Genomic DNA, 144,179 nt, shown 5'->3' with positions numbered 1-144,179 from the left:
AGGTGGGTGTGCCAGGGAAAGCTGTTCTTTTGGAAAGTCGGGGCAGGTGCAATGGGCAGAATGGCCTCCTCCTGTCTGTGGGGAGGCTCATATTCTCACTGTGTCTGCGTGGGTTTCCTCTGGGTGACCCAGTTTCTCCCAAAGTCTGAAAGATGTGCTGGTTAGGGTGCATTGGCCATGCTAAATTCTCCCCGAACAGGCACCAGGGTGTGGCAACTAGGGGATTTTCACTGTAACTTCCTTGCAGTGTTATCGTAAGCCTACTTGTGACTAGTAAATAAATTTAACTTCTCCAAATCCATTTACCACTTTTCTGCCCACCAGACTAGCCAATTGATATTTTCCTGCAGTCAATAGCTTTCTTACTCATTAATCATTATGCCTCTTACATTTCAACCTCAATCGCTGACGTACATCACAAAATGGGCCAGTGCCCTACAGAATCCCACTCAAAACAGTCTTCCTGTCAAAAGAAAAGAAACACTCTGATATTTGTCATTGAGCCAATTTTGCATCTAATTGTCCTTTGGATCTCAAGTGCTTTTATACTTCTGATAAACCGGTCAAGTGGGACCTTGTCAGAAGTCTTGCTAAAATCCACGTAGACTATATCAAACACGTAATCCTCATGGATTTTATTTCCTCAAAAAGATTCAATCATGTTAGTCAGACAATGCAAATTCCCTTAAAAAAAAAACAAAATTATGCCGACTTCCCTTGATTAGTCAGTGCCCTTCCCAACGACTACACTGGTCTTCACTCTGTACGAGCAACCTGCCTGGTTTATTACAGATCCCATCTCTCCCAAGAACCAGTTCCAGTGGCCCAGGAATCTAAACCCTCCCTCCTGCACTCGTTCACCTGCTACACACTCATAGAAGTATAAAATCTCTACAGTGCAGGAGGCGGTGCATCAAGCGTACACTGATTCTCCAAACAAGCATCTTATCCAGGCTGGCCGACTCCAACTCCCCCCCACCCACCCACCTCTGTGCATCTACCTTGGCCATCTTGGGATACTAAGGGGCAATTTAGCATGGCCAATGCCCCTATCCTACACATCTTTGGACTGTGGGAGTGAACCCACACAGACACAGGGAGCACGGATAAACTCCCCACAGTCACTCAACGCTGGAATCGAACCTGGGTCCCTTGTGCTGTGAGGCGGCAGTGCTAACCACTGTGCTGCATCTACACTACCTTCTCATTTTCCCACTGCATAACACCAGGACTAATCTGAGATGACTCCCCTTGAGGCTCTGCTTGTTCAATCCTTCCCTAGTCCCTTGACAGGCTTTGATCAACAGAAAGAGGAGAAAGTTCATGTCATTGGCACCAAGATGGACCCCATCCTCTGGCTAGTCACCCTTCCTCCTCAGAGAACTCTGTGGCCGCTCAGTGAGATGAATAGGCACAGGCTGGGTCTCTTGTCTCTAAGAGACAAGGCTGAGGGCTGACCAAATTGAGGTCCTTAAACTGATGAAAGGTTTAGATGGAGAGAACGCCCACTGAGAAATCCAATAAGGAATTCAGAATAAACTTCTTTACTCAGAGAATAGTGAGAATGTGGAACTCGCTCACATGGGGAGTGGTAAATAATAGAAGGAAAACTAGATACCCACACAAGGGAGAAGTGAACAGAGGGCGATGTTGCTAACAGAAGAAAGGTAGGTGAAGATTTGAGTGGAGTATAAAAATGACAGCATGGGCTAGTTGGACCGAATGGCCTGTTTCAGTGCCATTTATTTCATGCGAATCCTAGAAAACTTCAAGAATCAATCCTGTAGTTAGCACAGCTGCCTCACAGCACCAGGGACCTGTGTTTGACTCCCGGCTTGGGTCACTGTCTGCACGTTCTCCCCATGTCTGTATGGGTTTCCTCTGAGTTCTCCCATAGTTCAAAAGATGTGGTTAGGTGCACTGATCATGGTAAATTCTCCCTCAGTGTACCCAAACCAGTACCAGAGTGTGGCAACTGGGGGAATTTTTGCTATAACTTCCTTGCAGTGTAAATAAGCCTACTTGCCACACTGATAAAGAAAACTTTAACCACTTTCCAAACATAAGGATACAGTAATGAGCAGTATGATATGAGATGAATGCGTATGAGGATATCAAAGTTGGGTAGCAAAAGAATTGAGAGCATCAAGAACATCCTGTCAACACCCAGACATTCTCATGCACAAAGTATATGCTCGATGGTTTGAGAGTTAAGTTTTTCCTGGAGAACCCACTAATTATTAGTTTCATATTACCGAAAAGGTGGTACTGGAGGTTTGAAAACACAAAAGATAGATAAATCCTCAGGACCTGAGCAAGCGTATCCCAGGAAATTGTGGGAAGCTAAGGAAGAAATTGGGGGAGGCCCCTGATGGAGATTTTGTATCATTGACAGCTACGGGTGAAGACTGCAGGGAGGCAACTGTTGTTCAAAATAAAGGCAGCAGGGAAAAGCCAGGGAACGACAGAGCAGTGAGCCTAATGTCAGTGATGGGCAAGTTACTGGAAGGGATTCTGAGAGACAGGATCTATATGTATTTACAAAAGGTAAGGACTGATTAGGGATAATACTGCTATGTGTGTGGGAAAATAGTGTTTTACAAATTTAATGAGTTTTTGTTTGGAAGGAGTGACCGAATTAGTTGAGGGCAGCATGGTAGATGTTGTCTACATGGACTTTAGCAAAGCCTTTGACAAGGTACTGCATAGTCCGGTCAGTAAGATTAGATCACATGGGATACAGGGAGAACGAGTCAATTGGATGCAAAATTGGCTTGCTGGTAGGAGACAGAGGTTGGTGGTAGAGGGTTGTTTTTCAGACTGGAGACCTGTGACCAGCGATGTGCTGCAGGAATCGGTGCTGGGTCCACTTATTATCATCAAGAGGAATGGTTAGTAAGTCTGTGGATGACACCAAAACTGGTGGTGCAGTGGACAGTGAAGGTGGTTATCTAAGACAACAGCGGGATCTTGATCAACTGGGTCAGTGGGCCAAGGAGTGGCAAATGGAGTTTAATTCAGGTAAGTGCAAGGTGTAGCCTTTTGATAAGACAGAAACCAGGGTAAGACTTACACAGTCAGTGGCAGGGTCCGAGGGAGTGCTGTTGAACCGAGAGACCTAGGGGTGCAGGTACATAGTTCCTTGAAAGTGGCGTCACAGGTAGAAAGGGTGGTAAAAGAGTTTGGCACTCTTACGTTCAAATCAGTCAGAACACTGAGTACAGGAACTGGGACATTACAACTGTACAAGACACTGGTGAGGCTACATTTTGAGGACTGTGTACAATTCTGGTCACCCTGCTATAGGAAAGATGTTATTAACCTGAAAAGAGTGCAAAAAAGATTTACAAGGCTATTACTGGAATTGGAAGGTTTGAATGGCGAGAGGCTGAGACTTTTTCCTTAGAGTGGAGGAGGAGAGGGTACCTTAGAGATTTAAAAAATCATGATGGTTATAACTAAGGTCTCTTCCCCAGGGCAGGGGAGTCCAAAATTAGAGGGCATAGGTTTAAGGTGAGAGGGGAAGATTTAAAAGGGACCTGAGGGGCAACCTTTCACACAGAGCATGGTGTGCATATGGAACGAGCTGCCAGAGATGGTGTAGAGGCAGGTATAATTACAACATTAGGACAGGTACATAGACAGGAAAGATCTAGAGGGATATGGGCCAAATGGGGCTATTTCAGTTTAAGGAACCTGGTTGGGGTGGACGAATTGGGCTGTAGGGCCCATTTCCATGCTGTACATCTGACTCACCAACTTGGTTCATTATTTTAGCCCTAGAATCTAACTGGCAATTTAATTTAACTTGAGTATGAATGTCTTTAAGATTTTAAACAGTCACAGGGCCTGGAAGAGTTAAATTGTGAGGATCCATAGGCAAGAGTTGCATACCCTCAGATTCAGAAGATCAAGGGTGTTTTATTGAAGTGTTAACATTAAATAGGGTTGAGAGAGATGGATTTGTTTCTTCTGCCAGGCCAGCTTACAACACTCCAGACTGACCACCTCTCCCAGTTGCTATAGTATTTGCTGCTCTGCTTCTCCTATGGTCACCGCTGCTGATGGTGGTGTAGTCTGTGTTCTGGTTTTGACAGGCCCTGCTGCCCCCGGAGATTCCATCTCAGTGCGTAACCATTCCATGCCCCCAACATTCCTGTAAGCGGCCGCCTGCACTCATTCCATTGTTTGCAGAATTATTTCAAGAGTTGATACATGAGTCAGTGACATGTCAGAGAGATCGAGGGAGAGAGACAGAACACAAGAGCTAACTATATAGCATTTTGTTTAAATGGTTTCTAGTTCTATCAGCTGACTGTGGCTCTGACCAGTTGGGACTTACTGGAAATAGTTAATTTGTAAACGGGGCATTAGCTGGCCGAAGTTAACCCTGCCGCAACCTCGAAGAATCCCTTCAGTTGTGGCACTGACTGAACATCAATTACTTTTACCAGAACAAGGTACCTTCAGTAAGGGGCAGGCAAGGAGACAAGGTGATTAATGAACTAGGTTCACATGCAAGTCTTTTCCAGGTTTAACTATAGATCAAGTATCAAAATCTGATACAGTAACCCACCAGCTTGTTGCATAGAAAATTGGTTTTGTCAATCACTTGTAGGCAGTTGGTTCAGGGGTGTTTACTATTGGAGCATGAAGCTAAAGAGAGAGGGGCAAGAGACAGGCTTCTCAAACTACATGATCAGGAAGAGGCAGGTGAGAAGGCAGGTTACAGACAAGTGTAACAGATGGAAGAACAGTAAGTTAGGGTCATGTGGGGATTTGGTGCATGGCAGAAAGGAGTGTGGTATACATAGGAACAAAGTGAGTTAACCAACAAATGGTGGGACAGGCGTTATGCTGCAGCTGAAAATATGGGAGCTTTTGGACACCAACTTGATCCATAAACATTCAGAGCAGCAATACTCATAAGAACATAAGAAATAGGAGCAGGAGTAGGCCATCTAGCCCCTCGAGCCTGCCCCGCCATTCAATAAGATCATGGCTGATCTGTCGTGGCTCAGTTCCACATTCCTGCCCTCTCCCCATAACCCTTAATCCCCTTGCCTATCAAAAACCTATCAACCCGAAAAGGTTTGATACTCCAATTACAATCCTGCAGTAAGACATCCTTGTCCCTGTACACCAAGTTCTGCAGCAAAGGCCAACATACCACTTGCCTTCCTGATTATTGTAGCTGCATGTTGGCTTTCAGTGATTGGTATACAAGGACTCAAAACCATGCTGAAACATCTTTACTTTCTCCTCACCACTCAATCCCACCTAGTTGCGTGTCATAGACAAACTTGGAAATATGAATTTTGATTTCTTCATCCAAATCATGGATATATATTGGGTATAGCTGAGATTTGCCATCATTGTTTTCCACTCCAAAATTACCCATTTATTTCTGCTGTTTCCTGTCTGCAATCAATTCTCAATCCATGCCCATATATTCTCCCCCGTCTCATGAAGTTTCAATTTTGGGTATTAACCTTGTGGGACTTAAAGCTTTATGAAAATCCAAATACACCAGATCTACTGGCTCCCCAAGCTATTCTACTAATTAGATCTTCCTGAAAAGCTGGAAAAACAAGGAAAGGTTGAAGAGGAGACAATGAGTGAACAAGGCTAGGTGGTAATTGGGACAAACGTGATGGAGTAGTTGAACCAGAATTGTTGGAAATGGAAGACCAAAGCCAAGATGATCGGGATTTCCAAATTGCAGTTTGTAAGTGAATTTAGGGAGGATTTCCCACCCCAGGAACAGGCACTGAAAGAAGTAGGGTTGGGAGATGGATCCAAAGTGACCAGAGATGGCCTCATCTGAAGTGGAGACAATGGGTAGTGAGGCCATGTGAGATGGTCAAGGGACTGGAAATAAACATGGCTTTGGTCTTCATTACCACTCCCTCCGTCCAGGAAATCTGCCATTTTATCTGAGTTCCAATGTATCCCTGACCTTCTGCCCCCACCCCTTTAAATTTCTACCTCTTCAGAGTCATATGGTCTCAACCATCAACTCTGCTGACAGACCAGCAGAGTTTTCCCAGCATTTTGTTTCGAGTGGCATGGTGGTTAGGGCTGCTGCCTCACAGCACTAGGGATCTGAGTTCAACTCTGGCCTTGGGTCTGTCTCTGTGGAGTTTGCACGTTCTCCCTGTGTCTGTGTGGGTTCTCTCAAAAATGTACAAGTTTTGTGGGATTGTTGTCAGTACAGGCTCGATGGGCTGAATGATATCCTTCTGCACTATAGTGATTCTATTCTATTTGAAGGCCATAAGTAGGGGTTGGAGATGGGGGGAGTTAAATGGATTTGATTTATTGTCTCATGTATTAGTATACAGTGGAAAGTATTGTTCCTTGCATACTATATAAAGCATACTGTACATAAAGGAAAGGAGGGTGCAGAATGTAGCGTTACAGTCGTAGCTAGGGTGTAGAGAAAGATCAACTTAATGAGGGATAGGTCCATCCAAAAGTCTGATGGCAGCAGGGAAGCTGTTGTTCTTAGAGGGAGCAGATCAAGGTCAGAGGAGCATATGATGAATCAAAAAGGAGAAGGCAGTAGTGATACGTTAGTGAGAAAACAGCTTGGATTGGAAGTAAAGAACAAGTGCCTGCTTTATGAACCTCTAATACACACCCTTCTTCCAACTTGTGGCATCATAGTTAATAATCCATTTGAAAAGTGCAACTGGTTACATTACAGGGTGTTGTACAGAGAAGCCACTTGCTCCTTGGGAGGCAGTGGTAGCCCTTGGATTCCAAACACTTTTGTACTATAAAAAAAGTTATTCAGGATATAAAATTATTCAAAATGGTGAAAACAAGGCAGAAAAAACACAAGACTGATCCCTAGTGTTAAAAGGGTTGAACCACAATAAAAAGGAGGGAGATTGAGAAGTTAAGTTTCCCCTATGTAGCACAGGCAGTTAAAATTGAGAGAAATATCAGACCAGGGGAGGCAGGCAATGGCCTAGTGGTATTGTCATTAGACTATTAATCTAGAAACTCAGGTAATACTCCAGAAATCTGGTTTGAATCCCACCACATCTGGAATTAGGAATCTACTGATGACCATTAAACCATTGTTGATTGATGAAAAACCCATCTGGTTCACTAATGTCCTTCAGGGAAGGAAATCTGCCATCTTTACCTGGCCTGGCCTACAAGTGACTCCAGACCATAGCAATGTGGTTGACTCTCAACTAGGGATGGGCAATAAATGCTGGCCAGCCAGTGACACCCATGTCCCACGAATAAAAAAAATTTAACATTTCAAGCACATCAGGGACCCAGAGTTAATATGAGCCCATTCAGCCCATCATACCCATGCTGATTGAGGGCAATTTTATCTAGTGCTATTTCCCTGCAGCCCTACAAATTTCAGATGCTTATCCAATTCTCTTGAAAAAGTCTTAATTGAATCTACCTCTAACACATCTCAGGCAGTTCATTCCCAATCCTAACCAAGTTCTCTTGTCACCATTGCTTCTTTCACTAATCGCCTCAAATCTGCGCTCTGGTACTCCATCATTCCAATGGGAATGGCTTGACCCATTCCACACTGAAGACTGGTCATGATTTTAGAGTATCTCTATTCTCATCCAAGGTGAATCATAGAAACCCTGCACTGCAGGAGACCATTCGGCCCATTGAGTCTGCACTGACAGCAATCCCACCTAAGCCCCATCCCCAAATTTACCCTGCCAATCCCTCTAACATACACATCCCAGGAGACTAAGGGGCAATTTAGCATGGCCAATCAATCTAACCTGCATATCTTTCAGACTGTGGGGAGGAACACTACAAACAAGAACATAATGAGGAACACAAGTAGGCCATTTGGCCCCTCGAGCCTGTTCCACCATTCAATAAGATCATGGCTGATCTTTTCATGGACTCAGCTCCACTTACCCACCCTATCATAACCCTTAATTCCTTTACTGTTCAAAAACGTATCTATCCTTGCTTTAAAAACAAAGAGGTAGCCTCAACTGCTTCACTGGGCAGGGAATTCACAACCCTCTTCAACTCAGTCTGAAATCTGCTCCCCCTTATTTTGAAGCCATGCCACCTTGTTCTAGTTTCACCCACCATTGGAAACAACTTCCCTACTTCTATCTTATCTATTCCCTTCAATTTTACGTTTCTATAAGATTTCCCCTCATTCTTTTGAATTCTAATGAATATAGTCCCAGTCTACTCAGTCTCTCCTCAATCCAACCCCCTCAACTCCAGAATCAACCTAGTGAATCTCTACTACACCCCCTCCAGTGCCAGTATATCCTCAAGGAGACCAAAACTGTACACAGTGCTCCAGGTGTGGCCTCACCAGCACCATAACCTCACCTGTTTTTAAACTCCATCCCTCTAGCAAAGAACAAAATTCCATTTACCTTAATTATCTGCTGCACCTGTAAACCACCACCTTGGTGATTCTTGCACAAGGACACTCAGATCCCTCTGCACAGCAACATGCTGCAATTTTTTAGCATTTAATAGTCCATTCTTAGTTATTCTTACCAAAATAGATGACCTCACTTTACCAACATTGTACTCCATGTGCCAGACCCTCACCTACTCACTTAGACTATCTATCCCTTTGCAGACTTTCAGTATCCTCTGCACACCTTACTCTGCCACCCATATTATGTCATCTGCAAATTGACACACTACACTTGTTCCAACTCCAAATCAGCTATGTAAATCATAAACAACTGCAGTCCCAACACTGATCCCTGACTCTCACCACTAGTCACTGATCGCCAACCTGAAAAACACCCATTTATCCTCACTCTGCTTTGTTAACCAATCCTCTATCCATGCTGATACATTACCCATAACACTCCGCACCTTATCTTACACAGCAACCTTTGGTGTGGCACCTTGTCAAATGCCTCTGGAAATCCAGATGTTTCTCATCGAGAGCATTACGTGCACAGTGGACAAAGAATTCCAAATTAGTCAACCATGAGCTGCCCTTCATGAACCCATGCTGCGCCTTCCTAATAGACAATTTATATCCATGTCTTGCTATTTCTTCCTTGATAGGTTCAAGCATTTTCTCTACTACAGAAGCCAACTGGCCTATAGTTACCCACCTTTTGTCTACCTCCTTTTAAAAAAATTTGCTGTTTTCCAACCTGCAGGAATCACTGCAGAGTCCAGTGAATTTTGGTAAATTACCACTAGTGCATTTGCTATTTCCCCCACCATCTTACTACCCTGGGATGCATTCCATCAGGGCCAGGAGACTTGTCTACCTTTAGCCCCCATTAACTTGCCCAACACACACTCTTTCGTGATGATAGTTTTTAGGTGCTCACCTGCCATAGCCTTCTCCCAGACATGGGGAGAAGGTACAAACTCGAGTGACCCATGCCAGGAATCAAACCCAGGTCCCTAGAGTTGAGGTGTCAGTGCTGCCACCCAGAAGTCTGAGCTTTATTTAAAGCTGCATTTGGACAACACTTCAGCATAAAAAAGACCCGAAACAGCTACAGCCAGGTGTGAAGACAGCTAAATATTTCCAGACCTATTTGGAGGGAGCCAGGAAAAGAATCTTCTCACCATCTACCAAGATCTCCATCCCACCCCAGACCAGTTGGTCTCTTTGGACTGCTCATCCACACCTTATTTTCCTTACTGATAGTCAACCCATCTCAATCTGATATTGTCTCCTTTATATCAGAAACCCTTTCAGTAAAGTCTAGGGGCCTGATTTTACCAATTGGAGGCCAAGGGCCAGATCCAGACGTAAAACAGATCCAAGCTCAGAATCTCTGTGCAGCGCACCCATATGCTTTTTGCCAGCTGTGGTCCTATCCACGCCGTGGGCAAGGCTTAGCGCTGCCAGAACGATCAGAGCTGTGAACTGCGCATGTGCAATTCGAAAAATTCTGAAACAGCACGCCTGGGCGCGAAAGACAAAAGAGCCCAGGGGAGGAGGGGATTCTACGTTTCATTAGCAGCAAATAACATGCATACCACAAATGGCAGTGTGTAGTATCTACTGCACACACTCCCAAAAGCCACAATCACCAGGGAGAGAAGTCTGCCTCTCCACCACCAAAACTGTGGGGATAAAAGAAAATTGGAACAGCAAAACTACTTATCAAATTGTAAATAAACCTGTTCCAATTGTATACCTACAGTCTGGATACAGATAATGCCTTCAGTTAGAGGAACAGTTGACCAGTATAGATTCTAATATTACCAAATGATGATTAATTCCAAATATGCCACTAGAAGCTTTAAAAAGGGACAGCCAAAAATTAAGTGTAGAATTAAGGGTCTGTTTTACATTTACTGAATTATACCCAACGGGGTGACAGTGGTCAGCACTGCTGCCTTGCAGCACCAGGGACCTGAGTTCAATTCCCACCTTGGGTCACTGTGGAGTTTGCATGTTCTCCTGTGTCTGCACAGGTTTCCTCCAGGTGCTCTGGTTTCCTCCCACGCTCAAGATGCGCAGGCTAGGTGGATTGGCTATGCTAAATTGACCATTCTTGTTGGGGGATTTATAGGTTAAATACATCAGGTAAGAACAGGGCCTGGATAGGATTGTTATTGGGCCAAATGGCCTCCTTCTGCACTATAATAATTTTATGAAGTCACAAACCATCCTTGCCTGGGTAAATGATCACCACCCTTCACTGCCCAGAGAATATTCAGCATCAACAGTTCAAAAGTAGCCCAAGAGGGAAACTCAAAATTGGTAACAAACATTAGAATCTCCACAGTGCAGAGAACATAAGAAGGAGCAGGAGTAGGCCATCTAGCCCTTTGAGCCTGCCCTGCCATTCAATAAGACCATGGCTGATCTGAAGTGGCTCAGTTCCACTTTTCCGCTTTCTCCCCATAACCCTCAATTCCCCTGTATCAGAAACCTATCTACCCGTGTTTTAAATATATTCAGCGAAGTAGCCTCCACTACTTCAATGGGCAGAGAATTTGAGATTTACCACCCTTTCAGTGAAGAAGTTCCTCCTCGACTCCATTCTAAACTGCCCCCACCCCGCCTTATCTTGAGGCTGTGCCGTCTAGTCCTGCTGTCCTTTCTGAGCGGGAAGAATCTCTCTACTTCTACCCTATCCATCCCCTTCATTATCTTATACATCTCTACAAGATCCCCCCTCATCCTTCTAAACTCCAACGAGTACAGACCTAGTCTGTCTAGTCTCTCTTTATAGTCCAACCCCCTCATCTCTGGTATCAGCCTAGTGAACCTCCTCTACATTCCCTCCAAGGCCAATATATCCTTGCGCAAGTGCGGTGACCAAAACTGCACACAGTACTCCAGCTGCGGCCTCACCAGTGCCCTGTACAGTTGCAGCAAGACCTCCCTGCTTTTATATTCTAAAAGAAAAGGCCATTGGCCCATCAAGCTTGCACTGACAATCCCACCCAGGCTGTAATCCCATTATAATATATCTCTGCTAATCTGCTGTCTTTAAAGGAGACATTTAGCATGGCCAATCAGCCTAACCTATCAGCCTAACCTATGGAAGGAAACCAGAGTGCCTGGAGGAATCCCACACAGACACGAGGGAGAATGTGCAAACTTCACGGTGACCCAAGGTGGGAATTGAACTCAAGTCCCTGGTGCTGTGAAGCAGCAGCACTAACCACTTTTCTACCCAAATTATATGTGGCTGTAACACGGACAGTTACTGAATGAAAGAAAAATTAGTCAAGATCCTTTGTGTCCTGGTACATGTGGATGGTGCACAGGCAAAGTCATCCGCCAGAAGCTAAGCCAGCCTGAGGAAGTCCTACAACAATACAGAAACAGCTTCTAAAGTCTTACCAAATACTCAAGGCTCCAGTATCTTTTGTCAATTCTATTCATTCCTCACCCCATTGTCAAACTAAACTCCCAGCAGGTTAAAGGGCAATGAGCTCCTCCCAAAACATCCTGCTATCTCCACAAACCCAAGTACTTCCTTTGAAAGAGAAAAAAAAAAATCGGCACAAGGAATAATCTATAAAAAGTGCAGAGTTTTCCGGCTGAAAAATTCACTGTCTCCAATTCCTGAATTAGTTAATTGTACCAGAGGGGATATGCAACAGGCTCCCTTCCGTTACCAAAAATAAGTTTTAATTGGAAGCTTGCTTGGCAATCTATGTTTCTCAAACAAGAAACAGAGCAGGGTCACAGTTCCAGCCCTCTCAGGCCCAAATCCACCAGTGTACAACAGTACAGTGGTTCCCAGCAGTTAATATTCCTTTTCTGCTGTTAAGTCTAGTGAGACCATTTATCATCTCCTCTATGCTAAATTAGGGCACCATTTAGCCTTCAAGAGGATTTCATCTTATGGTTGACTTTGGTCAAAAGGAACAAGCTATAGGTCAGTTTTCAAATGCTTTTTATTTTCCCCTCGCCCCACAGATAAATAAATTTCAAGTGTTTTGTACCTAGGTTTATACAATGCCAGTACAATCTTTGAGGTAGCTAGTGGTGTCAACTGGTTCACAAATGATTACAGAAATCCCAAATGCAGTCATCATCAAGTCCTCTCACTTAAAGATTTTTCCCTGATTGAAGGGTTTGCCCACATATCGGAATGCTCCCTCCATCATGAAGTACTCATTAACCAAGGCCTTGCATTCATCCGTGTCCACATCCAACTTCTTCCAGGAATACGGCTCGCAGGCCACTTGCCATTCTTCACTCAACTGGAGGGGGGAAAACTATACAATTAAAATGGTGGATTGGCAGCCTCAGACCAGTGGGCATTAGCCATGAGAGGTGGGTTTGTTCTCACTGGAACAATGGAGGTTAAAGGGCAACCTGATAGAAGTGTACAAGATTGAGGGGCAGGGACAGAGTGGATAGTCAGAAGCTTTATCCCAGGGTGGGAAGAGTCCATTACCAGGGGGCACAGGTTTAAAGGTATGAGGGGCAAGGTTTAAAGGAGATGTACGAGACAAAAAAGAGAGAGGGTGGCGGGTGCCTGGAACCCACTGCCAGGGGACATAGTGGAAACTGATATAACAGGTGACTTAGGAGGTGTCTTGACAAATACATGACTAGGATGGGAATAGAGATCCCTAGAAAGGTAGGGGGTTTCAGCAGCATGGTCTGCACAGACTTAGAGGGCCTGTTCCTGTGTTGTAATTTTCTTTATTCTTTGAACGCTACAATTAAAATAGGGCAGTTGGCACTAGAATCATACCCTTTTTCAGAAGTTAGCACAGTATAAAATTAGCCAAAAATACCCTTTTTCAGAAGTTAGCATGGTATAAAATTAGCCAAAAATATTTCCTATTGACCACTTTCCCCTTCTCAGTGACATCCTGGATACCAATCAGATAAAAACTCAACCAGTCTTACTTCAGAAATGAGCTGCTGCCCTCGCAGAATCCAAACTCCTGATATCGAGCGTTCACCATCAGTGCCAAAGAGGATTACACTCGCAAAGCTGTGCTTCCGCAGCCCATCCAAACACTGGAACAGCCCTGCATCAGATTGCACAAAAACCGTAAAAGGACTGTTCACAATACTGAAAGCTACCCTGCAAACAGCAAGTATTTATCATCCATTCAACCACACAGGTTTGGGTGATTAGCCTCAACGTGACAGTTACCCAAGGTTTGTGAAAAATCAACCAGTTTCTAAAAGAAATGCTCGAGAGCCATCAACAGTTTCCAACTCTCAACTTGGGCTTTGAATTTCCAAGTTTTCATGGAAGTTCTAAAGGCTTAGGCTTCAACCACAGATTTAATCCTGAGCCCCCACCAAGTCTTGTCCAGGGGACAAGAACAAGCTACCAGCTTGGTTATTCAATAGAATGGAGGCGGACAATCTTCTGCTTCCCATTAAGATAAATCACAATTTATTTTCTATAGTTGAACAGGTAGTTAACACCACTGGGCAGCCAGCTCCAGTTGGTCACACTGAAGTTACATCACCCACTGCCCCATCTCTACTCTTGCTATTGTAATGATGCCTTGCCTTCCCAACCAGACTGGACGATTCATTACTTGTCCATTGTTGGGCAGGGGATCTTGCCATGATTCATTAGATGCCACTGTAATCAATAATAGTTTGTTAATGGTTTGATTGTGGGGAGAGCTAGGCACCTGGACCTTGCCTCAGTTACTGAGCTCTTGACAACAAAGGAAGGCAGGAAGGGGGTGTTCTGGGGCAGTGTGGAATGAGGATGATACAAGATATGAAAAGGAACAGGCAAGAGAGAATTAAATGAGTGTTTTTACAATAAAAAAGGTAGTAATTTCATGCAAATGTTTTGTAGGACTCTGGTACTATGAGAACAATTCTTAATTAACATTTGCACAGACATTCCTGGAAAGTTCGACTATCCTAGCAGAATTGGCAACCTCCAAGCATGTGTCACAAAATGACAGTAACATTCTCCAAACATTAGATTACTCCTCCTCCGTATTTACTAACCAGTTATTAGATTCGAGCTCACAAAATCCAGGCCAAGTTCTTGAGGGTATTTGTACTCCATGTACCAAACTGACCAGCCCTTCTCATCAAAATGTTCCCACAGATAGGGAAGTGCCACAGAACGGATATCCTCGTTTGAATATTTCCACTTGAATTCATCCAGAACAAAGGTACTTAAAAAGAAAAGATTTTCATGCCGTTAAATATGTTCAATATTAAACAACCCCTGTAAACAGAACAGACATTAGACAGTCCACAATGTCATCCAGACAGAACAAGATTCACACTGGGAATTTGGTGGTACAGTGGTTAGCATGGCTGCCTCAGCACCAGGGACCTGGGTTCGATTCCCAGCTCACTGTCTGTGCTGAGTGCACATTTCTCCTGTGTCTGTGGGTTTCCTCCAGGTTAGCTGGATTGGCCATGCTAAAATTACCCCTTGGGGGATTAGCAGGGTAAATGTGGGGTTACAGATAGGGCCTAGGTGGGATTGTTGTTGGTGCAGAGTTGGTAGAATCCCTGCAGGGCAGGAGGAGACCATTTGATCTATGCCTTTGCAGTAATCAGGCCAGTGACCTTTCATGTCAGGAGATCTGGTTATCATTGAGTATTGTGATCAAAACCTTCACTTATCATTTTACTAAAGAATTGTGAATATAGGTAAATATATTGCAGTCTGTTAGTTAAGGATAAAACTCAACTAATGGGAGGCATGGTAGCACAGTGGTTAGCACTGCTGCTTCACAGCTCCAGGGACCTGGGGTTGATTCCTGGTTTGGGTCACTGTCTATGGAGTTTGCACATTCTCCTTGTGTCTGTGTGGGTTTTCTCCCACAGTCCAAAGATGTGGGGGTTAGGTTGATTGGCTATGCTAAGAAATTGCCCCTTAGTGTCCAGGGATGCATAGGTTAAAGGGATTAGCAGGTAAATAGGTAGGGATATGGGGAAAGAGCTTGGGTGGAATTGTGGTCAGTGCAGACTCGATGAGCCGAAGGGCCTGTAGGGTATCTACGGTTCTACGGTCTAATACCTGGAATAGGTGGCTGTCTTATGAGGAAAGGTTGGACAGGCTAGGCTTGTATCCATTGGGGATTAGAAGACTGGGTCTTTATGTTACAGTCCAGAGGGGTTTGGATAGAAATGGATTCCTCCATCTCATGGACTTGGGTTGGAGGCACTGTTTAAATGGGGTTACCCATTTGAGATGGAGGATCGAGTGTCTGTGGAACAAACCTTCAAAGAGTGGTGGAAGCAGATTTGAATATTTAAAAGGTAGAGCTAGATAGATTGATAAATGGAGTGAAAAAAGGTTACAATCAGTTCAATCCTGATCTTACTGAAGGGCAGAGCAGGCATAAGTGGCTTACTCTCTTTGCAGGTTTGTAACACTTAGTAAGAATGGGAGATGCATGGAGAATCATTAAATTATTATTGAAGATGTGACTGAGGGACATCAACAGAAACAGTGAGCCAAATCTGCTCACTGGGACTGCAGTCAGGTAGATCATGTATCTCAATTATTCACTTAGTTCTGTAACCCTTACTCAACACATGTCTAACATCAAACTGAGCCCAGCTCTCAAACTGTCTTCCACCTTTATCCTGGAAAGGGTTGAATTTAAAAAGTAGATTTCATTGAGCTCCCCCAATTACCTACCCCCTACAATTAATCCTCTGCCAAGAATAAAAGCTTCAGTAGCCTCTCCTCTGTTTAACCCTTTTGACCCCCAGAATCACAGGTGAACTGACACCTCAAGCCAATATATCACTCATGAGGCAGTGTCCAGACATGAATGACATCATTTCCACCCCTTTAAGATAAAGCAATCATTGGTATTACTATTTTGAAACCTGGAGCAATTTTCATACATAAATCCAAAATCTTTATTTCCTATTGGAGCAGCCTGGCAACACAGTCATCAGCACTGCTGCCAGTGCCAGATAAGGCAAAAAGGAGAATCCAAAGAGCTTCTACAAAATACATAAAGGACAAAAAAAAGAGTATCAAGGGAGAGATTAGGGCCTCATTAGGATCAACAAGGTCATCTGTGTGCAGATCCACAAGAGATGGGCGAGATCCTAAATGAACATCTCATCAGAAATTGGAGTGACAAATGTTCTGCCTTTGTTTAAAAAGGGCTGCAGGGAAAATCCTGGGAACTACAGGCAGTGTGCCTCACATCTGTGCTGGCGCAATTGTTGGAAAGTATTTTGAGAGACAGGATCTTACAGGCATTTTGAGATGCAAAGACTTTGAGAGTGAAAAAATCATGTCTCACAAATTTGAGTTTTTTTGAGGGCAGTGCAGTTGATGTTGTCTACATGGACTTTAGCAGGGCCTTTGACAAGGTACATGATTGCACAAGGTTAAATCTTACAGGATCCAGGGTGAGGTATCTAAATAGATACAAAATTGGCTTCTTGACAGAAGCCAGAAGGTGGCTGTACAGAGATGCTTTTCAAACTGGAGGCCTGTGACCAGCAGTATGCTGCAGGGATCAGTGCTCGGCCCAGCGTTATTTGTCATTTATATTAATGATTTGGATGGGAATATAGAGGGCATGGTTAGTAAGTTTGCAGATGACATCAAGATTGGTGGCATAGTGGACTGTGAAGAAAGTTCTCTCCAACTGCAATGGGACCTTAATCAATTGGGCCAGTGGGCTGACGAATGGTAGATGGAGTTTAATTTAGACAAATGCGAGGTAATATATTTTGGCAGATTAACTAAGTCCTGCCCTGGTTCAATGGTAGGGTGTTGGGGAGAGTTACAGAACAAGGATCTTGGGGTACACATTCATTGCTCCTTGAAAGTGGAGTCACATGTGGACAGAGTGGTGAAGGTGGCATTCGGCATGTTTGGTTTCATTGGTCAGAACATTGAATACAGGAGTTGGACTGTCTTGAAGTTGTATAAGACATTTGGTATGGCCACACTTGGAAAACTCTGCAATTCAGGTCACCCTATTATAGAAAGAATATTGTTAAACTAGAATGCAGAGAAGATTTACTAGGATGGATTGAATCATGAGAGGCTGAATAGACTGGAACTTTTGCCTGAGTGTAGGAGGCTGAGGGGTGACAGAGGTTATAAAATAATAAAGGGCATAGACAAGGTAGATAGTCAATATCTTTTCCCAAAAGGTAGGGGAATCTAAAACTAGAGGGCATAGGTTTAAGGTGAAGGGAGAGGTACAAAAGTGTCCAGAGGGACAATTTTTTCATACAGACGGAGCGCGTCTGGAACAAGCTGCCAGAGGTAGAGTCAGGTACAATTTTGTCTTTGTGTAGCGGGATATGGGCCAAATGCAGGCAATTGGGATTAGCTTTGGGATTTTTAAAAAAGGGCAGCATGGACAAGTTGGGCCAAAGGGCCCATTTCCATCTGTAAATCTCTATGACTATGACCCAGGTTCAATTCTGGCCTCAAGTCACTGTCTGTGAAATTTGCACGTTCTCCATGCCTACCTGGCCATGGTAAAGTGTCTTAGTTTCCCAAGTTTAAAACTTTGTGCAGCACAGTCATTAGTGCTACAGCCTCTGTGCCAGGAACCCAGGTTCAAATCCCAGTTTGGATCATTGTCTGTATGGAGTTTGCAAGTTCTCCCAGTATCTGGGTGGGTTTCCTCCCACAGCCCAAAAGACATGCTGGGCAGGTGCATTGGCTGTGCTAATGCGTGTATCCAAACAGGCATTACAGTGTGGCTACTAGGGGATTTTCACAGTAACTTCATTGCAGTGTTAATGTAAGCCTGTGACTAATAAACAAACTTTAACTTTACAGTTTAGAAATATCCTACTCTGGGGTCCAAACTGGATGACCTCGCACAGGAATCCAACTGCCATTTTGCCAATTCATTTCAACAGTGTCTAATAATATCTTGTTGCAACAAACCAATACATTGAATTTTGCAGCAAATATATTTTGGCTCATTTTACATTAAATGCTATTGTCTTGTTCTCATTTGAACCAGCATGGACCTCAGATTTTAATTCTCTGAAGAGTAATGCATGTAAACTGGGACATTGAGGGGAATACTTGTTAAATTTCCCTTTCTACATTGGCAAATCTGAATTTCAATCAATTTAAAGCTCCTTTCCAATTGTATTTCGTGCTGCTAAAGTACAATTGGAACTTCTACCAGCTGCTGTGGTTGAGATTTTAATCTGTGCCCCTGGAATGTCAACCCGAGCCTTTGGGTGGCAGTGGTTAACACTGCTGCCTCAGTACCAAACCCAGTTCAATTCCATGTGTGTGTGTGTGTGTGTGTGTGTGTGTGTGTGTGTGTGTGTGTGTGTGTGTGTGTGTGTGTGGTGTCCCACGGTCTGAAAGACATGGTTAGGTCCCTCAGGTGCACCCGAACAAGCGCTGGAGTGCAGTGACTAAGGGTTTTTCCACATTAACTTCAATGTTAATCTCAGCCTACATGACAAAAATTTTTTGGATTGCTGGTCCAGTGATTTCACCATGGCCTCCAGTGTACATCCTCCCTCAATATACCATTTGGAAGCAACTTTGCAAAAAAGTCCAGGGCATGAGGAAACACAGTAGGGATGAAAAAAGCTGATGGGCATAAAGAGTTAGACATGGTTTGGATTGAGTGAGCACCCAAATGGTCAGGATGACCACAGGAAGGCACAATGTGTTACCAATGCTTTTCCGAAGTATTTACTGCTTATAAAGTAGCCACCAGGCTCAGAATAGTGGATCAATCCCTCAAGTTACATAGATTTCAATGATAGCTTCCCATTTGCATGGCACATCCGTGCAAGGGATCTAAAAGTAGGCACAAGCCATCAAGGCAGACAGGACCATGAAGCACAATTGGAAAGGAACTTTAAATACATTTATACAACGAAATGGCTGGAGCAGCATGTTAGACTGGAGAGAGCGATATATGTAGTGAATAGAATGTGGTGTTCCCCCACCCACTGGTGGCCAATGGGGAACAGGATGTTAGATGGCAAGGTTAGATTGGTGGAGGACAGTTCAGGAGAGAAGTCTGACATTGCTTGAAGAGCTGAATGGTTTACTCCATGCTAATGGTGCAAGGGACTGGAGCAGTTACACTGTGGCAAGGGTAATGTGCAGTTTGAAAAGCTGTCACCAGACAGTGATGACCTCAGTAACAGGTCATTGCAACTTCCTATGCAAGTTACAGGAGATGTTTGTTCCACCATGATCAATATCAATACTGGGTTTGAAAACTGGCCAAACCACCCAGACCAGGAGAGACTCCCACACAACACATCAGCTTACCTTTCTGGCATGTGTTCAAAAGGATCTTTGGTTTTTAACTGATCAGCTGGTTTGGAGGCCCATCCGTCACCATATTCGCTGGAGACCTTCATGGGTTCCTCGGTTTCCAGTCTGCCTTCTTGTGATTTATCCATTGCATCACTTTTAGTTGTTTCACAGTCTTTGGGTGCATCAGCCATACTTGCTGCAACTGATCCACACGCCAGAGATGGATCAACGTGGGCACTCGCTTTTGAGGTTTCTTGCACGACCACATCAGTGGTGGGTACATCCACCTTAGAAGCACATACTGCACTTGTAGCTTCCTGTTTACATACTTCATCCTTTGCAGAGACATCTAGTGTACTTGACAAGACCACATTGGCCTCTTTCAATGAATCTGCCTCACCTACAGCCTCCTCTGTAGCCAATCCATCCTTGGATCCACTCATTATGGCAACTTCCTCTTTGGACAGCCTATCTAGTTTAGAATCATCCATTAGATTCAGGTCACTGGAACAGCCCTTTCCAGAATCACCTGCCATTCTGGCCTCAGTTCCACACTGGGGCACATCAAGCTGGCTTCCTCCAGTTGGACTCTGCTCTTCAGAAGCTTCTGCTGTACAGAGTTCAGATTCCTCTTTCGATTTGTGTACCAAACTTGCATTACTCAATCTACCTTCCTCCAACAAGGATACTGGAGTGCTTCCTACTGTAGCTTCCTCTGCAGAACCAGGTTTGTTCAAGATTTCAACCAATTTTGTCTCTTCAGAGATTCCTTCCTCTTGGACTCTCACTGTTGCCTCCTCCTCAGCTGCTCCCTGCTCTTTGGCTTCACCAGTTACACAGACTGCCTCCACAGAGAGATCCACCAGAACGTCAGATGTAACCTTCTCTTTACTTCTCATATCCTCATTTGTGGTTACAGCCTCTCCAGAAGCAACAGCTGAGCTCCCTGCTTCTATTCTGCTGTCCACCGAGGCATACATGGCAGAGAGTTCTGCTTCAGATGCATCGATTAAACTGGCTACTCTATTCTTCCGAGGGGCATCTGCGGCACCAACTGGTTCACGCTCTGCTGAAGATCCTACAGGGTGGGCCTCAACTGCAGACACTCCTTTATCCTCTCTGGTGTCAACAAGACTGACTGTTGCTTCTTTGGATCCATTCCCTCCGCAAGTTGGTACCAAGTCAGTCTCAGGTCGAGCAGTTTCTTTGGTGACATCTTGCCCTTCCAGTGGTTTTGCAGCTGTGGAAAGATGAAATGTTTTGCTGTAGAAATGTACACCATTGTCCCATCCCCATCCAGCCAGCCACCCATTATTTCCCTACTCAACTAAACACTCCAACTTACCACAGGACACCTGAACTAAAGCCAAATATCAGCTGCGTAAATACCAGCTTCTCGAAATCCAGGTAGCTAATTAACTCACCGGATCGAGCGATTCAAATAAACCCATTCCAAGGATGAGTAGGTTAGGTGGATTGGCCTTGCTAAATTGCACCTTTGGTGTTGGGGGACCAGCAGGGTAAATGCATGGGGTTGCACGGAAAGGAGCTGGGTGGGATTGTGGTCAGTGCAGACTCAATGGGCCAAATGGCCTCCTTCTGCACTGTAGGAATTCTATGATTCTAAGCATTAATGTACACTTCAGCTAGTTCAATCAACCTCTGTGTTCTTGCAGAGTCTCTATTGTACAAGAACAAAGTCTCGACCCCTTGGATTCTCTGGTTTATCCTAAAACCAATGATTCTGCTACCCTGCCAACCACCACCCCCCTGGTTTTCAGTTTTGCTTTCATTGAGCACCAACCTCTTGTATTAACACATTCAGCTATCTTCCCTTGGTGCCATTATGAGCACTTGAGACCTTAATGCAATCATTAACACTCTTCACCTTGTGCCAGTGACAGCTTTGTTAATCTTGTGGTACAGATGTTTGCACTGCTGCCTCAGTCAGAGGTTTACAACATGGAAACAGGCCCTTCAGCCCAACTTGTCCATGCCGCTTTTTTTAAAAGCCCAAGCTAATTCCAATCACCCACATTTAGCCCATATCCCTCTATACCCATGTAACTATCCAAATGCTTTTTAAAGTTAAAATAGTAGCTGCCTCTACTACCACCTCGAGCAGCTTGTTCCAGACACTCACCATCCTCTGAAAACAAATTACCCCTCTGGACACTTCTGTATCTCTCTCCTGTCATCTTAAACCTATGTCCTCTAGTTTTAGACTCTCCTGCCTTTGGGAAACAATATCGACTATCTACTTTGTCTGTGCCCTTCATTATTTTATAGACCTCTAAAGATCACTCCTACACTCCAGAGAAAAAAGTCCCAGTCTATTCAGACTCTCCTTATAACTCAATCCAGTAGCATCCTAGTAAATCTTTTCTGCACTCTTCGTACTTTAATAATATCCTTTCTATAATAGGGTGACCAGAATTACACAGTATTCTTAAGTGTGGCCTTACCAATGTCTTGTACAACAAGACATTCCAACTCCTGTATTCAAATGTTCTGACTGATGAAACTAAGCCAAATGCCTTCTTCACCACTCTGTCCACCTGTGACTCCACTTTCAAGGAACCATGAACATGTACCCCTAGATCTTTGTTCTATAACTCTCCCCAGCACCCTACCATTAACTGAGCAAGTCCTGCCCTAGTTCAGTCTACCAAAATGCATTACCTTGCATTTGTCTAAATTAAACTCCATCTGCCATTCGTCAGCCCACCAGCCCAACTGATCAAGATCCTACTGCAATTGGAGATAACCTTCCTCATGTTCCACCATGCCACTAGTCTTGGTGTTATCTGTAAGCTTACTAACCATACCCCCCTATATTCTCATCCAAATCATTAATATGACAAATAACAATGGACCCAGCACTGACCCCTGAGGCGCACTGCTCCAGATCATGCACACTGTTGGTCATACGCTTCCAGTTTGAAAAACAATTCTCTACAACTATCCTCTGGCTTCTGTCAAGAAGCCAATTTTGTATCCATTTAGATACCTCACCCTGGATCCTGTGAGATTTAACTTTATGCAACAACCTACCATGCAGTACCTTGTCAAAGGCCTTGCTAAAGTCAATGTAGACAACATCAACTGCACTGCCCTCATCTAACTTCTTGTTTACCCCTTCAAAAACAAAAAAAAAACCAAATTTGAGAGACATGATTTTCCACTCAAACCCGTGCTGACTGTCCCTAATAAGTACTTGCATCTCCAAATGTCTGTAGATCCTCTCAAAAATACCTTCCAACAATCTACCCACCACAGACATGAGGCTCACTGGCCTATAGTTCCCAGGCTTTTCCCTGCAGCCCTTTTTAAGCAAAGGCACATTTGCCACTCTCCAATATTAAGGCACCTCACCCGTGACTACATTTCTGGGTTCAATTCCTGGTTTGGGTCACTGAAGTCTGAGATGCGCTGGTTAGGTATATTGGCCATAGTAAATTCTCCCTCAGTGTACCCAAACAGGCACTGGAGTGTGGCAACTCAGGGATTTTCACAGTAACTCCATGTAAGCCTATTTGTGACAATAGAGAAAGTAAGTTTAGAAAACCTAGTTATTGCTGATAAACACCTGTCTTCAGTACAAGATAGAGCAGTATCCAGTCCCCAGATAGTTATACTCCCATGTCTTGGGTTTTTGCTCCTTGATCTCAAAGCCTCAAAGACAAATTCCACAGTGCACAACGTGGTGAATAAGCTTGGTGAGCTACAAGCACAAATAGCTAGCCGTAGGAGACAAAGGTGTAGTGGCAATAATGAAAAATGGGGCTCAAATAGGTGGTGGGGACTGGAGTACTGATATGCATTTGGAAACAGGAGGACCTGCATCTATCTTGTGGGAGATTTGTCCAAATCAGGATTCATACCATGCAACCCAAATGTGTTGAGTTGGGCACTATCCCATGGTCATAACAGCATGAAGGTGCCTCAACTCCCATGCCCATTATAAACAGTACCTTGTAGCCCCTGCCCATTGTTCCTTACATGAGAAATAGGAGCAGGAGGCGGCCATCTAGCCCTTTGAGCCTGCTCCACCATTCAATAAGATCAATCAGTTCCACTTTCCCACTTTCTCCCCTGTCTATCAGAAACCTATCTACCTGTGACTTAAATATATTCAGCGAGGTAGCCTCCACCACTTCAACGGGCAGAGAATTCCAGAGATTCACCACCCTTTGAGTGAAGAAGTTCCTCCTCAACTGCCGCTTCCCCCCCCCCCCCCCCCACCAATCTTGAGGCTGTGTCCTCTAGTCCTGTCGTCCTAAGCAGGAAGAATCTCTCTACCTCTACCCTATCCAGCCCCTTCATTATCTTATACGTCTCTATAAGATCCCCCCTCTCAGCCTTCTAAACTCCAACGAGTACAGACCCAGTCTATTCAATCTCCTTACCTGCATACAGGTCAGCTGGCTTCACCTCTGCCAGTACTTTCTGGAATGGGGGCTGATTAAGACATGTAGTAAACCAACGGTCTACATCACCATACTTCTCCCTCACAGAGGGATCCAAGACCTAAAGAAACAAAAAGCACATTTACTGGTGACCTTGGAAAAGACTGAAGTTAACTGAAAAAAATTCAGGTTTATTGCCCCCAATACAAATAACCTGGGGCAGTTACTGAATTTTTACAATTAAATTGTTGATCCCATCGCTGGGCAGCTGTCTGAAATGGATACAAACTGGGAGAAAGCATTATTCAAGAGCCCCAACTCTAATCAACACAAACCAAAGTCAGACAAATTAGGGTTATGTTTGCAACGACAGCTCCAGAGCCACAGCTACAGAGAGCATCACAATAGAAATCGATCTCTCCTTACCAGACATCCGAATGCATATGATACAAAAAAAAAATTACTGCAGATGCTGGAATGGGAAACCAAAAAAGAAAATGCTGGAAAATCTCAACAGGTCTGGCAGCATCTTTAAAGGAGAAAAAAGACTGATGTTGAGTTTCCAGACTGGACTCAAAACATCAGCTCTTTCCTCTCTTTACAGATGGTGCCAGACCTCAGATTTTCCAGCATTTTCTCTTTTGGGGCCTGAATGCGTGCAACCCTGGGACCTCTTCTGGGGAATGCTATTCAGAGCAGAAATCCTGGATAAGTACACCATCCTTCTCCAAACACCCAGGAGAATTCTCTATTCTTTCCCTCCACCACCCTGCCCTCTTTCCTGCAGAAGGGGCAGGGGACAACCCAAGATGAAGTGGTGACAGATGTCAGACCTCCAGCTGGTCAAGACACTGCAGTGACAAGAGCAGATTGGAGAGAACGGAGTGCTTGATGTGCCTTGTACATCTCTAGAGATACTGGAGCTACTAAGTCTCAAGCTGGTCAGTCATGTTTACAGCATAGAAACAGGCTCTTTGGCCCAACTTGTCCATGCTGCTTTTTTTTTTAAAACCACTAAGCTAATTCCAATTGCCTGCATTTGGCCCATATCCTTCTATATCCATCTTTTCATTAACTGTCATAGTGCTTTAAGACAAATTGTACCTGCCTCTACTGCCACCTCGCTGCAGACATACCACCCTAAGTGAAAAATTGCCACTCAACCTTTTGGTTTCTCTCCCCCCTCACCTTAAACCAATCCCTTCTAGTTTTAGACTCCCTTAACTTTGGGAAAAGATGTTGACTATCTTTGCCCCTCATCTTTGTTATTTTACAGACTTCAAACTATACACAGTCAAGACATTGGGTAATAGCGTAGCACAGTTCAGAAACTTGTATTATTGGAAGGAAATATTGATCTGCGACAGTAGCTAATACTGTCCAAAAGAAAAAAAAACAATTAGCTGGCTCCATTTAAGGGAACACCAACTAGTCAAAGAATATGAAAGCAACTTCATTTAAAAATTGGTCATTTGTTGAAATTTAATCATCTCCAAATCTTAGCCACTTTGATTCCCAGAGTTGTTTCTACACAATTCACGCATTAAAACAAAAAAAAACAGAAACTAGAAGCAGCAGGAGGTCATTCAGCCCTACAAGTCTGCTCCACCATTCATCTAGATAATGGTTGATCAAATTCAATATCCTGATCCCAGTTCTCTCCTCCTGCCCACCCCCCCCTCCCCATATCCCTTTAGCCTGAAGAGACATATCTAATTTCTTAAATCAGACATTTTGGCCTCAACTACATTATGTGATAGCAAATTCCACACATTCACCACGAGAGAGAAGACACTTCTTCACCCCCATCATTGGGAAACACAATGAGACATCTGCTTATCCCGTATGCCAAGAGTCCAGAACTTGCACAATTTGAAGCCAACAGCATCTGCTTCCCCCAAAGGTATGAATGCACCTGGGGCTCAGTGCCATGTAGAATGGGAGGCACTGGTGTAGTGAAAGTTGTGGCAATCCTGGACAAAAAAAGTGTAGAGCACTTAAAGCTTGTATGGGGCAGTACACAGATTTCAACTCTCACCCAGTGATAACTGTCCCAGTGCTTGCTGCACGTTTAAAGAAAACACCAGGAGTGTGGCAATTGGAAATGGTTAAGTAGCAACATCAGAAGACTTGTGAAGACACTGCAAAGTGGGCAAGTTGAAGCTTTAGTTTTTCATATTATAGATCCTAGACCCTTCACTAATGATATCTCCTTTGGAAAATAAATTGCAGCAATAATTCTGGCAGATTAAAGGAGTTCCTGTTTACACATGGTATGAAGGGTTCACAGCTAGTTAGCTGATATCTTCAGGCATTCTTAATTTGAAATCAATCCACTTCGTGTTAATATTTACAGATTGATCTGAATGACAATGCACCATGGTTTTAAAGTTTGGGTTTTTAAGAAGAGTTGAAGAATGGTTTTAATCCTCACCATGTTACCAATTTCCAGACACAGAAAGGGTTGACATTTAGTGACCAACTGGAAGCAGGTCCTCCTTCTTGGGTACAGTTTGTTAAGCCCTAATGGTTCTGGGATGTGACTAGATCAGGCAAACATCCAGTTGCTGGATCCCTCCCTCTGGTATTATCTGGACACAGCTCTACATTAGTAACGACCTTCAATTATGAGACAATTGCCAATAAAGCACAGTCCTCATTTTTTTCACTCAAATTGCCAAGAGCTTCAAGATGGTGATTAGTACTGCTGCCTCAGCACCAGGGACCTAGTTCAATTCAGGGTGACTGTGGAGTTCACACACTCAGCATCTGTGTGGGTTTCTTCCCACACTCCAAAAGATGTGCAGGTTAGGTGGATTGGCCATGTTAAATTGTCCTTTAGTGTCAGGGGATTAACAGGGTAAATACACAGGGTTACATGGTTAGTGCCTGACTGGGATGGTTGTCATTGCAGGCATGATGGGCCAAATGGCCTCCTTCTATACTGCAGTGATTTTATGAGCCACGATATGGACCAGTAACACCAAACCACATTTAGCGCAGGCTAACGTAAACCAGGATCTCTCCAAGCCATTTGTCAATACATTAGGTTGCTTCACCTCAGCATCAAGATTCTTAACAGTTCTCCACAATCAGATTGGGGATTAAGCAAGTTTGCAAGAAACCAGTTCTGATTTGGGTCTGACAAGAGATAAAGATAAGAACACCAGAGCCAGTCAAGTTTGCTTGGCCAAGCAGTGATAGGTGGCATTGGTTAGCAGATGTTTGGGGTCAGGTGGGGACTGAGGACTACAATTTGCATTTAGGTTAAATGGGGAAAATAAGAGGATAGTTTGCAGAATTGCACAATGTTTGAGGCCATTCAGCACCAACTCAAGCAGCAATTCAATTGTCACACATGGTACATTCTGCAAGTTTTTTTTATGATCCACTGATTTAAGGAATAACTTGCACACAAAATCCACTTGAAATCAGAAGCAAAGTCATCTGCTCTCAAATTCTATCTTGGATGGGCCAGTACAGAATCCAAATAGAAAAATTCTATTTGTGCCTTGGTGCCCACAGCACTGGGGAAATGGGAACCTGGATCCTGTACCCAACCTAGAATCTGACGACAAATACCTTCAGCATTTCTGAACAGGGGGTCACTAAATCTGCAATGAGTTCTGATTCAGGCCCAGTGAGAGAGGAGATGGTATTCTGAGGCACCCAGTGAACTTTCCCCAGGATCCAAATCACCCAAAAAGTGAAGATCATAGAATCATAGAAACCCTACAGTGCAGAAAGAGGCCCTTTGGCCCGATCACAATCCCACCCAGGCCCTACCCCCATATCCCTACATATATTATACCCACTAATCCCTCTAACCTACACATCCCTGGACACTAAGGGGCAATTTCTTAGCATGGCCAATCAACCTAACCCGCACATCTTTGGACTGTGGAAGGGAACCCACACAGACATGAGGAGAACATGCAGACTCCACAGTGACTTGAGCCGGGAACCGAACCCAGGACCCTGGAGCTGTGAAGCAGCAGTGCTAACCACTGTGCTACTGTGCCACCCTTACTAAAGATGCCAGACTTGTACAAGGCACACAGTCGATACAGGAGAGGTTTAAAAGGCCAATCATGTTAAGAAATAGCCTAATTAAACATTAGGAGGAGAAGCCAGGTACTCTGCTTTCTTACTACAATTCTGGATATATTTGGATTGGGGTGGAAAAGGCAGGAAATTAAAGAAGCGGCACAGTGGTTAGCACTGATGCCTCTCAGCGCCAGGGACCCGTGTTTAATTCCTGGCTTGAGTCTGCGTGGGTTTCCTCCAGGTGCTCTGGTTTCCTCCTACAGTCCAAAGACAAGCATGTTAGATGGGTTAACCATGTAAATTGTCCTTAGTAAACAGTGGAATTAGCTAGGGTAAATGCATGGGGATAGGGCCTGTGTGGGATTGTGGTTGGTGCAGACTTGATAGGCTGAATGGCCTCCTTCTGCACTGTAGGATTCTATGAAATTCTAACTCTTTGTAGACACTCAAATCAGGAAGAGTGTTGGTCAACTATAGAGAGCCATATTGTATCAAGGGGAGGCAGTTTTGAGACTGGGAGGTTCTTGCACAAACTCAGGACTGGAAAACAGTTGGATGGGAAGACATTAGAGACGGCTGCCAAGAAATAGGACACATGGCTCTTTTGAAGTTTATACCCCATCCCTACAAATGGGCCAATAAATACATAAGGTGGCATACAGTGTCTTGGCGTTTATTGGTAGGGGGATTGAATTTAGGAGTCGCAGCGTCATGTTGCAACTGTACACAACTCTGGTGCGGCCGCACTTGGAGTAATGTGTGTAGTTCTGGTCCCCACATTATAGGAAGGATGTGGAGGCTTTGGAGAGGGTGCAGAGGAGGTTTACCAGGATGTTGCCTGGTATGGAGGGGGAGGTCCTATGAGGAGAGACTGAGGGATTTGGGGTTGTTTTTGCTAGAAAGGCGGCGGCTAAGAGGGGATCTTATTGAAACATATAAGATGATTAGAGGTTTAGATAGGGTGGATAGTGATAGCCTTTTTCCTCAGATGGAGAAACCTAGCACGAGGGGGCATGGCTTTAAATTAAGGGGGGGGTAGTTATAGGACGGATGTCAGGGGTAGGTTCTTTACCCAGAGGGTGGTGAGGGATTGGAATGCCCTGCCTGCTGCAGTTGTAAATGCACCTAGTTTGGGGGCGTTTAAGAGATCCGAAGGGCCTGTTCTGCGCTGTAATGTTCTATGTTCTATGACCAGAGGCAAGGCACCACTAGGATTTAAGGATCAGGTTGAGACTAGTTTGGAAGTCATCCACAGATTCCAGATCAAAGGAAACAGACAGCAATCACAGATTTGATACCTGATGAAACAAAATAGATAGACTACAGATAAGCAGTTTCTTCAGACAAATCTGAAGAACTTCATCACATCCAATAACAGTTACATTCTAGCTCAGCTCTGACCCATAGTAGAGATCTGAAACATCACACCATTAATTGAGCTGCACAGTCTGATAATTAAAAAAAAGTCAGGTCTGGAGTCCAGACTAATATACGCTCCCTTGAGAATCTGGCAGATAAAACACTAACAGCATTTCTACCCCCCTCCTCAGTGACCAAAGTAATAAGCCATCATCCACCTACAGGCAGGGCAGGGCAGCACACTGGTTAGCACTGCTGCCTCAGCACCAGGGACCTGGGTTCAATGTCCAGCTTGGGTAACTGTCTTTTTTAGAATTTGCACATTCTCCCCATGTTTGCATGGGTTTCCTCCCACAGTCCAAAGGTGTGGGTTAGTCAAGTGGAAGTTGCTCCTCAGTGTCAGAGCGATTTGAAGGATAAATATGTGGGGTTGTTGGGGTAGGACTCAAAAGGGCTGAATGGCCTCCTCCTGCACAGTTGGGATTCTATAATTCTATTGAACCAAAAATGTCAAATTTCAATTTGGCTGAAAAAAAAAGTCAGATTCTGAAAGCCCTGTGGTATTAGTGACCTCAAACAAATATCTAGACCAACAGAAGATCAATTATCCTCAGGAATGACAAGTGGAACATTTGTTAACAAATACAGAGGCTGTAAAGCACAGTGCCAGTGAGGGTCACCTGTGCTTCATTGGATATTATAAAACAGTCAGGAGGCAGGAAACTGATCGGGCACCAGGCAATCCTTACTTTGAAGAGTCCCAGCATGGCGCACACCAGCGTGATGTCGGCTAGAGTGACGTGCTCACTGACCAGGTATGTCCGGCCAGAGAGGTGATCATTCAGCAACCCCAGTACTTTCTTCACATCTGCTTCAGCACACTCAGCCACCTGCAGAGTAAGAGCGTGTATATTAAATCACCTAGACTGGCAAACACAGCACAAACATTCACAGATAAGAGAGTGACCTAGAGAGGACAAGGAAGCATCGGATAGTTTGATGAGATGGGCAGTATGAAGTGAAACATTCACGAGAAATGCAAGAGGCTACAATATAAAAAAGGATAACTCTAAAAAGGAGTGCAGGGAGACCTTGTGTTCACACAGGACAGTTGGGAAAGTGGTCAAAAAAGGCATGCCAGAAGCAGGAGGGCTTTATAAAATAGACGCAGGGAGTATAAGTTAGTTATGAGCAACATTTGTAAGACTGCTTTGGCCCACTGGTATAGTGCATCTTATACTGAGCACAGAAGGTGCAGCCTTCTACAAATTATTGTAATGCAACCCCACAGAGACCACCCCAACGCCTCAAACATCCTTGGCAGAACAGAATGGCAAGTCTTTTAACATCACACAGGTCTATACTTTGTACTTACAAAGCAACAGGCATCTTAAGTGATCAGGAAAGAATTGGGCATCTTGTTCAGGAAGGGGTTGGACTTTTACCCCAATGTCTGACTCTTCCCAAATGTTAGTTTTCTTCCAATTGTTTGGACACAAATGGCAACATAATAGTTGTTTGTCTTTTTTGACCACAGATACTGCCTGACTTGGTAATTTTTCCTTATTTTCCATATAACATGGTTGTGTTGCAGACCTAGTAAGTCCAAAGGTGTTAATGCAAAGTGGGAGAAGTCAATTCCCTCTTCCTTTGGAGACGCTTCACTATTCAATAAGATCAGGGTTTTAACTCCACTTTCCTACAACTCCCTTCTACTTGGAAAGTCTGTTCAACTCAGCATCAAATATATCCAGTGACCCAGTCTTCACTGATCTCTGGGGTACTGAATCTCAAAAAAGATTTCAAACCCTAAGAAGCTTCATCTTCACAAGGCACTGCTTTACTTCCTCCTCCACTAAAGGTGGGGAGGGAGAGAGGAAATGTTGGTGTCCCAGTTTGTTCATCTGTAAGCAGTACTAAAGACTAAATGACATTTCAACAGAACTTTGGTACACACATTGCAGTTCTTGGGCCTGGCCATACCCAATGATGTAGAGATGCCGGTGTTGGACTGGGGTAAACACAGTAAGAAGTCTGACAACACCAGGTTTAAGTCCAACCGATTTGTCAGACTTCTTACTGTGTGTACCCAATGATGCAGTTCCAGATGCTGGAACTTTTACATTGGAGTTTTGAATAAAGAGCGATCTTCTTGAAACAAGACCCTGAAGGGGATGTTTCCCCTTCGGGGGAAATCTCAAACTAGGCGACTGTGTTTAAAAATTAAAGGGTCTCCTATCAGTCTGTGGAATTCTCTCCCACAGAGAGCAGTGGGCTGGGTAATTGTACATATTTGCAGGCAAGAAAATGGAGTTAAAGCCATAATCAGATCAGCCATGACTGCATTGAACAGCAGAGCAGGCTCAAGGGGCCAAATAGCCTGTTTCTGATGAAGCTCTCTTACTTATCTCTAGATCACTAATTTTAGTCTAAGAGTTCAAATTCCACCACAGTTGCTGCAGAAAACTGAATTAAATAAAAATCAGGGGGAAGAATATAATGGTGACTGTCTTAAGAACCTATCTGGGTCACTGATATTCAATTTTTTTTTTAAATTCATAGAAGTGGGCATCATTGGTTGGGGGAGACCGAACTATACACAGTACTCAGGTACTACTCTCCAATTGCCTGGAGGTGGTGAGCTCCCTCCTTGAACTGTCATGATGTGGAGATGCTGGTGTTGGACTGGGGCTGGTGTTGTGGGGTTTCTTCCTTCAACTGTTGCAGTCCATGTCGTACAAATGTACCCAGTGCCATCAGGGAGTTCCAGAATTTGGATCCAGCAACAGTGAAGGAACAATGTAGTTGCACGTCTGGTAAAAGTAGTGAAAATCCTAAAATCTATAAGTACATTAACGGGGAAGAGGATAACCAGGGAAAGATTCAGGCCCATTGGGGGGGGGGGGGGGGGGGGGGGGGCGCGCGCGTGGGGGGGGGGGGGTGATGAAATCTGTCAGTGGAGGCAGAGGACTTTGGTAGAGAGTGTTAAATAAATATTTCACATGTGCTCACCATGAGGTGGAGGTATTTATGGAACTCAGACTCGAGAAAAATCATAGGGAATGACCAGGTACTGGCAAACTTAAGTGACAAATTTCAGGTGCAGACAAATCAGGCTGTTGAGGCGAGGGAAGAATTTGCAGGGGCTCTGACCCAAATTTTTTAACTCCTCCCTGGCCACTAGGGAGGTCATGTTGTGAGACTTCTTACCGGGGAGGTGCCAGAGGACTGGAGAACAGCTCATATGGCCCCACCATTTAAGAAAGGTTGTAGAGACAAGCCAGGGAACTACAGACCAGTGAGTCTCACGTCTGTGGTTGAGAAACTACTGGAGAAGATTCTGAAGGAGGGAATCCATCTCCATTTGGAGAGGCAAGGTTGATCAGGGATAGTCAGCATGGTTTTGTCAGAGAGAGGTCATGCCTAACAAATTTGATTGAATATGTTGGCCATGTATCAGTATCTGGGTGAGGGTAGTACAGCTAATGTAATTTACATGGATTTCAGCAAAGTCCCACATGGGAGACTTAAAGCACATGGGATACAGAATGATCTGATAAGGTGGATTCATAATCAGTCTGGCAGTAGGAGACGAGGGTGATGACAGACGCTGCTTTAGTGACTGGAGGCCAGTGATGTACCACACGGATCTGTGCTGGGCCACCATTTATACAAATGACAGGTGACTATGTGGGAGGCAGGATCAGTAAGTTTGCTGATGACACGAAGATTGGCCAGGTGGTTAACTGAGGTTGAACGTCTTGGGTTACAGGAAGATATAGATGAGATGGCCAAATGGGTGGATAAGCAGCAGATGGAATTTAAGACTGAAAAGTGAGAGGTGATGCATTTTGTAAGGATTAATTTGACAAGGAAGTATACTATGAAAGGTCTGACACTGGGAAGTCAAGAGCAAAGGGACCGAAGGCAGGAAAGCAGCTTCATAGGGTGATGGAAAAGACACATGGCACATTCTCACCTTTATCAATCGAGATATAGACTACAAAAGCAAAAGTTGTGGAATTGTATACAACTTGAGGCCACAGCTGGAGTACTGTGTACAGTTCTGGCTGCCCCACTATAGGGGAGATGTGAACGCACTGGAGGGGGTGCAGAGGAGATTCACCAGGATGCTGCCTGGGGTGGAACGTTTAAGCTATGAAGAGAGATTGGATAGGCTTGGGCTGTTTTCACTGGAGCAGAGAAGACTGAGGGGTGACCTGATTGAAGTGTTCAAGATTATGAGGGGCATGGACAGGATGGATAGGGAGCTGTTCCCCTTAGTTGAAGGATCAGTTATGAGGGGACAAGTTAAAAGTGAGGGGCGGGAGGTTTAGGGGGATTTGAGAAACAACTTTACCGAGAGGATGGTGAGGGTCAGGAATGCACTGCCTGGGATGGTGGTGGAGGTGCAATGCCTCACATCCTTTAAGTACCTGGATGAGTACTTAGCCTTGAATGTTATGGTGTGCCATGGGCCAAGTGGGATTAGGTGGGCAGGTTAGGGCTTTTCGTGTGTTAGTGCAGGCTTGATGGGCCAAAGGGCCTCTTCTGCACTGTAGCATTCTGAAATCAGGATGGTGCGAGACTGGGAGGGAACTTTACTGGCGTTTCCATGTATCTGCTGCCCTTGTTCTAGGTGGCAAAAAGTCACAGGTTTGAGGAGGCTTGGTAACTTGCTGCAGTGCATCCTGGAGATGGTACACACTATTGCCACTGTGGGTTGGTGATAGAGGGAGTGAATGCTGAAAATGATTGATGGGGTACTAATCAAGCAGGCTTGGTCCTGGATGGTGCAACGAATGCCCTCTCATCCAGGCAAGAGGAGAGCATTCCATCACATTCCCGATTTGCTGAGATAGTGGACAGGGCCTTTCCCCCACTCTTGTAGCCACAATATTTCATTGGCTGACAGTTCAGTTCCTGGTCAGTGGCAACACCCAGGATGTTGAAGAAAAGCTTTTTCCAGTTCTGCATTTCACTCAAATCACTTCCTCAAAAGCAACTGGGGATGAGTATATGTTGGCTAAAGTCCCCCAAAAAAGTGACCATCTGCTATGTGAGCAGCAATGTGATAGGTTAAGTGAGTGGGCAAGAAATGTTTGTTGGGAAAATAGGTTTGCTCTTCTACTCCTGTTGAGTGGAGGGAACTGGATGCCCTGCACCTGGAGTACTATATACAGTCTGGTCCCCTCAAGGGGACACTCGTATTAGAAGCAATGCAGTGATAATTTACACAGCAGCTTCTGAATAAAGGGTCTGAGGAAAGGTTGAGAAGTTCAACTGTGCACAGTACTGGTCACCCTATTATAGAAAGGATATTAAACCACAAAGAGTCCAGATGGTTTGAGTTATAAGAGAAGCTGGGACCTTTTCCTCCAGGACGCAAGGATGATCTTAGAGGTCTTTAAAATAATGAATGGCACAGATCAGCTAGATAGTCAATATCTTTTCCCCAAAAAAAAGGGAGTCTAAAACTAGACTGCATAAGTTTAAAGTGAGGAGGCGCACTCCAGAAGGGGGACACGGACATGGACGGACGGACCCACGCACACCAAGCAGCGAGAGATAAAAGGAGGTGGATACAATTGTCTTTTAAAAAGCATTCTGATAATTACATGGGTAAGATGGGTATAGAGGGATATGGGCCAAATGTGGACAATTTAGGCTAGCTTAAGGGGGGTCAAAAAAGCTGCATGGACAAGTTGGGCTGAATGGCCTGTTTCTGTGCTGTAAACCTCTATGGAGGAGTTTAGGTCTATATTTATCACTGTTTAGAACAAGGGTGATGAGGGGGAATGTTTTTTCTTAATTTGTTCATTGGATGTGGGCACTGCTGGCTGAGTTGGTATTTATTGCCATCCTTAACTGCCCTTGAAATGAGTGACTTGCCAGGCAGTTGAGGGGACATTCAAGACCATTGCTATGGGTCTGGACTCACATGCAGGTCAGACTGGCTAAAGACAGCAAATTTCCTTCCCTAAAGAACATTACTGAACCAGGTGGGTTTTCGGTTTCATGGAAATCATTAGACTGTGGTGGGATTTGAACCTGCACCCCCAGAGCATTACCCTGGGTCTCTAGATTACAAATCCAGCAACCATACCACTACCACCTCAATTTATTGTAAAATACAAGGCCTGGGGCGGTGGGGGGGTACTTGATAGGGTGAATATTAAGAGAATGTTTCCCCTCAGGGGTTTGGGATGCAGCTGGGTGGAATCTAGGACTCAGTCAGGGCACGAGGGATCTCCATTCAAGCTGGAATTAAAGGGGGAATCTCTACCATGAGGGCTGTTAGCCTTTGGAAATTTTCTTGTCCAGAGGGTCATTGACTATATTGAAAGCAGAATTGGACAAGACTTTTGATCGGTCATTGGGGGGGGGGGGGGGGGGTGTACAGCTGGGAACAGTCAGCCACGATCTTGGATGGGTCAAGTCACAAGGGAGTCAAGGGCCGTGGGGTAAGGTAGCAAATCAGCCACACAATCTCGAAAAGGCAGAGCAGGCTTACCAAAATGCCTATTCCTATAGTCCGTTTGAGAGAGAGAGAGATTGCTGTGTGCGGATCATCTTTCCTTCACAGTCACTGGGTCAAAATCCTGGAATTCCCTCCCTAAATGACATTGTGGGTCAACCCACAGAACATGGGACTGCAGTGATGCAAGGAACTCACCACCAGCTTCAAGGGTAACTAGGGCTGGGTAATAAATGCTGGCCAGCCAGCAACTCCCGTGTCCCACAAATAACCGTTTCCTGAAATACAATAGCGACTGCACTTCAAAAGTGGGTCATCTCCAAAACTTTTGTTTAAACTGTTAGCTTTAATCACAACTTGCTGTGGCCAAAGGGAAGGAGTCAGTTTCATGGCGAGTTCAACTTGAAAGAATCACATTTCCTGTTGCACTGTAAAGAGGGTTCATTTAGACCACTGTTTGTAACTCGCTGAAGGTCAGAGCTATCCCTTGAACATTAATTTCATTGACAGCCTCACATTTCCCACAGACAGCAGGAAGGGTGGGCTCCCACTTGGGAGTCAGCATTTCGTCAAGGCAATTTATAGCAGGGGTGAACCTCAGAAGCATTCTGCACCCAGTGTGGGTGGGCAGGCAGCAAATTATTTAGTGAGGAGATTTACTGATTAAAACAAAAAAAAAAATCAGCGCAAGAAACAGGAGAGGGGAGTGCAAGAGGATTAACACAGCCCCAAGTACAAATCACTGGGAATGCACAGGCCATTCAATACTGGTAAACTCAGGCAGGCATTGTGGATGTTTCAGCCTATCTTAGATACTTCACTGGGGGATGGTTAAACTCAGGACTGCTTTGGAACGCCGTTTCCCCAGCTGAGGAGCAAAGTTTTCTGGGCCAGCAGATAATTTTAGTTGTACAGGATGCTAATGAGGCCACACCTGGATTAATGTTCAGCTTTGCTATAGGAAAGATATTGATAAACTGGAGAGAGAGAGAGAGTGCAGAAGAGATTTACAAGGATGTTGTCAGGAAGGGATTGAGTTATAGGGTGCATTTGGACAGACTAGGAATTTTTTTCCCCCTTTGGAGTGTAGGGGGTGATCTTAGAGGTGAATAAAATCATGAGGCATGGATAGGGTGTTGGAAACCAGGAAGTAGAGGGCATAGGTTTAACTTAAAGAATTAATGAGAAACTGAGGAGCCTTTTTTTTTCAAAAGAAGTGTGGAATGAGCTACTGGAGGAAGTGGTTGAGGCAGGGACATTGACAACATTTAAAAGGCATTTGGACAGATACATGGATGGGAAAGATTTACAGGGATGTGGGTCAAATGGGGTTAGCTTAGATGGGCTTTTTGGTTGGCACAGACCAGTTTGGGCCAAAGGGCCTGCTCCGTGCCGTAGATTCTCTGATAGCAGAACATGCAAACTCCAAGAGCCCCAACAATGCCAGTTTCAGGGTTACTTTCTTATTGGGGTTATAAAGAAAAGGCAGACACCACACAGCAACTTTGAGCTACGACAATGGGAAGCAAATTTTAAAAGGATATTCAAAGGACACAAGTGGCACTGGTGTTTATTGCCCATCCCCAATTATCCTCAAGATGTTGGTGGGGGAGTGGCCTGGCTTCTTGAACCACTGCAGGTCCCTGGGGTAGATACACCTAGTGGTATTAGAAAGGAATTTCCAGGGCTTTGACCCACAGCGATATATTTCCAAGTTAGGGTGATGTAGGGTTTGGAGGGGTGCTAGCAGTCAAGGATTGGAAGGTGCCTTGGTGAGTTGCTGCGGTGCACCTTGTTGATGGTGCATAAGGTTGCTACCATGTTGGTGGTGGAGGGGGTTAATGTTCAAGGTGCTGGATGGTGTATTGATCAAGTATGCTGCTTTGTCCTGGATGGTGTTGGTCATCTTGTGTTGTTGGAGCTGCACTCCAGGCAAATGGAGAGCATTCCATCTCACTCCTGACTTGTACTTTATAGATGGCCTTAGGGAGTCCCAGTCTCTAACCCCACGGTCAGCATTAATCTCCTCCACAAGTTTAGACACATTCTCAAAATTCAATCAGGTTCATAAGGCATGATCTGCCTTTGACAAAGCCATGCTGACTATTCTTAATCATATTATACCTCTCCAAAAGTTTAAATCCTGCCTCTCAGGATCTTCTCCATCAAGTTACCAACCACTGAGGTTAGGCTTGCTGGTCCATAATTTCCAGGGCTATCTCTACTCCCTTTCTTGAAAGAAAGGACATCCACAACCCTCAAACCTCTCCTGTCTCCATTTATGATGCAAAGATCATTGCCAGGAGGCTCAGTAATTTCCCCTCTCCCACAGTAGCCTGGGGTACATCCCATCCGGTAGGTGATTCTATTCAGTGAGTTGCAGGTTAATGAATCTGATCAAATGGCGCTGAGGTTTAAAGCCACTGCCTAACCAGGAGACTTACCGACTTGCTGGACTTCGATACCAAGGCTGCAGCAGGAGGGACAAGCTCGTTTTCAGCAAAGTTAATCCACTGCTGAACAAGGGCAGCTTCTTGTCCTGAAGAACCTCGCAGGACATCACTACTTACTGCAAGGGGAAAAACAAAACCCATCACAACATGCTTTCACCAAACTGGAACCACATGTATAATCACAAAAAAAAACAGTTTGCACAAACTGAAAATACTTGCATTTAAATGTAGAGTTTCAAGCAAAACATCCAACAGGCATTGCAATTCAGTCAAAATTGGACACTGCCACATAGGGCCAAGAGTTTAATCAGAGATGGAAAAGAGGAAGAAAAATAGAGAAAGCACACAAGGTTGGTGCAAATTTTCAGGGAATATTTGTCTGGAGTTCTGCATAGCAACGTTCCAATGAGACAGGGAAGTTATGGTAGGTTACAGGAACCGTGGTGTACAAAGGCTGTAATAAATCTAGTCAAGAAAAGCTTACAAAAAAGGTTCAGAGAGCTGGGTAATGTTAGAGATCTAGAGGAGTATACGGCTAATAGGAAGGATCTTAAGGAGGAAATTAGGAGAGCCAGAAGGGGTCACGAGAAGGCCTTGGCAAGCAGGATTAAGGAAAACCCCAAGACATTCTACAAGTATGTGAAGAGCAAGAGGATATGACGTGAAAGAATAGGACCTATCAAGTGTGACAGTGGGAAGAAATAGTAGAGGTACTTAATGAATACTTTACTTCAGTATTCACTATGGAAAAGGATCTTGATGGTTGTAGTGCAGACTTGCAGCGAACTGAAAAGCTTGAGCATGTAGATATTAAGAAAGAGGATGTGTTGGAACTTCTGAAAAGCATCAAGTTAGATAAGTCACTGGGACCAGATGTACCCCACACTGCTGTGGGAGGCAAGGGAGGAGATTGCTGAGCCTCTGGCGATGATCTTTGCATCAGTGGAGACGGGAGAGGTTCCAGAGGATTGTGGATGTGGTTGCCTTATTCAAGGAAGGAGTAGAGATAGCCCTGGAAATTATAGGCCAGTGAGCCTAACCTCAGTGGTTGGTAAGTTGAAGATCCTGAAAGACAGGATTTATGAACTTTGAGAGGTATAATATGATTAAAAATAGTCAGCATGGCTTTGTCAAAGGCAGATTGTGTCTTACAAGCCTGATTGAATTTTGAGAATGTGTCTAAACACATTGACGAAGGAAAAGCAGTAGATATGGTTTATATGGACTTCAGCAAGGTATTTGATAAGGTGCCCCATGCAAGGCTTATGAGAAAATGAAGGGGCATGGGATCCAAGGGGACATTGCTTTGTGGATCCAGAACTGGCTTGCCCACAGAAGCAAAGTGTGGTTTAGATGGGTCATATTCTGCATGGCAGTTGCTCACTAGTGGAGTGCCCCAGGGATCTGTTCTGGGACCCTTACTCAAAATTTTTATAAATGACCTGGATGAGGAAGTGGAGGGATGGGTTGGTAAGTTTGCCGATGACACAAAGCTCAGATGTTGTGGATAGCGTGGAGGGATGTCAGAAGTTGCAGCGAGACATTGATAGGATGCAAGACTGGGCGGAGAAGTAGCAGATGGAGTTCAACCCAGATAAGTGTGAAGTGGTTCATTTTGGCAGGTCAAATAGGATGGCAGAATATAATATTAATGGTAGGACTCTTGGCAATATGGAAGATCAGAAGGATCTTGGGGTCTGAGTTCATAGGACACTCAAAGCAGCTGAGCAGGCTGAAGCTGTGGTTAAGGTGCATGGTTACTGGCCTTCAACCAAGGAATTGAGTTTAGGAGTCAAGAAATAATATTGCAGCTATATAGGACCCTGGAATACTGTGCTCAGTTTTAGTTGCCTCATTACAGGAAGGATGTGGAAGCCATAGAAAGGGTGCAGAGGAGATTTACAAGGATGTTGCCTGGATTGGGGAGCATGCCTTACGAGGATAGGTCAAGGGAGCTTGGCCTTTTGTCCTTGGAGAGACAAAGGATGAAGGTTGACCTGATAGAGGTTTATAAAATGTTGAGAGGTATTGATCGAGTGGATAGTCAGAGGCTTTTTCCTAGGGCTGAAATGGTTGCCACAAGAGGACACAGGTTTAAAGTGCTGGGGAGTAGGTACAGGGGAAATGGCAGTAAGTTTTCACTCAGTGGTGGGTGGGTGGGAGGGAGAAATAGGCTGCCAGCATCAATAGGGTCTTTTAAGAAACGTTTAGATAAGTACATGGAACTTAGTAAGATAGAGGGTTACAGGTAAGCCTAGTAATCTCTAAGGTAGGGACATATTTGACAACTTTGTGAGCCAAAGGGCCTGTATTGTGTAGTTTTTTTATGTTTCTATGTTTAGGGAGGGAATGCTCAGATCTTAAGGCCTGGGCACTGCAAATATTAACAATTAAAATCAGACGCTCATGAAGCTATGATCCGATGGGTGTAAAAAGCAGAGAGTTGTAGATTATGGAGATGGACAAGGCCAAGGAATGGCAGGTGGAGTTTAATTCAGATAAATGCAAGGTGTGGCAGTTTGGTAAGACAAACCAGGGTGGGACTTAATAGTCCCAGGGAGTTAATAGTAAGGCCCTGGGGAGTATTGCTGAAGAGATCTAGGGGTGCAGACATAGCTCAAAGTGGCATCAGAGGTGGTGAAGGTAGTGTTTGGCATACTTGCCTACATCAGTCACAGCATTAAGTACAGGAGTTGGAATGTTATGTTACAATTGTACAATGTGCAAGGCCATATTTGAAGTATTATGTACAATTCTAGTTACCCTGGTACATTATTAAACTGCCAAAAAAATTTACAATGATGTTACTGGGACTGGAAGGTTTAAATTATAAAGGAGATGCTGGGACTTGCTCCCACAGAATGTAGGCTGATGAGGGATGAACTTAGAGGTTTATAAAACCATGAGGGTCATTGATAAGGTGACTAGCTGAGGACTCTTCCCCAAAATAGGGAGTCCAAAACTAGAGGACATAGGTTTAGGGGAGAAGGGAAGATTAAAAGGGGCCTGAGGGGCAACTTTCTCCCCCAACACAGGGCAGTGTGAATATGGAATGAGCTACCAGAGTTGGTGGTAGAGGCAGTACAAAGTTGTGCAGGTACATGGATGGGAAAGTTGAGGGATATGAATGCATTGAGATTAGTTCAGTTGAGGAAACCTGTTTGGCATGGGTGAGCTGGGCCTGTTTCTATGTTGTATCTCTGATTGCCAGCGTCAAAGCACAAGCAATCAATATGCAAATTACAGAAGCCATTTTTCCCAATCATGAACTCACTGCTGTTTGGGAGAACATAGAACATAGAACATTACAGCGCAGAACAGGCCCTTCGGCCCACGATGTTGCGCCGACCAGTTACAAAACAATGACCCACTAACCTAAACCAATCCCTTCTCGTCCATAAACCTATCCACAGATCTCTTAAACGCCCCCAAACTAGGCGCATTTACAACTGCAGCAGGCAGGGCATTCCAATCCCTCACCACCCTCTGGGTAAAGAACCTACCCCTGATAGAGGTTGCTATGTGCAAATTGGCTCTTCAAAGTAATACTTTTGAGGTCTCTGGTAGTCATGAAGGGCCCGTTAGAAATGCAAATTCTTTAAAACTAAATGCTATTAGCCAGAATAGTGGGGCATAGGTGAGCAGCAGTCCATCTGCAGAGGTCACAGCGGGTCAACATTACACTGCTTTTTGCAGTTTATATTCCATGGCACTGAACCTTCAAGGGCCATCAGAAAGAAAGCCTCAATTCAACATGAGCTGCCAGTGAACAAGGGCCAGCAATCAACTAGTCAAAGTGTTGAAGGAAATGGAGGTTTTGCTTGGCAGTTATCTAATGCCAGTTGGCAACAAAAGGAGAGTAAAAAGATCTCAGTAAATTGCCACAGCAACAGAACAGCAATGGATTCCAAGCCTATTAAAGCAGTGGGAATGCCCTCAGTCCTCCAGTTCAAAGGAGCCTCAAGCCTGAAATAAAGGGCTTTTTGATCCAAATCTTACAGCTTAGTGTTATTTAAGGTAACGAGGATTTAACTGTACACCACTGTGCAGAGGTTGAGTACACATCACAGCTGCAGAACATCTGCCGAGGCTCCTCGTCCTGGAACCAGCTACTGTAAAATTCCAACTCCCAGTGTTTAAAAAGTGCTGGTTTGACAATACACAGTCATTGGAAGCAGAATTTCCAGAAACAGCAACCTTCTGTTGTTGGGGAGGGTCAGGGATTAATGCACTTTATCTAGGAAGGAACACAGTTCAATAAAACAGACCCCAACTCTTCCCTCTGGAGATGGATCCTCAATTAAAGAAACTGAATTTCTTCAAAAGGCAAAGGGGGAGAAAAAAAAGTGTTTTTCTTCCTTGAACGGAGATCCACTAATTGAAGACTTGCATTTCTGTAGCGCCTCAAAAGGACATCCAAAGGAGTTTCCATCCAGCTTTCCTGTCACTGAAAAATGCAACATTTCATTTGCATACAGCAAGCCCTCCCCTTCCCCAACCCAAAACAGCAACACAATCACTAGATCATTGCTACTTTGTCATGTTGACTAGTGGATAACTAGGGGAATGCGTTTGGCCGAGTGGTATTTTAAAAATCACTAATATTTTAATCCAGAAACTCAGCTAATGTTCTGGGGGCCCAGAGTCAAATCCCACCATGGCAGATTGGAATTCAATAAAATATCTGGAATTAAGGATCTACTGATGACCATGAAACCATTGTCGGAAAAACCCATTTGGTTCACTCAGTCCTTCAGGGAAGGAAATCTGCCATCCTTACCTGGTCTGGCCTTCTTGTAACTCTAAATCCACAGCAGTGCAGTTGACTCAATTGCCCTCTGAAATGACCTAGCAAGACACTCAGTTCAAGGGCAACTAGGGATGGGCAAGAAATGCTGGACAGCCAACAACACCCATGTTCCATGAATGAATAAATTTCCAATACATTGAGGAAAATTCCCCTTCAAAAGGTATCCTGGGATCTTCAACCATCTGCATGAGCAGGAGTTGGTTTAAATATCTAACCTGAACAAAATGGCACCTCTGACAACACAGCACTGGAACGTTACCTACAGAGTGGGGGCTTGAATTGACAACTACCTACCTCAGGCAAGAACTCTAGCCACTAATTCATGCCTCACACACAATATATTGGTCCATGGAGCAGGAGTGAGAACGCTACCCACTGAGACACAAGATGTGTGTTAAACCACACAGGGAAGAGAAGACAGAAATCATGATGTTTGCACCATATTAATTGCTGCTCCACAAATAAAACAAGACTTCACTGCCCACTCCCCACCAGACCAGAGGCACGTTCACATCGGCCGCTGGGAGAGATCCCAGCCTCACCCAGCATTGGCAGATTGGGAGGAGAGTTCAGGAACCAACACACACACACGCAGCCTTCGCATTATAAACAGGATGTCCTAATCACACACAAGCTTCCTCTGCAAAGGCTGTCTTGCAGCTCCACCCTGGCAGGAATCACGTAAGACTACAACCGGCAGAGTCCCACTCGCTGGGGCCGCACGCCTTTTACATCACTGCGGAGGCCTCGCCCTGCTCCCAGAGGCAGCTCTTTAAAAGGAAGTGGAGCAAATTGCTCCACAGTAGGATTTAAATCCAATTCATCTGTGCAATTTAAAATCCAGCTCACTCAAGCAGACCTCAACCAAGCCCATCTTTCATTCCTTCCTCCACGTTGGCCTTGAACGAGCCAGTGCCCTGGTCACAGGTTGGGTAAGTGAACCTAGGCTGGTTAGAAGGACAACCACACCCATAATCACCCCATGGATACAGGGTGAAAGGAGAGAGATTAAAGAGGTGAAGCTTGCTTTGAGTGAGGGCGAGTGTTGGGAAGTTGAGTGCTAGGGGTCAAAAAAAAAATAATCAGAATGAGGATCATTTAAGAACAAGAAATTTCTTCAAAAGTTTGGAATTCCCTTCCCCATAGGGCAGTGGATTCTCAGACCATGAATTAACAATTCCAACACAGATTCTGGATACTAAGGGAATCAGGGGACATGGAAGGTAGAATGTGATATGGCAGACAAGGCTCAGAAGACCCAAAGGCTCACCCCGTTTCCTTAAAATTTTTTTAAAGGAAATACGCAAGTGAGATGGCAGCATTGCAACTAGACTAGGAATCCAGAGACCCAGGGTAACGCTCTAGGTGTTAGAGTCCAATCTCACCATGGCAGATAAAGAAATAGGAGCAGAAACTACAAGTTTAATGATGACCATGAATTATTGTCTTTTGTTGTTAAAAGCCCATCATCTGGTTCACTGACATCCTTTAGGGAAGGAAATCTGCCATCTTTACCCAGTCTGGCCTATATATGACACCAGGGCCCACAGCAATGTGGTTGGTTCTTACATTCTCTCTGAAATGGCCAAGTGAGACACCCAGTTTGAGGGAGATGGGCAGCAATGCTGACCCAAAAAATTCTCTTCATACCACAAGCAGGGAACCTTCAAGAGAGCTACCACATTCCAGTTAACAATGGGTTCACCAAATCCTTCCATTAAACATCAGGGCTCACCAACTCTATTGTAATTCATGTTACCAGGCCCCAAACTCTCCCCCCTCTGAAATTTAAATGCAAGTTAATCCGAAAGTCTTTGTCACAAGTAGGCTTACATTAACACAGCAATGAAGGTACTGTGAAAATCTCCAAGTCACCATACTCAGTATCTGTTTGGGTACACAGGGAGAATGGCATCTAACCAGCATGTCTTTCAGACTGTGGGAGAGAACCCATGCAGACATGGGGAGAATGTGCAGAATCCACAGATCAACCTCCCCTCCAACTTTTATAGACAACACAAACCCTCAAGTGACTAATCTGTTACAATCTCCACAACCCAGCTTTCAATCAACTTTCAAAGTAGCTGCTACCCTTGCCTATACAGCCAAAGAAAACGTTGACTCACAAAGACCCAATGAGCCAAAGATTCACACATCATGCTCACTACAAAGTAACCCTGCCCTATCTCCAGGGAAACAATAGATGCCAGTCAAGTCTCACCATTAATCAGAAAATTTAATGCATTTCCCCACCAACTGGAAGATTTGTCAAGGCATTTCAGAGAAAGACAATTTCCCACCCCCCCCCCTCTCTACAGGGGAAGGAAACCCACCCCAGGATCAAATATTAATTGGAGCTTATCAGCATCCCACTGACCCAGATAACACAAGGAAACATTGAAGAGACTGGAAATCATAGAATCCATGCAGTGCATAAGATACCATTCAACCCATCAAGGCTGCACTGACACTGAAATGTCATAGTCAGACCCACCTCCCCCTGCAACCCCACATGGCATTTAACCTAGACATCTTTGGATGCTAACAGACAATTTAGTGTGGCTAATCCACCTAACTTGTACATCTTTGAACTGTGGGAGGAAACCAGAGCACTGGAGGAAACCCACACAGACAAAAGCTGGAATTGAACCAGGGTTGTAAGGCAGCAACGCTAACCACTGTGCCACCAGGATAAAACCACAGACAAGGTTTTACAGTGTACATGCAAGATATCAGGAGCGTAACTTCATACGAGAAACACATTTGGGTTCCCATGACCCAAACAGGATCTACTTCTCCTTTCCTTCCCCCAACCTAAACCCAGAAGTCCTCAAATGGGGACATCTTAGAGCACAACCCACTCCCTCATCTAGTATATTCACAAGGTCCAGGAATGGATAATCAAAGCAGAACTATCCTAACCTACACGACCTTCCACTTATACATTATTCCATTTATACACTTGACTGCCTCAGAAAAGCAGCCAATGTAATTAAAGGACTCCACATACACTGTAGTCCAAAGATGTGCAGGGTTAGGTTGATTGGCCATGTTAAAAAAATGCCCCTTAGTGTCCTGAGATGCTTAGGTTAGAGGGATTAGCGGGTAAACTATGTAGGGATGTGGGGGTAGAGCCTGGGTGGGATTGCAGTCGGTGCAGACTCAATGGGCCGAAGGGCCTGTTTCTGCACTGTAGGGTTCTATGACGATACACCCTGGACATTCTCTTCCACCTTCTTCCGTCAGGAAAAAGTTACAAATAAAACTGAGGTCACCGACTCAAGAACAGCTTCTTTCCTGCTGCCAGACTTCTGAATGGATCTACCTTGCATTCAGTTGATCTTTCACTACACCTTATGACTAACATTACATTCTGCACTCTCTCCTTTCCTTCACGATAAATGGTATGCTACGTAGTGTGCAAGAAACAATACTTTCCACTGTATATTAATACTTGCAGCAATAATAAATCAAATCACAACAAAGATAAACATAGAATGACAGTTAACAAGCCAGGAGCACTCATGCCATCTCAGGGGTGGCAAACAAAATCAAACGTCCTCCCCCCACTCCATCTGCAGTCACACCCAAGATACTATTCAGGCCCCACCATCAGAATTCCATCCATTCTCTCCCCCCACCCCTCTCCAGAAACCCTAGTGACAGTAGTCATCATTGCCTAGGCATTCACAGTCAGGATGGGTTCAGAGGGGACAAGCACTGCCTCCCAACAGCCAAACTACCAAGCATCCAGTGCCACAACCCACGCAGCCAAGAAAAATATAGCAACACGGCCCCCCCCCCCCCCCAATAAATGGCTAGACAATCAAGAATTGCAAAGTTGGGTAGAGCAATTGTACACTGGTGTTTGTAAGATGCTGGGGAGAAAGCATTGCATGGTGCCTTAAAAAAGGTGATGCCTTTCCTGTGCCAAGGCAAATACAAAGAGAGAGTGTCCCAAGCAGAAATGTTTATCAAAAGGCCAAGCAGCAGTGTTGAATTCAGCCAATTTGAATCAGGTGCTTGGATACCAAGAACCCATTAAATTTAAATCTGACGGTTTTGACAACCTAGGACCAACCCTACCGTGGGAAACATTGATATGTTGTCACTACAGAAATGAAAAGGGGGCTGTGGGACAAAAAGCAGATAGCAACTGCTCAAAGCCCCATCTAGATAGCAAAAAGGTACCAAAGAAAAATCTGAAGGCCCAGAATATTCTGGTAGACAAAACCTGGTTGCAAATTAGAGAGTGACTAAGTTTTTATTTGTTGAGAGAATTGTATTTATTGGAACAGCATACCATTAGAATCTTGTTTGATTTGGTTTGTTAGTTTAGTTAATTTGCTCAGTGTTAGATAAATAAATTGTTACATGTTGATTTGGCAGTGTGCGCCAGGGATTTATTTTGTATTTAACCCCTAGAGGTTAGTGAAGGTCACACCACTACCAATCAACCCAACATGTTCCTGATAGAATCAAGCAGCCGTATTTACCAGACCACAAGAAAATAGCCATATTACAACAGACTAGGGGCATAAAATCCCTTCAGTGAGGAGGCCGTTCGGCCCATTAAGTCTTTTTGATTTATCATATGTATAGTATAGTGAAAAGTATTGTTTCTTGTACACAATACAGGCAAAGTATACCATTCAGAGAGGAGGAGAGAATGCAGAATGTACTGTTACAGTTGGTTGGTATATGACCTCAGACTTTTGTATCTTTCTCCTGACAGTAGGTGAAAGTGCATGAATAAAGACTCCATGTGCACTGTCTCCACCAACCACAATCCCACCCAGGCCCTATTCCCACAACCCCACATATTTATCCTGCTAATCCCCTGACAATAGTCAATCTATCATGGCCACTCAACCTAACCCACACAGCTTTGGACTGTTGGAAGAAATCAGAGCACGTGGAAGAAGTCCACACTGACACGGAGAGCGTGCAAACTCCACACAGTCAGGGACTCAAGGCAGGAACTGAACCCGTGTCCCTGCTAACCCACTGTACTGCCCCACTAGGTGCCAGGAGTTCAGGTTCGACAGGGCAGGAAGCAAGATGGACCTTTACCCACCCAGTGCCATAGAGACTGAAATCAAATGCAAATGGTAACACTTGCCAGAGCGTTCTAGTGGGTGAATTCCATCATAAATGGAATGGATATCACTGGCTTTCAAAGTTTAACAGGCAACATGCTCAGTGCTCAAATCAAACACCATGCTCAGGATTAAAGACATCAGAATCACCACCACCAGATGTTCAGAATTAAATAACAAACTGCAGCCATCCAGAGCTCGAAAAGGTCAAACCAGCATGTTGCCTGCTCTGGAGGGTATTAGTTATGAGCAGAGGTTGGATAAACTTGGTTTGTTCCTATTGGAATGAGACAGGTTGAGGGGTGACCTGATAGAGGTTTACAAGATGAGTGACATGGACAGAGTAGATGGTCAGATGCTCTTTCCTACAGTAGGGGGGGGATAGGTTTAAGGCGTATGGTGAAATGTTTAGAGATGCATGAGGCAGTTTTTTTTTTAAATTACAGAGGGTGGTGAACATCTCAAACGCGCTGCCTGGGGAGGTGGTGGGAACAGGTACAATAGCAACATTTAAGGGGTGTCTAGATGCCACGAAGAGGACGGGAATGGAAGGATACAGACTCTGAATGCAAATAGTTTTAGTTTAGGCAGGCATCGCGATCAGCACAGGCTTGGACGGCCAAAGAGCCTGTTCCTGTGCTGTTCCTTGATCTTTTCTTTGGCAGGATTGTCAAACAACAAAGAAACCTCTACCTCTGTGTCGTCACTCAAAAGCCCCAAGAGATCGAGGCCCTGGTGGGGGGGGGATGGGTGGGTAGGTGGTGGTGGTGTGAGGTCCAACCATATGCAGCGGTCAAGACAACACAAGACCAGTGATTGGGGACCTAAAGTGACACCAAATCTCAGACTAGGTACAAAATGCTTCAGAACATGAAATGCCCAGCCTTTAAATAGAGATTACAAAAAAAACACAGCAGCTAACCTCAGCTAGGAATTTACCCTCATCTCCACTTGGGATTAGGCACATGGATATTACTTCTCTGGGTCCCATCTCCCCAAATTAACCACCAACATAGAATGCAGCAGGATTTCCAAGGATTAAGGGGAATATTCTCTGAACCAACAGGATTCTTTCTGCTACTCCACCTATTTCACAGTTCAACATGAGCAGCAATGATTTGTGTAAGGGAGCAGAGACTGCCACCCCGCAGCTTTACTCAATGGCAGCCATCACCTCATTGCTTTTGTTGATAACATTCACCAGAGCTCAAACCTGCTCAGAGGCTAAACCACCTACTACCAACAGGAACCCACCCTGGCTGCCTCCAACCACCTCAAACAATGATGAGGCTTTACCCAAACGTGAACCAGGAGCACAGCATGGACTATATATTCCAGGAGCAGAGATCATTATGGGCTGTGCAGAAATAAGAGGATCAAAAGATGATTAGCACGAGCTTGTTCCTCCAACTCTTCAAAGAGGTTCAGAGAATCCCACAGTGCAGGAGCCTGCCATTTGGCCCATTGAATCTGCACTGATCACAATTCACCCAGGCCCCATCCCCATAACCCAATGTGTTTACCCTAGCTAACCCTCCCAAAACAAGGGGCAATTCAGCATGGCCAATCCACCTAACCCACATATCTTTGTACCGTGGGAGGAAACTGGAGCACCCAGAGGAAGCCCATGCAGGCATGGGGAGAATGTGCAAACTCCACACAGGCAGTGACCTGAGCCAGTAATTGAATCCTGACGCTGTGATGCAGCAGTGCTAACCAGTGTTCTGCCCCAAGGCTTGAATCCAGCTGACAAGTGCCTTATAGAAGGCTGTGCATCTATCAGTGCTTCAGAAGTTTACTGCTCTATGCCACTTACCATCCCACTACCCAAAAACACTTTTCCCCTGGGCACATTAAACCATTGACTAAGGAAGCCTGTGGAATTAATCAGAAGTTTCCAGTTCTTGCGATGATCAAAGTTTTTGTTAAAACCCAATCATGAAAAACAGGACTATCTGCAAAAAAAACTGGGGGTTCTAGTGAGGGAATTTCTTCAGACAGTCAATAACCCCCCCCAGGACATGTGGGTGACATGGTGGCAAGCACTGCTGCCTCAGTGCCAGGGACCCAGGTTCAATACAGCGTCAGGTCACCGTCTGCACAAACATTCTCCTGATGTGGGTTTCCTCCCACACTCCAAAGATGTGCGTGTTAGCTGCATCATCCGTGCTAAATTGCCCCTTAGTGTCAGGGAGACTAATTAGGGTAAATGTGGAGTCATGGGGACAGAACATAAGAAATAGGAGCAGGAGTGGGCCAGCTAGCCCTTCAAGCCTGCTCCGCCATTCAATAAGATCATGGCTGATCTGAAGTGGATCAGTTCCACTTTCCCACCTGCTCCCCTTACTTGGGCAGGGCCCGAGTGGGGATATTTGGTCCAGGCTTGATGGGCCAAAGGGTCTCCTCCTGCACTGTGGGGATTCTATGACCCGACAGAGGCTGCAACTCCCTGTACATTCAGGACAAATGACTGACAGGGTCAAGTTGAGTGGATATGGGGGGGAACTGACAGGAAAAATGCAATTATGGCTACAATCAGATCAGCCACGATCGTACTGAATGAAGGAGTTGTTGCAGGCTTGGGTGGAAGGCAGCAAATGGCCCATTTCTTATCTTAAAGGTTCTAAGATGCCAGTTCACAAGATAGTTATAGAGGAGGAGGGTCTATCACATGGAGTAAACATCCAGGGGAACAGCAGCTTTATCTCAACTATCCAAGGCTCTCCTGCCAAGCAGTGGCAGTCAGTCAACGGCTCATCTGGACTGGAAACGTCAGCTCTTTTCTCTCCTTACAGATGCTGCCAGACCTGCTGAGAGGTTTCCAGCGTTTTCTGTTTTGGTTTCAGATTCCAGCATCCGCAGTAATTTGTTTTTATCCAGACTTTAAAAATCAGCATTGGCTTCAGTGGCTGAGACCATGCTGCCCTCTGTTGGGCGAGCTCTGCTATTGCCCACCGACAAGAGGAACAAGGTCCGACGCTCCAGCTCAGCAGAAGCTGCTCCCAGTTAAGAGATGCCGTGGATTTTGTACAAACCAGAATGCAGAAATTAAGATGATTCACAATACTCCAATCTTCCACCCAGCCCCTTCCCATCTCCTCACTAGCCTGGTCTCTGGACCCATTGGTCTGAGCCAATGACAGAACATTCCACAACTGGAATGCTGCGACAATAGTAATTTTAATAAAATGAATGTGAGATGGGTTTTCTCCCACAGCCCAAAGGTGTATTATCGTGGATCGGCCATGCTAAATTGCCCCTTAGTGTCAGGGGGACTAACAGGGCAAAAATCATGAATTATGGGGATAGGGCCTAGGTGGGATTGTGGATGGTGCACACTCGATGGGCTGAATGGTCTCCTTCCGCACTGTAGGATTCCATGATTCACAAATAGCATTGCTTGGCTAAGAGATAAAATTGCAATTCCATGGGACAGGGACAAAGGAAAGACAGTCCAATGCACTGGTTTAAAGACTTTATACCTTCCAGTCTGCAGAGGGATCTAGATAGGCTGAGCGAGTGGGCAGGAACCTGGCAGATGGAATACATTGTTGGCAAGTGTGAGGTTATCCACTTTGGTAGGAATAATAGTAGGAAGGACTACTACTTACAGGGTGAAAAGCTGCAGCACGCTACAGTGCAGAGGGACCTGGGGGTCCTTGTGCACGAGTTGCAAAAAACCCAGCCTACAGGTGCAGCAGGTGGTCAGGAAGGCGAATGGGATGCTGGCCTTCATAGCGAGAGGGATAGAATATAAAAGTAGGGAGGTCTTGCTGCAACTGTACAGGGCACTGGTGAGGCCGCAGCTGGAGTACTGTGTGCAGTTTTGGTCGTCACACCTGCGCAAGGATATTTTGGCCTTGGAGGGAGTGCAGAGGAGGTTTACTAGGCTGATACCAGAATTGAGCTATGAGGACAGGCTGAATAAACTGGGCTTGTACTCGTTAGAGTTTAGAAGGATGAGGGGAGATCTCATTGAGACGTATAAGATGATGAAAGGGATGGATAGGTTCTTCCCGCTAGTTGGACAGTGATGTAGAAATATAACTGTCAATTTTCACCATGATTCTCTACAACCCATTCTCTGAGGATAGCACCACTCTCCACCCCATTTATGGAGTCTACACTCCTGGGGTTACCACTGACAGGAAACTGAACTAGCTGCATTATTACTGTGGCTAAAAATAGGTCAGGGACATGAAAACAAGGTGAGTAGTTCACCTACACTGCCCAACCCCCAAAACCCATATACCATCTATAAGGCACAGACCAGGCGTATGATGGAATACTCTCCACTGGCTTGGAGGAGCGCAGCTCCAATAATACAAGTAGTTCTACACCATCCAAGACAAAAGCCTGCTTGATTGACTCCCCTCTCCTGAACCACTGACACACACTAGCAGCCATGTCCACCATCTACAAGCTGCCCTGTTCCAATTCAAGCCCCTTCAGTGGGCTGTACCACCTAGAAATCCAAGGGCAACAGGTGTATGTGATACAAACACCTGCAAGTCCCCCTCCCCGCACCATCCTGACTTGAAACTACAACTGCCATTCCTTCACCATCATGGAAATCCTGACTCCCTTACTAACAGCACTGTGGATGTACCCACACTACATGGCCTATTGCTGCTGAAGGTGACTCACTGCTACTTCCAAGGGCAATAAATACTAGTCTTGCGGTATAAGAACATAAGAAACAGGAGCAGGAGTAGGCCATCTAGCCCTTCGAGCCTGCCCTGCCATTCAACAAGATCATGGCTGATCTGTCGTGGCTCAGTTCCATATTCCCGCCCTCTCTCCATAACCCTTAATCCCCTCGCTTATCAAAACCCCATCAACCCGCGTCTTAAAAATATTTAGCGAGGCAGCCTCCACCACTTCAACAGTGAGAGAATTCCAGAGATTCACCACCCTTTGAGTGAAGAAGTTCCTCCTCAACTCCGTTCTAAACCGCACCCCCTTTATCTTGAGGCTGTGCCCCCTAGTCCTACTGTCCTTTGAGCAGGAAGAGTCTCTCCACCTCTATCCTATCCATCCCATTCATCATCTTATATGTCTCAATGAGATCTCCCCTCATTCTTCTAAACTCTAACAAGTACAAGCCTAGCTTATTCAGCCTCTCCTCATAGCGCAACCATATCCCATGAACAAAGCAAAAAAAAAAGACTAGCTTTACTTAATAGCCTTCCTAATTTGGAAATATGCAAAGTTACCAATAGAATGAGCAACTCCATTTTCCTGCCCATCCCTTTTGACTCAAAATCAAAATCCAAGGGATGAATTCAGTGGAAACTCATTCCCACAAGGAACTAACAACACGGATGGAGTTAAGAGTAAGCTGGGTGAACATGCAAAGGAGAAAGGAAAAAAATGTATCGATCTGATGAGAGTACTGGCCAGTGGGGACAAAAGACCAGTTTCCACACCGTACACACAACACAAGTGTAGGAGGTCAGAAGGGAAAAGGTGAGACAACAGGAAACTTACTCACCATAATAAGCAATTGCATTGCTTTCTTGCACACAGAAGCCACTGTCAGTCACCAACACTGGCACCTAAGGGGGTACAGAAAGGTTTCAGGCATAATTATAGCCACATTAAGCACATTTTATTATTATGCAACTGCCACTTGACATTAAGAGTGCTCGAGGTGGTCCCAGTGCCCTTGACTGACTGGTAGAATATCAGGTGTTTTCCTGTCAGCACCCAAAGTCAGTGCTAGTCACCAGAGGCTGGCTGGCCAAGTCATCCTCCCAGCTTAAAGCACCTTCAGCTGTACAAATGTAGGTATCTGGTGGCACCCAATCAAGCCATGTTCCAAACAAGCCCAAACTGCACATGCAGTCTCTAACTGGGGCAAATTCAGCAACTCCGTAAAAGGTTGCAATACAAGTGCTGTACCCCTTCAACTGAATAAAATTACTGGAACACCCTTAAGTAGGGACCCGAGATCTGGATAGGCTGAGCGAGGACCTGGCAGATGGAGTATAATGTTTCCAAGTGTGAGGTTATCCACTTTGGCAGGGATGATAGTAGGAGGGATTAGTATTTAAAGGGCAAAAAGCTGCAGCGTGCTACGGTGCAGAGGGACCTTTGTGCACGAGTCGCAAAAACCCAGTCTGCAGGTGCAGCAGGTGATCAAGGCGGCGAATGGAATGTTGGCCTTTATAGCGAGGGGGATTGAATATAAAAGCAGGGAAGTCTTGCTGCAACTGTACAGGGCATTGGTGAGGCCGCAGCTGGAGTACTGTGTGCAGTTTTGGTCACCGCACTTGCAGAAGGATATATTGGCCTTGGAGGGAGTGCAGAGGAGGTTCACTAGGCTGATACCGGAGATGAGGGGGGTTGGACTATGAAGAGAGACTAAATAGACTGGGTCTGTACTCACTGGAGTTTAGAAGGATGAGGGGGGATGAGGGGGGATGAGGGGGGGGGGGGGGGGGGAGACAGTTTAGATCAGCGTTGAGGAGGAACTTCTTCACTCAAAGGGTGGCGAATCTCTGGAATTCTCTGCCCGTTGAAGTGGTGGAGGCTACCTCGCTAAATATATTTAAGTCACGGGTAGATAGGTTTCTGATAGACAAGAGAATTAAGGGTTATGGGGAGAAAGTGGGAAAGCGGAACTGATCCACTTCAGATCAGCCATGATCTTATTGAATGGTGGGGCAGGCTCGAAGGGCTAGATGGCCGACTCCTGCTCCTATTTCTTATGTTCTTATGGAAGAACATCTGCTGCCCTTACCTGGTCTGGCCCACATACAAGAAGTCTCTCAACTTCAGGTTAAAGTCCAACAGGTTTACCTGGAATCACAAGCTTTTGGAGTGCTGCTCCTTCACTCACCTGATGAAGGAGCTGGGTTCCAAAAGCTCATGATTCCAAATAAACCTTTTCAACTTTAACCTGATGTTGTCAGACCTCTTACTGTGCCTGCCCACCCTAGCCCAACGTCAGGATCTTGGCCTATATGTGACTGCAGTGACACAGCAATGTGTTTGACTCAACTGTGGTCTGATCAAGGGCAACTAGGGATGGGTAATAAATGCTGGCCAGCCAGCAACATTCATGTCCCACAAATGACTTAAAAACTTCTGCCAATGTTTGATGAAGCTCCACAAATTTCAGGTCACTTCACTGAGATTAAATACCAGCAATGGGACTTTTGCAGGGTCACCCATTTTCCTTCCTATCACTGTAGAGGGGACATAATTTCAAAAAATTTCCAATTGCAGCCATCTCACTTAATCCAGTCTTGTTTTATTCTTTGCCAGTGACTGCGTACAACAGGATAAGGATCCTTGTTATGGTATCATTCTTTTTAATTCATTTTTCATAGAATGAGGGCACCACTGGCAAGGCTAGCAGTTGTTTTTATTGCAAAAATGTCCTTTCATAAAATATCTGAAAGAACATGACAAAATCACCATCACAGCACAACATTCAGGGTCACCACACAACTTGGTGTGTGGAGCAAAGGTGCATTCCACAAGTGTTTCCATACAATGGTAAGGTCAGTACTTTTTTTCCCTAAATTTTTACTCCATTCTTAGATTACAAAGATGTAATTACAAAGCCAATACTCAAAGTGGACTGTGCAGGCCCAAATCCATCTCTTGCTTGCTCCAAAAACAAACTCAATAGGATCTCTAGTGCAGAAGAGGCCATTCAGCCCAATAAGTCTGCACTCAGTATCATTCCCAGGCCCTCTCCCCCAACCCTGGCCCTGTAACTCCACACATTTACCATGGCTAATCCACCCAACCTGCACATCCTTGGACACCAAGGCAGCAGTGCTGACCATTGTGCCACCTGAAAAAGCATCTCACCTACATAGAACATAACAGCGCAGAACAGGCCCTTTGGCCCACGATGTTGCGCCGACCAGTTACAAAAACAATGACCCACTAGCCTATACCAATCCCTTTTCGTCCATAAACCTATCCACAGATCTCTTAAACGCCCCCAAACTAGGCGCATTTACAACTGCAGCAGGCAGGGCATTCCAATCCCTCACCACCCACTGGGTAAAGAACCTACCCCTGACATCCGTCCTGTAGCTACCCCTCCTTAATTTAAAGCCATGCCCCCTCGTGCTAGCTTTCACCATCTGAGGAAAAAGGCTATCACTATCCACCCTATCTAAACCTCTAATCATCTTATATGTTTCAATAAGATCCCCTCTTAGCCGCCTTCTTTCCAACGAAAACAACCCTAAATCCCTCAGTCTCTCCTCATAGTTTGGGGGCGTCTAGTTTGGGGGCGTTTAAGAGATCTCTGGATAGGTTTATGGACGAAAAGGGATTGGTATAGGCTAGTGGGTCATTGTTTTTGTAACTGGTCGGCGCAACATCGTGGGCCGAAGGGCCTGTTCTGCGCTGTAATGTTCTATGTTCTATGTTCTATGTTCATAGGACCTCCTACGTGCACCACCCCCACCCTATCCTTCTGGCCCTGTGCATTTAGCATGGCCAACCCAATTAACCTGCACATCTTGCGTGGGAGGAAGCCAGAGCACCCAGAGGGAACCCATGTTGATAGGGAGAACGTGCAAACTGCACTGTCACCCAAGGCTGGAATTGTGCCTGGGTCCCTGGCGCTGTGAGGCAGCAGTGATAACTACTATGCCACCATGGTTGCCACAAGAGACACAGACAAGATAAGGCATTGCACCCCATCTTGGGCACTAAGCAGCTTGCTTGGCCATTTCAGATAGCAGTTAAGAGTCAGCCACATTGCTGTGGGTCTGGATTCACGTCAGTCAGACTGGATAAGCACGACAGATTCCCTTCCCCAAGGGTACTGAACCAATTCAATTAGAGATAAGTTAATTTTTAAAAAAAATCAAGTTCAAAGCTCTAAGCCTGGACTCTGACTAATCCAGTGATATTAGCACCACGCCAAAGGAATTCAGTTTACGTTTGTTAAGTGTCACCGCCATGGGAAATTGGCATTATAAAAACTACTTCCACACCATCACTAGATGGATTTTTTTTTAAATTTATGGGATGTGATCACTGTTGGCTGGGCCAGCAGTTATGGCCCGTCCCTAAAGATTTGCCCTTTTTTAGAGAAACCTCAAACAATCAGGAATTTGTACACTAATAAAACTGCCCACACTGAGTGAAGAGACTCCAGATCAGACTAACAGGGGTACTGTCTGCACAAAGACATATAATGACAGTAAAAGATTTAAACAAGAGAGAGATTTGAACAAGTACTTCTGATTTAAAGATATTTTGGATCTTAGAATGTATTTTTAAAGTAATCTGTACACTTCAGCCAAAGGCAGGCTGCTCCAGTGCATGATGGGATGAAGGAGGAGTGAGATGAACCACATTCTTTGGAACAATAAAACCGCAGAATGTTTATATTCTTATCAGCATAAAGTTACAGACTATAGGGGTTCCCAAAGAATAGAGCAGTTCAATTTATACTGATAAGACAGTGCGTCTCAGGCAAGGGAATATCAACTGACTGACTGACTCAGCCATTGACACAATGAGAGTTGGAGAGAACAGTGCCTTTGAACTCTATTGCTAAGCGTCAGGGGTTTTAGTGACAAGGGGAAGGAACATCTGGATTCTATGGACCAATGAAATCCCATGATGTCAAAGGGTAGAATGCAATTGGCTAAGGTATATGACAGCTGTTAACAATGATTGATTTGCACTAATGACTGGTTCATAACTAATGAGAAGGTGGGAAAGCAAATTTGAAAATGTATAATTGTCCTGTCTGATGTATTGTAACTTCACAAGTCTGTATAAGCTGTATGTTTATTGATGTCTTTTTTTTTTACATCCACAGGAGATTCGATCCGCTTTATTGGTGGACAAGGGACATACACACAGTGGGTCGTGTGAGGGCTGCTCTTGTTGCTTCGAGAGTTGCCTAGTGCTTCACGTTGTTAGTGTACGCTTAAACTGGACCATCTGACGGGCAACATGCCAGCTCAGTAACTATCACTGTTTGCTGTGCAGATACATAGACCTGGGTTGGATCTCTGGCTTGGGTCGGCATCTGTGGGAGTTTGCACATTCTCCCACACCCCAAAAAACATGCTTTTAGGCTGATTGGTGCTAACAAATTGTCCCCAAATTAGACCTCCCCTAATCGGGTGTAGACAAAAGTAATAGGTAGAAGGTGGTAGAGGAGGCACTCACTGAGTGTTAAAATGGCAGCGTGGGCTTGTTGGGCTGAAGGGCCTGTTTCTGGTGCTGTGTTGTTCTTTGTTCAAGGTGTTGGAATACTCGGTGTTATCTTCAGAGGTGTTGGACTGCCCAAAATACTGATCGTTGATCAAGTAAAGATGCATCTTTGACCAGGATATGACTGAGCCTTTTTATTAACTGAATTTTGGTAATATTCAGTCTGAAAAAAGCCAGCAACACCCTTGAACTGAGTGACCATTTCAGAGGGCATTCCACGTTGCTGTGGCTCTGGAATCACATGTAGGTCAGACTGGGCAAAGTGAACAGATTTCCTTCCCTAAAGGACACTAGTGAACCATGGGGTAATTGACAATGGTCACTATTAGGTCAAATTCAAATTTGACTGGTTGCCTGGGTCCCTGGATTATTAGTCCAGTGACAATCTTAAGCCAATGGAAAGCAAACTTAGCAAAGAGTTTGATTAAACCGATGAAATACTTACATCACAGAATCAATCCGACTGCCAGTATCGTGACTTTACTCAGAGGGTAGTAAGGGCGTGGAATGCCCTGCCTGCAGCAGTTGTGGTCTAGCCAACTTTAAGAGCACTCAAATGGTCAGTGGATAGGCATATGGATAACATTGGAATAGTTTAGGTTAGAGGGTCATTAGATTGTTGCGCCGACCAGTGGAACCATCAAGGGCCGAAGGGCCTGTACTGCGCTGTAATGTTCTACGTTGTATGACATTTATTGGTTGTGGGGAGGCAGTGGCATAGTCACTGGACTTGTAATCCAGGGTATTAAAAGTCTAATGATGTAAAACCATTGTTAAGGTTGCAAAAATCCAACTGGTTCACCAATATCCCTTAGGAAAGAGAATCTGTCACCTGGTCTGGCCTACATGTGACTCCAGATTCACAGGAACATGGTTGACTCTTAAATGCCCTCAGGGATGGGCAATAAGTACTGACCCAGCCAGTGATGCCCACATGCCATGAACAAATAAGGGTCAACTCCCATGCATTTCAAATAGAGTCTTAGAAGATTGCCACAGTTTCAGCCCTCCGTCAGTAAAGCATTGGGGAACATGGATTTTGATATGGTCAAGATCCCAGGGTGGGGCTTTCAATCTGTAGCCTTAACACAAGCACTAGAACAGGTGATCGATGTATCTCAAACCATCAGACGTGAGAATTTTAGTTAGAATTTTAGATAGGGTAGAGGTAGAGAGATTCTTTCTGCTTAGAAAGGAAAGCAGAAGTAGAGGGTACAGCCTCAAAATAAGGAGGGGGGGCAGTTTAGATTGGAGTTGAGGAGGAACTTTTTCACTCAAAGGGTGGTGAATCTCTGGAATTCTCTGCCCATTGAAGTGGTGGAGGCTGCCTCGCCGAATATATTTAAGTCACGGGTAGATAGGTTTCTGATAGACAAGGGGATTAAGGGTTATGGGGAGAAAGCGGGAAAGTGGAACTGATCCACTTCAGATCAGCCATGATCTTATTGAATGGCGGGGCAGGCTCGACGGGCTAGATGGCCGACTCCTGCTCCTATTTCTTATGTTCTTAGTTCTGCATAGTTCTAATCAAGATCAATTTGCTATCCCAATACCTTTGCAATGCAAGGGAACTAGAAACAAAAAAAAACCCATTTAAGAAAATGAAACCACCACAAATGTGGTTTGTGGAGTGTGGGGTGTGGTGGTGGCAGGGCATCACTGGAGGAGAGAAGAGACACAGTTGTTTCAACATTAAATCAACTAAAGTGGGTCAAAATGGCCTTCCTTATTCCCAAACATCCCCTAATTTGATTGTTTGAAATTCATCTCTGCCACAGGACTCATTACTTCCTGGAAATTTTCATTATACGATACGACAAAAGGGCTCGCTGACCTTTCCCCGAGGGAACCGGTTAAGGAAGTATGGAGTCATACAGCCAGTTTCCGAGAACGCCGGAGCCCCGGATTCGACTCTGAGTGACACATTACTGTACTCAGCAGCAATCAAAGCTGGGTAGGACCTCCAGAAATCAGGGGTTGTATACAGAGTCTGAAAAACAAGAACAAAGGAATCAAATAATTTGAAGTCAGGTAAATAACATTAGGCTTTAAAAACTACCAACTTTAATTTGGACAAACAAGTCCCATTGTACACTTCACCTGTGCACTACCACTAAGCCAATGGAAATCTAGTGAAACAGAGTAAAGTCAGTGATAGGCAGCACAGTGGTTAGCACTGCTGCCTCATAGCTCCAGTGACACAGATTCGATTCCTGGCTTGGGTCACTGTCTATGCGGAGTTTGCATATTCTCCCGTCTGAATGGGTTTCCTCTGGGTGCTCCAGTTTTCTCCCACAGTCCAAAGATGTGCGAGTCAGGTTGATTAGCCATGCTAAGTTGCCCATAGTGCCCCAGGATGTGTAGGTTACATAGGGATTAGCAGGGTAAGCGTGTGGGGATAGGGCCTGAGGTGGGGTTGTTGTTGGTGCATACATGCAACATGGAATTTAATGTTGGCAAGTGTGAGGTGGTCCACTTTGGTAGGAAGAATGGTAGGAAGGACTATTACTTACGTGGCGAAAAACTGCAGCAGGCGACGGTGCAGAGGGACCTCGGGGTCCTTGTGCATGAGTCGCAAAAACCCAGCCTGCAGGTGCAGCAGGTGGTCAGGAAGGCGAATGGGATGCTGGCCTTCATAGCGAGGGGGATTGAATATAAGAGTAGGGAGGTCTTGCTGCAGCTGTATAGGGCATTGGTGAGGCCGCAGCTGGAGTACTGTGTGCAGTTTTGGGCGCCGCACCTGCGCAAGGATATTTTGGCCTTGGAGGGAGTGCAGAGGAGGTTTACTAGGCTGATACCGGAGTTGAGGGGGTTGAGCTATGAGGAGAGGCTGAATAAACTAGGCTTGTACTCGTTAGAGTTTAGAAGAATGAGGGGAGATCTCATTGAGACATATAAGATGATGAATGGGATGGATAGGATAGAGGTGGAAAGACTCTTCCCGCTCAAAAAAGACAGTAGGACTAGGGGGCACAGCCTCAAGATAAAGGGGGGGCAGTTCAGAACGGAGTTGAGGAGGAACTTCTTCACTCAAAGGGTGGTGAATCTCTGGAATTCTCTGCCCGTTGAAGTGGTGGAGGCTGCCTCGCTAAATATTTTTAAGAAGCGGGTTGATGGGTTTTTGATAAGAGAGGGGATTAAGGGTTATGGGGAGAGGGCGGGAAAGTGGAACTGAGCCACGACAGATCAGCCATGATCTTATTGAATGGCGGGGCAGGCTCGAAGGGCCAGATGGCCTACTCCTGCTCCTATTTCTTATGTTCTTATGTTCTTATACTCAATGGGCTGAATGGCCTTCTTCTGCACTGTAGAGTTGCAGTGATCGAAGTTGGATCACACCTCAAGTCAAATAGACATTTGCCCCATCTCTAGTTTTAGAGAGAACAAAGTCAACCAGACTCAAATACTTAGCTCTGTGCCCTCCCCACAGATGCTGTCAAACCTGCCAACATTTTTCAGCATTTTCTGTTTGGGAGGAAAAAAAAACAGCCGGGAACATAAAACAGGCCCTTCGGCCCAACGAGCCCACGCCACCATTTTAACATTGAGTCCCCCCTCCACCCATGACCCTTATCTATGCTTATGGCAATCCACATTGAGGAAAAACTAATTTAGGGACAATTTATAACCTCCAATCAGCCTAAGAGCACATCTTTGGGGTGTGGGAGGAAACCGGAGCACCCGGAGAAAACCCACGCAAGCACGGGGAGAATGCGCAAACTCCCACAGACACCGGCCCAAATCCATGTATCTGCACAGCAAACAGTGAGAGTCACTGAGCTGTTGTGTTGCCCAGCATCAGGTTCCAGTAATCTACTTTTATCTGATTTTAAAAATAGATTGAGCAACATCAGCAAAACGTTTTATTCCTCATTAGCTCAATTATTTTTCTCTTGCACTGCCCCACAGCAACACCCTGCAGACATAGATCATAGAACCCTACAGTGCAGAAACAGGCCCTTCGGCCCATCGAGTCTGCACCAACCACAATCCCACCCAGGCCCTGTCCCCATATCCCTACACAGTTTACCTGCTAATCCCTATAACCTGCACATCCCTGGACCCTAAGGGGCAATTTTAGCATGGCCAATCAACCTAACTCACACACCTTTGGACTGAGGAGGAAACCGGAGCAAACCCCCACAGACACAAGGAGAATGTGCAAACGCCACACAGACAGTGACCCAAGCCAGGAATCGAACCCAGGTCCCTGGAGCTGTGAAGCAGCAGCGCTGCCCATTTTTAAAATAATTCTTAGATCACTCTCCAGCAATTAGACACATGACAATAATAAATCAAAAAGGTGGGGGTTGGCAACTTGACATCACCTTGGAGAAGTTTAAGTTTATTGGTTAGTGTTGCAAGAAGACTGACGTTAACTCTGCAATGAAGTTACTGTGAAAATCTCCTAGTCACCACGCAAACTGGGGTGCATTAATCCTAATAATCACATTTTAATTTGATGTTTTCAAATTTCTTTTGTACTTTGATTTGTTCAGGCTGTTCCCCTTCCTTTTGGGGAGCTACCCCTTTTATTTGGTTTGAACTTGAGGCCACACCCCAGCACTAGTCTGGGTACAGTGATTGAGAAATTAGAACATAGAACATTACAGCGCAGTACAGGCCCTTCGGCCCTCAACGTTGAGCCAACCAATGGATCCAAACTAATGACCCTCTGACCTAAACTATTCCAATGTTACCCATATGCCTATCCACTCACCATCTGAACGTCCTTAAGGTTGATGAGTCCACAACTGCTGCAGGCAGGGCATTCCACACCCTTACTACCCTCTGAGTAAACAGCCTACCTCTGACATCTGTCCTATAATTACCACCCCTTAATTTGAAGCTATGCCCCCTCATGTTAGCCATCACCATCCAAGGAAAGGCTCTCGCTATCCACCCTAGCCAATCCTTTGATCATCTTGTATGCCTCAATTAGGTCACCTCTTAACCTTCTCTCTAATGAAAAGAACCTCAAGTCCCTCAGCCTTTCCTCATAAGGCCTTCCCACCATACCAGGCAACATCCTGGTAAAAGGTCCTCTGCACCCTTTCCAATGCTTCCACATCTTTCTTATAACGTGGCGACCAGAACTGTACGCAATACTCCAAGTGTGGCCGCACCAGAGTTTTGTACAGTTGTAACATGACCTCACAACTCCGAAATTCAATCCCTCTACCAATAAAAGCTAACACACCGTACGCCTTATCAACCTGGGTGCCAACTTTCAGGGAGCTATGCACACGTACCCCGAGATCTCACCGCTCATCAACACTACTAAGAGTCCTTCCATTAGCCCGACATGGCCAATCTTTCAGAGCGTGGGAGGAAACCCACACAGACACAGGGAGAATGTGCAGACACAGGCAGTGACTCAAGCTGGGAATCAAACCCAGGCTCCTGGCATTGAGGCAGCAGTGCTAACCACCGTGCCACCAAGAAACATTGGCAAGCCAACGAGTAATAAACCTCTAAGCCAACAACCATTCAGCCTGTGGTCTAGGGCAACAGGACTAAAATATCTTCATTCCATTCACTCTGGGAAAGAGGGTGGAAAGTGGGCAAGTAATAAATCTCTAAGCCAAAGGCCATTCAGCCCCTTGTTCTAGAACACAAACCTTTCCCCACATGGCCCAACCCTACTTAAAACAAATAAACCCCTCAAGCAATTCCAGAATAATAAATCCAGTGCCAATATTTATTTATTATACATACACACTGAACAATAAATCAAAAACCAGAATGAGTTTGAATGTGAACACCATCCCTGTTACCTCAGCCAGCGAAACTCTCAGGCTTTTGGTGGGAAGCAGGCCCTCAGAAACCATGGCAACCGCCGGCCCCTCAGAAACCATGGCAACCACCGGCCCCTCCACAGAAGGCCGAACATCAAAGGAGGGAAGGGGGGAGGGAAGGAGGGAACGAAGAGAAAGACAACCTCAAAACCCGGCAAATATCGGCAGCGGATAACAGCAGGGGCCCCGGTGAACGGCACCGGCCAGCTGGCGGCCGCCGGCTCCTGCGGATGGCGGAGATTTTAACCGGATTGCGGAGAGAGACCCTCACTCACTCACCATCGCCGCCATTGCGCTCCCGCAAAGATGGATCCCAGGGCTGGTGTCTGGCCTGGAATGGCTGCTGCGTCTCTGTAGAAATAACCTGCTTTTTTTTTCCCCCGTCGAAGCTCATCATTTGCTGCAGGTGAGGGAGTCACATTGCAACCTCAATAACCCCAATTAGTGTTATTGTGATTTAAAGGGACATTGCCTCAAGTTACCAGGGAAGTCAAGAAGGGAGACACACTGAGCCCTATGGGCACCCATGAGCTCCAATTCACTGGGGCTATTTTGCATTTAAATAGCACCTTTCGTGACCCAGGTGCTTTTAGCCTAATTTGTAGATTGTTATCATCGTAAACATTATTGTCCAAAGATGTGCAGGTTAGATGGATTGACAGGGCTAAATTGCCTCTTAGTGTCCAAAAATGTGCAGGGGGATTGGCCATGCTAAATTGCCCCTTAGTAAATCAATGCAAAAAGAGGCCATTCAGCCCATCATGTCTGCACTGACTGTACAACAGAGCACCTTATACATGTCCTATCCCCATATCCTGATATATTTACCAACCTTGGGACACTAAGGGCAATTTATCATAGAATGTCTACAGTGCAGAAGGAGGCCATCCGGTCCATTGAGTCTGCACTGACCACAATCCCACTCAGGCCCGTATTCCCGTGACCTCACATATTTACCCCGCTAATCTAATACTAATTTAGCATAGCCAAACCTAATCATAAAATTTATCATAGAAACAGTGCAGAAGGAGCCCATTCGGCCCATCGAGTCTGCGCCGACTATAAACCTACCCAAACCCTATCCCCACAGTCCCATGCATTTACCCTAGCCAGTCCCCTTGACACTAAGGTACAATTTAGCATGGCCAATCCACCTAATCCGCACATCTTTGGATTGTGGGAGGAGACCACAGCACCCAGAGGAAACCCACGCACAAATGGGGAGATCGTGCAAACTGCACAGTTACCCAACACCGGAATCGAACCCAGGTCCCTGGTGCTGTGAGGCAGCAGTGCTAATCATTGTGCCACCATGCTGCCCCGTACACCAAGATGTGTGGGTTAGGTAGATTGGCCATGCTAAATTGCCCCTTATTGCCCAGAGATGTGCAAGTTGGGTGGATTGGCTAGGTTGGATTGCCCCTTAGTGTCCCAAGATGTATAGGTTAGGGGGATTAATGGGGTAAATATGTGGGGTTATAGGTTTAGAGCCTGGGTAAGATGCTCCGTCGGACAGTGCATACTCAATAGGCCAAATGGCATCCTTCTGCACTTGTAGGGGGTTGCAGACAGGAAAGTGGAGTTCAGACCACAATCAGATTCACTATGGTCTTATTGAATGGTGTAGCACACTAAAGGCCAAATGGCTTATTCCTACTTCTGGAAGATCTTAAGATACCAGAAGCAGAAGTAGTCCATCCAGCCCGTTGAGTCTCCTCCGCTTTTTAATGAGACCGTGTCTGACTCCACTTTTTTTGCCTTATCTCCATAACCCTTGACTCCCTGACTGATTGGAAATCCTACGTTCTTGCAAAGTCCTCACTAACACCTGGAGACATAAGGCAAAATTGTTACAGCCGCAAAGCTATGGATTTGGTTGCCCTTGGAAGAACTCAAGGTGAGCAGAATAGTCATGGAAATGTGTTGACCCAATCGATAATCCACTCACTAACCTGTGACTAACTGAGCAACTCAGTCACAACCATCCTCTCCACATACCAGGAAAGCTTATCCTGTTTTGTGGATCTTGTGTATGGTTTGCTTTACTTATGCAAAGACTTTATTTTTAAGATATTTCTGCCTATGCAATAAATCTAAATGCTAAGCTTTTAAAAGTTAACTTGACCACATTTTAAACTCAACAGGTATGCTGGGATTAGCTTGAGAAATTGACTGCTTTTTTAAAACTACAATAAGAACATAAGAAACAGGAGCAGGAGTAGGCCATCTAGCCCTTCGAGCCTGCCCCGCCATTCAATAAGATCATGGCTGATCTGTCGTGGCTCAGTTCCACATTCCCGCCCTCTCCCCATAACCCTTAATCCCCTCTCTTATCAAAAACCCATCAACCCGCGTCTTAAAAATATTTAGCGAGGTAGCCTCCACCACTTCAACGGGCAGAGAATTCCAGAGATTCACCACCCTTTGAGTGAAGAAGTTCCTCCTCAACTCCGTTCTAAACCGCCCCCCCTTTATCTTGAGGCTGTGCCCCCTAGTCCTATTATCCTTTCTGAGCGGGAAGAGTCTCTCCACCTCTATGCTAGCATAAGCCAAAACAAAGCTTCTCACGGCCACAGCTGTAAATGTTGATAAAAGATGGCTCGTACCAAATAATTTCAATATATGATAACGAAAACATAGAATTCTGTATTCGGCTCAATGTTAGTTAGTCCAATCCAGAGTATGTTTTTGATCAAGTTCGTTTCAAGATGAGAACAATACTGGAATTTGCTACTATCACTCTCTCTCCCAGCTTTTTCATTCTCTGTGATGTGTTAATTTTAAATTCTGCTCAATAAAAGAAACTCAACGTATCAGTGCTGTCTCTGTCCATTCTGAGGAATGAATGGACCCTGCATCTGTTTTTTATTTTTTATTAATTCACGGGATGTGGGATTCGCTGGCAAGGCCAGCATTTATTGCCCACCCCTAATTGCCCTTTGAGAAGGTGGTGATGAGCTGCCTTCTTGAACCATGAGTCCATGTGATATAGTTACACCAGTGTTGTTAGGGAGGGAGTTCCAGGATTTTGACCCAGCAACAGTGAGGGAATGGCCGATATATTTCCAAGTCAAACTGGCGCGGTATCTGCGTGGGTTTCCTCTGAGTGCTCTGGTTTCCTCCCATAGTCTAAAGATGTGCGGGTTGGGTGGATTGGCCATGCTAAATTGCCCCTTAGTGTCCAAAGACGTGCAGGTTAGGTGGATTGGCCATGTTAAATTGCCCCTTAGTGTCCAAAGACATGCAGGTTAGGTGGATTGGCCATGCTAAATTGCCCCTTAGTGTCCAAAGATGTGCAGGTTAGGTGGATTGGCTATGCTAAATTGCCCCTTAGTATCCAAAGATGTGTAGGTTTGGTGGATTAGCCATGCTAAATTGCCCCTTAGTGTCCAAAGATGTGTAGGTTAGGTGGATTGGCCATGTTAAGTGTGCGGCGTTATGGGGTTAGGGTAGGGGCGTTATCCTGGGTAAGATACTCTTTCAGTGCAGACTCGATGGGCTAAATGGCCTCTTTCTGCACTGTAGGAATTCTGTGGTGAGTAGCTTGAAGAAGGACTTGCAGATAGTGGTGTTCCCATTAACCTACTGCCCTTGACCCCCTGGATGGTAGCAGTCATAGGTTGGAAGGTGCTGCTTAAGGAGCCTTGATGAGTTGTTGCAGTCCATCTTGTAGACAGCACACACTGCTGCCATTGTGCATCAGTGATGGAGGGAGTGAACATTTTTGGATGGGGTACTAGTCAAGTGGGTCTGCTTTTACCTTGGACAGTGTCAAGCTTCTTGCATGTTGTTGGAGCTGCACTCATCCAGGCAAGGGGGAGAGTCTTTGTGCCACCAAGGGCCTGCTATACAGAGTAATAGAGTCTGCTGATTTTCAGCCTCCCATAGATCTGTATTATGATGGAGCAACACACAACCAGTGATCTGAGAAACAAACAACTTTGCTGCTCCTGAGTTCTGGCTCTGGCCTTTACCAGACACTAGATTTCCTTCAGATGTAACTGGCAATTGGCGATGATCAAGTTCAACTTGAGACACTGGCTGTGGCTTGTGTTGGAAAACTGTCCCTTCAAGTGGGGAGCATCAAATTATTACCGGTGTACAACTACCATTTTTATCAGAGAGGAAGAGAGCAGAGAGAATACTTCCCAAGCTAACGCACACTCTGTCATGCCACAATTACTCAGAGCTGGGGAAAAAGGGACTCGTGGATTTCCTCATCCAGCACGTGGTCTGCCCACTGAGGAGAACAGAAAGTATGACGTCTGCTCCACAATGAGCGTGGTCATGTGGATAATGATTTGAAGGGACTGTGTGAACCTTTGTTAAAATGGATGATGGAAACGTTAATGATGTTACTTGGAACTACCCCTGCTGGAATCGCTAGAAAATGTGTCTGGGGGGAATCCTCCAGGACAAAAAAATTGTACGCCTTCATCAAATGCTACATCCAAATGAAGACTGGAGAGAGAGAGAGGGGGGGTGGGGGGCACAGGGTAGCTTCCCATACCTGTTCAGAATCTGGATTTTCTAAACTCCACAGAGTTTATTCAGCAGCAACAAGCATTTTTAAAAATCTGTTCAAGAAATGTGGGTGTTACTGACAAGGCCAGCATTTGTTGCCCATCCCTAATTACCCTTGGTGGGGGCGGTGGGGAGGGAACTGTCAATGAGTTTAGCTTCTCGAACTGCTGCAGTCAATTTTGACACTGTTCCATACAATGGACTGTCCTGCTTGGCCATTTCAGGGGGCCGTCAAGAGTCAACTCATATCGCTTGCAGGTTACAGGGAAGGATTCCCTTCCCTAAAGGACGTTAATGAAACAGAATGGGTTTTTACAACTCTGAGACAAGCTTTCAATTCCACACGTTTTTATTTAGTTGAATTTAAATTCTACCAGCTGTCAGGGCGGGATTTGAACCTGTAACCCTCAGAGCATTAGTCTGGGCCCCTGGATTGCCATTCCAGCAACATTACCTCTAAGTCTTGCATAGATAAGGGTCATGGGTGGAGGGGGGAACTCATAATGTTAAAATGGCGGCACGGGCTCGTTGGGCCGAAGGGCCTGTTTCCCGGGCTGTTTTTGTTCTTTGTTCTACGCCACCATTTCATTAACCTCACTATTGTAAAATTATTTTTTAAATACCGATTACATTTTATTGTAAGAACTGTTTTTATGAATAGGTTCATTTATTTAAGGAAATTCTTTAAGGTTTCCTTCTTTTGTGCTTTTTTCTTCAAATCCCTGCAAACAAACCAACCTATTCCCCAACAGCATGGTGGCACAGTGGTTAGCACTGCTGCCTTACCAGGGACCCATGTTCGATTCCGGGCTTGAGTCACCGTCTGTACACAGTCTGCATATTCTCCCCTGTGGAGCATGAGTTTCCTCTGGGTGCTCCAGTTTCCTCCCACAGTCTGAAAGACGATCTGGTTAGATGCATTGGCTGTGCTAAATTCTCCCTCAGTGTACCCGAACAGGTGCTGGAGCGCGGTGACTAGGGGATTTTCATAGTAACTTCATTGCAGTGTTAATGTAAGCCTATTCGTGACACTAATAAAATAAACTTTAAAAGATAAAATTTAGAAGTAAAATCTAGACAATCTGCTCTCAGGTAGTGCTATGCCACAGTAGACCTTCTAGCTATCTTCTCATTTTTCACCCCTCCATCTTCAACTTGATCCTCTCCCAGCTGCCTGGTGGAGACTGAGGACTAATTCTGGGCACAAGCTCATTATTTCTTGGAGCAGTTTGTTGAACCGCCCCAACATTTTCATCCTCCCTCTCTGTGAAGTCTTCCTTGCTTTCAGTCTAGTGAAAAAGAAAGCAGCGGCCAAAGAAAGCACATATACTTCAAAGGACAGCACAGTCCACAAGGACCTGGCAGGCTGTGTGGGGAAAACAGTGATATTTCTTCTCAGTCACTATCCAAAATGGTTGCAAGTATAGGTGGCGTGGCAGTCAAACGGTTAGCGCTGCTACCTCACAGTGCCAGGGGCTCAGGTTCGATTCCCGGCTTGGGCCATTCTTTGTGTGGAGTCTGCACAGGTCCCTTCTGGATGCTCCGGTTTCCTCCCACAGACTGAAAGATGTGCTGGTGAGGTGCATTGGCTATGCTAAATTTTCCCTCAGTGTTCCCAAACAGGCATTGGAATGTGGCAACTAGGGGATTTTCACAGTAACTTCATTGCAGTGTTAATGTAAGCCTACTTGTGACGTTAATAAATAAACTTAAACCTTTCCCTTGCCAGATTTCTGCTTTTCATTTTATTTTAGTGTAATTTAACTTTACACCAGTCCCCTGTATAGAGAGGCTGACTGCTTAATCAGCTATTGCTGGGCTAAACTCTTGGCACCCTGGACCGTTCGCGACAGGCTAGCCTTGCCAATGATGCCCACATCTGTCAAAAAATATAACCAAAACTGATTATTAATCATTTGACATTAGAATTGTTGATTCTTCAGTTTGAGGGTTAATCACACTGTATAGAAGCTCTGAGTTGTATCTATTAGCACTGTCAGTGAACTGGTTAAAGCAACAAGTCAAAATGAAATGTCATCTCTGACATTTAGTGCTCTCCAAAAGCCTGTTGACAGTGAAGGCTGGGGGTTATTGCCCTAAGATTCAGACTCCTCCAGAACATTTCCAGGCCTTGATTTTAATGTCAGATAAGTTTCACTCTCACATACACAATCTCTGTCCCTCCCCCTGACACACACACACACACCCTCTGCCATACACACCCTTTCCCTCTCATACACATTCAGCCTCTCCTCCTCTTCTCCCCAGCACTCTGACTGGTGCCAGTGATTACTGATCATCCGCTCCCATATCTGCTGTTGATAGTCTCACACACGGACAAGTTTGGTGCAGAGGAAGCTTTAGTCTATATCTAACCCCATGTTGTACCTGTCTTGGGAGTGTTTGATGGGGCGGAGGGGGACAGTGTCGAGGAAGCTTTACCCTGTATCTAACCCCGTGCTGTGCCTGTATTTGATGGCGACAATGTAGAGGGAGCTTTACTCGGAATATAACCCTCCCGTCTCAATGTGTCTCTTCCCTGTAAATTGTCCAGATGGTAGTATTGGCTTTCCACAACTAGTATGGTAGAAGTGAGATGCTTCCCACAGTTGAATAGCAAACAGAATGCCTAGATAAAATTCAGAGCACAAGCACTAGGCTGCAATTACTGGGCCAGTCTTATGTCAGTTTTGTGCTTGAGGGAGGGGAGTGGGTGAGAGAGAGAGAGAACAGGGGTGCTTACAGCAAGTTAAGACATTTTGGAATATGAAACAGACGGGCACAGATGTGTGAATATGTAGAAATCCCCACTGAGGGGCAAGTTTATTATGACAAAGAATCGGCTAGTTGACACTGTATGCAAATTAATCCAGCAATACAATTTTAATGCAATATAAATTATAAAAACATGCAGATTCCAGTATTTTCCAGTAATTGTTCATAAACACATATAAAGAAAGGTTAACACTTTTTCAAGGATAGCTTTGTAAACAGTGTGTGCTCAAGTGTATTGGGAACTGCAAGATGAGACTCAAATGTTTCAAATGAGGGGGTGAGATTCTCAACTTGCAGGGAATATAGTGAAAGCTGGGAATGGAACAGTCTGGCACAGGCAACTGTGCTGGAGCTTGGATCAATCTGGTTAGCTAGTCAGTGTTTTACTGACAGGAATCTCCAAGCCTGGGACTGTCAAAATCCACTCATCAATTGGTGAAAGGTTGAGGGGGTAGCAGTTATGTTCTGACCCTCTCCCTCCATCCATCCATCTGGCAGCCAGTGGGGTTCTAGAGAACTATTAGTCCTCAGGCACCCACTGTCTGTGCAGTGCCGGTGAAGGTGGTCGCACACTGAGGGGAACCTCCCTCCCTCCATCGCTGTTTGGCTCCGCAAAGCCACGCGATCACCGTCTCTAATTAGCACTAAAAGATCCAGCTCAGTCCTGATGCCAAATTGCCACGAGCTGGCAAGGGGCAGGCAGAACCGAGCACTCAAACCTTTCAATCTGAGTGGCAGTGAAGACTTGGAAGGAAAACTACTCCAAAAGTGTAAGCAGATTAGATTAACACTTTTCAGGGCCAGGTAGCATTCCATGCTTCCAGAACCCAAGAGATTTCCAAATTCTGACCATGACAAGATTTGCAGCTTATGAATGATTAAATAAACTCCGTCCTGGTGTCTGTGGAGAAAAGGAGCCAGGGGTAGCTCAAGATCACTGATGGCTCTAAAAGGAAATGTGTTTAGGCACCCCCCCCACACACAAACTTTGCTTCGTCCCAGTTTGGGGGAGGGGACAATTTTTTCCAAAGCAATAAATGGCATGTTGGTCCTACAAGAAGAACTCAGCACCACGTTTCTCAAGGGATGAGCAACCAATGTTGGACTTGCCAGCCATGCTCACACCCTGTGGAAGAATCAAAAAGAGCTTTCTGACAATGAAGATGGTTCCAGCACAACACAGCTGCTCTCCTGGTTAATGTTCCGCTCTGCAGCTGTGCCCTCAGCACCAGCCCAGAGCCAAAGATTGGATATAAAACTCTTAAAGGAAGTATACAGCAGAAAACATATTCAGTTAAGAACAATGCAGTTAGGATTCAATGTACACAGGCCTGTATAGTACAATAGCTTTTTACATATAAGGCAAGACCCCTCTGAAGGTGTTAAGACACCAGAAATATTTACAATGACATCTGAATTCTACCATCAAGAGGATTATTTTGTTCTGATATTTCAACATTGTCATTGGAATCTCAGTGGAGAGATGCAGGCAGAGACACATTTCCCGCTGCACAACTCAAAACCTGGTCTGTGTGAGAAGCAATCCCTCAGAGCCAGTTAACACATGGGTAGAGGGATCCCTCAGAGATCTAATACACTGGGGCACGGGGACTCCTCGGGGACCTATCACATGGGGAATCCCTGGGGACCTATCACACCGAGACAGAGTTGGTAGAATCTGGTCCATGTCAATAGAGGGACAATCAGACGATGTCCAAAATTCAGTGCAGACTCCAATACCCCCTTCTTTCCTTTCTACTTTAGTCAGGTTCCTGCACATCAGGGACAAAATAGAACAGAATTTGCTGTGGTTTCAGAGAACAGGTGCTGAAAATGCTGAGTTGCTGCTCCTCCTGTGGTCCCTGATGTGGGTTCAGTTCTTAAATAAAGCTTCAAGCCTGGCACAGATAGGGCTGATAGCTGAAGATGGCTTTCCCTTGGCACAGCACCCACAGACAGGCAAGCGCTGGTCACCATCATTCTTGGCACACCAATCCCATAGACGTTGGGACAGACAGAGGGGCGGGGGGGTCGGTGTCACGGTTCGTTGAACCATGTTTCAACTGCAGCAAGTCTGCTGCCTTGTATACTGAACAGAGAGGAATTTCCCAGCTCACATCAGACTCAGGAGAGATTGAAACACAGTAAAATGCAACAAAATACTGCAGCCAGGTTTGATCTGGGATCATCTAACTTTGCATTCCAGACCAGTAACCCATTCATACAATCCTACAGTACAGAAGGAGGCCATTTGACCCATTGAGTCTGCACCAACAACAATCCCACCCAGGCCCTATCCCTGTAACCCCACATATTTAGTCTAGTTAGTACCCCTGACATTAAGTGGCAATTTAGCATGGCCAATCAAACTAACCTGCACATCATTGGACTGTGGGAGGAAACTGGAGCACCCAGAGGAAACCCACGCAGACGTGGGAGAACATGCAGATTCCACACAGTCACCCAGAGCCAGGTTTTGAACCTGGGTGCCTAGTGCTACGAGGCAGCAGTGCAAACCACTCTGCCACCATGTCCCCCCCAAACTCCATGTCTCTCTCACTCCCCAATGGATTCCCCATTTGTCTGTCTGACTTGAAGTTTCAGTGAAGTGTTCAGAGCCAGCGAATGATACACTTCCACCCACATGGGAGACATTCCCAGGAACACTTCCTATTCCAAACTCTCAGATCCTGATGGTTTGGAAGAGTTGGAGTCGGGAAGGGACAGTTTTGAAATGAATGGTTTCTAAGCCCTAGATAGCACCTGCCTCTCTGAGTCAGTGCCTGGCAGCACTGGGCTGTGAGAAACCCATTCCCACTCAACCCCAGTCTGCAACCACTGCCTCTTTCTCCACTGTAATAGGACAGGCCCTTGGATGTCAGGTCCAGCATATCCAGATGCATTTCCCAGAGTGCTCAGAACCATCCTTCCAACAAGAAGGTAGCAACTTTCCAGAAACCATCCCTTCTCCTACATGTAGGGGAATATGTTGCAGTGTGTTGGGGTCTTTATGTCCTGTAAAGCAGCACAGTGGGGCAGCAGAAGGAACAAATCTGACCAGGAACAGAATAAATCGTCAGATCAAATCTGCTCCACTTGCTTCAGCCAAAATAAATGGACTGCACAGAACAGACTGCCCAGTATGAATCCCCTAAGTCAGTGCCACTGACCCTACACCTGTTTACGCACTCAGATGGGCTACCACTGGTATAAACCTTCCCAACACAACAGTGAGAATGATTTTGGTCTTGTATTTGGCATGTGTACTTCCTTGGTCATAGGTACCACGAGCGACGTGGAAACTGCAGGACGCTGGCTATCCCATTATAGAACTGTGACTCTCGGGGCTGGTAGCTTCACCTGTTAAATTGACCAACTAAAGAACCTGAGGCAACATGAGGAAAATCTTTTAAATTTTTTTTTTGAAACACAATAGACGGCCAGGATTTGGAATGTGCTGCCCGAAAAGGTGCTGGATACAGATTCAATAAGAACCTTCAAAAGGAGAATTGGATAAATACTTGGAAAGAGTCAGAACAGAGGCACTGGACTGAATGGCCTCATTCTTTGCTGTTTGTTTCACATGCAGACCTGTGCTGCGATGGGTACTATACACACAGTCAAATGGCACTGCACAGGACAGGCGGCCACACTGAGAGCTCGAAGTGATGAGACCACCCAGAGCACTTCCCTGTCCCCTGTTTCTGGGGCTCTGATGCCTTCAGGATCCCCAGCCCTCAAGCACCATTCCACGAGTGAGCTAGAAACTAGATCAGGAACCTCTGCACTCGTGTTTAAACTCCCTTGCCCCATTCCAATCAACTTTCTTTGCTGATACATGTCCTCACGTCCCCATCAGGACTTATTGTACAATCCAATCTCACCAGTAAAACATGAACAGTAAGAGATACAATCTCCTGCTTACAGAGATACAGCTGATGAAGGAGCAATCAGTATCATTATTAAAACTAAACTGTTTGCATAGATTATCTCCATTTTATACTTCCTGTTCAAGCAGCCCCCCCCCCCCCCCCCCCCGCCCCTGCCAACTCTCTCACTTTATGGTCAAGGCAGGTTTAGAAACTTTATTTTACAAAATGTGTTTCATTGAATTATAGAATCCTTACAGTGCAGCAAGAGGCCATTCAGCCCATCAGGTCTGCACCAACCACAACCCCACCCAGGCACTATCCCCATAACCCCATGTATTTACCCCGCTAATCCCCCTGACACTAAGGGGCAATTTAGCATGGCCAATCCACCTAAGTAACACACCTTTCGGACAGCGGGAGAAAACTGGAGCATCCAGAGGAAACCCACACAGACATGGGGGGGACGTGTGGACTCCACACAGTCACCCAAGCCAGGAATCGAACCTCGTCCCTGGCACTGTGAAGCAGCAGTGCTAACCACTGTGCCACCCATCATTTCGACTGTCACCTGAGTTTTGGGAAGATTGGCACTGAATAGTTCAACCGTTTCCATTCAGCATCACCCTCCCGAGGTATTCCTTGCACCCTTCCCCCTCAATGGAGTTTTATCAGTGCAGAGTGCAGTCCAGAACCCACCTGCCCAGGGTGGGGATGGGAGGAGGTGGCCAACAGGCAAATTCTGTCGAGTGACACAGGACCTGAATATGGAAAATTGCAGAAGGATGATGAAGAGTCACAGCTGTCCGTGTGTTGCTGCAAGGTTGGTGAGTTGTTCTGTTCCGCATTTTTGAAAATGTTATTGAACAGACCTGGGGAATTAATCAGAAATATCTCTGCCTCTCTCCAGTGTTTCTGCTCGAGTTGCACATTTCAGAAAAAAAGTGTTCACTGGCTCAACCAGTTACGATGTCTGCTCTGCACCGACCCCAGGGAGCAGTATCCATAGTTCAAACTCCCGCTTCCCCCGCTGAGGTCAGAGGTTAGGCATGGTGCTCAGGAATGACAACTTTACACAGCGCCTCAAACCCCGGAAATCACAAGCACGCTCTCGGCTTAGCTTTCCTCACCCACTTTTAAACTCGCACCACCAACCAACCCCCCCCCCTCCCTGCCCAAAACCACCCTCCCAAAGGAGCGATGGACCCCCTCAGTTAGTGCACTAAGCTTCTGATCCAGTCAGAAGTGGCGAGGATTGAAAAAGAAGTTTCCAGAGAGGAGTCCAACCACACCATTCCTTGTGCAAGGAGCAGTGCGCCATCCGAAAAGCGGCACACTTGGTGGGCTGAGAATGCAGTCCCAAGGGCTGTGGAACCAGTCACCCCTCCACCATTTGGCTGATGATGTTGATGAGATTGTCCATGCCCCACAGATAGCCGTCCTCCCGATTGCCCTCCACCCAGGCCACCCGGTGGTTCAGTGTCGCATGGTCAGGTAACTGCACTGTCTTCCCAAAGTCAATCATCCAAACCTTGGCCAGCTCCGACTTGTCATGGACAAACAGGAGGGAACTTCCCACCACCTGGAACAAAGGAGACAATTCCGGTCAGAAAATACTACAGGTGGAAGAAATTAGCAGATGGCCACTGAGCACATCAAGCCACTGCTATTCAGTACATTCACAGCTAATCATCCATCCCAACCCCACTTTCCCACACTATTCCCAATCTCCTTCATTCCCGTATAGTCCTGAACCCATCAATCTGAGTACTGAACATGTTTTCAATGATGGAGGATCCACAACCCTCTGGGATAGAGAATTCCAAAGATTCACAATTCCCCATTGTCTCAGTCCAAAAGGGCAGGAGAGATCATTGATAAGACTGAAGATGCATTAAAAGGAAAACAATGTGGATAGTTATTGGTCCAAATTTACTGCCGTCTTGATTTACCCTGGAGAGAGTGGTAGTGAGCCACTACCTTGAACTGTTGCAGTCTGTGTGAAGGGGATGAAAGAATCAGAGGAAGCCATCAGTTGACCTCCAACTCAAGTGGGCCCCAAAGGAGGGAATGGGGAAGTGACTGCGATGCATTCCATGGTTAACCAGCACAATTACATGATTTATTTCCTTCTGCAATCTGATACGAGTGGAAGTCATCATTGAATTGACAAGTCTCCAAATCCAACTGCTCAGAAAAGTACAGCATGTATGGAGTCTGCATATTCTACCTCCAGCAAGTGGTGGGGAGCCACCCTCTCCCTCTCAGCGAGTCTGGGGGAATAATCATCCTCCATAAACCTGTACCAATTATTGCCAAGCCTCAAACACTTGACAACAGCGTAATGACATGGAGGCACATGAAACAACAGCGTCCCACGAACTCCAAGCCAAAGAGCAGGAGTCACAGGCTGACACGTCAGCATCCTGAGGAACTGACATTTGGTGGAGCCCAAATCAGGATCACAGAACAGAGACCCACGCCCCGGATAGTCTAACAAAAAAACAAAGTCAGGGACAGCCATTCCTTCAGATGTTTTCGCTTGTAAAGTGTCACAAATCCTAAAAGTTTCTTTTTCCTTTCCAGCTGCTGCTAGGATTGCTGAGTATTTTCTGCTGTGAACTTTTGATGTGGTGGTTGTCTTAAAAACTGATCTGGGATTTGCGCGCTACACTGTGGGACAGCAGGGAACACCCATTACCTCATGTGTGTTGAAGAACTCGGAGCCCTCCAGTGCTGTCCTCAGTTCTTTCAATCGCGTCAAGTAGTTTCTCTGAGAACAAGACAAACAGAACATTAGCAACACACAGAGCCAGGTTGAAGGTCAGAATACCAGCATGCTAGCAACCACAACCCTCCACAATACCCAGAGAGAATCTGGTGGAAACTATGATGTCCAATGTGACGCTGAGACTCTTGTGCCCGAAGGAATGTAGTAATGGAAAGTAATTAGTTACCAAGATGTTTCTATTGCTGTCCACAAAATCTTCCAGCGCCTCCATAACCTCCTCTTTGAGTCTGGTTTTCTTGAAGCTTGTACTGCAGGAACCATCAGCTTTCTGGGGAATGAAAGGGAATCTTTAACTGAAGATCTGAGCAGAGTCAACAACAGATAGATAGAGCGATAGATAGTGCCCTGCAGCTGAAACTGGTGACCAAGCTTCCCCCAATACTCTCCTACCCTGTTAACCTCCTCATTCTGTGACTGGCTAACATAAGACTGCGCAGCACTGGGCACTGCACCTTTAGAAGGAAACACTGGCCTTGGAGGAAGCGCAAGATAGATTCCCTGCAATCAGACCTGGAAGCCCCCTCAGAAACTTGTATGTTTCACTAAGATCACCTGTCATTTGTATATGGGCCCAACCTGTTCAACCTTTCCTTATTGGATAAGGCCTTCATCACAGTAGATATTAAGGGGAACAGATGGGAAAGATACAGCAAAGTTATTTCCACAGGCTGAGAAGTCCAGAATGAGGTGGCGGTATTGAAAGACCTTTAGGAGTGAAATTAGAATCATGGCATCGCTACAGTGCAGGAGGCCATACGGACCTCAATCCCACCCAGGCCCTATCCCCATACATTTACACTAACTGGTCCCCCTGACACTAAGGGGCAATTTAGAATGGCCAATGCATCTAACCCACACATCTTTGGACTGTGGGAGGAGCATCCAGAGGAAACCCATGCAGACATGGCGAGAATGTACAAACTCCACTACAGATAGTGACTCAAGCCAGGAATCGAACCCAGGTCTCTGACAGTGTGAGGCAACAGTGCTAACTATTGTGCCACCCCCGGAAATGCTTCTACACCGAAAAGAAGAAGAGAATTTAAAACCTTCTCCAGCAACAATTGATGCTGCCTCATTTGTTAATTCTTGAACTGACAGGATGGGATTTTGTTACCAAAGGTAGCCTGGGATATGGGGAAAAGGTGGACATATGCCATGTTGCTCCTGATCCTATGCTTCTTCAAGCATGTTCTTGCCAGCACTGGAAGTTGACTGGTATAAATGTGCTCTCCACTTACCCTTATGCCTTCTATCCTGAATCCTAGTGTTGCAGTCGAGCTGAGCGTCTCCCGCCACTGCATGTAACGTGGCTTCAAAACAGCTTTCTGGTCGTGCTCCTCCTGTGTGGGTGCATTTGGATCCACTGCGATCATCTTCTCGTACATGTCTTTCCGCAGTTTGGGCTTCTCGCGAGCTTTGGTCAATTCCTCCTCAAGGTACGTCCTTCAAAAGCAAATTTGGAATCCAGTGTCAGAAAAGTACGAATGGACTAAGTGAGCACTAGAAACATGCGACTCAGACGGTTGTTGCAGCTGTTCTTGTTCAAATCTCATCATCACCTCTCCTCACCCCTCTCAATTTCAATGCCAGCATCAAGCCCCCTCAAGACATCTCTGCGTTCTCCCAATCCTGGCCTCTTAGCATTCCCCAGTTTCCACGACCCCACTAGTAATAAAAATTTCAGGAATTCCCTAACGTGTCACTTGTCCTTAAAACATCCCTTTGTGAAGCTTTTGGACATCTATCCAAATATCTGCTGTGCGGCTCGGTGTCAAATTCTAACATATAACATTGACATATAAGATTATATAACATAGGATACGCAGCACAGGGCGGCACAGTGGTTAGCACAGCTGCCTCACAGCGCCAGGGACCCGGGTTCAATTCCTGCCTTGGTCACTCCGAGTGCGCAGTCTGCACATTCTCCTTGTGTCTGCATGGGTTTCATCCGGGCACTCCGGTTTCCTTCCACAGTCCAGAGACATGCGCGTAGGTGGATTGGCCATGCTAAATCGAGCTTAATGTTAGGAGAATTAGCAGGATAAATATGCAAGGTTCTGGGAATACGACCTCGGTGGGAGGAGATGAAATCTCACAGCCAGCTATGTAACACAGGGCATGCAGCTAAACATAACATCACCCCCTGCAGTTCTCACACTTGGGAGTTTGGATCTGTCAAAGACGGAGAACTGGGCAGTGCGTTAACAAAGGAACGAGCTGCGGTTGAAGAGGAGACATAAGAACATAAGAAATAGGAGCAGGAGTAGGCCATCTAGCCCTTCGAGCCTGCCCCGCCATTCAATAAGATCATGGCTGATCTGTCGTGGTTCAGTTCCACATTCCCGCCCTCTCCCCATAACCCTTAATCCCCTCTCTTATCAAGAACCCATCAACCCGCTTCTTAAAAATATTTAGCGAGGCAGCCTCCACCACTTCAACGGGCAGAGAATTCCAGAGATTCACCACCCTTTGAGTGAAGAAGTTCCTCCTCAACTCCGTTCTAAACCGCACCCCCTCTATCTTGAGGCTGTGCCCCCTAGTCCTACTGTCCTTTCTGAGCGGGAAGAGTCTCTCCACCTCTATCCTATCCATCCCATTCATCATCTTATACGTCTCAATGACAAAATGCTTTTTGCCTTTAATTGCAGCAGTGGAAAGTTTGAAGTTACTTTGCAAACTAGTCGTTTGCATTCTGGTCTGGTGTTCACAGCCAGCCTGCTGTAAGCCCCACGCTTTAAGGAAATGTTTCTTGATACTGTGACACACTATTTCACAATTGTTATCCGTTGTTTCCACAAGTTTGTCAGCCACAATTGAATACCGAGGGAGAGGTGTGGGGGAGGGTGGGGAAGAGGCCTTTTGCAAATCCAGCAGGGAATTGGCAATATCAGCAGGGTAAAATTCTCATTTCCCGCTGAAAGATGCTCTCACTGGGATTTGTGTCCCCTGTGGGCAATTAGCCACCTACAACTCACCCAAGTGCTCATTTTTTTTTTAAACATGAAGCTAGGTAGCTAGTGTTGATAAACTATTCATTCACTCTCGGCCTTTTGGCTAAGATCAAGCATCAGATCAATCCAAGATGGGGTGCGATGCCTCATCCTGTCAGCTTGGATCTTGTTTGCCTCACTTCTGGGGACCATGAATTGGATTTTGAATTTGTTTTTTTTGGAGAAAGCAAGGAATGGATTTGCTTAGACCAATCTGAGTATTGGCTTTGTAATTTCAAGGACGGGGGGACTTTTTTATAAAAAAGCTATTTCCTCACAGGGGAATCACAATTAGTCCTCGTCCGCTACCTCAGCACGTTTTCCAGCAGAACACAAGAGACGGTGACGGGTTTCCCACACTCTAGCCCAAAGGCATTCAGTCAGATTGCAACCCCTATGCCCAAGGTCACTGGCTGCGCAGCCAGGAGATTACTTTAGATCCTGTGTGCTCTGGGTGGCTCCGACATTATAACTTTCTCCAATTACAAGTTCTCTAATCAATATCCTGCTGCGATGCATCAATATATGACAATGTTAAAACCTGAGACAGAACAACAATTAGTATTTATAATAACATCCTTAACCCAATAGAAACATCCCAAGATGTGAGTATCATACAGCAAAATCGGACAACTTGCTAAAGTGATATTAGGATAGGTGGCCAAAAGTCTAGTCAAGAGGAGAGGTTTTAAGGAGCATCTTAAAGAGAGGTAGAGTGGTTTAGGGAGGGAATTAGGGAGCTTGGTGCCTCAGAAGCCACAGTTAACAATGTTGGAGCAATTTTGGGGATGCTCAAGAGGTCAGAACTGAAGGAGATCAGCCAGGCTGGAGAGAGCGAGGCCGGGCAAAGGCCAGCTGGGCTACAGGGGGCCACAGATCACAGAGACTAAGAGGGTGAAAAAAATTCAGAGCAAGAGGACACCGTGCCCCATTCAATATCAACTGACACTTCATGTTTCAAAGTCCAACTTACCTCACCCCCATCTTACAGTCCATGATTGAGGGGGAGTCAAACTCTGACAACAGGTCATCCATCTGGTTGTAGCTGTCACCATCCTTGTCCACCACCCCATAATAGCCTGGTACATAGGGACGTAGCAACGGGTCCTTCATCAGGGACTCCAAGCACTGGTGCTCACACTCACAATACTTCTTCAGGATCTTTCCATAATCTCCAGCTTTAAAGTTACCTGGGACAAACAGGCAGTTTTGTGAACACCATTTGTCATCCTTCAACAGTTCACGTTTCTATTGCTCCCCATCCCAATGGGTCAGCTTACCCTACAGAACCCTTGATTATTGTCCTGTGAAAGATGAGGCAGCTCAGCCTGGCTGCATTTCACAATGTCATCGGATAGTATCGGGAGACAATTTAATCCCTTTGCAGTCAGGCCCACTCATCAGGCACTATTTCCCCTTCCTCTGGAGTGCCTGTTCACACCAAAGTGGACACATTTCAGCTGTAAGCTGAATGGAAGGGAGAGTCTTGCTTGAGAGTCATTGCTTGCTTGACTCAATACCGCCCCAGGGGGCACATTCAACCTGTGAACTATTAGAGGAGCCGGGCAGGTGAGGCAGCTCAGTATCCAGAGTGGCTTACCTGCATGGCCTGCTAACTGCACCCAAGGATAGCGCTTCCTGAAGGAGACAACGAAGGGGGACCAGTGCACCATCGTCTTCAACCTCTTCCACGTCTTGCTCTGTAAAAGAAAATTACATTTGAACAAAAATAAAATGCACATCGCATTCACCCAACATGGACATCCCTGTCCCACCCCTAACATTTCCACCCAATCCTGCAGCTAAAGCAGCCAGCAATGGCAACCATAATAAAATAAATAAATGTACTTAGTTTCTTTAACCAGTAAAGCAGCTCCACCTATTTGACAGAGGTGGAGAAACAAAATTTGACACTAACCTATACAAAGAGGAATGAGTACAAATGACCCAAAGCTTAGTTAAAACAGCTGGTGTTTAGGAGGAGGACAGAAGAGTGGAGTTGAAGGCTGTTCTATAGTTTGAATTAGAGTGATATATTTCAGCAGAGTAACTGACTCTATCCTGTGACTGTACAGACAGTACTCAATGATACAGCAAAGAAAACCTGATGCACAAGAGGCTAGAAATGGAGCAGCAATGATCTCACGAGGGTTTTTGGAAATTGCAGAATTGGCAGGGGGCAAGGCCACAGAGGAATTCACAGAGGCTTACAGTCCCTGTAAGAAGCTTGCAATATGAACTAATCAATGTGCTATCATCAGCAGTGTGCTATCATCGGCCCATCCCTCTCTGCGTGTGTGTTTTATTCAGTAAGAAGTCTCACAACATCAGGTTAAAGTCCAACAGGTTTATTTGTAGCAAACGCCACTAGCTTTCCTCAAACTGCAGCCTCTCTCTGCTCTTGCAGAGGATTAGCTACCTCAGTCTTTACCAGGACTTCAGATAATAACGAACTATGCAGACAGCAGTAGTTCAACATTTCCTCACCTTTGCCCTTCAGTTGAAGAGAAGCACATTATAAATCAGGGCTACAAAAACAGCAGGCAGCAGTGCTCTCAAACCCAGGGTGCTGTCAAATCCAGCACTTGCTGTCTGGGAGTATTTAAGATGTCTTTTTATTGAAGACTCTTACAGCCAACATCACAACTGGAAATTGTTGCATCCCCTTGTGTCCTGAACTAACTTATCCAGCTACTTCTAACCCCAGGTACGAACACACAAACTACACAGCCTCTTACTTAGGGTATAAGATCAGTACTGGAAAGCAAAACACAGTCAGATCTGGTCTCCTCAGTATAAGATGCCAAGGAGGAAATGTTTGTTACGTAACCACATATTTGATTTCCGGTGACCATGTTCTGTCTGAACAATTGCCATGCACGTCATCCCAGCACCACCATGCACACATGCTGGACACAATGTGGTGTCTTCTCTTCAAAGTGTCATGCAAGTGTCCTAAATAACAGGTGTGACCGCATTCACCCACCCAACATGGGCAGTACTTCACTTAGCAGGATTGCCACATGCACACACAGCCTTAGAAACACTGCACTAAATTATATCTGTGTAACCTTTAAGTCCCATTATTTAATTTCCCCACTCCAGATAACCACATACTTTTTTTGTACGTTCTGCACATGTTGAAACTGTTCTCCTCCTCTCCCAAGAAACTGGAAAGAGTTTAAAATTGATCCAGGTTTGAACAGCAACCAGCAAATATTAACCCTCCAGGATAATTATCATCCATAAACCACAACTGAATGTCCTTGAACCAGCTCCTATTCCTGCCACCTCTATAATACTCTCCGCATTAACTTTCATCGACAAACACCCATCCTGCCATCACTACTGAAAAATTCAGCTTCACAGCATCGCTGGACTTCCCTTTGTTCGTCATTTCCCCAAAGCTATCTCATTAAAATCAGACAGCGTTCCTGCTGGCTGGAAAGGACCAACGTTTTGCTGAATGTTTGATTCTGGATTGTCTCTGGGCTCCTTCATGATGCAGCAGTCCTGGAGGTACACGTGTGGGTGTTGGGTGAAAGAAAGATTGGGCTTGGCTGGGATGTCAAACTGCCATTGTCAGCCATGCCTTCAGCTGCCCGTGTCTGAACTCCGGAATTCCTTCCCTAAACCCTTCTACCACTCTCTCACTTTCATTAAGACGCTCTTTAAAACCTCTCTCTTTGACGAAGTTTTGGTCACCTGTCAGATCATTGCCTTAAGCAACTTTGTGTCAAATTTTGTTCAATAATGCTCCAGTGAAACACCTCAGAACGTTTCATTACAATAAAGGAGCTATATAAACGCATAGAAGTTGTTGTTGACTGGAAGCTGTTCTTTGCAGGTGTTAATCAGATAGTGGGCTCAGTCCCTTTAAGTGCTCCCTCTACACCCGGCAGTGGGCAGACAGCAGGCTCTGTGAACAACCAGTTTAAAGTCTGACAACACCAGGTTTAAGTCCAACCAATTTATTTGATAGTAAACTCACTAGCTTTTGAGGTTTCCCTCTTCTTCAGGTGAATGGAGAGTTTTTAAATCTGGTGTTGTCAGACTATTTACTGTGTTTACCCCAGTCCAACACTGGCATATCCACATCATAACAACCAGTTTGACACCATTAAAACAGCAGCCCCGTTGGTCTCTTCACAGCTGTTTGGATGAATAAGTCAGCCATTTTTCACAAGCAATTATCTTGTGTGAAGCACTTTTGGATGTTTCGCACTTGGGTGCAACATTAAGTGCATCACTGTCCATTTTAACACAGACACCTCGATACACCAACCTTTTAATGTCCTCTGCTGCTGGGACTACGTCATCCTGTGAAAAGCCTCCAGACTGTAGCAGACCCATTGGTGCCATTACACAAGAGAAGGAATGTTTCGTGCACGCAAGGCTGGACCTCAGAGACATGACAACTCCTTGTGTTGAAAAGACAGGCAATGAACTGGAACATGCCGATAACACGGCATTCCTTCGCTGGGCGGTCTGACGCTTGATCTCAGGGAGCAACTTTCTCCCTCTAATACACCACTCTCATACTGTTCAGCTTTGTACCGAGATAGCATGAAGACTCGGAGGTATTGCCCTACTATTACCCACCTGACCCTGTGCACAGCTACACAGACAAGATCATTCCAACAACTTATAGCACTGCTGACACAGTAAAATCCCCTAAGATGCCTCACAGATTTTGTCAAACAACACAATCCAAAGATGTGCAGGTTAGGTTGATTGGCCATGCTAAAATTGCCCCTTAGTATCTTGACATGAGTAGGTTAGAGAGATTAGTGGGTAAATGTGTAGGGATATGGGGGTAAGGCCTGGGTGGGATTGTGATTGGTGCAGACTCAATGGGCCAGATGGCCTCTTTCTGCACTGTAAGGTTTCTATGATTTCTATGAACATTGTCTAAAAGATAGGTTTTAAAGGCAAGTCTTAGAGGAGGAAATAAAGTTAGAGAGAATTAGGGAGGGAATTATGGAGGTTGGATCCTTGGTGGATGAAGGCATATGATGCTCAAGGTGCCAGTATCAGAAGAGTGCAGGTAGCGTTTTTAGACTAGAGGAAATTAGATAAGGAAAGGGAGAGGCCACGAAGGAATTCAAAAACATGGATGAGAATTTTAAAATTGAGATGTTGCTTAACCAGGAGCCAGTGTCGCTTCAGCAAGGACAAAGGGGGAAACAGCAAGCAAGAAAAAAAGGGAGAGCAAAGGACATGGCCGAAAGGTACAGGATAGAAATAAAGGAAAGAAAAATCGACCTAGACTGTTACTTTATATTACTTATTCTCAACGGTCTGTGCAACTTTGGCATCGCCACATCCTGACCAAACAGGTCCAGCAATGGAGAGGACAGCTGGAATCATAAGGAATGGTGAAATATCCAGATAGTATTGAGTCAGCGGGGCAAAACACTCAGGGGAAAGGATGAGGTAACAAGGGTCGAATTGCCGTCCCCTTTCTCTGTCTTGTGTTATTGGATTTGGACAGGGTAAAGCTCTGAGACCACAGCCACGCTCTGAACACTCACTCAACAGTCAGACAGAACAGCCACCAGGGGGTCAAGTGTCACATTTAATCAACAGAGATTGGCTTTCTGAATGTGGTGCAGGAAATAAAAAGTTAGAATAAAGCCCAGCAGCCTGTTTCCAAAACAACGCGTTAGCACAATTTCATCAGCCATGATAAGAATAAGCTCCGTGGCGGGGGGCTTCAGCCCCCATCTGCTGTGATCCTGAATCCATGGTTCTCTCCCTATTGTCATCATACTATGCACAGGCTGAGTGCTGGTTCAGCTCTGTTGCAGCTTGCTTGTCACCAGTGATGACACATCTTTTCCATTACAGCCCATTTGTGGTTTCTGCGGATTTCTCAAGTTTTTTTTTGTAACACAATAAACGCAGCACAAGTTGCAGCAAATCTGCCATAAACCACATCCACGGCAAAAGCTCCATTTTTAATCTACACAGCTGTGAACTGGAACATGGATTTAAAAGGCCTCCGGGAGCAACGCTAACTGCTAGGCTGATAAAACCCCATTCAGTGCCAGATCGACAAGTTCACACAGCATCACTGAGATATGTTAGACTAGCCAGTTACTTACAACATTACACTTGGATTTATAAACTTACAGCCACCAATCTCTTCATTCAGATAAACGTACCTCAACAACAATGTGCATTTATGTTAAGTTTATTGAAGTTTATTTATTAGTGTCACAAGTACGCTTACATTAACACTGCAATGAAATTTCTGTGAAAGTCCCGTAGTTGCCACACTTCTGGCACCTGTTCGGGTACACTGAGGGAGAATTGAGCTCAGCCAATGCACCTAACCAGCATATCTTTTGGAATGTGGGAAGAAACTGGAGCACCTGGAGGAAACCCACACAGACATGGGGAGAACATGCAGAGTCTGCATAAACAGTGACCCAAGCTAGAATCGAACCCGGGTCCCTGGAGCCGTGAGGCAGCAGTGCTGACCACTGTACCTCACTCATTTTGTGTGTTTACATAGTGCATAGGGCCCGAGTACGATGCTCTGTCCGACAGTTGATGCAGACTCGATGGGCTAAAAGGCCTTCTGCACTGTAGGGATATATTATTCTGTAAAGGAAGAGAGGGGAGTTTAGAGAGCGAGTTCAGAGCTTAGGGTCAGGCAGCTGTAGGCATGGCTGTCAACGGCACAGTCCTGGAAATGAGAGATGCACAAGATGGTTGTTGGGCTGGGGAAGGTTACAGAATCTCTGATACTTGGCAAAGCCTTTAGTGGAAATGGAGAGCAGAATACATCTTGTGCCTGAGTCATCTCCACTATCAGTGATAGCCTAGAGACCAGAATATATGCCTGCTCTCAAAGCTGAGGAAATGGCTCCCACTCTGGATATTTAAAAGGATCCCCTCCACCCCACACAAGCTGCTATGCAAATACAGGACAAGAACACAAAACTGAGCTTTCAACAGGTTGAGCCCATCTTGGGTGACCTTGCTGCCTCTTCACCATCTCCTCCCCGCCTCCCACCACCGACCCCAAGTTCTACTTTGTTACAGCACAGGGGTCAACTTGCATTCCATGCAGAAATGGCTAGAACTAACCATGAGTACAACTGGCTCTTGGAATCCCTATATCCAGCATATAAGGATCTGAGCCCCTGTATGACAGCAGTATATAACCCTCATACTGAACACACCAGGTTTCAGATTTACAGCATTCACAGTGTTTCTCTACAGCTACCTTGCCTTTCATTTGAAAAAAAACATCAGGTTTGTGTTTATGGAATTGGGCCCCAAACTCAGGTGACGAGTCAAATTCCACCAAGGCAGGTTGTTAAACTCAAGTCAGCAGAATAAGATTAATACACAACAGAAGGAGGCCATCGAGTCCATTTTTGCTTGTGCTGGTCTCTGAGAATGCTATTCAATCAATCCCACACCTTTGCTCTTTTGCCAAAGCTCTGCAAATTTCTTCCTTTCATGTATTAATCCAATTCCCTTTTAAAAGTTATTATTGAATCTACTTCCACCACCCTCAGGAAGTGCCTTCCAAATCATTGCAACTTGTTACACAAAGTCATTCTCTTCATCTTTATATAATGGGTTAAACCTGTGTCCCTCTGGTTACTGCCCCTCCTGCCAATGGAAACAGTTTCTCCTTATTTGCTTGCTCAAAAACCATAGTGTGATTTTAAATTCACTCAAGATGTGGGTGTCACTGGCTGGGCCAGTATTTGTTACCCATCCCGAACTGCCTTTGAACTGAACGTCTTGCTTGGCCATTTTAGAGGGCAGTTCAGAGTCAACCACATTGCTGTCACTCTGGAGTCACATGTAGGCCAGACCGGGTATGGATGGTAGATTTCCCTCCCTAAAGGACATTAGTGAACCAGATGGGTTTTTATGACAGTTGACAATGGTTTCATGATCAGATTTAATTCCAGGTTTTTTTCATCATCTACAGTGGGGTTGGAATCCAGGCCTTAGATCATTACCCTGGGTCTCTGGATGACTAGTCCAATGACAACGATAAATTGAATCAAGATCTGATAACTCGAGGGTTGATACCAGAAGTAAATGACCATGAAAACTGACAGAAACCCAAGTTTTCCTTCAATGGAAGGAATCCTATCCTCATTGTCCAATGACTCCAGTCCCATGGGTATGTGTTAAGATTCACAATAGTGAAGGGAGGCGGTGGCCTAGTCATATTGTCGCTGGACTAATAATCTTGAGACCTGGTATAATGCTCTGGGAACCCGGTTCGAATCTCACCATGGCAGATATTGAGATGTGAATTCAATAAAAAAATCTGGAATCAAGAATCTACTAATGACCATGAAACCATTGTCGATTGTAGGGAACCAGATAGGTTTTCCCTAATGTCCTTTAGGGAAGGAAATCTGTTGTCTTTAGCTGATCAAGCCTACATCTGATTCTACAGCAACAGCAATGTGGTTGACTCTCAGATATCCTCACGGATGGGCAACAAATGCTGGTCCAATCAGCGACGCCCACATGTCATGAAGTAATAAAAAAAGTCTGGCAATGTGATTCAGTTGTACAACAATCACAGCTCAAACAGACTCATCATCTCCTGAGTGTTACTGTGAACACGGCAATTAAACTCACTTCATCAGTACTGACTGGCCACATCTGAGAACAAATAGTCGAGAACAAATAATCTAACAACCCCACCCCACACACACACACACAATCTGAAAGGTGCTCTCAGCCACACGTACATGGGGGCAACGGGCACAAAGTGTTACGCAGCTTCACCAACCAACATTCAACCAGTGAAAGTATTGGTGACAGCTGCCCAAAGCTCACTGAGCGTCCCTGCTACATGTGCCAAACAGTCCAATTAAAAACCATTCAGTGGTAAAGCCCCAATACTCACTGATTTTGACAGGCTCCAGGCAAAAGTGGTTTTAACAACTACAAGCAATCAGAAATCCCTGACGGCTTATCCACAAGAGCTGAATGTTTAGACGGAGAATGTACCGAGGCGAGACAAGCAATGTAGGGAGGGAGTGAGGGAAATCATCAGATCACAATCACTGCAGTAAAAAACAAAGAGACAGCTGCTGCTACTAGGACTGCTTCCTCAGTGAATGCGGCAGCCTTGGAGTGCTGGCTTTATCCCAGCTCTCAGGGAATAAGACACTCCCCTCAGTACGTGAGAGACAGCACAATGACGTTCGCAGCAGCTCATGACTGATAATGATGTCAAAAAGCGACCTTGATTCAGCTGTTTGTTTTTAAAACTCGCTCTTCTCTTTTCAGACAGGGCACTGAGTTTCAGTCCAAACTCACTGACATGTCCCGTCTGAGACCAGGGCTTATGTGGTCCGAGCTACCCATGCCCCTCAATGAGAGATTTCACTGTATACTTTATCCCTTCCAGGAAAAGCACCCAGTGCTTTCAGTTTCTGTGAAGCAGGAATGGCCAGACTTGCTGTGTAGCAGCTTTGAGACGATTGCTCAGAAAAAAATCACAACTTCATAAGATTTGATACTTTTATGGTGATACTGAAGATTAAACTTCTGTGCATAGTAGAATTGCAGTAAGATACAAGTCACCAGCCCATGACCCAAGAGACTATATGGCAGTCACTACACTTAGAGATATGAATGATACATACACAGTATCGGAACATAGAGTTAAACTTCTCTTGGCTCAGAACTTGTGCAATTATATTTTCCAAAATGCCCAATTTGAATCACAGGATTGATAATGACTTTGTGACTTAATACACTGCTATTCCAGTCCCTAATTACTGGATGCTTTGAATTAGTCAGCTATTGAGCTGATCCACTTCCTGAAACTATTTGCTCAACTCTGCCTCCACCCCCAAAGACACAGGCACAACAGCATTCATGTAGTGCCTGTCACAACCTCAGAGCACCTCAAAGCACTTACAGTTCAAGTGAGCCATTTCTGGCCACAAAGGAAGCGTGACAGCCAATTTGCACACAGCAAGATCCCACAAACAGCAATGAGATGACCTGTTTTAGTCTGAGCTGAGCTGAGGACCTCCCCTGCTCGTCTTCAAAATAACATCATGGGATCTTTCTGCCTCCAAATGAAGTCTCAGATAGGGCCTCAGTTTAATGTTTCAGCACCTTCAACAGTGCAACATTCCCTCTGTATTGTGTTGAAGTGTCAGGAAAGGGATCAGATACTCCAAGTTAAAACAGTTCAGTATGTTAAATAAAGCGGGCCAGTCCAACCTCTGAGCACCCCAAAGCACACTCAATCCAATTCAGCCATCTCTGGCTGAATTGTGCTGCAACATAGGAAACGTAGCACCCAATGCAATCTCTGGGTACGTGGGTGACTAAGGTTGTGGTAGAACCACCAGTGTGAATGGTAATGAAATATACAAGTGTAACAAAGTGTGAGGATTACTATATGCCAACCTATTCAATGGTGCTTTGGCTGTGTAAACAACACTGCCACCGTGTCTCAGAGAGAACAACTCACACCCCTTAACTGAGCCTTCAGAAATAGTTCCGTGGGTACTGGGTGAACCGCTACTCATGCCAACTGAAAAAGTGATAACAGAATAAACTACACTGGTGAAGGCTCTGATATTTGTTTCATTTCACCACAAGGCTGGCGTCGCAGGTTGGCACAGTATTGCTGTCAGCTCTCCAAGGCAGATACAGAACAAGAAAAGACAACATGGCTCGTCGTTGGACAGAGGTTTAATGAAAATTTTTTTTAGGATAGAGTTTGGCACAGTGAGATTCAAGAAACCAAAACTCTGGCTCACCCACCCTGTAAGAAGTCTGACAACACCAGGTTTAAGTCCAACCGATTTATTTGATAGTAAATTCACAAGCTTTCGAGGTTAACCTCTTCGTCAGGTGAATGACGTGACGAAGAGGTTAACCTCGAAAGCCTGTGAGTTTACTATCAAATAAATCGGTTGGACTTAAACCTGATGTTGTCAGACTTCTTACTGTGTTTACCCCAGTCCAACGCCGGCATCTCCACATCACCCACCCTGACCAAACCCCACCCACTAAGGTCAATCCAGCACCCAACTAACAGGAACTGAACCAGGGACCTCAGGGTCCAAACACCAAGCTGTTGGGGAAACCCTGATCTGAAGTGTTCTTACACTTGGACACTTTGATTTCAAAGTCCAAAGCTACCCTATTCAATTTATTATCTGGGAGGGACTACTTGCCGCACTTCATACCGAGCTCATTTCAGTGGTACTGTCACTGATGTGGGCATTCAGACACCCAGGCTAGTGCCCTTGGGCCATAAGTTCAAATCCTGCCACAGCAGCTGGAGGAATTTAAATTCAGTTAATTAAAATCTGGAATTGAAAGCTAGTCTCGGTGATGGTAACTATGAAACTCCCAGACAGCATCCTAAAAACCCCCTTGGTTAACCGGAAGGAAATTTGCCATTATTACCCAGTCTGACATATTTGCGACTCCAGACCCAAAACAATGTCTGCTGAAATGGCATAGCAAGCCACTCAGTTGTACAAAGCCCCTACAGGAAGTCAGTGGTTCATCACCATCTTCTCAAGGGCAATTAAGGATAGGCAAGAAATGCTGGCCTTGTCAGTGACACCCACATCCCAATTAAAAAAAAGTTTAAAATTCCCAACCGTTGGTTACTGGAGCAGAAGACCTAACGTATGAGTCGTGCTGTTTCCTGTCAGCGATTAGCACATATTTACAGCTATGATATTACAACAGCTCTCAAAACCTGGAGCTGCAGGGAAAGTCATTCCAAACATAAAGGAGTTCGTCGATTGGAGTTATGGCAGCCAGAACAGACAAGAGGATTGGGAACTGGTAGGAGTGGATGGAAACTGAAAATGGCCAGGTGGGGAGAGTGGGGGGGGGGGGGGGGGGGGCAGGAAATCATAAAATTATAGAATCCCTACAGTGCAGGAGACCATTCAGCCAATCGAGTCTGCACTGACAACAATCCAGCCAGGTCCTATCCCCTTAATCCAACATTTACTCTGCTAACCCCCCTGACATTAAGGGTCAATTTAGCATGACCAGTCAACCTAACTCGCACATCTCTGGAGTATGTGAGGAAACCCACAGACATGGGGAAAATGTACAAACTCCACACAGTCACACAAAGCCTAGAATTGAACCCAAGTCCTTGGTGCTGTGAGGTAGGGGGAAGGAAGGAGAGGGGAGGTAATGGGTAAGTAGAGAGGGGGGAATTAGCAAGGGAGGGGGAAGAGAGGGAAGCTGGCAGGGAGAGACAGAATGAGAAGAGTGAGAAATACTATTGCAAAACCGCAGAACATACCACACAATTCACATTCTGGAGTGCTGTCACCAATTTGACTGTGAACATGACAGCAGCCCTATCCACCAGGTTCACACATCTCTCTTCACCTGTGACTTTCTGAAGCAGTCCACACTGACCTCACAAAAACAAAAGCACAGATTCCAGCTGGAAGAGCTCAGTTTCAGAACTGACTCTGGAATTTCCCGTTTCACGTTCAAGAGGTTTCTGCCATTTCATCAAAACCCACAACTCGACCAATGTGTTGACGCTTCAGCTGGAATTTGGATCAGCCCCGAGGCAGAAGCTGCAGTAGTCCTGGAATCACACACACCCTTACTGAAAGAGCAGCAATAACATCAATATGTCACACCATAATCAGTGCACAAGAATGATTCTGTATTTAGGAATGATAAACCCTTTGATATATGACCGGAGAGAGAAAGAAATTCCATTCTTTACACAACCTTACTTTAGTTTCGGTTGTATGTAAATAGTTACCAGAATGGAGAGGTTATGCCTATAAGGCTGGGGTCAAATTCTCTAAGAAAAAGCCAATAAAGGAAGATCTTTAAAATTATGAAGAGGTTTTTTAGGATAGACATGGAGAAGAAATTTCCACTAAACTAGGGTTTTTTAGGATAGACATGGAGAAGAAATTTCCACTAAACTAGGGGCCATAAGACAGCCATTGATAAATTTAATAAAGGAATTCAGGAGGAACTTCTTTACTCAAAGAGTGGATAGAATGGTAAACTCACTAACACACAGCAGTTGAGGTGAAGAGCATTTAAGAAGAAGGGGAGGGTGAAAGGAGTATAAGAATTGATCGGATTTCTATGAAGCAAGGTGAGAGGAGGTTTGTGCACAACATAAACACCAACGTACATCATGGTGCATTACTGCAAGTTCTACATAACCTTTAAAGAGAGGATAGGCAGCAGTCAAAATTCCACAATTGACCTCAGCTCTTGTCACGGCCCAGTGACGCTTGCCGGACAGTCTAAGGACAATGCTAATTTACAAGCCCATGTAATTGAATAGAGTGTCAATAGTGACCAATAATGAAGACTCGCACAGGCGGAGTACTGAGAAGCCACTGATGTCTGCCAAGAGTGATTAGAGTGATCCTTACAAATGCTGCCAAACCTGCTGAGATTTTCCAGCGTTTTCTCTTTTGGTTTCAGATTCCAGCATCTGCAATAATTTACTTTTATTTAGGGAGTAGAGTTGCACAGTGGCGCAGTGGTTTGCACTGCTGCCTTAAAGCGCCAGGGACCTGGGTTCAATTCTGGCTTCGGACGACTTTGTACAGTTTGCTCATTCTCCCTGTATCTGTCTGCATTTCCTCAAGGTTCTCCAGTTTCCCCCCACACTCCAAAGATGTGCGCTTTGGGTGGGTTGGCCATGCTAAATTGTCCCTTAGCATCCCAAAATATGCAGGTTAGATGGGCATTAGCCCTGGTAAATGTGTGGGATTACAGCGATGGGAAGAGGGCCTGGTGAGGTACTCTCTCAGAGAGTCGGTGCAGACTCAGTGGACTGAATGGCCTCTTCTGCATTGCAGTGATTCTACGAAGACCTATTTGGAAGGTGAACAAATATAAACCCAAATCTGGGGTCATAGATGTGACTGGATAAACTAGGATTATAAAGAAAAGATGAGGTGTGAAGTGAGTGGAATTGGGGAATAGGAGAAAGAAAAAGACAAACTGAAAGCCCAGCAAGGGAAGACCTGGTATTGGGGAGCCAATGGCTGGGCTTCAGGGAGCTAAGTTACCTTGGCTGTGTTGGATGAGGAAAAGTGATGGGCCAATGCAAAACTGGACCCAACCAGCCAATGAATGGCAGTCACTGATAAAACACAGATGAAACAGCCAATTTGCACACAGCAAGGTTCCACTAACAGCAGTGTGATAAATGACCAGATATTCCGTTTTTCAGTGGTGTGGACTGAAGGGAGAACTTTGACCAGGACACAGGAAAATCTCCCATGCCTCTTCAAAATAGAGCTATGGGATCTTTTACGGTCACCTGAGGGGGCAGATTGGGCTTCAGTTTCATATCTCAGCTGAAAGACAGCACCCCTGGATTTTGCAGCTCTCCCTCAGTACTACACAAATGTCACTTTGATTTTGTGCTCCTCTCCAGAGTGAGAGTTGAACCCACAATCTCTGACTCAGAGATAAGTGTGTTACCCACTGAACCACAGCTGAGCCAAGGTATTGGAAACTTGCAACACAACTCCATCACCCTTTGGGTCTAAGGATGCACCTGTGGCACAGTGGTTAGCACTGCTGCCTCACAGCACCAGGAGCCTTGCCCATTCTCCTCATCTGCGCATGGGTTTCCTCTGGGAGCTCCAGTTTCCTCCCACAGTCCAAAGATGTGTAGGTTAGATGGATTGGCCGTGCTAAACTATCCCTTAGTATCCCAGGGTGTGTAGGTTAAGGGAATTAGCAAGGTAAATATGTGGGTTACAGGGATGGGGGCTGGATGGAATTTTTTTCAGTGCAGACTTGATCAACCGAATAGCCTCTTTTGGCACTGTAGGGATTCTATAATTTTATGATCTCCATTCTGATAACTTGTTAACAAATTAACCATCACAGATTTACTACAAAATACAGCAAGTCCTGGCTCCACTCGAAGTGCACATGTTGCATCCTACTACAATGTAGTAGAAAGTCTGTTCATTTCTTGTGGCTGATACAACCTCTTGTGCAATACTCAGTTCACGACCTCAAAATACTCCAACCACAGCAACCACCTGTATCAGATCTCAATTTACTAGTCTCAGCCCAGAGTGACAGAGCAAAGGGCTCACTATTAACACAACAGTCAGAATATGGCACCTCTGGGTATTCACAGGGGAACAGTTGTATGCTACTGAAATCCAAGTGCAAACTATGTGCAAATTTTCTGGGAGATGGATGTCTCACACAGTTTGTAGAGTTTACTACTTAGGCTTCTGGCTATAAATAGCTCTACAATGGGTCTCACCAGGGATTCTCAAAACAACCTTCTTACAATACCTCCAGTTCTTCAGGTGACACTTGGGTAGCACTGTGACCATCACATGGAGTATCAAGATGTCTTGTGCCGCAATGAAGTTAGCACCTCTGCCTCAAAGCCAGAAGCTCCGGGTTCAAGTCCTACCCCAGGGCTTGATGTCCAAGGAAGATAGGTTCATAATATGACAGAACAGGTTGAGTATCAACCTGCAAATCCTTCCAACATACGCCATTACCAGACAGTAAGACTGGGAGAGATTCCTGGTCATGGAAAGAATGTTGAACCCCTCCCTTCACTATCCATAGCTCCAGACTGTAATATGCATGGAAAAGTGCATGTTGCTACAGCAACTCAGACTCTAAGTGAACTGTGAGACATTACCACATTGAGTGTTGACAGCAACTCAGACTATACTGATCCAGCCTGGAGTTTAATCCTATCCTTACCTCATCTATACACACACTGCGTCAGAGTGCCAGGAAAGGCATTGGGTCCCTGGGAAGGCCACGGACCAAAGCTGGTACCATGGGATTGGAATAAGTAGGTGCTTAATGGCCAGTGCATGCAAGGTTGGCCAAAGCACCTTTTTCTGTGCTATGAATCTCTCGGACTCAATTTCCCTTTCCAGTAACTGCCAGCAGCTTCCCTCAGCTGTATTCAGTTCTAAATTGTCTAGCGATTGCGGAAAAGAATTCACGTTCTGATGCTGAAGATTACCTCGTCTTCTATCTTCATACATCTAGTTGCCCATCTCCAGGTCATACTTTCAACACAACACAACGGATAACGTCACACTTGTGTATTAAACTGTGTCTTTCATTTGTCCGCCTGCTCTCCCAGCCTATTTGGGTCTTTCTGTGATCTTGCTTTCCCCTGGCAGTATGCTGCTGCTCTAAATCAGCAAACTCTGAAAGCCACCCCTTTCTGTCGAGGTGTGGATCACTGATGCATCAATCTGAGGGTAGCCCATTAGCCCATCTAACACCAGTCTGAGACAGATCCATTTGCACTTTGCCATTTCTTGACCCATATGTTTCATTTGATGCTACTGAACTAAATTTCTCAACCAATGCTCTTTCAAAGCAGCAGATCACTCTCAGAATCTATATAGTGCAGGAGGCAGCCATTTGGCCCATCGCATCTGCACTGGCTCTCTGAAAGAGCATTCTACCCAGTCCCACTCTCCTGCCTTATCCCTGTAAATTTTGCACATTCTTCCTTTTCAGGTAACAAACCAATTCCCTTTTGAATACCTTGATCAAATCTGCCTTCACCACCCTCTCAGAGTTTGTTCCAGACTCCAGCCACTGTCTGGGTGAAAACCTCACACCACTTTTCCTCCTTGTGCCAAATATTTTGCATCTGTTCCCTCTAGTTCTTGATGCTCATGAGGGAACAGTTTCACACTATTTACCCTGTCCGTCCCCCTCAGGATATTTAATACCTCTATCAAGTCTCATCTCGGCCTTCTTTTCTCCAAGGAAAACAGTCCCAATCTCTCCAATCTATCCTCATAGTTACAGTCATTTATCCCTGGAATCGTTCTTGTGAATCTCCTCTGTACTCTCTCCAATTGCTTCACATCCTTCATCAAGTATGGTGCTTAGAACTGGATGCAGTGCTCCAGATTGGGCCTTATACAAGTTCAACATGACCTTGTTATCCTTGCACTCAATACCCCTATTAATAAAGCCCAAAATACCGTAGGCTTTAGTTACTGCTCTCTCAACATGCCCTTATATGTGTACATAAGTCATATTCAATGACTTATGTACACATATCAAGATCCCCCTGTTCGTGCACCTCCTTTAAAGTTCCTCCATTTATTTTGTACTCTCTCCATATTTTCCTATTGAAATGAATCACCTCACACTACTTTGCAATGGCTCAAGGCTCACCATTACCCTCTCAATGATAATTAGGGTGGGCAATAAATACTGGCCTGGCCAGCGAAGCCCACATTCCTTGCATGAACATTTCAAAAGATGAGCACTCTGGACTCTGAATCCAGCTCAAACTTAATAGGTTGGTGGAATCTTCTTTTCTGGTGCACACAGTGGTTCGCACTGCTGCCTCACAGTGCCAAGTACCCAGGTTCCATTCCTAGCCTGGGTCACTGTGTGGAGTCTGTGCGTTCTGTCCATGACTTCCTCCGTGTGCTCCAGTTTCCTCCCACACTGTGAAAGACGTGCTGGTTAGGTGCATTGGCCATACTAAATTCTCCCTCAATGTACCCAAACAGGTGCCTGCATGTGGCGACTAGGGGATTTTCACAGTAACTGCACTGCAGTGTTAATGTAAGCCTACTTGTGACACTAATACATAAAGTATAAAAAACTTTAAAATTGATCTTCATCTGCCACTTGTCTGCCTAATCCAACGATATGTCTATGTTCTTTGAAGTTCAAGACTATCCTCATCACAGTTGAGGGTGCTTCAATCTCCCTATCATGTGCAAATTTTGGTACCCTGAGCACCATAACGCCAGGTCATTTTTCCTTCGTCACTTTTCCCAGTCCCTGAACCCAGGGACACTTGGGCTCATTGTGGCTATTCCTGCTGAGGACAGCTAACTCAGCACTAAACAGGTATTGAACGAGATACTTTCTTGGGCCATAGCAAGTATGCCATTACTGGGACCAAAGGAAAAATAATACTGGCAACCCTTGAAAGAATACCAGTGTTTTCTTTACTGCACTAATGGTTCTTTCTTTGTGGAATTCTCTGGCACAAACTGCTCTTTATGCTCAAGCGCATAAATTACTTGGAGAAAGAAGAGAAATAAGAATTGAAGGGGATGAAGAGGTTCAAGTGCAGGTTCAGATTGAAGGCAGCAGAGCAGAACTGATGGGCTGAACAACCTGTTCCTAGCATGTTATGTTCTCTAATTTTATGGAGCATTGCACACTGACTTTTGTACCAAGAGCTGCCACAGTGATCACAACACCGGGAACTTGAACAAGCTGTCCTGCCATATCCTAATGACAAATGCCAACTTCAGTCTTGTGCACGTCATACTCCAGATAACTAGTTCTCACAATCAGAACCGTAATAAAAACTCTACAACTCAGATAGCCAGGCAATGAAGGAGCAAGCTGAAGCCTAGTCTCTCCATACTTCTACACAGAGTGACAAAATTGCACCTCCAATCCAAATCACTCGTGTTTCAGCCTGCAGCTGTGTATATGAGCACAGGTGACTCCCAGCTAATGCCTACCTCCTTAAGATAAGAGATAGGATCAGCCCATCAAGTCTTGTTCGCCATTCAATAAGGTCAAGGTGGATCTATTGAGGCCTCAACTCCACTTTCTTGCCTGCCCAGCTTGGCAGGAGAGAGTCAATGATCAGGCAGGGAGTGAGGTTAACTCATCACAGCAGGGGTGTGCTGATGTCTGCAATGGTGGTTTGCCCAGGCTGCGCTACAGTAAAGGATCAGGGTGGCCAGTGAGGTTAAACTGAGGCTTTACCTAATGCAATTTTTCAAAGCCATCTCAGCCTTTTGGCTGAGATGAAGTGTTAGATTGAGCCCGGGAATGGGTGCAATGCCTCATCCTGTCAGCTTGGATGTTGTCTGATCAACTCTCAAGATGGGATGCAATGTCTCATCTTGTCAGCTTGCATCTGCTTAGTCTTTCGTGTGGAGACCATGATTGGGCCTAATTTGAGTTGGCCATTTTGATTAGAAATAAAATATCGAAAATTAACAATAAAAAGAACGCCTCAACTCCTTTAGGGAGCAGACTGCACCTTTCAAACCCATGGCCGCCACCATCTACAAGGTCAAGGACAGCAGACACATGGGAACACCACCACCTCAAAAGTTCCACTCCAAGCCACTCACCAACCTGACTTGAAAATATATTGTCATTCCTCCATTGTTGCTGGGTCAAAATCCTGAAATTTCCTAACAACACTGTGGGTGCACTTATACTTGAGCAGTTTAAGAAGGCAATTCACCCACCATCGTCTCAAGGCAATGAATGCTGGCCAAGCCATGCTGTAAACCTCTATGACCCTTAGACAGCAAAGCCCACGTCCCTTGAATGATTTTTTTACATGTATCTAACAGCCTTGAATATATTCAATGATCCAGCCTACACGCTGGGAAAGTGAATTCAAAAGACTAACATACCTGCGAGAAGAAATTTCTTCTCATCTGTCTTAAATGGGACATCCCTTATCTATGTCCCCTAGTTTGAGATGCCCCATGAGGAAAAATCCTCCCAATATCAGTCCCTCAGAATCTCATTGTTTAAATAAGATCACCTTTCAATCTTCTGAACTCCAATGAGTATAGGCCCAACTGAATCAACCTTTAATCTTAAGACAGCACCTTCATCTTAGTAATCAGTCTAGTGAACCTTCTCTAAATTGCTTCTAATGCAAGTATAGCAAAACAGTTAATAGACCATTAGCATGCTCCGCTATTGCCTCTTCCCTCCAATGCACAATCATAGAATCCCTACAGGTGCAGAAGGTGGCCATTCGGCCCATTGCAGATGCACTGATGGCAATTCCAGCCAAGCCCTATCCCTATGAATTTACGTTGCAAATCCCCCTGACATTTAAGGGGCAATTTAGCATGGCCAATCCAATTAAGCCGCACTCTTTGGATCATACACTCCAACACTACTTTTACGCACTAACAGACACATACAATTGCCCAATACCCATATATATATCACGCATTCCGATATACAGTCCATTTCACTATCACTGTCAAGGTGCAGTGAGAGCCGCTGAGAATTTTGAAATCCAATAGTGGTTAACACTGCTGCTTCACAGCGTCAGGGACCTGGGTTCAATTCCGGCCTTCGCTGATTGTACCAACTGCTTACAAACAGTCTCATGTCTGCGTGGATTTCCTCCGGTTGTTCCAGTTTTCCTCCATAACCCAAAAGGTGTGCAGATTAGGTGGATTTTCCATGCTAAATTGTCCCTTTGTGTAAGGGGAATTTGCAGGGTAAATATGTGGGGTTACGAGGGTAGGGCCTGGGTGAAATTGTCATCAGTGTAGGCTCAAGGGGCTGAATGGCCTCCTTCTGCATCATAAGGATTCTATGATTACATAACAATCAATCCATGCTAGAGAATAAAATGCCAAGATCTTGGGCTGTTGGGATCTTGGGTGCATTTATATATAAAAAACAAAATCGTTTGGAAAAAATTATGCATATCAATAGGGTACAATACAGCAAAACAAACACTCTTTATTCCACCTGTGAGGGAGGCATGGCAGAATTTACTGTAACACATCGGAGGCATGTAGCTCTCATTCACTTGTGGAACATTCGATTCACACAAGTTTCCTAGCCAGCCACGCAGAAAATCTAGCTGAAATAAAGCTCAGGCTGAAGTACCCTGGAGAAAGTTTCCATGGTTCTGAAGACATTAAACGGAGCGGGGGTGAAGGAAAACAACTCACAGTGTACTAGATTAACAGTAGCTGGGGACTCATTATGCATGTTCACACACACACACACCTACAGATCAACCCTGAAAGTCAGAGTCACTGACATTTCAGCTAACCCACCAGCTAAAAATCAGATATATTTTCCAAAGTCACAGGCTGAATTTTGGAACATTTACTCTCAAATTCTCCTGACGTCAGTTGAAGCAGGTGAGGATATTCTACCCGTTGTGATTGCTCTTTAGTCACCTTATCCACTTCATCCCACTCCCCTATGTTGCTGCAAATCCACACAAAAAAAACAAACTCATGGTCAAGCTAATTTCAGTGAAGGATAACTCAGCATGGTGGGGAAACCACACACGGTCACCATCACCTTCCCTGCCACACACTTGCGGGGAGCTTTTGCTCTGCAATTTGAAAAAGGCAAAAGATATTGATGCAATGTCCAGCAGTGGGCAAAGGCACTGGTCAGACACACAACCTGAGCCCGCCCTTTGCCACTGCAACCTGCTCCCGCCCTTCATCGTGGCAACCTGACTCCTGCCCAGAAAGAAAGGCTTACATTTCCACAGCACCCATCATTACCTCAGGCCAATGAAGTACATTTTGAAGGACAGTTGCTGCTATTATGTAGGAAAACAGCAGTTAATTTATGCCCAGCAGATATGCTGGTCCTGTGGGTTGAGGAATACATTCTGGCCCAGGACAGCGGGGAGAATCCATGTATTGTTTTCAAAATAACCATGGCATTTTTCACATCCGCAAGGTGGCACAGTGGTTAGCACTGCTGCCTCACAGCACCAGGAACCTGTGTGCGATTCCTAGCTTGGGTCACTGTCTGTGCGGAGTTTGCATGTTTTCTGTGTGGGTTTCCTCCCGCAATCCAAAAGACGTGTTGGTTAGGTGCATTGGTCGTGCTAAATCTTCCCCCAGTGTACCTGAACAGGCACCAGAGTGTAGCAACTAGGGGATTTTCACAGTAACTCCATTGCAGTGTTAATGTAAGCCTATTTGTGACACTAATAAATAAACTTTAAAAATTCAGCTGAGGGGAAGACAAGGTCTCAACTTAACATCCCATTTAAAAGACGGGCAAGCACACATGATTCTTCTTGGAAGACGTTTTAAATTGTAAAACGACTGTCTCTGTCATCGAATTCATGTTGAGCCAGTGCTTAGTGTCTAGCCCTGACAGCAATTTCTTTGTTTGTTCATCAGCTCCCATATCCCATGTGACTGGCAGCAGATACACCAAGCTAAACAACAAGTCAGCAAGAATTCATCAACATTCAGCATTTTGGGTATCAATGCTCTCCCTTCCTCTCTGAAAGCTCTGGAGTCCAAGTATGCTCCAGGTCTATGAGGGTCAGGTGGTGGGGAAGGAAAGCCTTGCTGCTGAACGTGATCCAGGCCTCAACCAATTTACACATTTGTGCTTTCCAGCAGGATCGCTGAACATAAAAAGAGATACTGAGGCTAACTATCATGTCTATATGAGACCCTCAGTAGCTGCTTGCTCTCTGCACACAGGCTGGTCACAACACTTACAGGTTCCAAACGTTATGGATCACAGATGAAAAAGTAACATACTTGAATACTTGATAGGGCAAATGTGCTCTTGCCACAATTTTACCCACAAAGTCCTCATTCAAAGGGATGATCATCGCACACAAATGCCAGCTCACACACACTGGTAGAACCACACACTTACAAGTCTCCCCGCGCCCCCCCCCCCCCCCCACCTTATTTAGCTCATTGTCAGGACCTGTGTTGTTAAAACCCATCCCTACCCACAGTGCAGTGAAAGAGTCCAAATCCAGCCCACAACTGTCCCACCATCAGCTTTGAAATGTAAATCCAGCCAGAAGTGGAGATTACAGTGAGCGACACTCCCAGACCCTCAGGCTGAACATTCGACTCGATTAGGATCGCAATCACAGTACGTGCACATCCAAATTCCTGGAGAAACTGAGCAAGAGTTGAAGTTGGCAACAGAATCTCGAGGGCTGTTTTCACAAAATGCCGAGAAAATAGGATGTCAAGAAGCAGCTATTTCTAAATGCCCTCCTGTGTGACTAAACTTTCTGACAAAGGCCACTGTTCTCAGAAACAACCATCCTCTCAGCTGACAGCAAAGCACGAGTTGGAAATAAAGAACTTGATTGTCGAGATGGAGCCATGTGGAGTTTCAGCACTTCATGGGCTTGGGAGCGACTGTAGGACGCTAACAAGTGTTATATTTTAACTTGCCCATTGCACACAGGGAATTACTTATATTCTCCATCCCACTCAGCCTTCTACACTGTTCCAGTGAAGATCCAAAAACCTTACAGCCATCAATATCAACTTCAATCAACTTCAGATTGTAACCATTGCTCATTCTTTAAAAGGACTGTTGCCATTAATAGCTCCCATCATTTGTTTCTTTACTTATTACATTATCACGGCGCCTCCCCCCCCGCCCCTTGTGCCAACATCCTTTTTATCATTCGATCTTGTGTTACCCTATTACTGTTTGTTCTTTTCTCCCCAGCCCCTTTCCCTGCTGTGGCACCTGCTTAACTGCTACTGAACTTCAAGTCTTGTCACAGCCCTGAAACATTAACTCTCTCTCAACATATACTGACTGACTAACCCAAAGATTTCAATACTTGGTAATCCTCACTCAAAAGTTCAATTTTTCCATTTCTATTATGAATGCTCCTGTCTCTGGTTAAAATGGAAACGTCTATGTAAACATCATGCTGCAACTGCACTCTCCTACCAACGGAGGCACTGCAGTGCTGCATAAAGCTTTGTTCAGTGTTTCAGAGCCACTATCACCCAGAGCAGATCATTTACTGCAGACTGTGTTGCAAAGTGCCTGCACATGCCATATTTGTAAAGAGATTTGAGATTTAACCGTTATTCCAAATATTCCATGAAGTGAATCGTTAGCATAGAATCTCGATGGTGCAGAAGGAGGACAATCTGTCCACTGAGCCTGCACTGGCAATTATCACATCCAGGCCCTATCCCCATAACTCCACGTATTTACCCTGCTAGTCCCCCTGACATTAAAGGCCAATTAACGTAACCTGCATATCTATGGACTCTCAGGGCAAAGTGGCAATTTAGCATCTAACCTGCACATCTTTTGGTGAGAGGGAGGAAACTGAAGCTCCCAGAGGAAACATGGGGAGAAGGCGCAATCTCCACACAGACAGTGACCCAACGACAGAATTGAATCTGGGTCACGAGCACTGAGAGGCAGCACTGCTAACCACCGTGCCACTGTTACGCAGCGAGGAGATGCCATCCCTGCCCTTCTGTGTTACGATGTGGCGATGCCGGCATTGGACTGGGGTAAACACAGTAAGAAGTCTCACAACACCAGGTTAAAGTCCAACAGGTTTATTTGGTAGCAAAAGCCACTAGTTTTTGGAGCACTTGCTGCCCCTTCACCCACTCACCTCACGAAGGGGCAGCAAGCACTCCGAAAGCTAGTGACTTTTGCTGCCAAATAAACCTGTTGGACATTAACCTGGTGTTGTGAGACTTCTTACTTCTGTATTATATCAGACCACACATTAAAATACATTGCTGAATCCACTGGGTAGTCCCGGTTTTTGGTACCTCCAGGAATCCAGGCATTCCATTCCCAAGCACAGGATCCATCATCACTTCAGCAATAAGTCCATTCACCCTGACAATCAGCTGTGGGCCATGCATTGGCTAAGAACTGATCTGAGCCACAACTTAGACAAAAGATTCTTTCAACAGTCCCCAAGGAATCAGGAAATAATCTGATGAACAAAGCTAAGAGAGACAACCAGCAGCTTCTCTTGAGGATATTATATGTGCAAAATGGAAAGCAATTTTACTCTGCTCAATAAGAACTCTGTATTGTTAGATTATATACAGTTACAGTGTGTAACCCTTAACATGCTGAACAGCAACTAGTTATACAGAGTAACCCTTAGCCTGCTGAATAAACAGTGACTACAGTTACACAGTGAGTAACCCTTACCCTGCTGAATAAACAATGACTAAAGTTACAGTGAGTAACCGTTACCTGAACAGTGACTACAGTTACAGTGAGTAACCCTTACCTGCTGAACAATGACTAGAGTTGCAGTGAGTAACCCTTACCCTGCTGAATAAACAGTGACTACAGTCACAGTGAGTAACCCTTACCTGCTGAATAAACAGTAACTACAGTTATACAGTGAGTAATCTTTACCCTACCAGTAAATAGGAATTCTGTACAGTAATGAAAGTAATTACTAGCCTGTTCAATAACAGGAATACAGTTGAGTTAGGCAGTGACTAACACTTTCACTTGTATTTTGACATCAATGTAGTGTGATAGCACTCCGCAGAACAACAGTGAACCTATGGCATTCAGGATCAATGCTTCATACACCTGGGGAAGCCAAACCAGCAGCACCAAATGACATGCTCTCTCTTCTCTTCCCCTCTCCTCACACAAGCACACATGCATCCAGCCCATACAAAACAACTGATCGGCAATTATACAACAAACAGAATTGCCCCTTTTCCAGTTCAGCTCATTCTTTCAGTCATGTGACTAGTAGGTACTCATAACAGAATTTTTACTGCAGCCCTGCATGAGATAATCATAATGTCTGAAGTCTATCTGATCACAAAGGGAGAGGTGCATAACTTAACACACTTAACATGGCCAACTGGAGCACAGCCCTTCCATACACCTTTCTTCCAAAAACAGGTAACGGAGGGTTACAATACAACTCGAACATCGAGCCTCCCTACATTTATGATCCTCGATGAGGCCTGGAAATAAATTAAAACTAGAAGCAATGGTCTAGCCTAAACTGAATACGAAGCTGTCATGGTGTCAGGAAAATGTGGATTTTGAGATATCAGGAAAGTACAGCTCACCTTCACGACGTCTGAGAGATATGGAGACGTAGGCGATGGACAGTGACCTGCCTGCAGCATCGATAGATTTCTCTGATCCAGGCTGACTCTTGCTGCCCCATTCAACCCAAAGGTCCCCACTCAGAATGCCTCAGCGAAGCGCAGCACAGTTCACTGTCTGCTCTCCTCCACTGGCAATTTCCTGCAACACCCTCCTCAACTGGTCCTGCCCACCATAAAAGGCAAGGTGACGTAACCTGGTTGCCTGGCAACTAGTTACCTGTACAAAAAAAAGTTTCCATTACACACCAGCAATGTTGTGGTTGCTGTGACAGATTGATCAAAATGCACAAAGGACTGTGAGGGGCAGAGTAACTAAATCATCTACAAACAGCTCCTCTTGCAGGCAACAATCCTGTTCAAAGCAGCAGATTTAATCCATCTCCAGCAACAGCATTATCAGCAATAAAGGACTCGTTATTAGAGTCATAGAGGTTTACAGCATGGAAACAGGCTCTTCGGCCTAACTTGTCTATACCATCCCTTTTTTTTTAAACCATTAAGCTAGTCCCAACTGTCTGCATTTGGCCCATATCCCTCTATAGCCATTTAACCTAAATGCTTTTTAAAAGACAAAACTGTACCTGCCTCTACTACTGCCACCTCTGGCAGTTTGTTCCAGACACTCACTGCCTGCTCAACTGAAACAATTGCCCCTCTGGACCCTTTGGTATCTCTCCCTCTCACATTAAGCCCTCAAGTTTTAAACTCCCCTGCCTTTGGAAAAAGATTTTAACTATCTAGCTGATCTATGCCCCTCATTGTTCCACAACACCTTGTGTTACAGAACGAAAATGGCTACAGCACCGGAGGCCATTTAGCCTGTCATGTCTGTACTGGCCTTCTGCAAGAGCAACTCACCTAGTCCCATATCCCCACAATTTTTTTTAAAAACCTTCAAATGATTATCCAGTTTTTGGAAAACTAGTTGAATCTATCTTCACCACTCACAGGGAGCGCATTCCAGACCCTAACCACTTGCTGCGTAAAGATTTTGAACACTGAGCAAATCTCCTCAACCTTTTCTGAGGAAAACAGGTGCAGCATCTCAAATCTCTCCACGTAACTAAAGGCCCACATCCCTGGACCATTCTCATGAATCTTTTCTGCACCTGCCTTCACATCTTTCCTAAAGTGTGGTGCTCAGAATGAGAACATGCCAGTTGAGGCCAATCCTGCATCTTACAAAGGCTTCACCATAATTGTTTTGCTTTTGTACTCAATGCACCCACTCCTTCCCCCCTCACACTTTTTAAAACCTGCCCTGTCACCTTCAGCGACTTATGCACATATTATTGCCCGTCCCCTCTGCACTTCTTTCGAATTGTATCCTATATTTTATACTGCCTACCAAAATATATCACTTCAAACTTTACTGTGTTAAATTTCATGCCACATGTCCACCCATTCCACCAGATCTTCTTGAAATGTATCACCAATTCTCTCATGGTTCACAATACTTCCAAGTTTTGAGCCATCTTCAGATATTGAAATTGCAATTAAAGAAATTAAAGACCAAATCTGGGTCTTTAAGATACATCAAGAAAAATATTGGTCCTCACACTGACCCACTGGGAACCTCACCATATACTTTCTCCAGAAATACTCAAAAGCTTGTGCTGCCAAATAAACCTGTTGGACTTCAACCTGGTGTTGTGAGACTTCTTACTGTTGTCACCTCAGTCTAACGCTGGCATCTCCACATCATGACTACCTTTCTCAAGCCAGGAGTAGCATTCGATGTCATCAACTGCAAAACCAGGCTACACTGTCCCTCTTCTTTCTTAGCCTTCAACTTTGCTGGCAAGCCTCTTACGTCACTCTTATCAAATGCCTTTTGGAAGTCCTCAACCACACTTCCTCCATCAAAAAACTTCAATGAAGTTAGCTAAGCATCACCTTGCACTGAACATTTAGCTATAATTGTAACACCACATTCTGCACTCTCTCATTTTCTTCTCTATTAATGGTATGCTTCATCTGTAGTATGCAGCGAAACAATACTTTTCACTGCACACTAATACATGTGACAATAATAAATCAAATCAAACATGTGCTGGTTTTCTTTAATTAAACCACACTTGCCCAAGCTAATTTTGTCCCAGATTATCATTAAATTATGCCATAGCAAAGGTTAAACTGTCCCGTGTTGCTGCGTTTAACCTTACGCCCCTTTTTGGACAAGTGTGTAACATTTGCAATTTTCCAGTCCTCCGGCACCATCCTTGAAGATTACAGTCAACACCTCTGCAATTTCCAGCCTAATTTCACTATGCATTCTTGGGTGACCCCATCCAGTGCTGATGGCTTATCAGCTTAGTAAGTACACCTGGCATTTTTAATGCCCACTCATTTTTCCATTTTTAGCCCACTGTGTCACAGCTACCTCCTCTTTCACTGTGACTTTGAAAGCATCACTTTCCTTGGTGAAGGCAAAAGTGGGAAACAACAGACAAGGTGGAGATATCAACAAATTGAAAAGGAAGATCAAGGGGTTGACGAGTGGAGTTACAGGAAATGGAAGGGATGGGGGGAGGCAGGTAAAAAGATCAGGATGGAGCAGATTTGATCTGGTGTTGGCTCCTGGTGTTTTATGGAGAACACTGCAGAAGGTACAAAAAAAAAGGTTCAGTGGAATGATACCTGAAGGGCAAATGAAGATCAAATAGCCAGGGGCACTTGCTGCAGTTTGAGAAGTGACCTGATTGAGATCTGTCAAAATTTTGAAAAGGTTGACTTTGAGAAGTTTCAACTGGCAAAGATGACTTGAACTAAGGGGTAGAAATATAAGACAGTCTTTCATCAATCTGAGATGGGATTCAGGAGAAACCTCTTCACCCACAACTGGTGAGAATGTGGAACACTGCCACAGAGAGCGGCTGAATCAAACAGTCATGGCGCATTTAAGGGAAAGTTAGATAAGCAGATGGGTGAAAGTTACAGAATGTGTTATTGGAGTTAGATGGAGGAAGATGGGAATTTGTGTCGAGTACACTCACACAGACCCTTTAGACCAATTGGCCTTTCTTCTGTGTTGTAAATTTATAACATGGAGTTTAAAACAGGATCAAAAGGCCATCAGTGTTGCACAACCCAAATCCAGCAAGGGGAGAGAAATGGAATTGTGGGGAGGCAGGGATTTTGGTGGGAGCCAAATGAGATAGCTATACCTTTCTCAGTGTCACAGGCAGTCTGACAACACAGAGATGGTTAATGGAGCCACAGACAGTAGTCTCAAGAAGAGAAGCTGCAAGCAGACACAGGAAAGCTTTCCTCTTACTAAAGGGCTTTTAAAAAATTTCTCAGGACGTGGACAATCTGAGGAAGACCGAAATTCACAGCTCCAAAAGAGAGGGTTAGGTTATTGAATTTAACTTTACAACTTGCCTCGATGGGATTTGAACTCACGACCCTGGAGCTGCAATTCCACTCCTTCAACCGCTATCCTGAGCACATTCTTTCTGCACAGATAACAGAGTATTGGTATGTTCAGCAAGGATGTTTGGCTCGATTATAACTGAGACCATTGTTTTCTAGTCCTTGCACTGTGATGTATTCCCCCAACAGGATCTCCAAGTGTCTGTCCGTGGATGTGTTATTTTCAAAGCAACGGCCACAGTGTAGGCTGGCCGGTCTGTACCGCCAGCCTGGGTTCAGAGCAAACTGGAACCTGGTGTGCTGCTGCAGGGCTCCACCTATATCTGCCAGCATAGACCAAATGGCCTGTTTCTCTGCAGCAAGTTCTATATATGACCTAGAAAAGACTTTTCCACCACAAACTGAGAAATACCCATACTGATAAAAATTCAGCCCCGTTAATGCACTGAGTTTAAGATTCGATCTCTTCACCCTTGTCCAACAAGAATCTAGCTGCCTCTGCCTTAAAAATCTTCAGTGACCCTGTCTCCTCTGCCTTCTGAGGCACAGAGTTCCAAAGTCGTACGACCCTCAGACAAAATTTCTTTGCCCTAAAACGGCGACCACTAATATTAAAATGGTGCCCCTTAGTTCTAGAACATAGAACATTACAGCGCAGTACAGGCCCTTCGGCCCTTGATGTTGCACCGACCGGTGGAACCAATCTAACGACCCTCTAACCTAAACTATTCCAATGTTATCCATATGCCTATCCACTGACCATTTGAATGCCCTTAAAGTTGGCAAGTCCACAACTGCTGCAGGCAGGGCATTCCACGACCTTACTACCCTCTGAGAAAGAACCTACCTCTGACATCCGTTCTGGACTCACCCACAAGAGGATATATCCTTTCCCTATCCACCTTGTTGAGACCATTCAGGATCTTCTACATGTCAATCAAGTCACCCCTCATTCTTCTAAACTCCACAGAAACAATAGCTAATCTTTCCTCCCAGGACAGCCCACTTTATTCCATCTAATAAATCTCCTCTGAACCACCTCTAATGCATCTACATCCTTCCTCAAATAGAGAGACCAAAACTGCACTGAGTATTTGACTTCTGGTCTCACCAATGCCCTGCGCAACTGAAACATAATATCCTTACTTCTATGTTCAATTTCTCTCTTAATAAAGGATAACATTGTTAACTTTTAAGTATTTGCTCTGCTGGAAATGCTAACTTTTTGTGACTAATGCTCGGGAACACCTAGTCTCCCAGCAGCTCAGAATTGTGCTGTTATTCACTGTTTAAGTAATTTAAATTTATTTATTCGTGTTACATTAACATGCAATGAACCTACTGTGAAAACCCCTTAGTTGCCACACTCTGACGCCTGTTGGGGTACACAGAAGGAGAATTTAGCACGGCTAATGCTCCTTTTTTCATTCTTCCTGCCAAAGTGAACAACTTCACATTTTCCCACGTTATATTCCATCAGCCAAGTATCAGCCCACTCACTCAACCCACCTATATCCATCTGCAACCTCATGTCCTCTTCACAAATTTGCTACCTTTGTGTCATCTGCAAATTTAGCTACCATCCCTTCATTCTCCTCATGCTGCTCATTCCTTGATGCCATTCCTGACTTACAAACAGGCAACTCTCCAGCTCCTGTCACAGTCAAGGGTGGGACGGACATTCACTTACTTCCCATGACTGAGATTGGCTCCACGAGCTCTGACGGAATGCTTGACACAGCTCTATGCCCGCACTGGCCATCACTGGAGTATGGGGTGGGCCTGGTGGGAAAGAATCCCACAAAATCCAAGTGTGCCATACTTTCTATCACCAACCATGAGGTTTACAGCACTTCACAGCTGCCCAGCCATCAACAGAGCAAAGACATTTCAACCCAGCATTGCTCAGCACCCAGAGCTAGACCCCTCCACAACCAACTAAACATTATCCAGCCTTTTCCCGAGGTCAGACTGGCAGTTTGACCTGTGAAGCTACAACACCAACTTCCTTACTCTGTTGAAGAAGTTTTTTTTTCCCTCTTCAGTGCCCCAGCTGAGGGGACCAAGAGCACTGCCAAGGTGGAATACAGGAATCTTGAACCAGCCAGAATACCAAGGGATTGAATTTCAATCCAAAGGATAAAATCACACACGTGTAATCATGCTTTCCCACACACAATGACACTCACATGGACCCACAATCACACACCCCTTCAGACACACACATATACATCACACACATACTTTTTATTACACGTTTCAATTAGATTTTGAGTGTTAATTAGGAGCTGTAAAGAAACCAGTGAACAAGACCCAACAACGGGCTCCTCCATCCAACTCACAGCCCGAGTCCAACCTCCAGTCATGCTTTCAGACCCTGTCTGAAATCACAAGCACCAGTCGTTCTGACCATACGTAGCAATGGGACACCACACTATTACAGAATGTCAATGCCCTGGGCAAACTACAGGGCCAGCTCCCGATGAGTTAAGACAGACTTTCTGCTAGGTGTAAGGGGGCATAAGGCAAAGCTATTGCCACAGATACAGTGAGTGACTTAATACAAGTCTTTCAGCCATGTCTTTGATTAGCATGTAATATATCAGCTTAATTACTTGTGTTTCGGGTGAATTGGCCTAAGTTCAGACAGGCAACACAACCATGGAAGTGAAATGATTAGAAACGATTAAGGTTAAATGTTGACATTTGTATATTAATCGTGATTAACTGAATGCAAGTTGGGGGGGTGGGGCATTAAATGGGGATGAATATGGACAATACTGAAAGTGGGGCTGTTGAGTTCAGAGATACACGTTTGTTATAGGTATCTCTGTGAAAGTGTGTTGACTCCAATTCTTCATTACCAGACAGTACATTTGCTTCAGTACAATCTATTGAGGGCAGGCATGGAAAACAGTGATAAAAGGTAAATATGGTCCACAAATGTGAGTCAGAAACCATGAGAGTAGTGTGTCAGAAGGACCTGATCCTTCACTGTTTTGTACATACATCTGGCTATGTGACACTTTTGGACACAGAAACAGGCCAACCACACGCATCACCAAGACCCCAGTCACCAGCAAAACATTCTCCCGAACTACAGACAGCAACGGCACAATCACGAAATACCCCAGAAGATCACACGATAAAGGGAGAACATACACAATATCAAGATTATGAAAGCACCACCGTCAGCAACAGCCAACAATCTGCACAACTCAGCTCACCAGTAAGATAGCACCAGATAAACATCTCAGAATATTAACCAACGTAGTTTAAAAAATACACATTCACCAATGAAGGCAAATGACAGCCATCAGCAGCCGCCCTGCTTCATTCATCTCTCCAGCTTCTTTCCCACTGCTCTTACAATGAAAGGAAATTGGAATTAAGTAACATGGTTGCCCCAACTTCCAGTCAGAGAGCTCATTTACAACAAAGGGACCTTCAGGCTCTTGCTCCCAGCGGGAAAGTACCTGACAACAACTCTGCATCAGGGCACAGACACAGAACTGCAACTAATTCTGTGGGAAAATGTGATGAGTGGGAACGGACGGGCGGCTCGGGCCCCTCACCGTCAGGGGGAACGGACGGGCGGCTCGGGCCCCTCACCGTCAGGGGGAACGGACAGGCGGCTCGGGCCCCTCACCGTCAGGGGGAACGGACGGACGGCTCGGGCCCCTCACCGTCAGGGGGAGAGAACAGACAGCCCAGGCTGCATGACTCTTAAGGTGAAATTCAGACAGTGATACACTGCCATAAATCCCATAGAATCCCACAGTGCAGATGGAAGCCATTTGTACTGACTCTCCAAAAGAACATGCCACCCAGGCCATCTTCCCACAGAGGCCAAACATCCCTCCTCATCCACACAACCCTGCAGGCAAACAATGGGTAACCTGCACATCTTTGGACACTAAGGGGTAGTAATTTAGCATGGCCAATCCACCTAACCTACACATCTTTGGACTGCCAATAAGTCGGTATGAGGCCAATGGATCAGTGCAGCTGTTGACAAGGTGGATTAAAGGTCTGTATAATTCTAAGCAATAGCACATGCCTGAAAATGCACCAACTGTGGAAGGACAGCTTCTGCAAAGTTTCACTCACCCATGGAGAGTAACTCACCTCCTGACACCCCAAAGCCTGTCCGCCATCTTTCAAGGCACAAGTCAGGAATATGATGCAATACTCTCCGCTTGCCTGGATGGGTGCAGCTTCAACAACACCCAAAAAGCTTGACACCATCCAGGACAAAGCAGCTTGCTTAATTGGCACCCCATCCACAAACATTTACTCCTTCCATCATCAATGCACAGTGCCAGGAGAGTGCACCACCTACAAGGCGCATTGCAGCAACTCACCAAGACAGCACTTTCCAAACTTATGACCACAACCATCTAGAAAGATAAGAGGAACAGGTACATGAGAACACCACCACTGCAAATTCCCCCTCTGAGTCCTCACCACCCTGACTTGGAAATACGTCACTATTTCTTTACTGTTCCTTCAGTGTCACTGGGTGAAAATCCTAGGACTCCCTCTCAAACAGCACTGTGGGTGTAGCGACGCCACGTGGACTGCAGCGGTTCAAGAAGGCAGCTCACCACCATCTTCTTAAGAGGCAATTAGGGATGGGAATAAATGCTGCCCTATCCAGCACAATACACACTCCAAGAATGATTAAGAAAAACTTCATCAGAAAAGCACTGACCCAAGGCCAGGCCACATAACACTACCTAACATGTAAAAGAAATGTCAGGTCTGTGGGGGTAAAGCAGTCACTGGTGCAATAAGCCATTCCCACCCCATCCTGGATGGCATAACCCATAAAGACCTATGGGACACAATTCAACAGGCTGCCCTCGGACATCATCTTGGGTAATCCAAGATCAAGTGTCAGCATGGAGGGCAGCCCAACTAGATTTGGGGCCTCTTGGGATTTGCTCACTAACCTTGAGCGCTGAAGACTATACCAGCAGACAGTAGTGGCAGCAGATGATACAGTGCTCAAATGTTGTCAAATAAGCAGGGTCCGAGATTGTCTTGACTACTGGGTATGAAACCAAGGTCAGGCCATTCTGGTCATCAGAATCACACCACTGTTGGTGACCATATCTTCTGATGCCTGGGCCCCAAGTCTGGAATTCCCTCTGTACACCTCTCTACTCTCACTTTCCTCCATTTGGTCATCTAGTTTAAGTTTACATTTATTTATTAGTGTCACAGGTATGCTTACATTAACACTGTTACTATGAAAATCCCCTAGTGGCCACGCTCCAGCACCAGTTTGGTATGCTGAGGGAAAATTTAGCACGGCCAATGCAACTAAATCAGCACGTCTTTCAGACTGTGGGAGGAAACCCACACAGACATGAGGAAAATGTGCACACTCCACCCAGTCAGTGACCCAAGCCAGGTCCCTGGCACTGTGAGGCAGCAGTGCTAACCACTGTGCCTTCTATCTGATCTATTATCTCCTTATATGTCATGCTACTTCATAATGTTCCCCTCAATTAGCGCTGTGGGGTTTCATTGCATTGAAGGTGCTATATAAACATAAGCTGTTGCTGCAGCTTTAGTGAGACTACGTCTTTGTAATTATTAAACAAAACCCAACTTTGGTTCATGGAGTTACAGAGACACCTGCCATATTATAGATTTGCTGCCCAGACTTACACTGAAGGAGGAATTCAAATCATTTGGATGATTGATAACATGCTGGTGGATAGATGGCATCAACAAAAACTCAGTGAGTTGTTTGTTCCGTTCCATTCTCAATCAACAATCCCAGCACCAAGAGATGTCAGTTTTCAGGTGCGACAATAAACAGAAGCTCACAGCCCTGATGTAGTTTTTAAAGATCCCATAGCAGTACTTGAAGAGGAGAGTTCTCCCTGGTGTCCAAAATCTCTCTCTCAACCAACACAGCTATAAAAAGCCTATCTGGACAGAGTGCTGACTGTGAAAGCTTGCTGTGCTCAAATTAGCTCAAACCTTTCCTACATTACACTTCCAAGGTACTTCATTGACTATAAAATGCTACAGGATGCCCTGAGGTCACGAAAGGTGCTATACAAATGCAGGTTTGTCTCTTTCTCCCCCAGAATTTCTTTCTGAGGTAATGCATCCAAGTGGAACGAAGTGCCACTCTAGGAAATTTGGGAAGTGGGGATGATGTGAACATGAATGTCTAGATGATGATTTTTCTCTAATGGGAGATGAGCTATTGGATGAGCTTCCCAGAGATAGGGGAAAAAAAACTGACTCATTCTGGCCTTTCTAGAATGTGGCAGCAGAACAATGATCAAAGGGTTCGGGTGCTCTTGGGATTTAAGAGGAAGTTTTCTCACGGTTTCCTGAATTAGCTGTCCGTTTTTTCCCACCTCCCCTGGGACTTCACGGAAGGTAAAGATGAAAATGGGGCTGTGCCCCCCCTCCCCCCAACCACAGAACATCCTGAACACATAGTCTACAATGGCAGTACTAACTGAACAGGTAAACAGCAGCTAGTCCAGAAGGTGCGCGTTTGAAGGAAAACATTGCTGCCCTGCCACTTATCACCATTCTAACTACTGCGCCTTATTCAGACAGGAAATGACTGGAAGAACATGAGATAAAGTATTTCCTTCCAATTCTTGAATCAGCACTTCCAGCAGATATTTCGACCCTCGTCCTGTTTAATCATCCAAGTGTGCGAGTCAGTGAACGACCAAAATAGAAGTGTCTCACACACATATGCTGGGTATAAATATGGGTGGGGCACAGAGAATGAGTCAATGAGGGGGGAGTGGAAATGAGACAGAACAAGCAGGAAATAGAGGGAGAGAGCAAAGTTTAAAAATTTAAGTTCGTTTATTGCACAAGTAGGCTGATATTAACAGTGCAATAAAGTTACTGTGAAAAGCACTGTGCCACCCATAGGCATTGAGCAACGTGGTTAATTCTTATATACCCTCAGGGATGGGTGATAAATGCTGGCCCAGCCAGCGACAAAACATCCCATGAACGAATATTAAAAAGAGGGAGATGGTGATTATGTTGCTGAATTAGTAATCTGAAAAAAAGGGGAATTCTAAGAAAGTGAGGTCAGAGTAAAAATCATACACACAAACACAAATAAGCTTTGAGGCTGATCCATATTTTAAAGGTATGTTGCTTAAGTCCAATTATGTCTTCATTACTGTGCCAATCTTCCCAAGATCAATCTGAAATTTAACTGACATTTTGAGTCCAGATGACATTTTGTCAGAGTTTTGACAAAGGGTCATCTGGTTTCGAAACATCAACTCTTTTCTCTCCTTACAGATGCTGCCAGACATGCTGAGATTTTCCAAAGAAAACGCTGGAAACGTTGGTTTCAGATTCCAGCATCTGCAGTAATTTGTTGATATTTATTATGAAATTTAACTGTTATACATTCAAACATGTGTCTGACACAATTCAATGTTTGAATCTAAATTTCACATTGATTTTCTCCCTCTTGTGAAATTTCCCCTAATTATTTCCCATGTGGACATCTCGTCAAGTCTCTTCTCCCCAGCCCCTTCCCCCTGTCTGAATGCCTGTTTCTTGATGAGCAGAGCTTGGCACAATGCAGTCTGAATTTTAATTTCAATCAAAGGTTAACAGCCCAAATTAACACTTTCTATTCCAGTTCAAACCTTTCCTCCCTACCATCCCCAGACAACGGTCTGTTTGAGGGTGTGCAGTTGTTTGAAGGCAAGAAGTGGGAGCGTGGGGATGATCTTGACGAGATATTCATCTTCATCAGTGACACGTTGAAGGCTCCAGAGAAGATGTCGTAGCTTCTCCGCTCCAGGGAAGTACTGAACGACTGCCGTGTCCTGTGTTTGTCTTCTGAGGAGGTTGGTGCGGTTTTCCGTTGTGGCACGTCGGAGCTTTCGATCGATGAGTCAAGCACCATATCCTGTTCTTATGAGGGCATCTTTCAAAGTCTGTTGCAATCCTCCTCATCTGAGCAGATCCTGTATATAACGGAGGGCTTGGCCATAGGGGATGGCTTCTTTAACGTGTTTAGGGTGGAAGCTGGAGAATCATGAGGTTATCCGTGGGCTTGCGGTACAGTAGGTTTAGATAGTGCAGACAGGGTGAAACTGCTCCCACTGGGGGGGAGCATCGAGAACCAGAGGGCTACAGACTTAACGCAATTAGCGAAAGAATCAACGGCAAAATGAGGAACACATCTTCATGCAGTGATTGGTTAGGATCCGGAATGCTCTGTCTGAGAGTGTGGGGGAGGCAGGTATTCAAAAGGGAATTGTATTTACTGGAAAGGAAGAATGTGCAGGGTTGCAGAGAAAAGGCAGAGGGAGTGGCACTAGGTGAACTGTATCTTCAGAAAGTCAATGCAGATACAGCAGCCAGAATAACCTCCTGCTGTGCTGTAACTATATTGATGCCAAGTTTAAATTCCCCAACCACTGCGCTGGGATTTATACTCATGCCTCGAGGTCATTCGTTCAGGTTTCCAGATGACTAGTCCACCATCCAAGCCCATGTTACGCTGCAAACCTCTGATTAGTGCTATCAGCTCCTTACACCAGTACTCTGCAGCTTGTTGAAAAGACCAAGTCTCAAACTCCCTGTCCAAACAACCCAAGGAGAAATTCTCACTGTAAGGCACTGGTGTGAACTCTCAGCCCAAGCCCCCAGGATATTGTCCTGTCCCAATTTTTAAATTCTCATCCTTGGTGTCAAATCATTACGAGCCACCTCTCCTTTCCTCCGTATCACCTCCATTAACGCTCAGAAACCCTCCATCAACCCTCGTTTTTCCTCAGACTCTGGCCTCTCCCCATCATAATCGCACCAGCATTGTGTTCATACTTCCTGCTGCCTAGGCCCCAGCTCTGGAATTCCCTGTTCAAAGATGCTTCATAATTTCCCTCTCTTTGTCCAGCTATTGCCATGTGACTCCAAGTATTGTTTGAGAATCTTACGAAGCACCTTGGGCAAGTGCTCGTCACGAACCAACAGAAGCAAGCTTTCGCTGGAGGACAGAGAATTTCAATTTGCCACCACAGTTTTTCCTATTCCTACATGACAACTCGTTTTATCTCAATTGCTGTCTCCTGACTCCTGAAATTCTTTTCAATCTCGCAGCCCTTTGTCAGTTCCTGAGGAAAAAATAAATCCTTAATTTTTTGAGCCCTTCCCTCACAACTATGGATCTCCTGGCCCTGGGATCGCCCGAGTGAATCTCCACTCTCCTCCCTTCCCTGCGATATGGTGCCCAGAACCGTAAGCAGTCCTCTAATTCAGGTCTCATTAATGTTTCGCAGAAACGCCACATCACTTCCCTGAGTTTATATTTAATGTTAACTGCACACTTTCCTGTACTTTCCCATTCTGCATACCCACAACTTCCGGTTTACACCCAAATAATTTCTACAAACAGGTAACAAGGAGCCCCAGGCGGATTCCTGGAGTTCATTACTGCCGCAACATTCCAGATCATATCTCTTTACCACTAATCATCACTTTGTCAACTGCCCGCCCCAACCTCCACATTCTCTCTATCCACAGTCTTAAAAATTCCCTTTAATAATGTGCCTTAATTTGGGAAAACATTAAATCAATTAAAGCTCAAATGGAAAAGGGAACACTCTCATACAAGTGTCCAAATGTCGTGGGTTCAAGTCTCCTCACCAGAGGCCTGAGCAGCTAGTTAAGGGATACAGAATAGCCCATTTCCTTGTCAAATAATCTTAAAAAAGGGCAACCATCTTCAATTGTTGAAAATCTAAAAACAAGTCAAAATGCTGGAAGAGAGTCAGGAAAGAGTTAATGATTCATGTACAGCCATCAGAGAGCAGAGCAGATTCAGGGGTAAACTTGACAGTGTCTGCACGATCTCACTGCAAACCCACACTGACTAGATCCTGCCCAATCTCCACAGGTTCTCACTGACTAGATCCTGCCCAATCTCCACAGGTTCTCACTGACTAGATCCTGCCCAATCTCCACAGGTTCTCACTGACGGGTGGCACAGTGGTTAGCAGGGACCTGGGTTCAATTCCTGGCTCGGGTCACTATGTGTAGAGTTTGCACATTCTCCCCATGCCTCCAGTTTCCTCCCACAGTCCAAAGATGTGCAGGTTAGGTTGATTGGCTATGCTAAAAATTGCCCCTTAGACTTGTGAGATGTGTAGATTAGAGAAATTAGCAGGTAAATATGTAGGGATGTGGGGGTAGTACCTGGGTGGGATTGTGAGCGGTGCAGACTCGATGGGTTGAATGGCCTCTGTCTGCACTGTAGGGTTTCTATGATATCTATGACCAGATCCTATCTAATCTCCACAGGTCTTGACCTGTGAGTCTTGGTATTCCCTGCCCTTCTAATGCAGTTGTTGGAGGGAGCAGGGTTCAATGATTGTACCAGTATAATGGACTGGCAAGACTCTCCTGATACTCTATGCTTCTGTGTGTGGCAAATATAACTGGAGCTACGAAGGACCTGCAGAGCAGCAGGCTGTGACGGATTACAAATTAGCAACCACATAAAGCACTAGGAATTCCTGAGGGGGTATTGGCCCAATTCTACATTCCTACAGACAAGAAAAGGCAATAATGCAGACAAACTATAAACAATAGAACCCTAAATGGGAGTATAATCCAAATTCTATCTTTCCAATAGTGGCAGATTCAGGTCTGTCACTGCATCACACATACAGTGCTGGAGGAGAACAGGTCTGTCACTGCATCACACTGGGTTACAGTGCTAGTGGGGACAGGTCTGTCACTGCTTTAGACTGGGATACAATGCTGGTGGATACACACCTATCATTGCACCGCACTGTGACACAGTGTTGGTGAGAATAGGTCTCGCACTGCATCACATAGGGTTACAGTGTGATGCAGACAGGTCTGTCACTGCATCACACTGAGTTACAGTGTTGGTGGGGATACGTCTGTCACTGCATTGCACTGGGATACAGTGCTGGTGAGTACAGGTCTGTCACTGCTTGCACTGGATTACAGTGCTGGTGGATACAGGTCTGTCACTGCTTGCACTGGATTACAGTGCTGGTGGATACAGGTCTGTCACTGCTTGCACTGGATTACAGTGCTGGTGGATACAGGTCTGTCACTGCTTGCACTGGATTACAGTGCTGGTGGATACAGGTCTGTCACTGCATTGCACTGGGTTACAGTGCTGGTGGATACGAGTTTACCACTGCATTGTACTGCGTTACAGTGCTGGTGGGTACAGGTCTGTCACTGCATTGCACTGGGTTACAGTGCTGGTCGATATAGGTCTGTCACTGTGTGACTCTTGGGGACAATACTAATCGATAGAGACTATGGTGGCAATTTTTCCAAAGGCACTGGTATCACATTAAAGTTTAGGGGGGTACATAGGAGGTGTAGCGATGATACAAAATCATGATGTGAATGAACAATTAAAGATAGTGTTTCAGAAAAAGATACTGAAAACAAGAGAAATTAAAGTCAAAATATGTGCAGGTTAGGTGGATTGACCGTGCTAAATTGCCCCATAGTATCTAAAGATCTGTAGGGCATTTGGGAAATTAGTGGGGTGATTGTGTGGGGTTATGGGGATAGGGCATGGTCTGGGTGAGATGCTCTTTTAAAGAGTTTGCAGACTCGATGGATCCAATGACATCCTTCTGCGCTGTAGGTATTTGATGAGTATTAACAATGATAAGTGATTGCACAAATATATCAGCAAAAATAGACCTGCTGGAAGTGAGGCAGGGGCCCCACGCAGAGGGGTGAGCGAGTTCACTGAGATAATCAGTACTTGTCCAGGAATGTTTAACAACTCCTTTGTCTTAGTGTTTACACAGGAGCTTGGGAAGAGGGAAATGCTGAACTGGATCAAAGTGAATTAGAATAAATAAGAAAAAGATTTGAGTAGTGAGTTATCTAGAGATGGACAACAGTTTCTGATGCACTCAGCATGGGAGAGACAGTGCTCAGCGCAGGCAAACCATTCCCAATGGTGCCCTGGATGTTTCTGATCTAGTAGAGCACTGGCAATTTCCCTTGGCCAGCTCAGAACAAAACATTCCATAAAAACCCCCTGAAAGCCAGTTCCTCAAGTCAACAAAAATTTAAGATCAGTCTCAGCTTGAATATTTATCAATTCAAAATGTCGTTAGGTTACAGTGCTAATTGTGAAAGTAATTGTAACTGACTTAAAAATATGTTGAATATCCGGTCTTGGATCAATTGCCTCAAGACCAGTTTCAGGCTGATAATTTACCTGCTGCCACTGGTAGCTGAAGTCAGTCATTACTGAGGAGGAGTGAAGCTCAGGCTCTGCATTGCCCACTTGTACCCCGTTCATCCTGTGTTGGGATGGAGCTGACTTGGAGTAAATGGGGCGACAGAATTACCCAGAACCTAAAGACCAGTCACTGCTCCCAAAACAAACCTGGCTGTGTGAAGCAATGAAGCCCAGTATATATGGGCGGCCTGGTGGCACAGTGGTTAGCAATGCTGTCTCAGCACCAAAGATCTGGGTTCAATTCCCAGCTTGGGTCACTGTCTGTGTGGAGTCTGCACGTTCTCCTTGTGTCTGTTGGGTTTCCTCTGAATGCTCCAGTTTCCTCCCACAGTCCAAAGATGTGCGGTTACGTGGATTGGCCATGCTAAATTTCCCCAGTGTTAGGGGACTAGCAGGGTAAATATATGGGGTTACGGGATTAGGGCCTGGTGGGATTGTGGTCAGTGTAGACTCAATGGGCCAAATGGTCTCCTTCTGCACTGTAGAAATTCTATGATTCTGTGTGTGAACCACCCTTCACCTTTACCTCAGCGAGCACTCAAATAAGTGACCATTCACCTGGAACTGTGTTAAATCACTCAACCCAATGGGCAAGCACAGTGGCAAAATGGTTAGCATGGCTGCCTAACAGTGCCAAGGACCAAGGTTCAACTTCAGCCTCAGGTGACTGTTTGCTTGGAGTTTTCACATTGTCTCCATGTCTGCATAGGTTTCCGCCATGTGCTGCGGTATCCTCCCACACTCCAAAGATATGTAGGTTCGGTGGATTAGCCATGCCAAACTGCCCCAAAGTGTACTAAGACGGGTGGGGATAGGGCAGGGGAGAGGCCTGGGTAAGATAGTCGATGCAGACTTGACGGGCCAAGTAGCCTCCTCTGCTCTGTAGAGATTCTGTGAGTCTAGTCGAGTCAACACATCAATCAACCTTTAAAGAATGTTTCATTCCTCCCGGTCATCACATGATAGGAGGAAGACTTCCTTACTGAAACTACTGAATTGGTGGTTACTTAGATACCTGAAATTCCTTTGGGAGTCTTACCTCCAGCACACTGTTTATTAATAGTAACGTCGGCAGCTCATCAGTTACAACACTGCTCATATTGAGGGGAAGTGAATCACAGCAAACTCGTCACAACACAGATATCTGACTAACCAGCACACAAAGATGCACACGTGTGTACACACACATACTGTGACACACTCATCCGCAGATTCCAAGCTAATCACAGTTACAATTATTGACCAGAAACTTTAACTTCTCACTCCGCCCTCCCTCACTAGACACCGTGATCAGCAGTTTCTGTTTACAAGTTACAGACACTAAGGATTGCAACCAAGTGTTGTCCCACATTCTAAGACACCAGACTCCGCAGTAAAGTTTACTTATTAGCCACAAGTAAGGCTTACATTACTGTGTCACTGTGAAATTCCCCTAGTCACCACACTTCAGCATCTGTTGGGTCAATGCACCTAACCAGCACGTCTTTCAGACTGTGGGAGGAAACTGGAACATCCAGAAGAAACCCACAGACACGGGCAGAACATGCAAATTCCACACAGACAGTGACCCGAGCCGGGAATTGAATCCAAGTCCCTGAGAGGCAGCAGTGCTAACCACTGTGCCACCGTGTCGCCAGTAATATTGCTGCCCTGTGTAAAATGTACAAACAGCCACTTCTCTTGCTTTTAATCACCGGGATTTTTTCTTAAAGGGGCGTTATGGTGACAGCTTAAGCCAACTAACTCATCATTATATACCAAGTAATTACACAAAGCAGAAATCCAGAGATTGTGCCAGTGGATATGATGTGGCAGACATTATTCACACACACCCAGATCTTTATAATCTCAACCCAGTCAGAAACATTTCTCTAGTGAGTTTCATATCCTTAGAACATTCCAGAGCAGTCTACAGCTAATGAAGTGCAGACTCTGCTGTAATACAGAAAAGGTAGCAGGCAAACAAATCACTCTTAAACGCCAATGCCACAACAATGAGGACAACAGTATGTGTGTTTTTGTAAGTTATGTTGGTTTCATGGTGGCACAGTGGTTAGTGCTGCTGCCTCACAGCACCAGGGACCTGGGTTCAATTCCCGGCTTGGGTCACTGTGAAGAGTCTGCATGTTCTCCTTGTGTCTGTGTGAGTTTCCTTCCACAGTCCAAAAGACGCACTGGTTAGGTGCACTGGCCATGCTAAATTCTCCCTCAGTGCACCCTAACAGATGCTGGAGTGTGACGACTAGGGGATAATGAATAAACTTTAAACTTTAAGGATGAACACTACCCCTGACCTAGGAGAACTCCTCTGCCCTCTCATAAACAGTCTGGTGGGATTCTCAGATTCATGTCTCACGCCATCAGTGCAACACTGAACTCTCATCCATGATTATGGGATGCCCCTTGAATAAGATTCAAACTCTCCGCTGTCTGACTGGCTACCAACTGAGAACACTGAGCCACACAAGGGCAGATCGCATGTCAAATGGCCAAAAGCTAGGTCAACAAGATAAACTTGGTGGGGGAGTAGGAGAGACAAAGAGAGAGGAGCAGAGATTTAAGGAAGGAACTCCAGAGCCGAGGACCCAGGCAGTTGAAGGTACGGCCACCAATTGGAGTGCGACTACCATCAGGGAGGCTAGAAATGGAGGGGAGCAGAGTTTTAAGAGGGTAGGAGGAGGTTAGCAATATAGAGAGGTGGGGAGATCAGTGGTGGAAGGAAAAAGAATTTTAAATTCAACGTGTTTCCAGACTGGTGGCTATTGTAGACCAGCGAGTGCAGGGTTGATGGGTGAATGGGACAGGGTGAGAGTTTGCGAAAGGGCAGCAGAGATTTGCAGGAATTCAGGATTATGAGGGGTGCAAAGTGGAGACCATCAAGGAAGACCTGAAGACACTCTGTATAACACTGAGCCCGTTAAAATGCACAACCTGTGCTGGAGTTCTCTAAATGGCTTCAAGAACAAAGAACAGTACAGCTCAAGAACAGGCCCTTTGTCCCCCTCCAAGCCTGTGCTGATCATGGTGTCCTAGCTAAACTAAATAAAATCCTTCTGCCCTTACTCGGTCCATATCCCTCTATTCGCTCCCTATCCATGTACCATTCCAGAAGCCTCTTCAATATTGTTAATGTGCCTGCTTCCACCACCTCCTTTGGCAGCACGTTCCAGACACCCATCATTCTCTGCATGAAAAACTTCCCCCTGCACATCTCCCTTAAAACTTTCCCCCTCTCACCTTGAACTTCTGCCCCCTTGTAAGTGACACCTCCACCCCTGGAAAAAGCTCTATCCATCCTGTCTATGCCTCTCATAATTTTGTAGACCTCTATCAGGTCTCCCCTCAGCCTCCATCTTTCCACAGAAAACAATCCTAGTTTATTCAACCTCTCGTCATAGCCAACACTCGATACCAGGCAACATCCTGGTGAACCCTCTTTGCATGCTCCCCAAAGCTTCCATGTCCTGCACGCAATACTCCAAATGCAACCTAACCAAGGTTTTATGTAGCTGCAACACGGTTTGCCGATTCTTGTACTCAATGCTGGCTGATGAAGGCAAGCATGCTGTATGCTTTCTGAATCATCCTGGTTACCTGCACACCTCCCAGGTAAACAGTTCCTGAGTTAGGGAGAATCAGACAGCACTCACTAACCAGTGAATCCTAAAGGCTCCCTGCAAAGGTGTGCACTGGGTTTGGTTCCGACACACCCCGTGGTAAAACATCCTGCACAAACATGGCTCACCTGGAGGCAGCCCACAAAGGCCCTAACATCAGCAAAACTAGACAGCAGAGAGGGCCAGATAAAAGGACAAGAAACATCATCACAACAATTTGTGCAACAAGCTGGAGAAAGTACTGCTCTTGCTGAAAAAGGAGAAGACAAACACTTGAACCTCTCCCCAGAGAATTTGGTCTGTGCCACAAATGGGTGGCACAGTGGTTAGCAGTGCTGCCTCATAGCTCCAGGGACCTGGGTTTGATTCCCAGCTTGCATCATTGTCTGTGCAGAGTCTGCACATTCTCCCCACGTCTGTGTGGGTTTCCACCGGGCGTCCGGTTTCCTCCCACAGTCCGAAAGATGTGCAGGTTCGGTTGATTGGTCATGCTAAAATTGCCCCTTAGTGTCCCGGGATGCGTAGGTTAGAATGATTAGTGGGGTAAATATGTGGGATGATGGGGATGGGGCCTGGGTGGGATTGTTATAAGTGCAGACTCGATGGACCCAATGGCCTCCTTCTGCACTACAGCGTTTCTATGATTCTATGAAGTGGACTCATTGTCATCCACCTAACATTAACATGCAAACAACGTTGCTGGCTTCACACTGCATGAAATAAATATTTCCATGCAGCATAACTGCACATAAATAGACAGTCAAACAAAAGAAAGGAGGACACCCCAAAATTTGGACAATGGGTAAAGAAAGATCTATGGAAGAAAATAAAGGTCTTTGAAATGACAACATTAAAACAGATGTTTAAACTTCCCCAAGGCAAATGAAGAGGTGCTTGAAATTGCAAGAAGTGCTCTGGAAAGTGATGTCCAGAACAATGCCAGTGTTTCAGCCATTGATCACTGCTGGACAGCTTTCAAGATCTCTTCCAGGGACAAAGCCAAGGGCAGCAGAAACAGCGGTTGACCCAGGTGGAATTGGATGACAAATGTCACAGAGCGCTGGGTGATAGGTGAGTGAGGATGGCACAAGACAGACGAGTGTGATTTACCACAACAGCCAGTCTCTTGGTAGAGTAGCTGCAAGCACCAACAAGGGAATCAAGGGTTATGGGGGACAGATTGTAGGATCTCAGCAGTACAGGAGGAGGCCATTCAGTGGTACAGTGGCAAGCACTGCTGCCTCACAGCACCAGAGACCCGGGATCAATTCCGGCCTTGGGTTACTGTCTGTGCAGAGTCTGCACGTTTTCTCCATGTCTGCGTGGGTTTCCTCTGGTGCTCCGGTTTCCTCCCACAATCCAAAGATGTGCGGATTAGGTTGATTGGCCATGCTAAATTGCCCCTTAAGTGTCAGGGAGATTCGCAGTGTAAATACTTGAATAGGACCGGGCGGGATTATGGTCAGTGAAGGCTCGATGGGCCAAATGGCCTCCTTCTGCACTGTAGGGATTGTATGAGCCCACTGCACTGGCAACAATCCCTATCCCCGATGCTATCCCAATACCCCACATATTTACCTTCCTACTTCCCCTCATACTGAGGGGTAATTTAGCATGGCCGGCCAACCAACCTAACCTTTGGACTGTGGTTGGAAACTGGAGGAAATCTACATAGACAGAGAGAGAATGTGCAAACTCCACACAGACAGACTCCCAAGGCTGGAATGAAACCCAGGTCCCTGGCACTGTGAGGCAGCAGTGCTAACCACTGTGCTATCCATAGGTATGGAAGCAGAGTGGAGACCACAATCACATTAGCTACGGTCTAACTGAATGATGGAGCAAGTGCAAAGGACTGAAAGGCTTACTCATACTCTGAGGTTCTCTGACCAAGCAACAATTAAACCCAGCCATCAACAGAATATGGCAGAATGCACAATATTCCTGGTTCAGTCAATTAACATTGATTAAACTGGAATACATTTGCCTCAGAGTGTTTAAATGTTTCTGCTTCATCCCAATCACAAATACAACTGCTGCAAGTCAGAAATAAAAACCAAGGAACCGGAACAGAGATGGAACCATTCAAACTCCAACCCACACATACAACCCGAGCAGTCTAGCAGTGCTCGCCGTCCACACAAGCTGCTGTTCCAAACTTTCACGATCTTTGCAACCCTAAACTCCTCTGCCCGCTCCAGGAATGTCCCCATCCTGTCTCCAAAACCCAGCCAACATCCCTCACACCTTTCCCAGGTATAGTTATCTCCCTCTGCTCATAGCATGGCTACGTCACCCTCTCTGATGGACCCTACCCAACAGATCACCCTCTTTACTCCCAGCCAGGACACTCTGACCACTTTCACTACCATCTGTCGGACTAGGTGCAGATGCCACATTACCCCTGCCCATGTCCCACACGGTGACTTACTCACCCTGGGCTGTCTCTTCCTCACAGCACCCCGGGGCTGTCACTCTCTCTCTCTCCCCCCCCACCCTCCCCTTCCACCCCACCCCCCTACCCCTGGCACGCTCTCTCTCCCTCCCCCCACCCTACCCCCGGCATGCTCTCTCTCCCTCCCCCTCCCCTCACCCCGGGGCTCTCTCTCTCTCTCTCCCCCTCCCACCCCCTCCCTGGGGCGCTCTCTCTCTCTCTCCCTCCTTCCCCCTCCCCGGGGCACGCTCTCTCTCCCCCCCCTCCCCCCTCCCCGGGGCTCTCTCTCTCTCCCTCCCCCTCCCCGGGGCGCGCGCTCTCTCTCTCTCTCCCTCCCCCCCACCCCCGGGGCGCGCGCGCTCTCTCTCTCTCTGCACCCACCCCCACGGCGCGCTCTCTCTCTCTCTGCACCCACCCCCACCCCACGGCGCGCTCTCTCTCTCTCTGCACCCACCCCCACCCCTGGGGCGCACTCTCTCTCTCTGCACCCACCCCCACCCCTGGGGCACGCTCTCTCTCTCTCTCTCTCTGCACCCACCCCTGGGGCGGTCTCTCTCTCTGCACCCACCCCCACCCCTGGGGCACGCTCTCTCTCTCTCTCTGCACCCACCCCTGGGGCGGTCTCTCTCTCTGCACCCACCCCCACCCCTCTCTCTCTCTCTGCACCCGCACCCACCCCCACCCTCTCTCTCTGCACCCACCCCCACCCTCTCTCTCTGCACCCACCCCCACCCTCTCTCTCTGCACCCACCCCCACCCTCTCTCTCTGCACCCACCCCCACCCTCTCTCTCTCTCTCTTTGCACCCCCCCACCCCCACCTCTCTCTCTCTCTCTTTGCACCCCCCACCCCCACCCCCCTCTCTCTCTTTGCACCCCCCCACCCCCCTCTCTCTCTTTGCACCCCCCCACCCCCACCCCCCTCTCTCTCTTTGCACCCCCCCACCCCCACCCCCCTCTCTCTCTTTGCACCCCCCCACCCCCACCCCCACCCCCCTCTCTCTCTTTGCACCCCCCCACCCCCACCCCCCTCTCTCTCTTTGCACCCCCCCACCCCCACCTCTCTCTTTGCACCCCCCCACCCCCACCTCTCTCTTTGCGCCCCCCCACCCCCCTCTCTCTCTTTGCACCCCCCCACCCCCACCTCTCTCTTTGCACCCCCCCACCCCCCTCTCTCTCTTTGCACCCCCCCACCCCCACCCCCCTCTCTCTCTTTGCACCCCCCCACCCCCACCCCCCTCTCTCTCTTTGCACCCCCCCACCCCCCTCTCTCTCTTTGCACCCCCCCCACCCCCACCCCCTCTCTCTCTTTGCACCCCCCCCACCCCCACCCCCCTCTCTCTCTTTGCACCCCCCCCACCCCCACCCCCCTCTCTCTCTTTGCACCCCCCCCACCCCCACCCCCCTCTCTCTCTTTGCACCCCCCCCACCCCCACCCCCCCTCTCTCTCTTTGCACCCCCCCCACCCCCACCCCCCCTCTCTCTCTTTGCACCCCCCCCACCCCCACCCCCCCTCTCTCTCTTTGCACCCCCCCACCCCCACCCCCCTCTCTCTCTCTGCATCCACCCCCACCTCTCTCTCTCTCTCTCTGTACAGCCCCCAAACCCCAGGACACACACTCTCTCTCCCCTGCACCCTCCCCCACCCCCAGGACACACTCTCTCTCTCCCCCTGCACCCTCCCCCACCCCCAGGACACACTCTCTCTCTCCCCCTGCACCCTCCCCCACCCCCAGGACACACTCTCTCTCTCCCCCTGCACCCTCCCCCACCCCCAGGACACACTCTCTCTCTCCCCCTGCACCCTCCCCCACCCCCAGGACACACTCTCCCTCTCTCTCTCCCTGCACCCTCCCCCACCCCCAGGACACACTCTCCCTCTCTCTCTCCCTGCACCCTCCCCCACCCCCAGGACACACACTCTCTCTCTCTCTCTCTCTGTGCCTCTCCCCCGACCCCCGCCGAGCTCTCACTCACCCCCGGGCTGTCCTCCGGGCCCAGCTGCAGTTGCTGCGGGATCTCGGCGTCGCTGGCGGGGCTGCAATCATCCTCAGACTCCTCGAAGGAGGAGGAGAGGCCGGCCGAGGACACGGACGAGCCGGATAGCTTGCGGAGCAGCAGCGAGGGGGCCGGGGAGCCGCCGCAGCCGCTGTCCGACGAGCGCGACTCCTCGTCCGGCAGCGGCTCTTGCTGAGGATCGGCGCCGGGCGGCAGCGACTCGTCCTGGGTCACAATCAGCTGCGGGATGGGCCTGCGGAGGCCCGAGGCCTCGCACTCGGCCGGAACCGGGCCCCTGGCGCTCTCCGGGCTCTTCATCAAACTACCAGCCGTCGCATCGCCGGCCCCGAGCGGAGCCGCTCCTCAGGCGGACACCCCGGCCTCTGGCACGGCCCGGGCCCAACCGCCAGCCCGCCCGCCTCCAACTGTCAATCACCAGCCCGAGCCCCACCCCAACTGTCAATCACCGGCCCGAGCCCCGCCCCAACTGTCAATCACCGGCCCGAGCCCCGCCCCAACTGTCAATCACCGGCCTGAACCCCGCCCCAACTGTCAATCACCGGTCTGAACCCTGCCCCAACTGTCAATCACCGGTTCGAGCCCCGCCCCGTCTGTCAATCACCGGCCAGAGCCCCGCCCCCAACTCAATGACCGGCCCGAACCCCGCCCAAACTGTCAATCACCGGCCCGAGCCCCGCTCCGCCTATCAATCACCGGCATGAGCCCCGCCCCAACTGCCAATCACCGGCCAAGCTCCGCCCTAACTGTCAATCACCGGCCTGAGCCCCGCCCCAACTGCCAATCACCAACTAAGCTCCGCCCCGACTGACAATCACCGGCTAAGCTCCGCCCCAACTGTCAATCACCGACCCGAGCCATGCCCTAACTGTCAATCACCGGACCGAGCCCCGCTCCGCCTGTCAATCACTAACCAAAGCCCCGCTCCGCCTGTCAATCACCATCCTGATCCCCGCACCAGCTGTCAATCACCGGCACGAGCCCCTCTCTAACTGTCAATCACCAACCTGAGCCCCGCCCCCACCTGTCAATCACCGGCCTGAGCCCCGACCCAAATGTCACTCACCTGGCCTAAGCCCCGCCCCGCCTGTCAGTCACCGGCTTGAGCCAGCCCGCACTCACCGGGCTGAGCCCCGCCCCTAACTGTCAATTACCCGGCCTGAGCCCCGCCCAACTATCAATCACCGACCTGAGCCCCGCCTCCGACAGTCAATCACCGACCTGAGCCGTGCCCCCGACTGTCAATCACCGGCATGTGCCCCGTCCCCATCTGTCAAACACTCCGCCTGAGCCCCGCCCCAACTGTCAATCACCGGGCTGAGCCACGCCCCTGACTGTTAGTCATCGTTAGTTCTCAGTCAGTTTGATGTGAAAGGCTGGAATTGTATAAAATGCCGCTGAGGCTGGAGCTCTGTGTACCCGTCTGGAATCCACACAGGACAGAGAGAAAGACAGTGAGTTCAGGGGAGCTTCCCAGGGCTGGAAAAGGGCAGTTTGGGGGGAGTATTGGGGTTGTTTTCCTCAGATAGAGGAGGCTGAGGGCTGCCTGAGGTATAAAATGATGAGGGGAGGCCAGATTTAAGTTGATTGATGGAAAGATGTCTTCTTCAACCATCACCAATGGCCTGAAATAGCTCCTCCCGTCCACTACCTTTCCATTGCTCTCCCCTCATCACCCACTGACCCCGCCCCTCCTGTCAATCACCCACTGACCCCCGCCCCTCCTGTCAATCACACGCTGACCCCGCTCCTCCTGTCAATCACACACTGACCCCGCCCTCCCGTCAATCACTCTGACCCGCCCCTTCTGTCAATCACACTGACCCCGCCCCTCCTGTCAATCACACGCTAACCCCGCCCCTCCGGTCAATCACACGCTGACCCCGTCCATCCAATCACATCAACCCCACCCTCCTGTCACTTACACACATACCCCGCCCCTCCTGTCAATCACTCTCCCCATCCCTCCTGTCACACATTTGCCCCATCCCTCATGTCAATCTCACACTGACCTCGTCCCACCTGTCAATCACACACCGACGCGCCTCTTTTGTCAATTAAACACTGACCCGCCCCTGTATCAATCACACACTGACCCCGTCCCTCCTGTCAATCAGACACCGACCCCGCCCCTCCTGTCAATCAGACACTGACCCCACCCCTCCTGTCAATCAGACACTGACCCCGTCCCTCCTGTCAATCACACACTGACCCCGTCCCTCCTGTCAATCAGACACTGACCCCGTCCCTCCTGTCAATCAGACACCGACCCCGCCCCTCCTGTCAATCAGACACTGACCCCACCCCTCCTGTCAATCAGACACTGACCCCACCCCTCCTGTCAATCACACACTGACCCCGTCCCTCCTGTCAATCAGACACCGACCCCGCCCCTCCTGTCAATCAGACACTGACCCCACCCCTCCTGTCAATCAGACACTGACCCCGTCCCTCCTGTCAATCACACACTGACCCCGTCCCTCCTGTCAATCACACATTGGCCCCGACCCTCATGTCAATCATGTCAGTCAGTGCGTGTGGGACCCGTACCCCAGTGAGAGTCAGTGTGTGTGGGACCCGTACCCCAGTGAGAGTCAGTGTGTGTGGGACCCATACCCCAGTGAGAGTCAGTGTGTGTGGGACCTGTACCCCAGTGAGAATCAGTGTGTATGGGACCTGTACCCCAGTGAGAGTCAGTGTGTGTGGGACCCGTACCCCAGTGAGAGTCAGTGTGTGTGGGACCCGTACCCCAGTGAGAGTCAGTGTGTGTGGGACCCGTACCCCAGTGAGAGTCAGTGTGTGTGGGACCTGTACCCCAGTGAGAGTCAGTGTGTGTGGGACCCGTAGCCCAGTGAGAGATGGAGTATATCAAAACTTGAACCAATCCTTAATAATAAATAGAAACATAAAATGCAGGATGAACTCAGGTCTGGCAACGTCTATTGAGAGAGAAATATATTTAACATGTGCAGTCAATAGGAGCCTTGTACAGAACTGGGAAGAGTTGGAGATGCAATGATTTATCTACTTGTCGAGGGGAGGGGATATAGAGGGTGGGGCAGAATAGATGGACAAAAATGGTTGGAGTGAAGCAGGAATCGATGAAGGTGACCTGGACACAAACCAAAGTGGCTGTTAATGGTGCCATTAAGGACTGAAGTGTGCTAATAGGGGAATAAGGGGAACTAGCAGAATTTGGTCCTAGGACAGTGAAGGTCAGTGCTCAGTTGGAGCAAAACTGTGCTTACGGGACAGGGGCCATGTGGGGAGGGGTGGATTGTGTTGGGGCGAGCCAAGGGAACGAATAAAACAACACTGGTCAAGATGGAGGGGAAAGTGATAGAAAAGAAATGCTGCATCACCTGACAGTGAGGAGCAGGAGGTGAAGACACAGCCTCTCAACCCTCAGCGACTGCATGGGAAGGTGCTGCAGGAATGTACTGCAGGAAGGTGCTGCGGAAAGGTGCTGTGGGAAGGCACCGCGAGAATCTGCTGTGGGATTTTTGCTGTGGAGAGGTGTTGAAGAATTTTGGCCATAGGAAGGTGCTAAAGGAAGATGCTGAGAGATGTTCCTGTGGGAGGTGCTGTGGGGGAGTTGCTGGAGGAAGGCACTGAGGGAAGGTGCCGCAGGAAGGTGCTGGGGGAAGGTGCTGGGGGAAGGTGCTGTGGGAAGGTGCCGGGGGAAGGTGCCGCGGGAAGGTGCCGCAGGAAGGTGCTGGGGGAAGGTGCCGCAGGAAGGTGCTGAGGGAAGGTGCTGCGGGAAGGTGCTGGGGAAGGTGCTGGGGGAAGGTGCTGGGGGAAGGTGCCGAGGGAAGGTGCCGGGGGAAGGTGCCGAGGGAAGGTGCCGGGGGAAGGTGCCGCGGGAACGTTCCGTGGGAAGGTGCTGTGGGAAGGTGCTGGGGAAGGTGCTGGGGGAAGGTGCTGGGGGAAGGTGCTGGGGGAAGGTGCCGCAGGAAGGTGCTGGGGGAAGGTGCTGGGGGAAGGTGCTGGGGAAGGTGCTGGGGAAGGTGCTGGGGAAGGTGCTGTGGGAAGGTGCCGGGGGAAGGTGCTGGGGGAAGGTGCTGGGGAAGGTGCTGGGGAAGGTGCCGCAGGAAGGTGCCGCGGGAAGGTGCTGGGGAAGGTGCTGGGGGAAGGTGCTGGGGGAAGGTACTGGGGGAAGGTGCTGGGGAAGGTGCTGGGGAAGGTGCTGCGGGAAGGTGCTGGGGGAAGGTGCTGCGGGAAGGTGCTGGGGGAAGGTGCTGGGGAAGGTGCTGGGGAAGGTGCTGGGGAAGGTGCTGCGGGAAGGTGCTGGGGGAAGGTGCTGGGGGAAGGTGCCGCGGGAAGGTGCTGGGGAAGGTGCTGGGGGAAGGTGCTGGGGAAGGTGCCGCAGGAAGGTGCCGCAGGAAGGTGCTGGGGGAAGGTGCTGGGGAAGGTGCTGGGGGAAGGTGCCGCAGGAAGGTGCCGCAGGAAGGTGCTGGGGGAAGGTGCCGCAGGAAGGTGCTGCGGGAAGGTGCCGCAGGAAGGTGCTGCGGGAAGGTGCTGGGGGAAGGTGCTGGGGGAAGGTGCTGGGGAAGGTGCTGTGGGAAGGTGCTGTGGGAAGGTGCCGGGGGAAGGTGCTGGGGGAAGGTGCTGGGGAAGGTGCTGGGGGAAGGTGCTGGGGAAGGTGCTGTGGGAAGGTGCTGTGGGAAGGTGCCGGGGGAAGGTGCCGCGGGAAGGTGCCGGGGGAAGGTGCTGTGGGAAGGTGCCGGGGGAAGGTGCCGCGGGAAGGTGCCGGGGGAAGGTGCTGGGGAAGGTGCTGTGGGAAGGTGCTGTGGGAAGGTGCTGTGGGAAGGTGCTGGGGGAAGGTGCTGGGGGAAGGTGCTGTGGGAAGGTGCTGGGGAAGGTGCTGGGGAAGGTGCTGGGGAAGGTGCTGCGGGAAGGTGCTGGGGGAAGGTGCTGCGGGAAGGTGCCGCGGGAAGGTGCTGGGGGAAGGTGCTGGGGGAAGGTGCTGGGGGAAGGTGCTGCGGGAAGGTGCCGCGGGAAGGTGCCGCGGGAAGGTGCTGGGGGAAGGTGCTGGGGAAGGTGCTGGGGGAAGGTGCTGGGGGAAGGTGCTGGGGGAAGGTGCCGTGGGAAGGTGCCGCGGGAAGGTGCCGTGGGAAGGTGCTGGGGAAGGTGCTGCGGGAAGGTGCCGGGGGAAGGTGCTGTGGGAAGGTGCTGGGGAAGGTGCTGTGGGAAGGTGCCGGGGGAAGGTGCCGCGGGAAGGTGCCGGGGGAAGGTGCTGGGGAAGGTGCTGTGGGAAGGTGCTGGGGAAGGTGCTGGGGAAGGTGCTGGGGAAGGTGCTGCGGGAAGGTGCTGGGGGAAGGTGCTGCGGGAAGGTGCCGGGGGAAGGTGCCGCGGGAAGGTGCCGGGGGAAGGTGCTGGGGAAGGTGCTGGGGGAAGGTGCTGGGGGAAGGTGCTGGGGGAAGGTGCCGTGGGAAGGTGCCGCGGGAAGGTGCCGTGGGAAGGTGCTGTGGGAAGGTGCTGTGGGAAGGTGCCGCGGGAACGTTCCGTGGGAAGGTGCTGCGGGAAGGTGCTGCGGGAAGGTGCTGGGGGAAGGTGCTGTGGGAAGGTGCCGGGGGAAGGTGCCGGGGGAAGGTTCCGTGGGAAGGTTCCGTGGGAAGGTTCCGTGGGAAGGTTCCGTGGGAAGGTGCCGCGGGAACGTTCCGTGGGAAGGTGCCGCGGGAAGGTGCTGTGGGAAGGTGCTGTGGGAAGGTGCTGTGGGAAGGTTCCGTGGGAAGGTTCCGTGGGAAGGTGCTGTGGGAAGGTGCTGTGGGAAGGTGCTGTGGGAAGGTGCTGTGGGAAGGTTCCGTGGGAAGGTGCCGCGGGAACGTTCCGTGGGAACGTTCCGTGGGAAGGTGCTGGGGGAAGGTGCTGCAGGAAGGTGCCGTGGGAAGGTGCCGCGGGAATGTCTGTGGGATGTTCCTGTGGGAAGGTGCTGCGGGAAGGTGCTGGGGGAAGGTGCCGCGGGAAGGTGCCGCGGGAATGTCTGTGGGATGTTCCTGTGGGAAGGTGCTGCGGGAAGGTGCTGGGGGAAGGTGCCGCGGGAAGGTGCCGCGGGAATGTCTGTGGGATGTTCCTGTGGGAAGGTGCTGCGGGAAGGTGCTGGGGGAAGGTGCCGCGGGAAGGTGCTGTGGGAATGTCTGTGGGATGTTCCTGTGGGAAGGTGCTGCGGGATGTTTGTGAGGGAAGGTCTGCGGGTTTGTAATGAATGTTGATGGTGAGTATATTGTCAAAAATGGAGACAGTGCAGTTGAGAAAGGGAGGATACATGTTGGACAGAGATCAGCTGAAGATGAGAGAGAGTGGAAATCGGACACAAAATCGATAAAATTTGCAGGTCCAGACGAGAGTATGAAGCAGCCTTGATATAGTTATCGACGTCACACAGCAAGAGTTGTGCTCATGGTCACATCTTTTATTTGTCGAAAGCGAAACAAGTTAAAGGCGAAATTGTTGAGCGATGAAATGGGCCAGGTGGGGGAACGAAGATTGTTCAGGCCTCAGCTTCCAGGAAGAAGTAAAGCTCCCTCAGATCCTTCTGTTGGGGATGGAGGTGTAGAGGGATTGGACATCCACGGTGAAGAGGCGGAAATTAGATCCAGGAAACTGGGACTTGTTGATGTGATGTAGGGCATCAGGGGAATCAAGAGTGTAGATGGAAGAGATGGGACAAGGGGAATGAGGATGGAGTTGCGATAGGAAGAGTTGAGTTCAGTGGGGCGGGATCAGACTGATCCAGTGGGCAGTCCTGTTTGAGGACTTGGGAAGCAGGTAAAAAGTAGGCTGCCCCCAGCCTCTTGTTGCCAGCACTTTACTAATCAAAGGAGAGGAGTTTGTGCCAAGATTGGAAACATCCACCTCAATAACCAGATTTCAGGTGAAGACAGGATTGGGCTGGCTGTGATTCTGTCTGACATGCCCCTGTCTACATCAACGGGAACAAAGTAGAAAGGGTTGAGAGCTTCAAGTTTTTAAGTGTCCAGATCACCAACAGCCTGTCCTGGTTTCCTGCCCCCCCATGACGACACTATAGTTAAGAAAACACACCAAAGCCTCTACTTTCTCAGAAGACTAAGGAAATTTGGCATGTCCACCATGACTCTCACCAACTTTTACAGATGCACCATAGAAAGCATTCTTTCTGGTTGTATCACAGCTTGGTATGGGCCCCTGTTCTGCCCAAGACCGCAAGGAGCTACAAAAGGTCATGAATGTAGCCCAATCCATCACACAAACCAGCCTCCCATCCACTGACTCTGTCTACATTTCCCGCTGCCTTGGCAAAGCAGCCAGCATAATTAAGGACCCCACACACACCGCACATTCTCTCTTCCACCTTCTTCCATCAGGAAAAACATACAAAAGTCTGAGGTCATGTACCAACCGACTCAAGAACAGCTTCTTTCCTGCTGCTGTCAGACTTTTGAATGGACTTAACTTGCATTGAGTTGATCTTTCTCTACACCCCAGCTATGACTGTAAACTACATTCTGCACTGTCCCGTTTCCTTCTCTATGAATGGTATGCTTTGTCTGTATAGTGCACAAGAAACAATACTTTTCACTGTATCCCAATACATGTGACAATAATAAATCAAATCAAAAGTCTTGGTTGAATAGCCCATCAGTGCACCTCATCTTTGCTGTCTGAGGAAGAATGGTCACTTAATGCACTGATGGACACAGAATTGGAGAACTAATTCTGCACTCAGGGTCACTGATCAACAGAGGGCACTGTGTGTACAATTCAATCTGTTCACTGGCGCTGACTCCCCACTCCGACTGGAAAACAGGTCAAGCAGGCCAACCGGGTCCAAACCGGCTCAGTCTGGTACAAACCAGTTCCTCCAGGGCTAAACCAGGTCAGGTAGGAGCAAACAAGGACAGACTTGGTTGGTGAGTCAGACAGGACCAGGCAGCATTGGACAGGGCCAGTGTTGGGGAAAACAGAACCAAGCCTTCATGACACACGACAGCGCAGTCACCGAGCAGAGATTAACGGCCAAGTTCTGCACACGTGAGGACGGCCTCAACCGAGATATTGGGTTCATGTCACACTATCTGTAACCCCCACGACTTGCCTGAACTTGCAAAATCTCACTAACTGTCCTGTCTGGAGACAGTACACATCTCATTAACCTCTGCTTAATGCTCTCTCCACTCACATTTTCTGTACCTTTAAGACTTGATTACCTGTAAAGACTCTCATTCCAACCATTATTTTGTGAAATGAGTTTGTGTCTTTATATGTCCTGTTTGTGAATAGAATTCCCACTCACCTGACGAAGAGACAGCGCTCGAAAGCTAGTGACTTTTGCTACCAAATAAACCTGTTGGACTTTAACCTGGTGTTGTGAGACTTCTTACTGTGTTTACTCCAGTCCACATCAAAACAGAACCATGCATGGGAAAGGTAGAGCCAGGAAAAGGCAACAAAGGTCAAAAAGGGCCAGAGTGGCCAAGGCAGGTCAGGAAGAGGCAGGGCTGGACAGATAGAGCTGGAATTTAAGGGCCAGACACTCAGGCAGAGCAGCAGAAGCAAATGAGGGCACTGTGGTTCAGAACCACCCCCCCATGCCACTTCCCCTCCCCGCAGTGATCCTGAGGCAATGGGGAATTATCCAACAGGCAATCAGTCCAGAGGTGCCATGGACAGCAATTGGTTAGCCGTCTGTGGGATTTACCAGCTTGTTTGTTTGTCACAGTGAGACAATAGCTGGAGCTGCTGTGGAAAACTGGGATGGGAACAGATTCCTAATCTAACAATGATTCATCACCAAATCCCTTCCCATTTCCAGCTCTTCCCCAGATTATTGACAGTAAGATGTCTCACAGGTTAAAGTCCAACAGGTTTATTTGGTATCACGAGCTTTTGGAGTATTGCCCCTTCATCAGGTGGGTGAAGAGTTCTGTTCACAAACAGGGCATATATAGACACAAACTCAGTCACAAGATTGGATGGTTGGTTGAAATGCAACTCTTAACAGGTAATCAAGTCTTTACAGGTACAGACAATGTGAATGGAGAGAGAGGGTTAAGCACAGGTTAAAGAGATGTCTCCAGCCAGGACAGTTAGTGAGATTTTGCAAGCCCTGGCGAGATAGTGTGACATGAACCCAAGATCCCGGTTGAGGCCGTCCTCATGTGTGTGGAACTTGGCTATCAGTTTCTGCTCAGCGATTCTGCATTGTTGTGTGTTGTGAAGGCCGCCTTGGAGAACGCTTACCCGAAGATCAGAGGCCGAATGCCTGTGACTGTTGAAGTGCTCCTCGACTGGAAGGGAACGCTCCTGCCTGGTGATTGTTGAGTGATGTCCTTTCTTCCATTGTTGTAGCGTCTGCATGGTCTCGCCAATGTACCATGCCTTGGGACATCCTTTCCTGCAGCGTATCAGGTAGACAACATTGGCCAAGTTGCAAGAGTACGTACCGTGTACCTGGTGGATGGTGTTCTCATGTGAGATGATGGCATCTGTGTCGATGATCCAGCACGTCTTACAAAGGTTGCTGTGGCAGAATTGTGTGGTGTCGTGGTCATTGTTCTCCTGAAGGCTGGGTAGTTTGCTGCAGACAATGGTCTGGTTGAGGTTGTCTGGTTGTTTGAAGGCAAGAAGTGGGGGTGTGGGGATGGCCTTGGCGAGATGTTCATCTTCATTGATGACATGTTGAAGGTTCCGGAGAAGATGTCGTAGCTTCTCCGCTCTGGGGAAGTACTGGATGATGAAGGGTACTCTGTCCACTGTGTCCCGTGTTTGTCTTCTGAGGAGGTCGGTGCAGTTTTTCGTTGTGGCGCATCGGAACTGTCGATTGATGAATTGAGCGCCATATCCTGTTCTTATGAGGGCGTCTTTCAGCATCTGGAGGTGTCTGTTGCGATCTTCCTCACCTGAGCAGATCCTGTGTATATGGCTTCTTTATCGTGTTTAGGATGGAAGCTGGAGGAGCGGAGCATCATGAGGTTACTCTTTGTCGTCCAATACTTCCCCAGAGCGGAAAAGCTGTGACATCTTCTCCGGAGCCTTCAACATGTCATCGATGAAGACAAACATCTTGCCAAGGCCATCCCCAGCTGGAGAAGTGGAGCATCGTAAGGTTATCCGTGGACTTGCGATATAGTGAAGTGCTGAGGTGACTGTCCTTTAATGGAGGTGCGTGTGTCCAAGAATGCAACTGATTCCGGAGAGTAGTCTATGGTGAGACTGATGGTGGGATGGAACTTGTTGATGTCATCATATAGTTGTTTCAGTGATTGTTCACCATGAGTCCAAAGGAAGAAAATGTCATCAGTGTATCTAGTGTATAGCATCGGTTGAAGGTCCTGTGCGGTGAAGAGGTCTTGTTCAAAACAGAAGCTGATAGCCAAGTTCCGCATGCATGAGGACGGACTCAACCGGGATCTTGGGTTAATGTTATACTATCTGTAACTTGCACGACTTGCCTGGGTTGCAACATCTCACTAACTGTCCTGCCTGGAGACAATACACATCTCTTTAACCTGTGCTTAACCCTCTCTCCACTGAGATTGTCTGTACCTCTAAAGACTTGATTACCTGTAAAGACTGGCAATCTAACCATTATCTTGTAATTGAGTTTGTGCCGATAAATGCCCTGTTTGTGAACAGAACTCTTCACTCACCTGATGAAGGGGCAATGGTCCGAAAGCTCATGCTATCAAATAAACCTGTTAGACTTTAACCTGGTGTTGTGAGACTACTTACTGCGCCCAACACAGTCCAACGCCGGCAACGCCATACCAAAGTATTAAATCCTCAGTGCTCTCATTTGCACATACGATAATGAGGGATAAAGACACAGCAGCTCCCAGTTTCCAACTACAGCACATTTGGTGTAACCTCAGCTGTGAGTTGTTGCCTGGGAGAGAAGGAGGCTGCTACCGTCTCCCTCACATTTTCTGCAGCTGTGAACAACTTCCAGAAAAGAAGACTTGCATTTATATAGCACCTTGCACATCCAGTACAGTGACAACAGTGGTATCTACCCAACAATGTGTCCTTTATACAGAAAGCAGGACAGTCCAACCCGGCCAATTACTGCCCAATCAGTCGACGATTGATCATTAGTAAAGTGATGTAAGGGGTCATCAACAGCACTATCAGGCAGTACCTGCTCAGTATAACCTGCTCAGTGACGCAGGTTTGGGTCTTGCTGGGTCACTCAGATCCTGACACCTTGGTTCAAACATTGACAAAAGAGCTGAACTCTAGAGGTAAGGTAAGAGTGATAGCCCTTGACATCGAGGCAGCAGTCAACTGAGTGTGGCATCAAGGAGCCCTCGCGCAACTGGAATCAGAGGGAAAACCCTCCATTGGTTAGATCATACCTGGTACATAGGAAGATGGTTGTGGTTGTGGAGGGTCAGTCATCTCAGCTCCAGGGCATCTCTGCACGAGCTCGTCATGATTAGTGTCCTAGGCCCAACCACCTTCAGCTGCTTCATCAATGACCTTCCCTCCTTCATAAGGTCAGACATGGGGATGTTTGCCAATGATTGCACAACGTTTAACACTATTCGCAACTCCCCAGATACTGAAGCAGTCCATGTGTAAATGCAATAAGTTCTGGACGATATCGAGGCTTGGGCTGACAAGTGGCAAGTAACATTCGTGCCACACAAATGCCAGGCAATGACCATCAGCAACAAGATAGGATCTAACCATCACCCCTTGACATTCAATGGCATTACCATCACTGAATTCCCCACTGTCAACATCCTGGGGGTTATCATTGACCAGAAACTCAACTGGACTAACCATATAAATACTATGGCTACAAGAGCAGGTCAGAGGCTGGGAATCCTGTGGTGAGTAACTCACCTCCTGACTTCCCAAAGCCTGATCACCATCTACAAGGCACAAGTCAGGAATGCATGAGTGCAGCTCCAACAACACTCAAGAAGCTTGATACCATCCAGGATAAAGCAGCCCACTTAATTGCTATCCCTCCCTCAAACATTCAGTCCTTCTAACACCAACACACTTGCACCCTGCATATCCAGTACAGCTACAACACTGGCACCTACCCAACAAGGTGGAACATTCCCCATGCAGCAGGTTGTACTATACAAGATGCGTGCAGGAACTGACCAAGACTCCTTAGGCAGCACCTTAATAGAACATAGAACATTACAGTGCAGTACAGGCCCTTCAGCCCTCGATGTTGCGCCGACCAGTGGAACCAATCTAATGACCCTCTAACCTAAACTATTCCAATGTTATCCATATGCCTATCCACTGACCATCTGAACGCCCTTAAAGTTGGCGAGTCCACAACTGCTGCAGCCAGGGCATTCCACGCCCTTACTACCCTCTTCTTACTACCCTTACTCCCACCTTCTAAACCCATGAACACTAGAAGGACAAGAGCAGCAGATACATGCGAACACCATCACCTGGAAGTTCCCCTCCAAAACACTCACCATACTGACTAGAAAATATGGCAGCGGTCCTTCGCTGTTGTGTAGTTAAAATCCTCCCTAAATGCACTGTGGTTTACCTGCACCGCGTGGTCTGCAGTGGTTCAAGACGGCAGTTCACCGCCACCTTCTCCAAGGCAATTAGGGATGGGCAATAAATGCAGGTCTTGCCATTGATGCCCACATCCCCTGAACGGATGATAAAAAGGATCTTCCTCCACTGATCCTCCTGCCCCCAACTATCCAACCTGGTGCCCCCTCCCACCACAACTGCCCTGCTGCTAACAGATTCATCCATTGACACTGTTTACACTTCCTGCAAAGTAGTCAGCATAATTAAGGACCCCACGCAGCCCTGACATTCTCTCTTCCACCTTCTTCCTTCGGGAAAAAGATACAAAGTCTGAGGTCACGTACCGACCAACTCAAGAACACCCTCCCTGCTGCTGTCGGACTTTTGAACAGACCTACCATGTATTAAGTTGATCTTTCTGTACACTCTAGCTATGACACTACATTCTGCACTCTCTCCTTTCCTTCTCTATGAATGGTATGTTTTGTATAGCGCGCAAGAACCAATACTTTTCACTGAATACATGTGACACTAATAAATCAAATCAGAATTTTTTAAAAATCAGAAAAACAAATTACCATCTGCTCCCAACTGACCCTCCTGCCCGCAACTGACCATCGATTGACCATTCTGTTCCTACACACTGACCACCCTGACTCCCCACTGCTTTCCCCGTCCCAGCCCTCCCCCACTAACTAATCTCTCCCTCCACTGAACACTCTGTCTCCCCAGTGGACTACCCTATCACCTTCTCTCTCACAGAACACCCTGAGTCCCCATCTTAATCCTACCTGACAACAGCCCCCCACCTCCCTCACCTTCCCCCAACCAGCGGGCAGTCTGGTCACTCCCTCCCATCGTCCCTGTGGTGTGTCATTCATGGCCTGCCTTCTCAGCTTGCCTTTAATCAGGACTCTTCCCCAGCAGCAGCTCTACACGAACTCAATGGAGAGCTTGGTGAGGACCCTGTTGTATGAGCTGCAGTTCTCTACAGCAACGTAGAACATTCAGTTTCCCAGTAAGAAGGCTTC

At 46.5% G+C, this 144,179-nt stretch overlaps 2 protein-coding genes across 2 annotated transcripts; both read right to left on the bottom strand.

The window, feature by feature from the left end:
- Positions 1 to 12,522: 12,522 nt before the first annotated feature.
- On the bottom strand, positions 12,523 to 64,620 carry LOC145337164 (elongation factor 1-gamma-like). The gene is given in 11 exon segments (XM_080181954.1): positions 12,523 to 12,681; positions 13,340 to 13,464; positions 14,420 to 14,592; positions 19,680 to 20,907; positions 24,077 to 24,197; positions 30,232 to 30,403; positions 38,418 to 38,529; positions 53,817 to 53,880; positions 60,366 to 60,521; positions 64,473 to 64,553; positions 64,609 to 64,620. Coding segments are annotated over 11 exon segments (2,403 nt in total).
- Positions 64,621 to 75,659: 11,039 nt separating this feature from the next.
- Positions 75,660 to 131,039, bottom strand: LOC145337160 (inositol-trisphosphate 3-kinase C-like). The gene is made up of 7 exons (XM_080181949.1): positions 130,609 to 131,039; positions 82,882 to 82,981; positions 82,255 to 82,471; positions 79,530 to 79,734; positions 78,455 to 78,556; positions 78,199 to 78,270; positions 75,660 to 77,079 (listed from the first exon to the last, which is right to left on the bottom strand). Exons 1-7 carry the CDS (start codon positions 130,945 to 130,947, stop codon positions 76,876 to 76,878), a joined length of 1,239 nt encoding a protein of 412 aa, XP_080038075.1. The 5' UTR covers positions 130,948 to 131,039; the 3' UTR covers positions 75,660 to 76,875.
- Positions 131,040 to 144,179: the final 13,140 nt, after the last annotated feature.

The sequence above is a fragment of the Carcharhinus amblyrhynchos genome, unplaced genomic scaffold (genome assembly GCF_965287045.1).
Source record: "Carcharhinus amblyrhynchos unplaced genomic scaffold, sCarAmb.v2.hapA scaffold_44, whole genome shotgun sequence".
Lineage (NCBI taxonomy): Eukaryota > Metazoa > Chordata > Chondrichthyes > Carcharhiniformes > Carcharhinidae > Carcharhinus > Carcharhinus amblyrhynchos.
The sequence above is the reverse complement of the archived record's forward strand: the minus strand, read 5'-3'. Positions and strand labels throughout refer to the sequence as shown.

Coding starts and splice junctions, on each gene's coding strand:
- LOC145337160 (XM_080181949.1), bottom strand. CDS start 130,947: ATGAAGAGCCCGGAGAGCGCCAGGGGCCCGGTTCCGGCCGAGTGCGAG. Junction 82,472..82,881: donor GCAGTTAGCAGGCCATGCAG/GTAAGCCACTCT, acceptor TGTTTGTCCCAG/GTAACTTTAAAGCTGGAGAT. Junction 78,557..79,529: donor TCAGGATAGAAGGCATAAGG/GTAAGTGGAGAG, acceptor TTCATTCCCCAG/AAAGCTGATGGTTCCTGCAG.